Here is a 144,179-nt window from a genome sequence, read left to right on the forward strand (position 1 = left end):
ATGAAAAAAAAAAAAAAAAGAATTCAGTTTCAGGCAACTCCTTTTAAGTGTCCTGACTTTCCTAACTTCACTCACAAAGTTGGGTTGTAAGCTTATATTCTGTAGGCAGAAGACTACATTCTTCTCTGGAAAACCAAATGACTCAAAATAAGAAACCTAAAGACATTCACAGTCAGGAAGCCCCCAATAAAATGATAAGAGAGCCTAATAATTATTCTTTGAGAAGGTTCAAAAAAGGTCTATCTCAGTTGTACTCACGGGACTCATCATGTACTCAGTTGTACTCATCATGCCATGCAGAGGCACAGGGAAGCACAGATTGTGGATGGAAGTTGGAAGACAGCAAGAGGATGTCTAGGTCTTGGAGTCTTTGTTGAAAAGGCAGGGCAGGCTAACAGTTTAGGATTGACTAATTTGAATAATTCTGATAAGCTGTGGAATATAGGAGCTGTCTCTAGTTGTCTAGTACCTGGACCTACATTGATTTAGTGCAGGAGAAATATTGGCTTGGTGTGTAAGATAAGGGGTGCTTTGGGGATCTGGGCTCAGTATTGATTGGTTTGCACACCAAAGACATGCTATGAAGTAAGCAGGTTACTATCTTTAGGAATTAGCAAGTTTTCGAACAGACAATCTGTCTTGGTTCTATAAGGCCACAAGTGCTAGGATACCAAGGATTCAGAGAAAAGAATATAGTTCCTATAATTGGCCTAATAGATAAAACATGGTATTTAAGAAAACATGGAACCGTAATCTTTCTGTATAAAAGCTTAATTTAGGTCATATTGTTGGTTTCAGCACGGCATCTCACTCCTGAGTTTGGGATCTCATTGATTTGATTTCTCAAGAAGTGACCAGAAGGGTAGGAGTGGCTGCTGTCTGGCTTTGCAAGCCAGTGGGGAGGGCATTCCTGACCCAGTCTGTTTCAGCAACCCTGAAACACTCCTCCCCTCTCTTCAGAGGAACTGGTGCTCCAAGTTCCTCAGTAAGGATATGCTATAGAAACCCAAGTGTCTGAACTTCCCTGCTTTAGAAGGTGAAAACCATGAAGCTACTTTGTTTTTTAATCATTATACCCACAATACCCATAATACCTGGCACATTCTACCTTCATCTTTTCATGATCATGGGGTGTTCCAACCTCTTTATAATCTCTTTGAGGTCAGTAGCATTGTTACCTATTATACATGAACACAATATACGATATAATTTGGACAATATAATTCCCTAGTATTTCCCCTTTCTCTCCCCTCCTCCCTCTCCAGTCCTTTTCTTCTACTCTACTGATCTCCCTGATTTTCATGAGCTTCCCCCTTTTTTTCCCCTCTCTAGCTTCCACATGAAAGAAAACATCCATACTTTTTTGTTTTGAATCACAACCATGTAAAATCATTTTTGTTTATATTCTCTTACAACCATGACAGAGCCAGTTAATATCTGCTTATTTTTTAGTTAAGCAATTATTATAAAAGTGGTGTTGGGCTGAGGATGCAGCTCAGTGATGAGCACTTGTCTAGCATGCATGAGGCCCTGAGTTCAATCCCCCATACTGGAAAAAAAAAAAAGTGATATATTTATCATGGAAAACTTAGAAGTAAATTAAATGCATTGGAGAGGGAAATGTCATCCACATCACTCATCTTAATACTAATTTTACCATTTTTTAAAAATAGGGCCTTGATTATCTTGAGTTCACTATTTCATTTTTTTGTTTCTTTTCTGCTAGTGGGATTAGAAATGAAGTGGCTTTTAGTCATGAGTCTTTGCTTAGCTTTGCACACGTATAGCACTCTGTCCTCTTCAAGAATAACCCTATTTATTTAAAAAAAGGCAGCGAATGATGCCACGATCAGCTGCTTCTAATTAACCCCTCCTGGCTGTTTTAGTAAATGACTCAGCACCTGGCCTTCATAAAGCAGTCAGGTTGTTTTGAATCACAACCATGTAAAATCATTAAAAGTACTCTAGATGTTCAACATCAACATTTCTTCCTAAAGTCTTGTTTCTGGAGTCCAAATAGTTTGAGTCTTGGTATTACCTTTTGAAAAAGGACAACAGAAATTTTGAACCTCAGTCTAGGAAAGTGGTTCATAATATTTTGCAGAATCCTTTATTTATTTTGCAATCCTAGGGATTAAACCCAGGACATTGCATATGCTGTACTAGAGTTCCATCCTCAGCGTAAGAAGCCCCTTTTAAAAAATGTATATATTTTTTATTTTGAGACAGTTTGGCTAGGTTGCTGAGGCTGACCTTGAACTTGCAATCCTCTTGTTTCACCCTCTAGTTACTGGGATTACGGGTGTGTACCACCCCAAAGAAGCCCTTTTATATGTAAGAACACAGGGCAATTATGGCTGGACATCTAGTATTCATTGAGTACACACATATACATTGTTGAGGGAGAGTTAAAATAAGAGTATTAAATGAAAATTGGTGAGCTATATTGGGAATTTGTCTTTAAAAATCCCTATTTTCATTCAAATATAACTCTCCCTTTTATTTTCCAGCTAGATTCAATTAATTTCCCTAATACATCCTGCCTTAGAAAGTCTTACTTATATATCACAGGTAGGATATATAAGGTTCAAGTATTCTGGCTTTCATCTGAATTCCATAGCCAAACCTGGAGTCACATAATACAAGATGACAGACCTAACTCAACATATTGGGAACTTCTCAACTCCCTTGATTTCTGACTGAAATCTCAAAGCCACTATGGGAGTGAAGGGTCCATTGGCAGGCTCATTTCCCCTTCTACCTGTTAAGGTGTTAAGGAAAGAAAGAGGCAGATGTCAGGACGGCTGAAGTCAATGTCTGTTAGAAATATGTAAGCAAGTTTGATCTTGGGGTGTCTTATCTTAGGACTATAGGAAATCATGTTTTCTAAGGAAAAGGATTTTGACAGTGGTAGTATGAATAATTTTGAGAAACCCGTGCAATAATTTCATATTCTCCCAGGTATTTGCCCTTAGTAGGTTGGGTTTTTGTAAAGATCATATATGTAATATGTGAACACAGTTAATGTGTCAATTGGATGGAATCATGGCACGAGTAAATGTCAAAAATACAGAATTCCAGAATTACTCTTCAGGCCCTTTGGAGTTTAATGTGTTTGTGGTGTGAATTCTGGATGGAGTGAGAGCTCTGAGACGGCTCTCTCTCTCTCTCTCTCTCTCTCTCTCTCTCTCTCTCTCTCTATATATATATATATATATATATATATATATATATATATATATATATATATATATGAATGACCAGGTCCTCTACTTGCTCAAAATTAAGTACCAGGGAAATGTTATTAAATAAGTCTAATATTAGAGATCTATAGATTGCAAGTGAGGGACACTTCTATGGATGTTCTCCTGAAACATGCAAGTTGGAGAGAAATGCATAATTAGTTCTTCACAACACAGCTTGAAGCACTAGTGTCCAACACCCAGGAGAATCACTCCTAAGGAACTTTTGGCAAAGTATTTAAAATTCTGGTGTCTAAATCTTAAAAAGAAAAATATTTTTTGAGGGGATAGTGATAGGCTAGCTAGACACTAAAATAATCTATTACACAATAATTATAATAAAATATTATTCTAGCTTATTAAATACCTAGTTTTCATTAGAATTTGTGGAAGAAACATTAAGATGGAAGCAGTTCATTAAAAAACAACTTCTAATGGTCTGATTTAAATTTCATGTGAACGAAGAAAGTAATTTCTTATGATTACAGTCTACGTAAAAATGAACTCATTTGGTTAGAGTTTCCATCTTCTTTATCACTACAATATAATTTATCATTAGTCGCTTCTGGCTTGCTTTAGAGGTTAGCAGTCTAGCACTTATTTCCTTTGTACACTGTCTCAAAAGTAGAGATTTCCTAAAACAGTATTAGAAAGTTCTTACTTGAGATGGCTACAAAGATTAACCTTAATTTTGGCCAGAGTCTAATCTCATCTGTATTTGGCTCAATAATAGGACAACAGCTGTGTTTACAGAAAGATCAAAGTTTTGTACTTAATCACCATTAGAACAGAGACCAGCAGCATTATTGTCTTTTGCTACAAAGAAATAGACACTCAACTCAATACAGCATTATAAATGGTAGAGAAGTAAGCATTTCACAATTCTTTAAAATCTATTGAGTTCCTCCAATTGTTTTCAAAAGCTGAGAAAACTCCTCTTTTACTATTATTCATATGGATTTTATACGCTTAATAAGTAAGAAAGTCCTAAGGTGGAGTTCCCATTAAAAATTAGTTGAGTTTTGAACAACCAACAATAAAAAAAAAAAAAAATTAGTTGAGAAGGCAAATAACTTTATAAAAAAGACACAAGTTAAACAGAAATAAACTGATCCAAAGAATTTCCAGACCAATGTCACTTGATCCTACATAAGGGTAACAATTGTTTTTACTAAAGTAGTTCAAAGAACAGCTGTAAAGGTAAAAAAATAGATTAAATGCTTTTGCTTTCCTATGAAGTCTGTGTGTGTGCATGTAAAACAAACTGCTTATGTTGAATTTGAGTATGATACATCATAAAAAGGATGTATTTTTTCTTTTTGTGAAATGAGATCTTCAAAGTTGATATCCTAATTATTTTCTTTTTACTCTACTAGGTAACAAATGGTTATTATAAACGGAAATCATGTTAATAGCAAATTAAAACATCTACTTATTTTTAAAGGTATTATTTCTTTAAATGTATGATTAGAAATTCATGCTGTTTTGAATCAATAAGGTGTTAAGATGAAAGAACAGAGTGTTCTCTCCTGTCCTTATTACTGAGCACAGAGACAGCTTGATAAAGATATACTGGAACAGCATGCTGTGTGTGAGGACTTGACCAAGCTCTTATGAGGAATGTGTGGAAATGCATCTCCAAAATGGTCCTGTGCACTCTGCAAATTTTCTGTAAACTTATAAAGGCTACTTGCTGTAAAGGCTACTGGTATGGTATAAAGGTGGGTTAAACTGAGTTAATGTTTTGAGCAATAGAGAACCATGAAGAGAGTCTGGAGCAACTCTTTCTTCAAAATTATTAAATTAGTCTGGGCCATAATACTATCTCATAACTCCCCAATCAGCATTTCTGGGATAATGTCAGATTTTGAACAACTGCAAAAAAAACCAGACACAAATGTGCAAACCAGATTTCAATTTCTTGTCCACTGACATGAGATTTAAAATAGCCACAGGAACATTTCTAGGTCAATGTCAATATGTAGTCACAAATTACCAAAGTAAGAAACAAATTAGAGTTCATGGGTGTGTGATTTTGTGTTCTGGCATGGGAGAGACACTGAAATATTCATAACATATAAGCCAAATCATAAAAAATAAAATGAGACTTATGATCCCATCATTTTGAAAGAGTAGGATTTAGCTTTGACATCTTGCAGATTTGTGATATCCTGACATTTGCTTCAACAGTCTTAAATAATACAAGTTTTAGAACATGACTTTTTTTTTTTTTTCTTTCAACAATGTTTGCAAGTGAAGCAATTCCGAGAAAACTTAATCTCAACAGAAAAAAAACCCTTTTGGACATACCCATAAACAAACGTGGAAAACTAAAACTGGAAACAATATCAGAACTCGTTTGTTACTTATCAAGAATTAGAAGTGATGACCAATAACTAATTCTCCATGAACATTTTCTCATGTCTTAGTCTAATGGAAACATATTTCAAAAAACACAGTTTACTAAGGTAAAAGACTACCATTACACCACGTTTCTTAGAAAGAATGATGAAGATCCATAAAAGAGGTAAGGGTGTTCAAGGTATAAATCACAAGTCATTTTTTCTGGTGAATTTTATCCCTTACACCAGATATTTTAAGAGCGCCAAGTCCAGACCAAAGCTTCTGCACACAGGGCAGGGTAACATAATCAGTCATAGTTTGAAGAAATTGAAAACCTTTTTTTAAAATATTAAATTGACTAACAATCTTTAATAAATAATGAGGAAGTTTAACATCCCTAAACATATAGATTGCTAACAAAAATGTGTACACTCTTTCGGAGTACATGGAAATATCTTATTCTCCTTTTGTAAATGTTTGACCCTGAGAATTAGGAAAAGAGCATATACTTAATATAGAAGACAAAACACCCTTGGAACAGTACTTTGATAAAAATCAAAATTATTTTTCCCATCATCTCTTCTCTGGAGCTGAGCTGCTAAGTTAATTATATAGTCTTACATGATGATTTTAAAAAATATAGAGAGTAAGAAAATAATTTTTCAAATCATCAATATTTTATTTAACAAAAGCAATAACTGAGACATTTCTAGAATTTACAGTATATCTGATATAAAAATAAGGAGTTTCCAAAATATGTACTAAAAATACAAAGTTTAAGAATCTAAAATACAGAGAAAATTTATTTTATATTTCAGTCACCCAAAACAACAGCTTGTGGTCTCCTCCAATTGCACACAGTGGGAGAGTTCTATGCCAGGAAAGGCCAGATCCAACGGCTACAGAACCAGTGAGGACAGGCTATAAAATATGAGAAGAATTAAAGAAGCAAAATAAATGCCCAAAGCTCATAAATGAAAACTAAAAATAATAAATGCACTGATAAATTATCTTCGTTAAGAGCAGAAATACTACAAATATGCTTCATCAGAGGTGAAATGCAAATTATTTATTTGTAACCAGTTTGAATGAAGGCTACAATCCATTTATGAATAACTGATATTGCCCTGACTCAAGAATTTTTGCAGTTGGCATCAACCAAACAAGCCAAATTTGATTAATATATTTAGATGAAAGAGAAAATACAGAAGCAACAGAAGAACTATGCTTCTTACATGAATTCTGGCAAAAACACAAAATCCGTTGTCACTGGTGATTTAAACATCGAAAATGCTTTCTCTTTCAATTTAAGCAGATAAAAGACATAAGTGTCTTTAGTTACAAGTTACAAATTTGTGAAAAAAATCAAATCACAAATTTAAAAAAACAGATATTCCATGAAAGATTTTGACATTACCTGAGTGTGTCCTAGATGATGAATTTGCAACTGGCTTGTCATTTTGCCCGGATAACCAGTGGTTGCAAACAAGTTTTCACTAATTGTGGACCATCTAAGAAATGAGAAAGCATAAGAATTAAGCAAAACTTACTACGGATAACTATGAGGTTTTCTGAAATGAGTTCTCCCCCACCTCACACAAAAGCAAAAATTTTCTAATTCTAAATCTGGTAATGTGGTTTTACATTTAGACTGGAAATAATTATAGTTAGCTATTAATATGTTTTCATTTTGTGAATATTGTTTTCTTTTTTCCTTTTTTTGGTTATTCTTATTCATGGACAAAACACCTTTATTTTATTTGTTTGATTTTTGTGTGGTGCTAAGGATTGAGCCCAGTGCCTCACACATGCTAGGTAAGTGCTCTGCCCTGAGCTACAATCCCAGTGCCACATTTATTGTTATTATGTCACTGCATTAAGCTCCAAGGTTACACAAGGTTAGCATAGTCCTTTTCTTCTATCCAAGGGGCAAACAGTGTAGTCAGAAATACAAGGCACAAATAAGACAACAGACAGATATAAAAATCTCATAGTACAATACATTTAGTAAATAAATTTAATGTTATTAACATTTCTTATAAAATTAGCAATACATTTATATGTTTAAATCCTTTGGGATGATATAAATGTCTAGAATATTTAAATATTTAAGCTTCAAGGCATCTTGGACATTGCGGTTAACCACATCAGTGTTGCTGGAATTCTGACAACACGCCTAGCTAGCATAATAAACGGTGTGTGTGTGTGTGTGTGTGTGTGCGCGGGGGGGGGGGGCAGCGGGCGGAACCTGGGTTTGATTTAAAAACATAGCTAGTCTTGTACATTCTGAGTTGCCTACCAACAGTTATTCTGCCCCCTTTTTAGGCTAATTGAACCCCAACTTTTTCTGGCACAGTACGTCCAACCCTAGGAGATGAGACATAACTAGCTTAAGGCAGTCATAGCAATCCCCAATGAAAGGAGAGTGCTCCTGGTTCTCCTCTGACATTAGACAATCTGGCATGAGGCTAGATGCCTGGAAGTCTGGTAGCCATCTTAGAGCTTTGAATCAACTAGCCTCAAGCTTGACCATTGAGGATGGCAAAGGAAAGAATGAAAAGTGTCTGAGCCCTTTATTAACACTGGAGAGCTGCTAAACCAACACCCACACGGTTTCTTAAGTACCACAGTTCATTGGTTTAAAAATATTTGTTTGCTACCAGCTCTGAAGTCAGGATGCAGCTTATATTTATGGCATTCTTACATTATTTAAATATATTTTATTCTCAATAATGGTGTCCCAAGTCCTACAATTTTGGGGGGATATTTTAGATCTGATGAAAAATAACATATTAAAAATGTTCTTTTGATTGTAGTATCTGTTATTTGGTTTGCCTATTGTTTAAAACTGAAAACAGCTAACTGATTACACTTTACAATGGAATAGTATGAAAAATGAAATGAATGAAAAAGATCAAGGCATGTCAATTTAAGTAAAAATGAAAGCCATCATGTCAAAGATGAGGAAATATACTATTTGGCATGTTCTCATTTAAAACACAACAATAAGCTTTTTATAAAGTAAACAAGGTAAGTACATTTACATCTTTATCAGCACAGAACAATAAGGAAGCATAATATATATTTCAAATGTTGAGTGATACTGACAGAGTGGCAACATGTATTTTTGTGAGTTATAAAATTTTTCAGAGAAAATATCTGGAAAAACCCCCACTCGTAGATTAGACCAAAAGACAAAAATTCCAACAAAAATGGTTCATTACCTGAATAGGTAGGCTCGATCCATGTGCACGGGTCTTGTCTCTTGAGGATAACTAAAAAAGGATTTTGCATTGTGTGATTTTAATGTGTTAGACTCAAGTAGATGAAATGAAAATTGATGTTTTCTCTTTAAAAGCCCAATATACTTAAGTTGTAACAAAATTCCAAGTAAGCACCCATTTAAAATAGATAAACTATGACAAGACTTAGAATCATTCATTACAGGGCACATCTTTCAACAGGGTCAGAGTTATTCTTCTTTTCTAACATAAGTAAACATTGCTCAGATCAAAGATTTCCTCCTCTGTGTTGTCCTTTCTGGGTTACTCCCAAAGTAAACCTGCAAAGCATGAATATGTTATGTGAAACCCAGAGCTCCAGCCCTTCTACAGGAGACACTCATTTTCATTCCACTTGGAGGTCCAGATTATAAGCATAGCCCAGTAGATCATTTAGTTATTGTTACTGGCTTTTTGGTAAGAAGAGACAAACATGCTAAGGAAGTACCTGGACCGAGTGATATCCCAAATTATCCAATCATTTCCTGCAACAGCTCCAACTTTGAAGGTGTTTTTTAAGCACCAGTGTGCTGACATTAATGGTATCTGTTCTGATTCAAGAGACAAAATAGCCTGTTGAGCCAACAGATCATAAAATCGGATTGTTCCATTCTTCTCTGCAACCATCAGCTACAAGTGAGAAAAAGAAAAGAACACTTAACCACTGATCTCACTAGCTAACCCTGAGAAACAAGCAGAGATTCAATGTTATACTACTAAAAGTAAACATATGCTTATGTTTAAAAAGAGATAAAACACAAAAGAAATAAGAAAGCTATGCAAAAATGTCTATAAAATATGGGGAAAAAAGAAACAAAAACTTCAGTTAAAGATTCAAGAAATTTTTTAAAAAAATATTTTTTAGTGTTGATGGACCTTTATTTTATTCATTTATTTACATGTGGTGCTGAGAATTGAACCCAGTGCCTCACACATGTGAGGCAAGCACTCTACCACTGAGCCACAACCCTAGCCCACCCTCCCCCAACAAAAAAACAATTTTAATGATGATGTATGGTTGCTAGGCAGAAGAGATCAACCTAAACATTCATTCTGAGAAAAGTTAACCTTTTATGTTAGCTTTGTTGTCTGGCAAGGATAGCCAAGTATATATCCTGTATTATACATCCTTATGCAATTTGTTTCCACAGTGGAAGGCAGCATTGGAACAGTTGAAGAGCTCAGGTAGTTCTGAGTACCAAGGCTGCTTCCTTCAGTTATAAACTGATCGACTCCAACATATGATCAACAGCTCTCTCATTTCTAAACTGGAAATTGGAGGATGAGGATAGCTAATGGATTGTTGCAATGATTAAATGAGTAGCCTTAGAAAACTATTCCCTTTTTTCTAAGATGCCACTGATTTAAGATATTCATCGAAGGAGTTACCTTTGGGCTGGGATGTAGCTCAGTGTGGCAAAGCGTCTGCCTTGCATTCGCAAAGCCCTGGGTTCGACCCCCAGTTCCAAAAAAGACAAAAAAAAGAACCCCACCAAAAAAAAAATGATAAAAAAAAAAAAAAAAAAAAACCCTTTTCTATACCTAGCAGACCCAAAAGGGTCTACAAAGAAACTATTAGAGCTAATAAATGAATTCAGCAAAGTGGCAGGATATAAAATCAACACGCATAAATCAAAAGCATTCCTGTATATCAGCGACAAAGCCTCTGAAATGGAAATGAGGACAACCACTCCATTCACAATATCTTCAAAAAAAATAAAATACTTGGGAATCAACCTAACAAAAGAGGTGAAAGACTTATACAATGAAAACTACAGAACCCTAAAGAGAGAAATAGAAGAAGATCTTAGAAGATGGAAAAATATACCCTGTTCATGGATAGGCAGAATTAACATCATCAAAATGGCGATATTACCAAAAGTTCTCTGTAGGTTTAATGCAATGCCAATCAAAATCCCAACGGCATTTCTTGTAGAAATAGAGAAAGCAATCATGAAATTCATATGGAAAAATAAAAGACCCAGAATAGCAAAAACAATGCTAAGCAGGAAGTGTGAATCAGGCGGTATAGCGATACCAGACTTCAAACTATACTACAGAGCAATAGTAACAAAAACAGCATGGTACTGGTACCAAAACAGGCGGGTGGACCAATGGTACAGAATAGAGGACACAGAAACCAATCCACAAAACTACAACTATCTTATATTTGATAAAGGGGCTAAAAGCATGCAATGGAGGAAGGATAGCATCTTCAACAAATGGTGCTGGGAAAACTGGAAATCCATATGCAACAAAATGAAACTGAATCCCTTTCTCTCGCCATGCACAAAAGTGAATTCAAAATGGATCAAGGAGCTTGATATCAAATCAGAGACACGCCGTCTGATAGAAGAAAAAGTTGGCTACGATCTACATACTGTGGGGTCGGGCTCCAAATTCCTCAATAGGACACCCATAGCACAAAAGTTAATAACTAGAATCAACAAATGGGACTTACTCAAACTAAAAAGTTTTTTCTCAGCAAAAGATACAATAAGAGAGGTAAATAGGGAGCCTACATCCTGGGAACAAATCTTTACTCCTCACACTTCAGATAGAGCCCTAATATCCAGAGTATACAAAAAACTCAAAAATTAGACAATAAAATAACAAACAACCCAATCAACAAATGGGCCAAGGACCTGAACAGACACTTCTCAGAGGAGGACATATAATCAATCAACAAGTACATGAAAAAATGCTCACCATCTCTAGCTGTCAGAGAAATGCAAATCAAAACCACCCTAAGATACCATCTCACTCCAGTAAGATTGGCAGCCATTATGAAGTCAAACAACAACAAGTGCTGGCGAGGATGTGGGGAAAAGGGTACACTTGTACATTGCTGGTGGGACTGCAAATTGGTGCAGCCAATTTGGAAAGCAGTATGGAGATTTCTTGGAAAGCTGGGAATGGAGCCACCATTTGACCCAGCTATTCCCCTTCTCGGTCTATTCCCTAAAGACCTAAAAAGAGCATGCTACAGGGACACTGCTACATCGATGTTCATAGCAGCACAATTCACAATAGCAAGACTGTGGAACCAACCTAGATGCCCTTCAATAGATGAATGGATAAAAAAAATGTGGCATTTATACACAATGGAGTATTACTCTGCATTAAAAAATGACAAAATCATAGAATTTGCAGGGAAATGGATGGCATTAGAGCAGATTATGCTAAGTGAAGCTAGCCAATCCCTAAAAAACAAATGCCAAATGTCTTCTTTGATATAAGGAGAGTAACTAAGAACAGAGTAGGGTCGAAGAGCATGAGAAGAAGATTAACATTAAACAGGGATGAGAGGTGGGAGGGAAAGGGAGAGAGAAGGGAAATTGCATGGAAATGGAAGGAGACCCTCAGGGTTATACAAAAGTACATACAAGAGGAAGTGAGGGGAAAGGGAAAAATAATACAAGGGGGACAAATGAATGACAGTAGAGGGGGCAGAGAGAGAAGGGGGAGGGGAGGGGAGGGGAGGGGGGATAGTAGAGGATAGGAAAGGCAGCAGAACACAACAGACACTAGTATGGCAATATGTAAATCAATGGATGGGTAACTGATGTGATTCTGCAATCTGTATATGGGGTAAAAATGGGAGCTCATAACCCACTTGAATCAAAGGGTGAAATATGATATATCAAGAACTATGTAATGTTTTGAATAACCAACAATAAAAAATTAAAAAAAAGATATTCAATAATCAGTGTTTTTAATCTGTGACTTATCAAATGCTGTGCCTATCTAAGTATATGAGCTGTTGATGCCCAAAGAAAGTACTCTATAAAATTCTCTGAAGTTCTTTCTTTTTTAAGAATGCTGTTTAAATTCTGATTATATTAAGATAAGAACATCACTGAAGGTGTGAACTAACAGTGGTAGACTGGAAAGAATGTGGAAACTGGCATGAAAACTCCTAGTCTCTGCCACAATCTGATGAAAGACCTGAAATCTACTTCTTTCTCACCCATAAAATGGGGGACAATTATATCAGACTCAAAAAATTACTATATGGCTAAAATGTGATTGGACTTGTATCACAAAATAGCATAAAATGTTGTTACTACTTCTAACAAGATAGGCCATCTCTAGCTCAGGGGTTTTGGCCGACATTCCATTACTCTTCTAACAGTCCTCCATTGAACATCTACTTTATTTATATATACAGTTGACTCATTACTTGTGGGAGTTAGGTGCTCTAAAGTGGCTGCAAACACTGAATTAGCAAATTTTGAACAACTGTTCCTAGGGTAAATATAGGGTTAGATTCTTGGAAGCTCCAAAGATCATTTTTCATAACTGGTCAATGCACACATACCTTTGTGTTTCTGTTTAAAGTCACCTTATGTAAAGTACATTGATTCATTAACATAGACCTCATAAGCAAAAACACTATAACTTATTCCTGAAAACAGCTTATCTACACATATATTTTCTCTATAAGGCATAGCATAGCCTTGTACTTAGGAACACTAGATAGCATTTCAGTACTGTGTTTTGGGGCCATTTTACACAGTAAAATTAACAACAAAAAGCACAAAGATATAAAAAAATGTGCCACTGGCAGACCTTGGAAAAGACATGTATTTATATTACGAGGACTAAGAAGGCAGTGCCACCTTGTCTGACCTTATGTGGGAATGTGCACATTAGATGTTTCAATGTTTTTGCTGCTCTGCACATGTCTGTGATTTCAAAAGTGCTAGGAATACTGATTTTGTGGTTACAAATACATTTTAATAAGTATATTAATTTATAAATACAAAATCTGTGAATGAGGATCAACTTTATACAAATATACATGTAAACACTGTTAATTTCAACAGAAGTCAAAGATAAAAGACATGAGCCTCAATCTCAATAAAATTTCCATTTTACTATATGTATTTTGTGATTTCCAGATTATATGGCTCTTTTATGCAGTTTATATCCCATGTGATTTTTTTCTAAGAATTCTATGAGACAGGTAATCAGAGACCCAACTCTCTTCTCTTTTGTTTTTTTCCATCAAGATCAAGCATAAGAGAATAAAAATTCTGTGTTTGATCTGACATGGTAGGCCACTGGAAAGCACTGGATTGTTGTAGCTGTAAAAATACCTTCAACATCTGATTGCTTACTATGTACTTTCAAAAGGATTTTAGAAATGTTAACTCATTTAGTGATGCTATAAAAAAGTATTTTATAAGTTGAGGAAATGAAGGCAGTAAATGAGAGAGTTTAAAGAACTACTGAGTGGCAGGCTTGAACTTGACTTCAGGCAGTTAACACAAAAGTCCACACTCTAAACCAATTCTCTGTGACACTTTTCTGTATTCTAAGCTTCTAAGTTTAGGAGTGATATGTGAATCTGCTATTTTAACAATATTAACCAAAAAGAAGGAAGGATTTTCAAAGAGTAGAGAGTCAGAGACCTCAGAAACAATCAATGCCTGATGGAAGCTAACTGAGAGAACAGGAAAAGGAAGATGCATCTTAAGGAAGAAAGGAACAAAAAGAGTTAGTGACATGAAGGAACACGTAGAGTTAGGACATGAAGGCATGGAAATGTTTGTTGAGGGAAGGAAAGAATTAAATATGACTTTAGGTTTGTGAATTAATGTGATTTGGAGCAGGGACTTCCAAACATTAGGAAATCATAGAAACATTAAATATAAAAGGAATTTTAATGATCTTTAGAAGAAAAATAAAGCATATGGAAGAAAGTGATCTGAAATATTAACAAATTCAGCATTAATTTACACGTTTGGAGATAGATGTTGTAATAAATTTTCTTACTTCTCATCTAGGTCATTTTTTTTAAAAAAAGTAGTTTATTGTAGTTAAACATAGCAGTATTAACATTTTGGTAGAATCTTTGTTTTAAGTAGACTCACGGCTCTAGGGAAGAAATATAGGCATAAAACAAAATTTAGGACCTGGATTCAGAAATAATACTTAAGCATCTAACATGAATAAATTAGAACATTTTGTTCATACATATATCCAGAGCATAATTCTCATAAAAAGATCTAATAGGCCTGAAACAAATTTCCAAGGAATCCCAGGGTCAAAGAACACACCGACACAGTCTGGGGCTTATCTCTTCTCTGAAAGCTGTGAGAAGATTTGATTATTTGTTCTTTATGTTAGTAGACTACTAAATAGATTTTTAAAAATTCTAATACTTATTATCTGTGATGCTGTATTTACATGTATTTCTTCCTTAAAAGTCAAAAAAGAAAGAAAAGAAAAAAAAAGAAGAAAACTTTAAGAAGGAAACTTATTCCTTTTATTACCCCCTATTACAAGAGGGTATAGTATCAGTGGAAACTAATCCTTGGGACAACTCACAAATACATAGGGGAAAAAAAAAAGATGACGGTATAAAAAGAAAAAGATACATGCAAAGTTACTCAAGAGGACTAGGGTAGTGCAGCTAGGGCTTTCAAGACAGAGGTGGTCCATGGTGGAAAAAGCTGCCTTGGGATTAAGAATTAAGGAAAAGGACATTTTATGTGTTGAAAATATCAGTGGTAATTTCTGAAAGAAGTGAATGAGACAGTGAATGAGACAGTGGTTGGACCAAGAGACGGGAAAACAGAACCCAAGTTAAAAGTTATGGGCAATAGATTCAAACATTTAGAAATAAAAGATGTAAAAGTTTAAAATTTAAAAGATGTAAAAGTTTAAAATTTAAAGGAAATATGGAAGACTGCAATCATCAACAGCAAAAACTATTGAGTTGAGTTGCTTGGGTTCAAATGCCAATTCTTTCACTTACCAGTGATGAGACTCTGGGCAAGTTTATTTAACTTCTCTGGACCTTGGTTTCCTTATCTGTGAAATGGGGATCATCTGAGACTCATAAGAGTACCATGAAAAGTAAATGAAATGCTAGCTGAGGGCCCAGTGCGCTTGAGCATTATTTGTTTGCCATGGTCAGTCAAATTTATCGTTTTGTGCAAACTTAAGGATATTACAGAATGGAGAAAGTGTATAAAGACATTAGAGGGCTGTGAAAATAGGATGCCTAAGGGACAGGAATGAACCCCAGAGAACAGCTGAAAGATTACTTTTAAGAAAGCTGAAACTTCTTGGATTCTACTCAGATATAATAAATGTAGTGATGTTAAATAGAAAATATTGGCCAACAACATAACTTTTTTTTGGTGCTGGGGATTGAACCTAGGGGTGCTTAACCATTGAGCTATACCCTTAGCCCCTATTTATATCTTATTTAGAGACAGGGTCTCACTGAGTTGCTTAGGTCCTCAGTGAGGCTGGCTTTCAAATCACTATCCTCCTGCCTCAGCCTCCTGAACTGCTGAAATTACAGGCATGAGCCATCAATAACAACTCTTACTGAATGGCTCCTGTTTTCCCGATGAAATGAGAGTTAAGACCAATTGATAATCAGATCTCTTAGTGTATCTTTAGTATTTTTAGGAAGCTCTACTCCGAATAGAAATTGAACATCACTGTAACCAGGGAAAATCTGCCTGAAGTCACTGATGCTTCCTGTTTATATGTTATGGCTCACAAGCTTGGATGTGCCTTTTTTATCTTTTTATTTTTGGTATTGGGGATTGAACTAGGGTCGCTTTACCACTGAGTTATATAACCAGCCCTTTTTATTGTTTATTTTGAGACAGGGCCTCTCTGAGTTGCTGTGGGCCTTACAAAATTGCTGAGGCTGGCTCAAACTCACAATCCTGCCTCAGCCTTTGGAGATGCTGGGATTATGGGCAGGTGCCACTGTGCCTGTCCTTTTTCCTTTATTAACTTCACAATGCTACTAGATCGTCTGGGTATAAGTTTTTAGACTAAATCTGCTACACGTCAGGAAAAGTGTACTCTGAATAAATGCCATTTGTGGATGATGGCTGTCAAATTAAAACTAACAATTTTAGATAAACTTTTAAAGTACAGATATCTAGACTAATCCAAATGTACTCATGCCAATTAGAGTTTCTGAGATGGGAAGCTATTGATTTTTCTCTTCTATGGGTATATGTATTGTATCTTATATGTCTTTTCAGCTGATTAAAGAAAGCTAGGTTATAAATAATAACCTTAAAATTTTCTTCAGGATGCCAGCACACACTCATTCCAGGGGAATGAAGAACAAAATGAGCTGTCTGTGCTCCTTCCAAGTTCCAAATCCTAAAAAAAGAATAAGAGTATAATGTTAAATATTCTTGATAAATTACTAGTAAAATCAAATTTCCATAAATTTATTCAAAGCTCTTACTACAAATTATGATAAACACTTGTAATTATTTTAAAAGACAATTAACACTGCTATTAGAAAAGTGGTATGAAGAATTTAGTTTTACGAAAATCATGAAACAAAGAGACACACATTTTTTAATTAATATAAGATAGCAACACAATAATTTGTTTTTCAATTATACTCTTTACCTTATGGCAAAATATTGAAGCTTCTAGGTAAATTATCAGGGTACATTTTCACCTAGTAGTCACTTCAATTAACCAGGAATGCTTAACCTCCCATCCCCTACCCAGCACTTTCATTTTCAAAATAACATATAAAGAAGCTAATATGAAGTGGTGATGAGCATTTAGAGGCATAATCATTTTCCACAGATGGAATTGCTTATGCCATGTACATTTGGGTTTCCAACCAGAGGATACTTCCTATGTTATACAGTTTCCAATCTGACTCACTTCTTCAGTGTTCTCTCCCAAAGGTAGCTGGACTTGATAGCTACTAGATTAAAGGTGTGTTGAAGACTGGGCACTTGGTTCCTCCTACTCTTTTTGTCCTCATTAGTTACAAATCCATGGTAACAAGGACCAGGTTACTCTCTGACATGGATCTCCATCTCAATGGCATTCCCACCTACAGTGGGGAATTAAGACCCCATAATCTCAGGTATGGTACTTTGTTCTGAGAACTGCTATTCCCCACCCAGACTTTTTATGTCAACTTAAGTCTTCTTACTCAGCCACTATTATATGGTACTGGAAGAGATTAGCATGCAAAGATAGAAATTAGTAGGTGGCTGGCAAAGTGCCCACAGAATTATGGTCTTTGAGAACTGAACACTTCAGGGACTGGGGCATAGACCAGTGGATTCTGTGCTTAGCATGCTTAAGACCCTGGGTTCCTGGGTTCATTTTCTTCTGGTTTTTATAGTTTCTCTCTCTTTAGGATGAAAACAATTTCAAAAAAATTCAGGAATATATCCTATGCATAGAGTTAAATTTTATTTCAAAGAATGTAGATATATTTATTAGACAATGCAACTCTGTGTTAAATGACATTATTTCAAATATTTTTCTTCCTTGTAGAAATTACAGAGTATCATAGTTGCATATAAACTAACATTTTTTATGATTATCTACTTGATTAAATATTTGAAGCATACACTTTTCTTTTGCTAAATCAACACTTTTCATCTGCATTTACTACACAAGGGAGACAATTACAATTTAATGGAAGAGGGGAATCACATTTACCAATGGTTTATACAATTGAGTTTCACTTCCCACAATGAATGGGATTATTAATTATGGCAATTGAATATTTCTTTCTTCTCTATTTTCATTTGCATAATATAGCACTGGGTTTGCATATATTTTGCCATTATTGAAACAGCATAAATATTCCTTCCAAATTCAGTGAATCCCATGAGAAGATGGTTTAAAACATCCATTCTTTTGATCTTATTCTAATATATATTTGATTTTTTTGTTGGCTACTATATAAATTGAGGAAATACATACCAGACATTTTTATGATTTTTTTCAACATTTTCAAATGAAGGAAAAAAAAGGGATAGAAAATCTAGGTTGAGATATTATATAAAATTGTCAACTAATTAAGTATATTCCAATAAGCCAAAATTTAAAACAGTATTTTATCCTGAATAGAACCTAATTTTTTAAAAAAAACTGACTTGAACACAAGGAAGGTTTAAAGAGAATGATCCAGATTAATTTTTAGGGGACTAGGATAAAATGATTTATGGTTCATATTTATATGCTTATTCAATAATTCTCAGTGGTTGCAAACTTAAGTAACTAAGTATGCAAAATACAATAAATTGGGCTGAAATAAGTTATCCTAACCAAATTAGCTACAGATGGTATAATTTAGGTTGTTAAGGCCTATTTCCTTTTTTGATAAATTATAAAATTAAGCCCTTCTCAAATCCTTTTATGGAACTCAACTCATTTTTCTTTGTCTTTACTACATGGTTCATATAGTCCACATTAGTTTCATCAGATAAAGTCACATTGCTTTTGCTTTTTTATTTTATTTTATTTTTTAAAGTTTTTTTTTTTTAATTTTTTAAATATTTATTTTTTAGTTTTCGGCGGACATAACATCTTTGTTGGTATGTGGTGCTGAGGATCGAACCCGGGCCGCACGCATGCCAGACGAGCGCGCTACCGCTTGAGCCACATCCCCAGCCCCATCTTTTGCTTTTTTAAAAAATATATTATGTGTAATAAAAGTATACAAATCTTAGGTATATAATTAAAACTGAATACACTCAATGAGACCACAGAGTATTTCCAGAATTCCAAAAGTTGCCTTGTGTTCCCATCACATTTCCTTGCTTTTTCACAGAAGAGCTGACTACTAACACTGCTATCCTAACTTCTGCTAACACCATAGCTTACTTTTTTCTGTATTTTACAATCATATGTTACATATTTTTTTGGTCATTAGGTTTTATGAGATTTGCAAACTTTGTTGCATGTTGTAATCTCTTCATTCTCATCTATCAAAAAGAGAAATAAGACTTGACAACTCAATTATACAGTATTCCATTATTTAAGTATACCACAGCATATTTATTCATTGTACTGCTGACAGATATTTAGGTTGTTTCCAATTTTTGGTCATTACCAAAAATGCCACTATAAACCTTTTGTACATGGTCCAATTTTATTGAGTATAGATATACATATACCACCCCCGTTACATACACATACCTGCTAGGTACATACCTAGGCACGGAATTGCTGGACCATAGTTTACAAATATGTTCTTCAGGTATCACTGAACAGTTTTCCAAATTAGCTGTACCTCATACTTTCTTTCATTGTTCGTTTTTAATTACCAATGGAAAAAAGCTAAAACTTTCTCTTATTTCTGATTAAATACTGTCAGAATGGCAAAAAGGACAGCTTTTCAGTTGGCCTTATTTTGTAATTCTTGCATTTTATATTGTTCTTTTTATATATCTATGTATGTATATATTTATGTAAGTTTTAAAAGGTAGTGAATACAATATACAGAAGCTCTATAAATGGATTTCCTTGTGACAGATTCTTCCTTTCTCCCTCTGTAGAAATGAAGAAAAAGAGAAAGCAATTTCTTAATGTTCCCACTTATGTATTTCTTGTATGCTTACCAAGAGGGAATATGGGTTTTTTTCCCTAGCAAACCATTGTTTATATATATGATGTAAAGTCTTATTGTTGTAATTATATAATTGTTACTATATAAATGGATAAAACGTGAAAATGACAGAGCTCTTTTGATGAAGTTACTGGCAACTAAGGCTATTTCTTTCTTTTCTTTTTTTTTTTTTTTTCAGGTAAAGAAGAATTTTGTTTATTGTAGGAAATATTTTCATGGCATTTGATAGAACTCAGAAGTATTTCTATGAAATGAGTTCAGATGTATGAAACTAAGTCAGCTAGGATGATATTCTTTTTTTTAATGAAAAAGAAATCAAACAACCAAAAGATGCATTTCTAACCACAAGAATGGGAAGTTACACTCCATGTATATATAATATGTCAAAATATACTCTACTGTCATGTATATCTAAGAATATAAAAAGAAAAAAAAAGGATACACTTCACATAATAAAATTTAAAAATGGGAGCCAAGGGACAAAATGAAAAAGATACCTAAACAATGAATTTAAGAAACTCTGATTTATCCATCTGACTTGTTGCTAATGGTCCTCTTTTGTCTTTCCATTTTTGTATACTTAAAACAGGTCTGATGATAATTGAAATAGCCTTGCAAGACTTATTAAAAGTAATTGTTGAAAGAATTTAAATACTTTATAAAATACTATTAACAAAAATAATTCTTACTTTTTTCTTGCTTCATTCAGTGAAAATGCCCTTTTAAATCAGTCTGTTTCTTAACACTGTTTCAAAGTCTTACTTTGTTAGCTTTCTTCTAAAGTGATACTCTTAGTTAATCACAATATTTCTGATTAAGAGACACAATTAATACTAGAACTGTTCCACCTGAGAAAAAAAACAGATCTATAGCACAATTAGACCAGTTAAATCAAATTACGGATCATCCAATTGACATGTTTTGATAATCTAGGACTTTGCAAGTATCATTTTCAAATTATACTCTACTTCAGTGTGAGGTTTCTCATAGAAGTTGGAAAAATTTCATTTCTGTAAACACTTTCTGTGTTAGTTGTCTCTCTGAAAAGATTTTTTTATTTCCTTAAGAGAGCTGCTCCAGTGAAAATCATTTCTTATCTATGTATCAGGTCCAGACCCTCCCCCAAAAACTTAGTTTTTCTGTGAAAAGACAGAAATAGCCAAGTAATATGAAAGCTTCTGTAATCAAGATATTGTCTACTTATTATAAACATGTAATCACTCCCTATGGGGAAGCACTGATGAACTAAAAACGTTCTTCAATTACTCATAGCTCGTCAGATGTGCTGTTCACCTTTGGTAATTCACATTCTTCGCTGGTTTGACAACTCTGGAGGATGTCTTTGTAGTGGTTCTTCAGATCCTCATACAAAGAAACAGTTTCTTGTGAGTGAGCCAAGGGCAACACCTTTTCATTCAATAATATCTGCACTTGAAATTCTTCCTGAGGAGTCTTGGCATTTTCACAATGGTAAAGCACAAATATTAGGTTGGAGGCATAAGGTACAATATGACCACTTCGGAACTTTCGATGAATTTGTTCCTTGTAATTATAAGCTGTTAGAGGCTCCTTGTCTTTGAAGTAGCCCATGAGAGAAAGTAGTGGAAGAAGGGTCTCTGCATGACCAAACTGAAGGACGATTGGAGAAGAAACTGGCTGAGACTTAGTATGCTCAAGATTCTGGGTTTGGTGTCTAGTACTTTGCTTCTCTTCAACTGCTTTGTCCAGGTGCTGAAAGATATCCTGAAAGAGGGTGCAGCTGGATCGACTATTAATGGTATATCCATATCCTCTTTTCCAATATTGATCATTGTAAGAAGTTCTTAACTGAAGTGGAAAGGAATGCTACAGCTCTTTATCATGTAGAAGCCTTCAAAACTGGACCAGAAATGCAGAGCATTTTAAAAAAAGTTGCAGCTGTTTTGCAAGTGCCGGTAAACAATTTAAATGCAGATTTAATTCAGGTAGCTTTTTTCACCTGTTCATTTGACCTGGCAATTAGAGGTGTCAAATCTCCTTGGTGTGATGTTTTTGACATAGATGATGCAAAGGTATTAGAATATCTAAATGATCTGAAACTAAGGCTATTTCTAAAAGGGAAAAAAGACCCTCTTAAATTAGGTATGTGAGACAGTTACAAAAACTTAAATAACATCAAAAAAATCTTCAAAATTCAGATGTATTCTGAATTAAGACTACTTTTGTAAATGTTATATTCATTGTAGACATTGTATTATGGTTGTTGCTCATGTAGAACAAGAATCCAATGCCAATCAATGACTCATAACCTAAGAAAAAAGCTTGGGCCCAATATAAAAAGATTGGCAAATGTTTTTTTCATATATATGTTGTATATCTGAATAAGACAGGTAGGCAAACTTTCAAAATGATTTCCTGAGTTTACTGACTTTTTGGTTTTCTAAGAAATACTGGTCTACCTTAGCCATGCTAGCGAAGAGAAGAAGAGAGAGAACTCAAATTACTAACATACGGGATGAAAGAGGCAATATCACAACAGACACTTCAGAAATACAGAAGATAATCAAAAATTATTTTGAATCCTTATACTCCAATAAATTAGAAGATAGTGAAGGCATAGATAAATTTCTTAAGTCATATGATCTGCCCAGATTGAGTCAGGAGGATATAGACAACCTAAACAGACCAATATCAATTGAGGAAATAGAAGAAACCATCAAAAGACTACCAACTAAGAAAAGCCCAGGACCGGATGGGTATACAGCAGAGTTTTACAAAACCTTTAAAGAGGAACTAATACCAATACTTTTCAAGCTACTTCGGGAAATAGAAAAAGAGGGAGAACTTCCAAATTCATTCTACGAGGCCAACATCACCCTGATACCTAAACCAGACAAAGACACTTCAAAGAAAGAAAACTACAGACCAATATCTCTAATGAACCTAGATGCAAAAATCCTCAATAAAATTCTGGCCACTCGGATACAAAAACTTATCAAAAAAATTGTGCACCATGATCAAGTAGGATTCATCCCTGGGATGCAAGGCTGGTTCAATATATGGAAATCAATAAATGTTATTCACCACATCAATAGACTTAAAAATAAGAATCATATGATCATCTCGATAGATGCGGAAAAAGCATTCGACAAAGTACAGCATCCCTTTATGTTCAAAACTCTAGAAAAACTAGGGATAACAGGAACATACCTCAATATTGTAAAAGCAATCTATGCTAAGCCTCAGGCTAGCATCATTCTGAATGGAGAAAAATTGAAGGCATTCCCTCTAAAATCTGGAACAAGACAGGGATGCCCTCTCTCACCACTTCTGTTCAACATAGTTCTCGAAACACTGGCCAGAGCAATTAGACAGACGAAAGAAATTAAAGGCATAAAAATAGGAAAAGAAGAACTTAAATTATCACTATTTGCAGATGACATGATTCTATACCTAGCAGACCCAAAAGGGTCTACAAAGAAACTATTAGAGCTAATAAATGAATTCAGCAAAGTGGCAGGATATAAAATCAACACGCATAAATCAAAGGCATTCCTGTATATCAGCGACAAAGCCTCTGAAATGGAAATGAGGACAACCACTCCATTCACAATATCTTCAAAAAAAATAAAATACTTGGGAATCAACCTAACAAAAGAGGTGAAAGACTTATACAATGAAAACTACAGAACCCTAAAGAGAGAAATAGAAGAAGATCTTAGAAGATGGAAAAATATACCCTGTTCATGCATAGGCAGAACTAACATCATCAAAATGGCGATATTACCAAAAGTTCTCTGTAGGTTTAATGCAATGCCAATCAAAATCCCAACGGCATTTCTTGTAGAAATAGAGAAAGCAATCATGAAATTCATATGGAAAAACAAAAGACCCAGAATAGCAAAAACAATGCTAAGCAGGAAGTGTGAATCAGGTGGTATAGCGATACCAGACTTCAAACTATACTACAGAGCAATAGTAACAAAAACAGCATGGTACTGGTACCAAAACAGGCGGGTGGACCAATGGTACAGAATAGAGGACACAGAAACCAATCCACAAAACTACAACTATCTTATATTTGATAAAGGGGCTAAAAGCATGCAATGGAGGAAGGATAGCATCTTCAACAAATGGTGCTGGGAAAACTGGAAATCCATATGCAACAAAATGAAACTGAATCCCTTTCTCTCGCCATGCACAAAAGTGAATTCAAAATGGATCAAGGAGCTTGATATCAAATCAGAGACACGCCGTCTGATAGAAGAAAAAGTTGGCTACGATCTACATACTGTGGGGTCGGGCTCCAAATTCCTCAATAGGACACCCATAGCACAAAAGTTAATAACTAGAATCAACAAATGGGACTTACTCAAACTAAAAAGTTTTTTCTCAGCAAAAGATACAATAAGAGAGGTAAATAGGGAGCCTACATCCTGGGAACAAATCTTTACTCCTCACACTTCAGATAGAGCCCTAATATCCAGAGTATACAAAAAACTCAAAAAATTAGACAATAAAATAACAAACAACCCAATCAACAAATGGGCCAAGGACCTGAACAGACACTTCTCAGAGGAGGACATATAATCAATCAACAAGTACATGAAAAAATGCTCACCATCTCTAGCTGTCAGAGAAATGCAAATCAAAACCACCCTAAGATACCGTCTCACTCCAGTAAGATTGGCAGCCATTATGAAGTCAAACAACAACAAGTGCTGGCGAGGATGTGGGGAAAAGTGTACACTTGTACATTGCTGGTGGGACTGCAAATTGGTGCAGCCAATTTGGAAAGCAGTATGGAGATTTCTTGGAAAGCTGGGAATGGAGCCACCATTTGACCCAGCTATTCCCCTTCTCGGTCTATTCCCTAAAGACCTAAAAAGAGCATGCTACAGGGACACTGCTACATCGATGTTCATAGCAGCACAATTCACAATAGCAAGACTGTGGAACCAACCTAGATGCCCTTCAATAGATGAATGGATAAAAAAAAATGTGGCATTTATACACAATGGAGTATTACTCTGCATTAAAAAATGACAAAATCATAGAATTTGCAGGGAAATGGATGGCATTAGAGCAGATTATGCTAAGTGAAGCTAGCCAATCCCTAAAAAACAAATGCCAAATGTCTTCTTTGATATAAGGAGAGTAACTAAGAACAGAGTAGGGTCGAAGAGCATGAGAAGAAGATTAACATTAAACAGGGATGAGAGGTGGGAGGGAAAGGGAGAGAGAAGGGAAATTGCATGGAAATGGAAGGAGACCCTCAGGGTTATACAAAAGTACATACAAGAGGAAGTGAGGGGAAAGGGAAAAATAATACAAGGGGGACAAATGAATGACAGTAGAGGGGGCAGAGAGAGAAGGGGGAGGGGAGGGGAGGGGAGGGGGTATAGTAGAGGATAGGAAAGGCAGCAGAACACAACAGACACTAGTATGGCAATATGTAAATCAATGGATGGGTAACTGATGTGATTCTGCAATCTGTATATGGGGTAAAAATGGGAGCTCATAACCCACTTGAATCCAATTGTGAAATATGATATATCAAGAACTATGTAATGTTTTGAACAGCCAACAATAAAAAATTAAAAAAAAAAAAAAAAAAGAAATACTGGTCTAGATCATTAAAGGAAAAAAAAAAAAAAAAAAAAGGGCTTCTACCATAACAGGAAAACAAATTTAAAATTTGGAAATTCAGGTTTTAGTATTGCCAAATTTATTTAGCAAGAATTTTTTTATAATAATAAAATTACTAAAAAAATTAATTTTAAGGGCTCATTGTCTTCTTAATAAACAAATATATGAAACGACTACTTATAGAAGTATGGCATAAATGTTACCAGGTTAAATTACCTGGGCCAAAAAATTAGGAGCTATATGAAATACACATGTATACATATTTAACTGTTTGCAAAAGAAAAGCTTCTAAGGTAAAGGTCATCTGTTAATACATTAAGAAGTCAGACCCAGTGAATCAAAAGGCACTGGTACAGTATTACTCTCAAGTGAAATAAACTACAGTTTTGACCCAATTTGAACTGTAATTATAACAAACATCTTCCCTCTCACCATCACTGTAGTCCTAAATAGAACTGTTCTTGTTAGTCATAAAAAGGATGGATGAAGAGTTAACTGGGTCTAAGTTATGAATTATACTTACTTTACTTTTAGTAGTTTATTGCTAAAATTATTTCCTCATTTCAGACCCAGTGCTTTTCAGCAGAACTTCATTAAGTATCCCTACCATATAGTACCCAGATACAATTGCCCATTTAATTAATAAAAAGGTACTATAAATTTGGTGTTGGCGGGGCTGGGGTTGTGGCTCAGCGGTAGAACGCTCACCTAGCATGCGCGAGGCCCTGGGTTCAAACCTCAACACCATATAAAAATAAATAAACGTGTACAACTAAAAATAAAAAAATATTAAAAAAAAAAAAAAAAAAAAAAAAAATTTGGTGTTGGCATATTGGGATATCTTAGATATTCTCAAAAGACTTTTAAATGGACAATTAGCAGAGCTTGATATTCTGTTTGAGAATTCAAAAGGAAATTTCCTGGGTAATGCTCTATTCTTTTTGTTCTCCATTTTTAATTGGCAGCTCATTGTCTCCTAGGGAGTTCATTGTAGAAGGAAGTTTCTTCTACCAAATGTTTTTGACAGCACAGACAAAAGAAGGAATGGATGAGATTAAATGACACATCTGTATCCATTTGGCCCTCTGTAAAGGGTAAAGCAAAGAATACACCACAATCTTTCTAAAAGACATGACTAGATCATATGAATCAGCGAACTGAATAATTAAATTAGAAAACAAGAACAAAAGTAATACTACAGAGATGTAGTTAGAGGCACTTTACAATATCCCTGAGTGCAAGAATGGGACCTCCTGTGTATTCTAAACAAGAAACACATTTTTCACTGAGTTTGTGATAGCAAAATGAGGATTTTCTCTCTCATTTCCAAGTAATCAGTAACCAAGATACTTATGATGTAGATGATTGAAAAAAAAAAGTTAGGCCATGGCATATTTCTTTAGTAACTAAACACACAACTAGAAAGGTAAATAAAGCAAGTAATAAATAATTTATTGCTGAAATAACTGTTTAAGCACAAAAGAAGTTCAAAGGTAGGGAATCTTCCAACTAAAGGCCCCAATCCAGGGATTAGATTGACAAATCTTGATACTGGGTTTGGTAGGTTAGAGTGGTGAATAATCTTTGTTAGTAATGGCTCAGACTATGAAGAACCTTGAAAGATAAAAGCTTTAAAAGGGAGCAAAACCAAAATGGCACGATAGCTTGAAGTAGGAGTTTTATAGAAGATACTTTAGTAAGGATCACTGCTTCAAATATATTTAGAAAATAAGACTAATTGACTCCTATTGTTTTTAAGTACTCAAGTCTACTGAGCAAGTAGTAGTGACAGTTTGCTAGCAGCATTAATAGATTATTTTACTAACTTCTGAATAAGAACTAAAAAGAGAAACTAAGCAGAAACTACAAGTTTAATATCCCAGAAGTGAGAAACGGAAGATACCCCATAGCAGAATTAACATCTCATTTAAAAACTTAATAGGTAGATTTTTCAAGGAAGGGAATTGTGATAAATTTTGTCACATTCATCAGAATTAAACTCAACTGCAAAGAAATACCATATGGTAGTTTTCAAACAGATCATATATAATTTCATCTTTAAGGAGTTCAGAGTAGGACTTGTAAGTTCTTTAACTGACACAATCCTTAATACAAATACCCCTATACTATCTAGGAAATACGAGAATTTCATGATGTCCAACAAAAGTTTCGACAAAACTTTACAATTTAAAATTTGACTACATGCTAAATACGAAAACTATAGATAAGGCAAAGTAGTCCTCATTATGCACATTAAAGGATTTCAAAGTAAACCTGAAAAGTATTTGTACATGACTCCCATTTATATAATTCACTTAATGTAACCACATGAGGGCCACATAAGGCAAGCTGAAATTACTGTAATCACTGGTTTGGTAAAAGACTTTATTAAATACTGGTTTTGTATTTCATCTAGAAGGGCACATGAGAAAGAACAAAGTGTTGAATACCACAGAATGGTGTTAGCAGTACATCATCATGCAAAATTTTAGAAAATTCTTTAATCACTTTATTGATTTTTAGGATATAATAATCTTTCATTAACATTTGGTTTTATTCATTGAATAAAAAAGGTCTGAAACTATGATCACAAGGTTTTTATTATTTTCAGACAGTATTTTTTTTTATACACAGAATCCTTAACTTCTATTTATTGGGAGTACTATCAAACAACACAAACTATCAATTTTACTCCATTCTCAAAGCTCTGCTAAACTTATACAACAATTACTCTTGATTAAACATATTCTAAAAATTAGAGGGAATTTTAGAAGATAAGCAGGGAACTTTATTTCCTGATTTAACCATAACCTTATAATGAATAATAGGAATTATCCTGATTTCACTTCGTATCTGGAATTATTTAGGCATGGTTTATGTGCTCCTAAACGTGGATTACCTCCCAAGAATAGTTCATTGGCCTATCTTCAGTCCCCTTTTGTCTGCTTCCCACCAGGACTGTTTTTAAATATATCACATATTTTGTGATCCCAACTGGGGTGGGGGAGAAAGACTACTGCACTCTAGTTAGGGATCTTACAAGACTCTCCAATGTATCAAGACAAAGGTGATATGGCAAGAACTCAGCATGTGGCACACAAAAGACATTTGATAAACATTGTTTTCCCTCTTCTAACATTTTTCCTCTTATAACCCTATACTACTGGCTTAGTGACTAGCTTAGGTAATTTAGTATTCCCTTATTCAGTAGTGTGATTATATTCCTAAAAACAAAACAAAGTTATTCTTTATTTCTTATATCCTATCCCTTCTCCCATTCTTTAAAAAAAAAAAAATGATCCTAGCTAGAACATGGCATTTACAATTATTTCATGTTTTACAGACGAAAGGAATGGTACCTTATGTGTCTCTAATTCACTAGTCTTATACTAAAATATTCCTAGTTTCTAGAAGTCAATTTTCCTTTGCCATAAATTTTTAATCTAATATCTTAAAAGATTATTAAAGGGTAAGGAGGAACAGAAAATGGATTTACTTCTGACATCCTTTGTAGATATAGTGAGTACTGGGTTGTATGTTTCTTTTGTATCCCCCAAAGTACTAAATGTTGACTCTACTGAATGTGTTTAATAAATACTTGTTGATCTGACTTGTTCTTACAGAATGGTACTGTTTCTGATATAAAAGAACATCTGCTATTTGGCATTAACTGGGAATGAGATGTTCTGTGAGTTTTTTAAATAATAAGCTTAACCCATTAAAATATTTAAATACCACTTTTACCTTCTTTTGGAAGCAGGAGACAATAAATCTATCTAAATGAATATGTACTTTTTTTACCTCTAAAATATTGTAATGATTGTTACTTCCTTTTGATGATACTGGGTCATAACTATGAATGTCAGTATTTATGTCTTCCTGTGCAATTGCATAGAAGAGCACACATAATACACACAGATCAAACCAGTATTTACACAACCCAATGTATGTACACATACATATTTGTGTGTATATATGTTCATACAAGATCCTGAATGGCTAGTAATCCCACAATTTATTGGGGAATTTCTTTTGTTAAACACATCTGTTAGATGCTTTTTTTTTTTTTTTTTTTTGGTAATAACACTTTTATGAAGATACTGTGACACATACATAGTTGTATTCATTCCTTTACCCAGATTCATGGATTTATGATTTTGTAGCATTATTTTAAATGCTCAAAATAGTGCCATAAAAATAATATATCAGTGGTTCTCAACAAGTTAAGTGGCATTTTTGGTTGTCCTAATGATTGGGATGCCACAGGGCAGGCAGTGGCTAAGAGTCACCAATACTAATAATTATATAACTTTCAAATGACAGACTAAGCTTTAGAAACTCATAAAAGGTGGGAACATTTCAAGAGAGAAGATAAATTTTCTGCAATGTTTTTCAATACTTTGTTCCTTGGCAAAACACTGAATTATTTGATACTATACACATACGAACTGATGATTTGAAATATTTTCCTTCTGTTTTTCCACTTAACATCCTATAGATTGTTTTGCTATGCTATTTCCTTTTTCTCTTAAGCCTATTTAACTTGTTCTATTAACACAAGCCTTTATTGTAATACTGCAGTTTGCTCAGGGCTATGATGCTGTAGAACTCCAGATGGCACTATTTACACTGTACTCTATGCCAATAATATCCCTGGACCATGCACTTGGTAGTCTTGCCTTTGCCTTAAAATTTCCTGTTATTTTCTGATATGCAATCCTATTCATTATAAAGAGGAACAAAGACTATTTCAGTATGCAGACATATGTAGTTTTAACACTGTTATTCTATAAACATGTGTTTATTTATTCTATAAAAATATAATTAAGGGACTTTAATTTTTTTTGTAACTATATATTGTTCTCAATAGGCTAAATTGAGAACTCAATTTTCATAAATATTGCACAGATCATAGATTAAAACTAGAAGGAATCTGATAAAAACTTAACCAATCTTCTACCATAATAATATTTCATATTATCAGTAGCACCTTAGTTCACAGTGTGAATTTTTATTCTGTGTGATTCAGAATGCCAATTTTCAAACAAAATACATGTATTTCATGAATCTACTCAGGAAATAGGCTGTTTTAAAATGGTGTTACTAAGGCCACCAATCTACTAACTAATTATAGTATTATCTCTCTCTTAGAAATGTCAAATCAAACATTAGAAAATGTGCATAGATCAAAATAGTGAAGTAATTTCAAAAATTACTTTTAAAAGAGACACTGGGTCAGAGACATTTTTTCTCTGCCCTTTATAGTACAGATGTTAAGACTATATCGTAAGACTGTGCTATGCTGTAGTCTCTTTTGTTATATATGTGCCACAATAAAATATTCTTTTGATGAAACTATAATATTTTACATATTAAAGCCTAGCATTAAAAAATGTGTTGTACTACAAAATTCACATTTTTAAAAATACATAACACAAGGGCACTTGGTACATTTACAGTGTTATCTACTATGTAGTTCCACAACATATTCATTATCCCAATAGAATCACAGAAAATGTGGCCTTTTGGTCTCGCTTATTTCAGTTAATATAATATTTCTAAGGTTCATTCAAGTTGTAGCATGTATCAATACTTCATTCCTTTCATGAAGATATTCTGGTATATGGATATACCACATTTTGTTTACCCATTTATCCACTGATAAATCCACACATTTGAGCTATTTTCATCTTTTGAGAATAGTATTGACAGAAATATCCCTTTACAAATTTTTATTTGAACACATTTCCGGAAATCTTTTGGGTATATACTTAGGGGTAGAATTGCTGGGACACATGATAATTCAACACTTAACTTTTTGAGAAACTGCAAAATTATCTTCTATAATAGTTGCACTGTACCATTTTATAATGATTCCAGTAAAGTATCCAATTCCTTCACATTTTCCTAAACACCTGTTATTGTCCCATTTTTAAATCATAGCTATTTTAGTGAATGTCTGTGGTTTTGATTTGCATTTCCCTAATAATCAATGACATTTAGCACTTTTTCATGTATTGAATAGCATTTGTATAACTTCTTTGTAGAACTGTCTATTCAAGTACCTTCTCCACATTTAAACTGGGTTGTTTGTCTTTTCATTGTTGAATTATTATAAGAGTTTTCATGTATCTGACAACACTCTTACTAGATTTATGATTTACAAATATTTTCTCCTACCCTGTAAATTATCTCTTCACCCTCTCACAGCCTCTTTTGATGCCCAAAGATTTTTAATTTTGATTAAGTTGAATTTATGCATTTTTCTTTTGTTTTATGTTTTTTGGTGTTGTATTTAAGAAACCATTGTCAACTCCAAGGTCTTTAAGATTTGTCCTTATATTTTCTTCTAAGAAATTTTCCTCACTTTAGCTAGACATTGGTGAGGATTTTGCATGTATATTTATAATGGATACTGGTCTGTATTTTCTTTTCTTTCTTAAGGGTTTGATATCTGAGTAATGCTGGCCTCACAGAATAAGTTACAATGTGTTCCCTCCTGTTTTCTGAAAGTTTTTGAAAAAGATTGGTGTTAATTTTTTAAATGTTTGGTGGAAATTACAAGTGAGGCATTTTGTCCTCTGTTGAGAGTTTTAGTTTTTTTTTTTTTTTTTACAGATTCAAACTCCTTTGTTTGTTATAGGTCTAATCAGATTTTCTTTCTTCTTGAGGCAGTTGTGGTAGTTTTCTATTTCTGGGAATGTGTCCATTTCATTTAGTTATCTAATTTGTTGGTATATAATTGTTCATATTTTTCAAGAACAAAAGCAACATCCCCATTTTTTTCTGATTATATATGTTGGGTATACTTTCTCTCTTTTCTTCTGTTTAGTCAACAGCTTGTTAATTCTGTTGAATTTTTTTGGAGAACCAACTTTTTGGTTCTCTATCCTCTGATCTTTATTTTCTTCCTTCTGTTAGCTGTGGTGCTAGTTTGTCCTTTTTTTTAGTTCTAAGGTATAAAGTTAGGTTGCTGATTTGAGACCTTCTTTTCTAATGTAGGTTCACAGATACAAACTTCCTTCCCAGCACTGCTTTTGCTGCATCTCATAAGTTTTATACACTGTACTTCGTTGTTATTCATCTCAAAATGTTTTGCATTGTATTTCCTTCTTTGACCCACTAGATGTTTGAGTGCCACATTTAATAAACATGAATTTGTAGATTTTTACAGTATTCCTTAATTTCTAGTTTTATTCCATTGCAGTCTAATATGATTTACATTTTTCTCAGTTTACTGATGATTGTCTTAAGGCCTAACATATGGTTTATTCTTGAAAAAACTCCATGTGCACTTGAGAAGAATGTGTATTATGCTAATGGTGGAAATGTTTCGAGTGTTTTAGTGTATGTCTGTTACATCTAGTTTTATGTTGTTGAAGTCCTTTGTTTCTTTATTGATCTTCTATATGGATTTAGCACAGGTTTTTTTTTCATTTTTAATTTATTTTATGCCTGGTATCATCTGTTCCCAAGGTGATAAAGGCTTTGACTAAGATCAGACAAGGATTTCAATAATGTACCTTTACTACCAACATGAAGGCCCAGAGTATGATTGGCATTACTTTAGTCAGTGTGAAAAGTCATACCCATGATGTAAATGGCTCTTCCCTCTGTCCAAATTACACACTTTCCATGTGCTAGTGTCCTTATTTGTACTTCGGCAAGTCTATCCTTTGAGTTAATGAAGATGGTGGTACTGAAATGTATTTCTATTATTGTGTATCCCTTTAGAATTTCTCTCCTTTACAACTGTGAGAGTATGCATGACACTATTCTTTTAACTTCTTGTTTTACATAGTTGCATTTTCTGGTGGTTGTATTTTTTTTTTTAATTTAATTCTGTCCATACTGTTTAGTTTTATTAGCCAGTCAGAGTTGTTGTTTACTTCTGGTTAGTGGACTAAACTGACAAATTCTAAATTTAGCTACCCAGCTACTACTGTAATGATGATGTGTACCAACTTCAAAATATCAGAGGCTTACAAAAATAAGCACAATTTTTCCCTCATGGGTCTATGGGAAGCTGTTTCATAATGCCAGATGGTTCCATATCTGCTCTAGTATTTCTCATTCTGGGGCCATTAGCTATCTAGGACATGCTCACCTTACCGCAGATGATAGAGCACAAGAGGTCAAGTCAAACCAGGTAAAACATTTAAAGCTTCTGCTGGTGTCACACTTGCTAACATCACACTGTCCTAAATGAGTCACAAAGTTAAGCCCAATGGGATAGGAAAATCTCCCTCCATTAGAGGGGGTAAGGAGTGTGAATACCTGCTACAGTAACACCATCAACCATAATCTAGCAAAATCAGACACTCAGGCACAATGTAAATAGTTTTTCAAAAAGATAAATTTATTTAAAGGACCTACTCTGAAGCTATGCCCTTTATTTTTATAAAGGAATTATGTCCTTTCTTTTATGAAATGATGATAATGAAAGGTGATAACACTTAAAATTCTTATTGTTTAATAAAAAAAAAAGCTGGAAATCACCAAGATTTTTGGAGAAATTTACTAGTCTATAAAAAAACTTCAAACGTCTACTATAAGAGAAAAAATAATCATAGACCTCTGAGTATTCCTATGTATCCCTAGCTGTTATTCACCATTCACAGGTTATTCCTTGGCTTGCAAATACATCCATTTCCTCCCTTTTCAAGTTTTATTATTCCAAATGCTTGTGATTTGAAATATCCATGTTTTAGAGAACTGAAATGCCAATATTTATATCTAGTGATTTATTACCTTGAAAATGAGCCATTTTAAGGTCTTTATACAAACTTGGTTTTGTAAATACTTGGGACCTAAAATTTTAATGTCATATAAATCTTTCATCTCCCTCACATAAAAATTTTAACAGGCAGTGCATACATAAAGAATAATGGCCTATAATTCTGAAACTTTAAAAAGGTGAGCTCTACAAAGACAAAAAAATATAAAAAAGTAGCCAGCAATTTTACTATTATATCACTATTAATTACATCACTATTAATGATATTTAATAGTTTTTAAAAATATGCATATAATAATTAATAAATATTAATGATTTTGACAAAGCTTTTTCAATGATTTAAAACTATGCAAAACAGCAGAGCAGTGTCTTTTGATCACAGTATTGATAAAGCCAATGAAGAAATTGGTACTCCTCTAATGACTGACTGTCTCATTTCACTCCTGACTTCTCAGTTTATTTCCACCTCCTACACTTGCTCTTCAGCTTGTTTTTGTGATATTCTCCAGCTTTAGGAACTATTAAAATGTTATAGCTACCTCATCCATCCTAAACTAGGGGGTAGGATGGAAGAACATGATACTGAAATGTATTTGCAGAAAACCTTATATAAAGACTTTTGAATTTGTCAAAATACCAAATTTTCCATGAGTCTCATGTAACAAGTTGAGATTTGTAGTTCATTATGATACATTTATTTAAACATGATCTGTGACATAACTTCATAATATGATAATGGCCTTTTATTATTCTATTGATCTTGCCCAATATTGGATCTAACGTATATTTAAATTTTACAAAAGTGTACATCTAAAATAAGAGGCAGAAAGATATTCACAAAGTTAATGAAAGTTTCCATTAACTGGGATGAAAACTGACTTCACAGATTTTGAAAATCATGTTGGTGCCAAATCTCTGATTTAAATAGAATATGTTTCTTTTATAATAATTTGTGCAATTTATATAAATGTTGAACTTTGTCTAATTTTTTTTCAAAACTTCACATCTGCATGTACATTTTTTTAAGTTGTAGATGGACATAATAATTTTTAACTATTTATTTTTATGTGGTGCTGAGGAGCGAACCCAATGCCTCACACTTGCTAGGCAAGCACTCCACCACAGAGCTACAACCCTAGTCCCTATCTAATTTTTAAAATATATATTCTCATTAAAATAAAAGGAAAATTTTTAAATGTGGTTATAACATAAGCCACATACCTGCAGGTATGATCATCACTCACACTTGCGATTTCTTGACCTTCTTTGGGATCAAATGCCAAACCATTAATGAAATCTGAATGACCCTCTAATACCTGACAAAATGGGAAATTTAATAAGAAAACAGGAAAATAATCTACAATATTCCTATCAAATATATTTACTTCTCTGCGTCAAGAGATTTCAATGCATGTTTCTTTTTTCTATAAATATTTCTTTGGCAAACTGCTATTTTTAAAGAATGATTTATACACCCACTTTTTGGGAAGGTTTGTCTTGGAAAGAAGTTAGTCATTCAATACACTGCTTATTAGCTTAGTCTAACTTTTCTCGTACGCATTTCTTCCAAAAACATGCATACTTTTTTTACTGTACCTGTCCTTGTCTCACCTCCTTTCTCATTTATCACATGCTAAAAAACCTTTTAGGGGTACTGGGATTGAGTCCCTCTAAACTTTTACCTTGTTATCTAGTGCTTTGCACACTTATTGCTTAATATACATAATATGAACTTCACCTTCAAATGTTTTCCTTCTCTTGCTCAATGTAACTGCCAGCACTGGAGACAATATTATAAGCCCAAAGTCACAATCAACACAGTAATCCCCTTCTGACCATAGAAGGAACAAATGGGAAGTTGTAAGCTGGAGGACAATGTAAACAGGCAAGGTTCCATTTGTCAAAATCTTTATAGTTGAAGTCCCAAATAAGCCTGCCAGATATTTGAATATCTCAATGGATTTTCTTCCTTCCTCTCTCCTTTCCTTCCAAAAACTTGAATTTGATCTGTTCACTATATAGAAATGCATGATAAAAAAGGGGAAAAAAAGCATTTCCGTGTAATATTAATAAACCAAACCCCTCCAAATACTTCTCCAATGCTTCTCCTCTGTTCTGAGACAAATTAACATTAAATGTTTAATATTTATTGTAACGAGCATATTAACTTTCAATAGGTAAAAATTTTATGTGCTATTTATACATTTAGTTATTCATGGTAGAGCCTTAGATTAACCAATATTTGTACCATACATTATCCCTATTGCACACAGCTTAAAGAATAATTTTCACTACTCTCTAAATGATTAGAAAGGTTTACCTTTGCTTTATAACATATTTTTAATTTGCTAGAAAGTCAAGAAGGCAATACCATTCTTATAAGAAAATGTGATAACAATTTCAACCCATCCTGAGGGCTATTACATTACCAGAAAATGTAATATATATAACCCTATATAAACGTATATAGGGTTATTATGTATTAAGTACCATTCGTTTTACATGAATTAGTTCAAGCAATGCTCATAATTCTATGAGGGAGATGCTATGATTACCCTTTCCCTAGAGATTAGGGTAAAAGTTTACAGAGATTAGATTACTTGACTAAGGTTACACCATTACTAAACTAAGGTTATACCATTACTAAACTGTAGAGCTGGGCTTGAAATGCAGGGGTTTTGGCTCCTGTGTCTGAGCTCTTAACCACTTTGTAAGCCTGTCTGGGCTATGCTGCCCTTACCATTTGTTCCTTTGAGTTCAACTCTTACTCCAAGTATGTTTGCATCCATTTTATTTTTACTATACCCGACTATGATTTTGGCATTTTCTTATTTACTGTTTCTACCTCATATTTTACTACTAAATGATATCAGATTTAGAATCTTCAGTCATTACTAAGAACCTAGTTACTACCGTATATAACAGAATAAATGAGACCCTAAATCACAAACTTTGAAGATGACCGTAAAAACTCATTTCAAATTAGGATAAATAATTTAAAAGAAAAATAATAACATGTTTTAAAGTAAACTCTGAACATTTATGAATTATACTTGTCAACATACCTTATATTCATTTTTATCTTGAAGATCTGAAGTAAATAATCTAATTTTCATATCAATAGCTGAAGTACAAAATCTGGAAGCAAAAAAACCCAAACAAATCCATTTTTAGCCTCTGTAAGTAAAAGTCTTCCCTTCCTATTGTCCCTCCCTCCAAGTCACTGGAATGTTTTATAATTCATAATCATGCTTTTCCTGAGGATGGGAAGGAGAATGTTGTAGCTCTGTTGTAGGAAATATTATATGCCCATTAAAGTACATAGGAGGCAAATTAAATATTTTATTTTGAAAACACATAAAATGTTACCACAATCTGGATTTGTCTCTTCAATTATAAATCAGTACATGAATGTCTGGTGTTGCTCCACTTTTCTTTGAATCTTTTCTACTTTAGGAGCATTTAATCCATCTCTTAATTAAATCAGAAACCTCAGAGAAGTAAGTAAAGTAAGGTGAACAATTTATTTTCTAGCCACTATGAAAGGAAAGCAAGCAAATGGAACACGAAAAAGAAAACGAGGAAAGAGAAAGAAAATAAACTCAAGATAATAACACGCTAAAGAGAATTTATCAAGAGCTGCTTTTTTTAAAAAATATTTTTAAGTTGCAGATGGGACACAATATCTTATTCACTTTTTTTTTTACTATGGTGCATTAAGATTGAACCCAGTTCCTCACATTTGCAAGGCAAGTGCTCTACTGCTGAGCTATAATCCCTGTCCAAGAAGAGCTTCTTTTTAAATGTAAGATAAAAGTTAATGATGGTTAAGAGCGATGCCAAGCCATACCTTACTTGCTATGTAGTTACGAATGTACTTATTTTGGAACACTATGAAAAAAATATAAAGTAAAGAAGGCTACTTAAAGTTTAATCACAATTGCCCATAATTATGTATAAAACAGTGAACTGGAAGTATACATGGATTCTTTATTTTCATATTACTGCATTTTCTAAATTTTTAATGTGTTATTTTTCACAAGAGAAGTATGTAATTTATTTGGAAAGGACAAAGTTATGTCATCAGGTTGCTGTGAAAATATTCTTTAACTTTTTGGCAGTATGGGGATTGAACCCAGGGCATGCTGCACAAGTGTTCTAGTACTGGGCTATACCTCCAGTCCCCAAATATTAACTTTAAAATTAACGACTGGTTAATATTTTTTGTATTACTTACATTTGTATAGTTCCAAAAAGGATTTGAATAGCTTATCATAAATAAACAAAAAAACGCCAAAGTGATGAATTGCAGCAAATTCATTAAAAGGAGGCAAACATGCACTGAGCAATGAAGGGAATGATCACAAGATATAAGCCCTTGTACAGACGGCTTTAGCAGGCATTACTGTCTCAACAAATTTAGTTTTTCAGAAAGTTGGATTTTCAGTAATTAAGGTGGCAAAATAAGAGAAGAATCTGTGAAGATTTCAAATTATTCATATGAATTTCATGTAAAGATCCTTGTAGTTTGGACCAAACACATGGTTAAGTCATCACTGCCATAACTGCATATTTAAATCACAAATAAATATGATAATTCTAATTTATTAATAGCAATATCAAAATATGGAATCATCTAGAATCATGGAAAATGGGCACGGAGGAAACAGTCTCTACAATTAGACTTGTCATCATTTAACATAATTAGAGAACATTATTAAATACTGCATTTGAAACTTTAAACTTACTTGATTACTGTAGGCAATGAATCAAGTCTAGTCTTTGGGCTCCAAGCTATGCCATCAACCCTGATTCCATGGTGAAATGTTCGAAGGGTTTTATATTGAATTCCTTCAATATCTGCTTCCTCCTCCTAAGCATATACAATAAATGTTTTAACACGTTTAGAGGACAAATAAAACAAATATTCTGAATTTCATTATAATAAAAAATTTATCAGGAAGCCATGTAAATATTTTGGAGACTGAGTTAAACTAATTTATAGAATAAGCCATAACAAAACCAAAGTTGTTTAGGCCTTACAAAGTAAATCCCTAACACAACAAAAATCAAGCAGTAAATGTGTTATGGTTTATTCTAGGAAACATTTTACTTTTAATAGTAAACATATTTTATAACAAGTTCAAGAAAAAAGTTACGTTTTTCAAAATCAGAACATTCTAAATAAATGAATGATTATACATGGACTATCAATTTGATGATATAAAAATGTACATAAAGTTTGGATTAGATATTTTGGGGCCTTAAAATGCTTCAAAGTCATTATAATGAATGTCAGTGATTTTCATGTGGTATGTAAAATGTGCCATAATAGGGCTGGTGTTGTGGTTCAGCGGAAGGAAGAGCGCTCGCCTAGCATGTTCGAGGCGCTGGGGTTCAATCCTCAGCCACCACATAAAAATAAACAAAATTGTGTCCAATTAAAAAATAAATATTTTTTTAAAAAAGATGTGCCATAATAGTTCACGAATAGCGAATATGCAAATAATATTCAAATTAATTTACTCTTAAGATTCTTAAAAAAATTTTTTTTTGGTATCAAAGATCAAACACTAGGGCACTTAACCACTGAACCACATCTCCAACCCCTTTTCATGTTTTATTTTGAGACAGGGTCTCATTAAGTTGCTTAGGGTCTTTCTAAGTTCTTGAGGCTGGTCATGAACTTGGGAGCCTCAGTTGCCCAACTTACTGTGATTATAGATGTGTGCCCCTTTGCCTGGCGCTCGTAGATATTTGATTCTGGGTATATGTGCTCAGTAAAGTCAGCTTACTTACCTAGCTCTGTCTTACTAAAATGACTTCAGGTTATAATCATGGGAAGGTAAGAAGAAACTGAATTTTAAAAGTCAAGCCACCTATCTCTAATAATGTGGACAATAACTTAAGAAACTCTTCTATTACGGAAATAATGAAAAAAGACATCCAGAGAAGCAATTGTGTAGCAAAGTGTGCAGAGTCATAAGGTCATTTGCCCACATCAAATGACTTAAAACTTCTGTTTGCAAGGGATAGGAGACAAAGCTCAGTTCTACACAAGGAAGGACATCATATCAAAGATCTCTACATAGACTGAAGGCCCTTAAGGGGGAAGAAGGAAAATAAACAAAAAAAGAAATACTATACAAAATACCCAACATGATTTGAAGCCAGGAGAAAGAAAAAGCAACTTTAGAGCAAAATCAAGTTAATAGTCTATGTATAATCATGAGTCTGGGACTTGAATTCACACTAAATATGCAGTCCAAAAAAAATGACAAAGAACATATTTCAAAGTGGTCATATGTTGGTAGTGGCCTCAAGCACCTGACAGAAACAAAGGCAATTTTCTCTTGGATGAGCAACTCTACCCAGGCCTCAAAAAGTTCCCGAAGATATAGTCCAATCAAACACAATTTTGTATATACATGCACTTCACATATGCAAATAAAGTACTACAAACAAAAACAATAAAACAGCAGACTTGAACCCACAAAGACATCAGATTAAAAATAATTATTGCAGCAGAATGTGGTAGCATGTCTGTAATTCTAGTGATAGACAGAAGGATTGCAAGTTCTAGGCCTTTGCAATTAATTTGGTATGGCTCTGTCTCAAAAAAATAAAGGGGCGGGAGATAGAGCTCAGTGATAGAGTGCCCCTGGATTTATTCAATCCCCAGTACTTCAAATAAATAAAGAACAATCACAGTGGTACATGCCTATAATTACAACTACTTGGCTAGAAAGATGGCAAGTTCAAGGATAGTCTGGGCAACTTGGTGACACTGCTCAAAATAAACTAAATAGACCTATAATCAAATCAGCATGATATTAGCATAACAACAAACATAATGACCAATGGAACAGGATTCAAAAATCCTGAAATAACAAATTAACCCATGCATTTACAGACAATTGATTTTTTTATAAAGGTATGAAAAACATGCAATGGGTTAAGGACAGTCTTTTTAATAAATGGGAAAAGACGAATATCCACAAGCAGAAGCATGAAATCAAATTGTTACTTCATACCTTATATATTCGTCAACTCAAATTAAAGAGTTAGATGTACAACTTGAAACTGAAGAAAACATGAAGGAAAAGCCCCACAATACTAGTCTGGGCAATACTTTGAATATGAACCTAAATGCAAGGGAACAAAAGCAAAAACAGGACTATAAAATTCCTCTGTATCTAAAAAGCTTTCACAAAGCAAAAGAAACAAGTGTGAAGAGAACCTATAAAACGGGCAAAATATTTGTAAACTATAAATCTGATGAGATCAATATCCTAACTATATGAGAAACTCAAGAGCAAAAAAATAAAAAGCCCAACCAAAAAATGGGTAAAGGACCTAAACAACACAATGGCCAAAAGGTATATCAAGAATGCCCAGTAGGCAAACTAAAATCACAATGAGATAGCACCTCACATCTGACAGAATGACCATATCAAAAAGAAAACAAGTGTTGAAAAGGATATAGAGAAAAAGTAGTCCTTCTATTTTATTGGTAGAAATGAAAATTATGCCAACTATTATAAAAAACAATATGGAGTTTCCTCAAAATATCAAAAATTAAAAATATATTAAAAATTGAACTACCCTATGATACAGCAATCTAATTTCTGGGAATATAGCCAAAGGAATTGAAAATAGTATATAGAATTGATATCTGCATATCTGTATTCACTGCAGCATTATCACCGATAGCCAAGATATGGAATAAATCTAAGTGTCCACTGGTGGATAAATGGATAAAGAATGGAATGATAAAGTATCTGTTCATACGGGAAACATTGAAAAAGAAAATCTAATAGAAATAGGAAGTAGAATATTGGTTTCCAGAAACCGAAGGAGGAGGGGTGACGTTGGACAGAGGATACAAAAATTCAGTTTGATAATTGTTTTTGAGATCTACTTTAGGGCATGGTGACCACAGCTCATAATAATGTACTACATTTTTCAAAATGGTTAATAAAAAAATTTACAAGTCTCATTACAAAAAATGAGGTGATGAACATGTTATCTTGATTCAACCATTCCACATTTTACATGTATACCAAAATATTATATTGTACCCCATAAATAGAAAACTGTTTCAATGAAAAATAAAAAAACAGAACTTTAAGATGAAGATACACTTGAAATTTAAAAATTCAATGCTTAGATGCAGCTGGGAGACGGATTTATAAAAACTGCTCAGAATTCATCCAAGAGAAGACAAAAAGAGAGGTCTGGAGACAGCATTTTAATGGGAGTTGTATAAGAAGAGAATAGGAAAGAGGCAGTATTTGAAGAGACAATGGTGAAGGATTCTCCATATTAGATGACACCCACCAGTAGCCACATTTGTTTCAGGCAGCTAAAAACAAATCCATAGCTAGAAATAATGTAACGAAACTTCAGAAAACACACACCTACAGGCGGGGGTGAGGAGGGAGGGAGATAAAGAAAGAGGAAGAGAGAGGGAGCGAGAGATATTAATCTTAGCAACTGAAGCTAGAAAGAAAAGTCTTCTAAAATAGATTTTCTAAAACAGAATATGAGACCAACAACCAACTTCTCAGCAGAAACAATAGCAGGAAGACAGTAGAATTAATGTCTTCAAAATGCTGAAAGAAATAAAATTTTAGACACAACAAACCTGATTTCAAGAATGTGGTTGTGTTAAATAAATTTTCAGAAAAACAAAACTCCAAAGTTTGCATCAATTAAAGGATCTGGGACTGGCAAACTATAATTCAAGGGCCAAATCTGGCCCATGGCCTGTTTTACAAGTTTCATGAGCTGAGAATCATTTTTACATTTTTAAGGTGTTGTGAAAAGAAAATCAAAAACCAAAGAGTAACATTTAACAGAGTCCTGAGAGCTTGGCAAAGCATTAAATATTTACTATCTGTCCCTTTAATGAAAACATTTGCCAACTCTTGAAGCAAAGAATATGCTTTGGGAGAAGAAAAGTCATCTCAGAAAGCTTGAAATGAAAGGAACAAAGAGTAAAAAACTGAAGGCTAACAGGTGGGTAAATACAAACAAATATTAGTTATGTAAAACAGCAATATCTAATTTGTGGGTTAAAACAAGAGGAAAAAGGAAGGAAAACTAAAATACTGAACAAAAATCTGGAGCAGTGAGGACAGTTAAATGTGAAAGGATTTGTCTTCTTCAGAAAGAAGGTAAAGATATTAATTTTGACTCTAATTAAGTATCAGTGTTCAAATGTCTTTGGTAATCATTATGAAACAGAGAAATACCATATAAAACTTCTAAACAACTAAAGAGGAAAAAATGAAAAGGACTGTGTATGTGTGTGTGTGTAAAATGCAAACTGAAAACATGATAAGAACATGCATATTGACAATTTTTTCTACACCAAAAAACGAAAAGTAACCCAACAGTATAGGAATAAATAAATTGTCATGTTATACCATACAATGCTAAAAATAAAGGAACTTCAACTTGGAGGAATCTAATAAATATACTATTAAACAAGAACAATAAAGTTTAAAAGATTGAAATAAAATTTAAAACATGAAAACATAGTGATTTGGAATATACATACATAAAAATGCTATAAAGAAAAATAAGGAAACAACAATACAAAATTTCAAACATGCTTACCCCTTAGTGTGAGACAGAATGGAAGTAGTGGAGGGATATTCACAGGTCTTCAAAGGAATTGCTAATATCCCTTTCCTAGGCTAGGTAGTAGATAGTATACAGGGATCCACTTTATTACTTTTCATTATAACTATTTTTAAATACATATTTTTATGAGCATAAAATACTAAAATTTAAAAATAAATCATTCTTCCATTTAAACCATTACCTGAACTAAATTTTCTAAAGATTAAGGCAAACAATTTTACAAATTTGCCAAAAGAATGTTCAGTACTAAGTAACGCTAGTCATCTTTTATAGAACTATGGGATTATAAAATATCAGAGAAAAATCCAGAGCAGGTGATACTTGATATATAATGGAATATATGTCTGTATAAACAGGATTACCTGAAGGCCAGTTTTAAGAATTCCCTTCAACTTGAACTAAATGTAATGTTTCATAAGTACACTCTAATTGCATCCAAGTAGATGTATTGATTTTCCCCATGGCAGGCTTTGGGATCTTAGCCAAGTCATTTCACAGACTTACTACATATTATCTTTCTCTACATAATTCAGATATCCTTTGAAAATAACTTTAAATTTCAGATGAATTTAGAGTTAATAGCAAAAGCTTTTCTGTAAATGAAAGGAGAAAATAGAAATATACCTATCAAGGAAAGAAACACTCTGCCAAATTTTAGTGCTTTATAACGTGTGTGTATAATAGCTGTATAGCTAACAGTCAGATATGCCAAGACAGCAACCACTAAGCAATTTTAAAATAAGTTTAGGAGACTAATCATAGCTGACTTCATAGTTTGGATTACATATACTTTTCCACACCTGACAAATCAATCTTCTCAGAATGGAGTTTTCAAATAAAAATGCACATTATTTTGCCCCTATAACAATAGTAGTGAAAAATCAGGTCCTTTATTTGTTGAAAATTATACATGGAATCATTAGGTGGTCATGGCTCAATCTCAGGGATTGTATATAGCTTGAGTGTTATGAATTACCAGTGAAACTTTTTTTCCCCTGGCAGCACTGTCATTGAGCCAACAAAAAGGATAGAGTGTGTTTGTGGTATAGGCAGAGATGAATGCTATTTTGGGATCAATCTGAGGTGCAGGCAGTATTGTATAGTCAGGAAATTAACAGACTCTGGAAAACTTGCTATAATAGAAATGATTATACAAGGCTCCAAAAATTTGAGGTTGAGACATCAGCCATGTTGATGAAAGGGCTCTTCTACGGGTTTAAAATGCATTAGCCCACACCTATTTAATGCCAAACACAGAATTTCAGTTAGACAAGACTGTGAAGTTTATCTAGTTTGTTTCTTTAATGCTTTAATCTCTAGTAGAACTTCTGAAAAAGTTTGCACTTACTTCCCATGAGTTTAAACTTACACTGAAATTTGTCTTTAAATATATTATCTCCTCTGAATCATAATATATTGCTGAGAACTGAAGGTTATGGTTATAAATATTACTGTCAACTTATAGAGGAAGATAAGAGAACTATGCTGTCTGATATTGTAGCCACTAGCCACATGACCTAAAGCACTTGAAATGTGGCTAGTTCAATTTGAGACATGTACACTTTATAAGATGTAAAATATACTAGATGATTTCAAAGATTATGAAAATAATATATCATTAAAAACTTTCTACTTTTTTCAAACAGATCTCCCTGTATTGCCCAAGGTAGCCTCAAACTCGTCATCTCCTGCCCCAACCTCCCCAGTAGCTGTGATTACATGTACATGCCACCATGTCCAGCCAGCCATTAATTTTTGCACTGATTACATGTGTAATATTCTAGATATAGTGGGTAAAAAATGTTAAAGTTTAATTTCACCTGTTTTTGAAGTTTTTAGATGACTACAATATTTAAATTGATATTTGTGCTCATATTATATTCCTACTGGATAGTACTGAATTAGCTCCCTTTGACAGTTTACTCATTGCACTGATTCATGGTGAATACACAGATGACTAAAAACTCTTAATTCACAATTCTCCCTTTCAGATCTAACAGTCTATCATTTTAAGACTTTATATTCAATTTTATCTTGCTCAACTGGGCCCATAGATCCAATCTATTAAATAACATTTGGATCTAAACACAACCTGACATATAACAGGTGCTCAATAAATGAAGTCTATTATCCACAGCATTAAGGTATCCTTCTCAGCTTCATGTGCCACATAAAAACAATGTGCTTGCCTAAATCAATGTTCTCATTCAAGTCCAACTAGATACCTTAATTCATTAATGAAGACTCTATGAATAGACTTAGAAACTTTCATGCTTCTTTTGTCCTTTATACATAGGGCTTCTATTGCACTGTTTTATATTTACATATCTCCTTGAGGGCAGGGTCTTTGCTTTTGTATTTTCCTGGCAACTACTATGCACTTCATGAATATTTGACAATTGCATGACACCAGTCAATAGTACTATATCATTCCACTCACATTTCTATCATACTCAAAATGACAGCTTTAGGTTCTGAAAACTGTTCCACTGAAATTAAAAAATCAGTATTTTCCAAATAGTCTTATAATAAGAATTGCCTTTCTGATAGGAATGTCAAAATCTCTCAATGCAACATTCTTTGCATAGTTTTCTCTTAAGAGTTCATACCCCATTTGAATCAAATATATGATCAGGATCATTATATTGTCTTGAGCAACTAAAAAAAAGACAAGAGGCATGAAATTTGAGTGCTATTAAACCTGAAGGTTCTAGGATGAGAGACTAGGAATGTTTAGTAGATTTAACAAGATAAAAAAAATAACTTCAAAGACATTAATTTATTCTGAATCCTCAAGGCCAAACTAATGGAACTCAATTCTCTTTCAGAACTGTTTTATCTACCTTCCTGAACAGAAGCACAGGAAAAGAAAAAAAAGTATAAGAATAGGGTCTAGATCCTATTTTTTTCATTTCCTAATCATGCAAATCCCTGAACTTTTCTGAAGCAGACTATAAATTCTAAAAGAAAAGGAACTGGTTTGTTTAATTGCATTTGTAATGCCTGGCTTAGAATATGTGATCACTATATGCTAAAATAATACAAAATCTAATTTTTCCCTAGGTAATTTGGAGATAAGATCTACATTGCCAACTCCCAGGTCTGAGAATCATTCAAGACAATGCATGTCATTATAAACCATAATGGAATAATACAAATGCTTTCACTTGTTCTCTTTTCTCACTGAGTCATTTTACCCACTTCTACCCATTATCTCTGTCTTTCCTTTTTCCTAATTTGTTCTCCCTTCTTGACTTTCTCCCACAACATGTTTTAACTGATCATAAGCTAGAGATAAACATTTTTCAAAGTCTGTGTTTACATTTACTAATGTTAAAATAATGAAGCAGGAAGTTTGTTTCACCTGTAGGGGGCTGTTTTATTCTATTAGTGGACTACATGAGAGAAATTATTTCTCCTTGGTCTTTTTCAAAAGTATGTTACATTATCTAATTATATGACTTTTTATCATCTTAATCCAGCATTCCATCTGAAATTAGGTCAAGGGGCATATGTAACCTAAAAGTTACAAACTCCTACCCCTACCTAATAAGACAATGTGGGGTAGCCTAAGAGTTCTCATGTTTTACTCAAATAACAACTAAAACCTTAAATATATACATCCCTTTAGGATAAATATGAATGCATCCTAATTTTGTATAACTTTACACATTTATTGTACTATAAAGTGCTAAATTGCATTCTGATGTCAAAACTGTTCAAGATATGAAACTTGTCTCTTAAGTGAAAGAGGAAATAATGTTTATAACATCACTTTAATAATAGTTATTTTAAACCTTTGAAAATTGGGGACTGCCAAACTACCTCATTGATTAATTCTAATTTGAGAAATATAGTTCTGTGAATAATATCCCGATCAACAAAGGATTAGCCATAGATTCCAGATGGCTAAAGCTTCAATTTTTTAGGCTCTTACATACAGTAGCTTTCCCGTAAGAAAACACTGTGTGTGCTCACCACAAAGCAATCTTACTTTGGTGTTAAATATGGGGCTACAACTATCACAACTACCATTATCAATGATAATTAAAACATACACAGATTACAATGTGCCAGATGGCATCTAGAAATTTTATACACACTAACTCATCATATCCTCAAAAAGTCCTTTTGAGCATTATATTCTAATGATTATAGGAGAGGCTAAGTACTTGCTCAAAACTGTGCAGTTGTTCAGAGGTACAGCCAAGCAGAAGTAAAATACCCAGGTATTTTGGCTCCAGAATTTATGCTCTTTAAGGGCTATGCTGACCCGCCTGCTCACTTAAATACGATCCCATATCTCATATACTTTAGATGTATATTTTAAATGTAAAAAGTGAGAACAAATTAATAGGAAAACTGAATATCATGAAAGTTGTAAATTCTCCTGGAAGACTTTTTAAGCTCTCAATATGACCTTATTTCCTATGTAAAAGCAGAATATAGAAAAACTGTAATTAACTGGATTTGAATTTTTTCTGTACATACCAATATTCAGTTACTCATAGCCTTTAATTACCACAATATTTCATTTCTAATCATAGGCAAAAAAGGAACTTCATACTCTATGTTTTCATTTATATAATGTTTGCACAAATCTCAAGCATATATTACTGGGAATATCCTTCTCTGTGGGTCTTCATATCATTTTTTTTGGACTAAAATTCAATATACTTCCAAAGTTTAACTTTGTATAAATTTCTTATCAGTGAAATATTTTCACTATCATTCACTGTAGTTTGTGCACTAACCTGAAATGTACATGTGCCAATAACCACATAATTATTGCCACCATATGCAATTAGATTTCCTGAATCCCCACTGTCAAAGGGATTAAATTCTACCACATGTACATAATCGTCGCAATCCACAGTGTAGGCAGCATTTCTTGTGGGATCTTGCTTCATCTTGTATGTCAAAACTGGAGCAGTTGTAGAAATAGAATAGATTTCTACTGCACAATGTCGCGAAACTGTGGATTATAGCACAGACATAATTAGAAGTGGTCAGTGTTGGTCATTTAACAGATGATTCAAAATAAGGTTTGGTATTGAATTGTCAAAGGCAGATCCCCAAAAGCATTTAGAGTACTTATAAAGGGACAGAAGATACAGGGAAAAAACCCCTCACTTTAACTATTTATAATTAAGCACTGTTCTACAGCTTTCCTCTTCACCACATTCATGATACCCACGTATATAACATCATAAAATTGTGTCTAATTAATTAAAGATACACTGAGTACTTAAAGAAGGAATCATCTTATGGCTTGGGGACATAGCTCAGTTGGTAGAGTGCTTATCTCATATGCACAAGGCCCTGGGTTGGATCAAAAAAAAAGGAATCATCTTAAAAGAAAGTATATTCATAAGAAATTAATAATAGTTCAAATTTATGAAACAGTATTTGTAGGTACCTGTTTAGCATTTTACTGGCATACCCCTAATATTCGCACTAACCTAAAAACAGGTAATACCTGTTGATCCCATTTTAAAAACCAAGGCATGGAGGCTTTAGGTGGTTAATTTGTTAAGCTCATAAACAAAAGCCAGGACTTGAAAGATTTTATTGTGTTGGGCAGTGGTGCTAGAGGAAACAAAACAAACAAACAAAAGATGGCCTCTTTCCTTGAAGGAAATCACCAACAAGGATAGTTATGACTAGGTGTGAAAAGTGCCATAATATAAGCTGATATAAAATACAGATCCTAGAGGATCTAGAGGGCCAACATGTGTGACTGATTTACAAAACTGGGCACAAAACCTCAACTAACCTGTCAAGGCTTAGAGTGCACTCTGAAAACATCATTCCCGCATGAGAATTATGAAGTTTAAAGACCTAAAATATATATTTTTTAGAAAACATAAGACAAAAGAGCTGGAGTTGCAGCTCAGTGGCAGAGCACTTGCCTAGCACGTATGAGACACTGGGTTTGATCCTCAGCACCACATAAAAATAAAAGTATTATGTCCATCTATAACACACACTCACACACACACAAAGAACTGTTCTGAAAACAGCTGGACTCGGCAATGAAAACAAATATCTGGGGGCCAGGGTTGTGGCTCAGTGGTACAGTGCTTTAGCATGCGTGAGGCACTGGGTTCCATCCCCCCCCCACCCCCCCCCCCCCGCACTACGCTAATAATAATAATAATAATAATAATAATAATAATAATAATGGCATTGTGTCCATCTACAACTAAAAAAAATTTAAAAAACAAAAGAAAAAACAAGTGTCTGAGTCTGTACTGAGAATGAGATAAGTCTTACCCCTCAGGGAGCTTATATACTAATAACCTTAATGAATGCGGATCCAGGACTGGACACGTGTTAAGGGTAACCAGCAGGTGAGAAGTCCTCCAATGCAGAGAGAGATGCTAGTGCCAGAGTTTGGAGGTCGAGACTCGGTACCTCACCTATTGCTCTTGAAAGCCTGGTGCCAACACTCACAGGGCTTCACTGTACCCGAGAGCTGGGACTTGCCCACTCAAGTCACAGAGTGGAAGGGCAGATGAAGAGGGAAGGAACAAGATAACTCCCAAGCCTCTCCCAGAGCCAGGTGTGTCCCGTGACAACCCGCCTCCCTGAGCCCGAGATCAAAGGGAAGAGCTCCTGGGGGACAGGGTTGGAGCCCGGGGGGACCCGAAGCGACCGGCGAGGCCCCCTGGATCGCCCGCGCGCTACGCACCGGAGAAGGCGGGGAAGCGACCTGGAGGGAGCTGGTCTCAGCTGCGGGCTGCAGCGGCGCGCGTGCCTCTGCTTCCGGGTCGAAGGGCGAGCGCAGCGATTGGTTCCCGAGCCCTCCCGCGATATTTGAAATGTAACCAGCAACTACTTGAGCAGCGCTGCATCTGTAGTGGTGAGGGGCCTTACCTCCCTGAGATTTGCACCTCCGGGGTCTTCTCTGAGCTAAGTGAGTCTCGCTTTCTCCTTGCCGCCATTCCTACTTTGCGTGACGATTCAAAATGCGGCTTGTCTGAGCGTTTCGGTGATAGCACAGTGCTAAGTGACCACCTGGGGTTTTGTGTAGTGGCTTTCTCTAAAGACTATTGGGTCAACACGCATTGGACAGAGTTCACAGTATTTTGTGCTGGAGCTGAAATATCCCGAGGGATCCTGCAGATTGGAAGATTGAGGTTCATGGAGGCTTGCTTAAAGTCCATTAGAAAGGCAGGAAATCAGGATTCTAGTTCTAGGATGTAGGCGGACTCCAATTCCACAATTCCCCTCTTCCTTTGTTATTATTTGCACCCAAGGAACATTTAGGACCTGCCTTCTGATAATAACAGCATCAACTGCCATTTTTATTTAGTAGTACCTACTAAATGCTCAGCATTAAGTGGGTTGTATAATTTTTTCATTAATGCCTAATCATTTTATTAGGTAGAAATTATCTTACCCTTTCTGCAGATGCTCATAAGAGATTTTAAATACCCCAAAGCGTAGAACTAACCAATAAGGGGTCTGGGTGTGAATTCTGCTGTATCTGAATCCAAAGTATATTTCTATCAACCATCTCACTTTGCCTCCCAGTGAGAATTTTCTGTTTCATGTATATATATCTATATATATCTATATCTATCTATCTATCTATCTATATATATATATTTTTTTTTTTTTTGCTTCAGTGCACCTTGGAGTAGACTTTTTAAAAACAAGTGTTTATTTCTAAGGCCACATTCTAAGGCTCTTTTTGTACAGTGTAGCCTGCGAAGTGCTTGCACATAAAGTCTCTCATTGACTCCTCTCATTGACAACTGGCTGGAAGGTAAGTTGAAAAATTAGATTTTCAGTGTTCTGATACCTCTACTGGGCAGCCAGGTGTAAAGCTTATTAACTAGGTTCACACAGCCACTGGAAGAGCTACTAGAAGAACAGGAACTAGATCAGAGGTTGGCAAACCATTTGCACTTCCTGTTCTTGTACAGTTGGCTTCTGAACTAAGAGTGGACTTTACATGTTTAAATAGTTGGGAGAAAAAAAATGAATATTTTGTGATATGTGCAAATTATATGAAAACACAAATTTCAGTGTCCACAAATAAAATTTTATTGGATCACAGCTCTGCTCATTTGTTTATATTTTGTCCACGACTATTTTCATACTATAAGGTAAAGTAGTTATGACACAGATGATATGGCCTGCATGTCTTAAATGTTTACTATTTGTTCTCTCCAAAAAATTTGCTGACCCCTAGATGAGACTCTTGGTTGGTGTTCTGTCACCATTAGTGTTTTTCCCCCCTTCTTCTTATCCTTCTTCTCTCTTTTGGTGTTTTGGAACTGAGAATTTAGCCCAGTGGTGCTTCCAGCTCTTATCCTCATTTTGCGACAGAGACTTGCTAAATTTGTGGAGGCTGGCTTGAACTTGCAATCCTTCTACCTTAGCCTCAGGAGTTTCTGGGATTGCAGGTGTATACCACTGTGCCCGATGTAATGTTGTTTCAATTTTAACTCAAAATAACCTACAGCCAGGCAGGGTGGCACATGCCTATCATCCCAGCAGTTCCAGAGGCTGAGGCAGGAAGATTGCAAGTTCAAGTACTGGAAATGGAGCTCAGTGTAAAGTTCCCCTGGTTTCAATCCCCAGTACCAAAAACAAAAACAAGCAAAAATGACTTAGAATCTCATAATGTGTGATAATAGGTTATGTGCTTTTTTATGTGCCAGGCACTGTTCCAAAAGCTTTGTGTGTATTTATGTCATTTTCTCATTGCTCTCACAAAACCCTACAACATAGGAACTATTTTTACTTTCAGTTCAAGGAAACTGAGGCAGGACAAGTGATATAAGTTGGCCAAGATCCCATAACTAGTAAGTGGGTGGAGCCAGGATTCAGAATGATCTAATTCTAGATGAGTTTTCACTTACAGGAATCTCAACTCATAGTATCTTTAAAAAAAATACCAGTAAGGAATCTGCTGAAATTTTATTTCAAGTAAACTGATAATATCACTGCTGCTGATGCTTTACTTACTTCTTCATATTCTTCTTTTTAAGAGATGGAGGTGATATTTTGAATAGAAATATAACTTAGCTATGTGTGGTCTGCTACCTGTGTTTTTAAATAGTATCACAGATTATGTCTGTAATTTAAATTATTATTTTGCAGATGGCATATGCCCTTTTTCTTCATTGTACAAGCCTTAGGTACCTAGTAAACATCTGGGATTCTGTTTATGCTTCATAAGAACAAAAGGATAACAGAGGAGTCAGTAAATAGGATGTGTATGGAAAATACCACATGTGAAGATTGTGTTGGAGACTTGGGTAGTTAAAAGAAAATGGGAAAAAAACTTAGCAGGCATATTTGTAAACTCAGAGAAAGGAATTGGCTGCCTTGTGTATATAAAACATTGGCACGACATCAGGTTATTTTGAAGGGCTTTTGTCAGCATGAGAAGAAGTTATGAAATATAGTGATTTAAGAGTCCAGCTTATGGACTTAGAAATCTATATTTATGCCTGTTTGACCATTTACTAGCTAAGTGACATGTGCATTATTTTCTTCAGGTGTGAAATGAGGATAATAATAGGCTTTACCTTGATATGGTACTTTTAGGAGTTGAGTGGGGTAATCAATATTAAACTTTTGAAAAGTATCTGACACCACATAATTCCTAAATGTTAGCTCTTTCATTGGTTGTCTATTGCTGTGGCAACATACCACCTCAAAATTTGTGACTGTAAAATAACAACCTTTTTTTTAATGGTTCTGTAGGTCAGCAGTTTGGTACTATACTCAGCTAGGTCATTCTCCTGCTGGTCTTGCCTGAGATCACTCATGTTGCTGACATTCATCTGGCAGGTTGACTGAGGCTAGGTAGTGTAAGGACACCTCCCTCATTCACCTGTGAGTTGGTGTAAGTTTCACATGGAGTGCTGTGGTTCTCTTTCATGTGTCCATTTCAGGAGGCTAGCATGAACTTTTTAATACAGCAGTCTCAGGGCCACAATATAGTGAGAGTTGAAGGCCTTGTGTTGGGAGGTCCTCAAGACCCAGAATGGATGATTTGTTAGGAGGATTCGGAGTACTCAGCATATAGTCGTAGTCATGGATATAATTTATTACAGCAAAAGGATACAAAACAACAGTGCAAAGGAAAAAGGAATATGGGGCAAAGTCCAGGGAGACCAGGTATAAGCTTCTAAAGGTCCTCTTCTCGTAGAGTCACACAGGAATCAACCAGAAACAGGTGACAACACACATGAAATGTGTCTACTGGGGAAGACTTATTAGAGACTTAGTGCCAGGTTTTTTTTTTTTGTTATTGTTTTGTTGTTTTGTTTTTTAATTGGGGGCTGAGCACATAGGTGTGCTCTGTCTGAATTCCAGACTCAGAAGGAGACCAAATGTTCGGCATAAACTATATTATTTGTACAAATAGTTTAGCACAGTGAACTACTTTTATTGGAAACCCTCCTGAAATCTAAGTTCCCAGAATCTAGCTGCCAATGTTAGCAGTCATTCTTGATGCATTAACTCTTCTGTACTTCCTAAGGCCTTGTCTTCGAATTCCCATATGTCATTCTCATCACATGCTATTGGTAAAATTAAGTCACAAGACTGACCCAGATTCAAAGGGTTGAAAAAATAGACCACCACTTTTGGAACAATATAGAGATGGGAGGAAATTGGCTCCCCCTCCCCTTAAACTACCATCTATCTCAAAATAAATATTTTAAAAATACAGCTTTAATTAGTTATGTCTGCGTCTTTAATTATAAGTCTGCAGAATTCATGTTTTTTTTGTGAATTTTCAGAATTGAAGGTTGAATTTTGTTATTTCAAAAGATTTGGCTTAAGAAAACTAAAGTAGAGGAAAATATGATTGAGCAGAAATTGTATTATTCTGTTTTCCTGAATTTAATTAACAACAATCTTGGTAAATATGAAATAATCTCTCATTTACTACCCTCCCCCTTCTAATTGTGCTTGCTTACACATGTTAAATGTTAATTTCCAATTAAAATAAGGCACTTTAACATTGTATTCTGTCCTACTTTAAGGGAATGGCTGTGCTTAATCAGAAGTCTGTCTTGGACATGATTAAAGCATTTAGAAGGAACTGGCATGTTCTTTGTGATTCTGAAAGAACTACTCTGTGTGGCGCAGACTCCATGCTCTTGGCATTGCAGCTTTCCATGGCAGAGAACAATAAACAGGTTAGTGAACTATATTTAGGTTTACTCTTCTATTTTTTTCTAAATAAAAATAAGGCTTTTTATTTGCTGCCCATTTAAAAAAAAAAAAATATATATATATATATATACACACACACACACATATTTTAGTCATAGACACAATACCTCTATTTATTTACTTTTATGTGGTGCTGAGGATAGATAGAAACCAGTTTTTCACATGTGCTAGGCAAGTGCTCTACCACTGAGCTACAACCCCAGCCCAGTTGGTGCCTATCTGAATAAACTTAAGCTTATGTCCATCAATTTCTTTGCAACGTTTGCCCCTTCTATGATGGTATCATATATTAAAAATGCTGCTGCATATCTGTGTCAAAATATTTCAATTGCTTTTGAAATAATTTGTTTCAAAATTGAGACCTTCATATGTACAATTTGACATAGGACATGCACATTTAATATTTCATGGGAGGTCTTCAGATAAACATGCAACTATTATGATTATTATGGTTAAATTTATTCCTGTTTAATAAGTGTTCCTTGGTTCCCTAAAAGAAGTTCTAGATGACACATATACTTTTTATTTAAACATAATTATAGTTTCAAACTCTGTGGTATGCATTAATTATTCCAAAAACAGATTGTAAAGACTAATAATTTGTGAAGACTTTCAAACAATACTGACCTTTTGTGCTCTAATCCTAGAAATTCAGATTATCCTAATCTGCATTGAAGCGCTGGAAAACTGCCTTTTAAAATCTCCCTTAAATGATTTTTTTATAGACAGCTTGGGCCAAACTAAGGGGCCGTAGGTGTTCATAGGCGAGAAGGAATAATGTAGGCTAGAGCAGTTAAGGAAAAACTTCTTGATTTTAGGTAGATTTTGGAGAAAGGAAGGGAAGGTTTTAGAGGAAGGATGTATTTCATAGCATAATAATTTTTAATAATGAAATAAACTAGAAATAATCTAAATGTACATTGTTTGTAGGTTCTTTTTATGTAGATTTGTAAACCATTAATGGAATGCTGTGCAATCATTAAAAAGCTTGGGTAGGCATACATTTATTGGGTTGGAAAAATATATATATATTGCTAATAAAACAGGTAGCATGGTGTTATAGTTAAGAATAAGGGCTCTGGGAGTCAGTCTTGGTTCACAGTCCATTTTTAGCCTTTTGATAGACCTTAAGCATATCTCAATTAAAAAAAATTAAAAAAATTTTTTTTAGTTGTTGATGGACCTTTATTTTACTTATTTTTATGTGGTGCTGAGGATTGAATCCAGTGCCTCACACATGCTAGGCAAGCGCTCTACCACTGTGCTACAACTCTAGCCCTTAAAAATTTTTTAATAGACAAAAATCGTATATATTTATCCTGAATAATATATTGTTTTAAAAGATATATACATTATGAAATGATTAAATAGAGCCAATTATCATACATATTACCATACAGGCTTATAATTTTTGTGATAACACTTAAAATCTGTTATTTTATTAATTTTCAAGGATACAAAGTATTCTCAGTCAGCATGTTATACAGTTGATCTCTTAGGCTTATTCTTCCTATCTAACTGAAATTTTGTATCCTTTGACCAATATCTCCCTAATTCAGTTCCCATCTGGCTCCGGCTAACTCTCATTCTACTCTCTACTTCTATAAGTTCAAGTTTGTTACATTCCATAAGTAAGTGAATCTTTGCAGAATTTGTCTTTCTGTGCTTAGTTTACTTCATTAGGATAGTATCCTCCAGATTCAACCTGTTGTCACAAATGACAGAAATTCCATCTTTTGAAAGATTGATGGTATTCTATTGTGAATATATACAAAATTTTCTTTTTCTATTCATCCATTGATGGACATTTAAATTGATTTCATACTTTAGCTATTGTGGGTAATGTTTCAAGGGAACACAAGAGTGCAGTTACCTGTTTTACAAACTGAATTCAGTTCCTTTGGATACACACCCAATGAAGGGTTTGCTAGATCATATGGTAGTTCTAATTTTAATATTTTGAGGAACCTCCATACTATTTTCCATAATGACAGTACTAATTTACACTCTGAGCAACAGAGCCTGAGGGTTCCCCTTTGTCTACATCTTCTCAAACACTTTTTATATGTCATCTTTTTAATAGTAGCCATTCTGATAGTGTGAGGTGATACCTCATTGTGGGTTTAATTCGCAATTCTCTAATAATTTACTCATTCAGAGCATATTTTGATTTTTCTTGGACATTTATATATCTTCTTTTGAAAAATGTCTATTCAAATTCTTTAATTATTTTTAATGGAATTATGTTTTATAATATTGAATTGTTTGAGTTCCTTATGTGTTTTAGATATTAACTCATTATTAATGTTTGTTTTGCAAACAGTTTCTTCCATTCTGTTTTTTTTTTTTTAAACTCTTTTGTTATATTATCCCTGCAGAAGTTTTTTAGTTTGAAGTAGTCTCATTTGCCTATTTTTGCTTTTGTTGCTTGTATGTTTAGGTTCTTACAAAAAAAAGTCATTGCCCACACCAGGTGATGGAGCTTTTCCCTGTGTTTTTTCCTAGTTGTTTTACATTTCAGGTCTTACATGTAAATCTTCAACCCATTTTGAGTTGATTTTTTAAAATGATCTGAGATGAAGGTCTGTTTTAGTTTTCTGCATGTGAATATTTAATTTTCCCAACACTGTTTATTCATTCTTTCCCTGTCATGTGTTCTTGGCATCATTGCTGAAAGGCAATTGACTATAAATGTGTGGATTTATTTCTGGGTGCTTGCTCTATTCTCTTGCATTATCATGTGACTGTTTTTAAACCAATACCATATTGTTTTGATTACTATACTTTTGTAGTAAATTTTGAAATTAGATAGTATGATGCCTCCAGTTTGTTCTTTTTGCTTAAGATTGCTTTGGCTATTCAGAGTCTTTTGTAGTTATATATATATATATACATTTTAATATTTTCTCTGTTTTTGTGAAAAATGCCATTAGAATTTGATAGGGATTGCATTGAATGTGTAGGTCAATTTGGGTAGTATGCACATTTTTAACAATATTCTAATTCATGGACATGGGATTATTTTCCATTTATTTCTGTCTTCAGTTTCTTTTATCAACATTTTATAGTTTCAATGAACAGATATTTAATAAATTAACTTCTAAGTATTTTTATTATTTTTGTAGCTATTTTCTTTATTTTTGGATAGTGCACTGTTAGTATAGAAACATTACAGATTTCTGTACATTTTTTTTATTTTATATTCTTCCACCTTACTGAATTCATTTATTAATTCTGACAATTTTTTTGTGGAGTCTTCAGGGTTTTCTGTATATTAGATTATGTCATCTCCAAACAGAGACAATTTAACATTTTCCTTTGTAATTTGAATGCCTTTTATTTTTCTCTTGCTAAATGGCTCCAGCTGGGATTTATAGTTCCACAATGAATAGAAGTGGTGCAAATGAGCATCCTTATCTTATTCCTGATCTTAGAAGGAAAGATACTTTTTCATGATTGAGTATGATGTTAACTGTGGGGTTGTCATATATGATCTTAAATGTGTTCATATATATTCTTCTAGACTTAATTTATTCAGAGTTTTTTATCATGACAGGCTGTTTTGTTTTGTCAAATGATTTTTTTTTTAAAAAAATCTTGAGATGACCATATCATTTTTGTCCTTCATTCTGTTAATCAGGTGTATCATGTTTATAGATTTGCATGTGTTGAAACATCCTTACATCATTCAGATAAATCCCACTTGTCCATGGCAAATGATCCTTTTAACGTGCTGTTGAATTTGGTTTATTAGTATTTGGTTGAGGTTTTTTTGCATCTATTGTTCATCAGGAAGATATTTGCCTGCAGTTTTCTTTTCTCATCATATCTCTTTCTGGCTTTCATATCAGGACTCTTAATGTGCATTTGGAACTATTCCTCTTATTTAATTTTTTGGAAAAGTTTTTAAGTACCCATGGAACATTATCCAGGATAGTTCCTGTGTTAGGCTACAAATAGTCTTAATAAATCTAAGATTGAAACATCAAGTATGTTTTCTGATCACAATGGTATAAAACTAGAAATCAATAATAGAATTTTGGAAAATTCACAAACCATTGGAATGAAAAAAATAAACTGAACAACCACAGGGTCAAAGAAATTACAAGGGAAGTTTTAAAATATCTTCCAACAAACAAAAATGGAAACATAACAAAAAAATTCTGGGAAGGAGCCAAAGTAGTTCTAAGTGGGAAGTTTATAGCAATAAATATTTACATCAAAAAAGAAAATATCTCAAATAGACAGCCTAATGTACCTCAAATAACTAGACAATGAAGAACAAACTAAGCCCAAAGTTAGCAAAAGGAAGGAAATAATAAAGAATGGAGCAGAAATACTTGAGATAAAGACTAGAAAAACAACAGAAAAGATCAATGAAACTTAAGAGTTTGGCTTTTTAAAAAGATAAAATCAACAAACATTTAGCTAGACTAAGAATAAAAGAAATCATAAATGAAAGAGGAGACCTTACAAGTGATAATACAGAAGTATAAATGATCATTCCAAGCCCTGAACAGACTAATATGAACAATATACAACTGTGTAACCTAGAAGAAATACTCAGATGCCTTGATATATGCTGAATCATGATGAAATAGAAAATCTGAACAGACCAAATGACATGAAGATTGAATCCTGTAATAAAAAGTCTCCCATTAAAGAAAGGCCCCAAACCTCATGGCTTCACTGTGAATACTCCCAAACATTGAAAGAACTAATTTCAACCCTTCTCCATCTCTTCCAGAACACTGTAGAAAACATACTTCCAAACTTACTTTATGAGACTAGGACTTTTCTTAAATTCTCTGTTCATGTCTTTGGCTTATGACACCATTAAGTTGGTTTATCTTTGTATTGTTTGAAAGATTCTGAACATATTTTATATACTTTCCTTGTTTTACACTTTGTTCATGTTTTGTGGAGGCAAAATTTTACCTCTGCCCTTCTAGAGTTTTTCCACTGGACCTAAGAATTAAATTGGCAGAAGACAGATCAATAGGGTAAGTGCACACAGATTTATTTAATACAAGTCTTAATGTGACATGGGAGTCTTCATAAGGAAATGAAAACCCAAAAGAAAGTTTAAGTTGAACATTTATGTGTGGAATTTGACAGAGACTAATAAAATGAAAATGTGACATGGCAAAGAGATTGAGCCAGGTAGTTAATTGGATAGAGAAGAGGCTAGGAAGGTGGGGTTATTTAAAGAGACCTGTTCAGATTTCTCTTGGCCTCAACTTCCTGTGCTTGATGGTAAGAATGTTACTTTCCTTCTGGAATAGAGAGGACTTTTTAACATGGTGATTTAATCTGCTGTAAGAAACATTGGGAAGTTGAGAGTGATCTTCTTGCATCTGCTCTTTATTAGTGCTTTTAGCCCAAGTTTTCAATATTCCAGAGCAGCATAATTTATAGTGCCATATCTTTATTCCCTGAGTAGCTTCCAGTGGCCTTCATTTGATCTACTTGAATTGAATGCATTTCACCAGCATTTATATTGGAAATCTGTTGGTTCTTAGTCTGGTATGATCAAGTGCTCCTTTGCTGCTCCATTACCATCTCCACATCAATTCCTAAAACTAGTGCACTTCATTTGTTTCCTTAAATTGTCTTCCCATTCATATTCTTATTCTTAATAGTAGATACCATTGTTCACTGGTCACTGAAAGAGACACCCAACACCCAAGGGTTATCCCATAGTCCCTTTCCTTTGTTCCCCATTGCAACCCATATCCAAGTCTTGCCAATTTGACTCCCAATTTAAAATTAAAGTGTCTGTCTTTAATAATCTGAAGAAATGACACCAAGGTAAGTAAGAGATTCTGAAGATATTATATAAATAGAACAGTATAGCAGGAGTTAAACCTTGGTGGCCATTTACTAGAAAATAGAGACATTAAGGTGATGAAGTATCAGTATTATATATGATTGAAGGCTGTTTTTCTGGAATCAGAACATATTCAAATCCTCTCATTTTAAAAGGATGAACATATTTTATCAACAAGCTAAGTAAAATATACTCTGAAGACGTTTAGATGTCATAATAAAAATCTTGATAATATTGAAATATTCAACCAAAGACAGTTTTTATTCAGGGCGTGTGTATGTAAGCAGTAGTTCAGTGTCTTTTTCTGCTTGCTAATTTGCTGCTTGCCAATTCACTTAATTCACTGTGAAAGTTCAGATTCTAGGTGGGGAAGAGGAGAGGTGAGTCGTGACTGAACTTTTCACAGTTCACAATTGTGTATGCAGTGGTGTTGTTTTGCAGTTCAGTTTTATTTAGCTCTATGGACACATCAGCGCCGGCACCCTCAACTGTGCTCAGACTTCCAAGCACTCAGCAGTATAAAGCAACACACACGCCCCTACATAATACCGTATGGTAATAGTAGGGTAAAGTGGGTTATATATATATCCTTTACCTATATGTTTTATCCTTTGAATTCTTTTTACTTAAGTTCTCTTAAGTTTGAAAGCATGAGTCCTATAGTGTAGTCCTTACAACTGAATTTTATTACAACTAAACTCTTGAATACCTAGTAGAATTGTTAGTCTGTCATGTCATGCTTGTTTTATTAACTGCTTAAATGGAAGAAAAAGTATGTTACAATAATCTTTGGGTTTTATATTTTTCACATTCTTTTTGAGGGGGAATTTTTTTGGCTTGACTCATGACTCCAAAAGCTTTATGTTGCTAAAAAGGTAACCTATAGATTCATTGAGGAATGAATTTATATAACTTCATTAGTTGGCAAATAGTATTGTGGTCTTTTCTTTCTTTGGAAATGATTTCCTAGTTTGAATCTGTCTGGCAATTACGTTATATAGAATATTTTTCACCTTATATGCTCTTACTAAGAAGGTTTCAAATGTTTCATTTTGTGCAATAGACAAAGGTATCAGTTTTATTACTTCATGGAAAGCAATCTCAGCATCTATGGTAGACTTGTCACATTTGAAAATGACCTAATAGTGACCCAAGAAATGAGAAGAAAGAAGTTTTAAAATTTTATTGCATTTATGTACCACCCTTCTCCCAACAATTATTTTACTTAGAGCAGGAAAAGAGAAAGGAAATTGACATTTTTTATTCTACCATTTATCAGGTATTATTTCATTTGTACAATCTCATTTTTTAACCAAGGAAACTGGTCATACTATGGTTTAATGCTTTTTACTAGCAAGCAAGGTCAATAACCAAGGTCACACAATTAATTAATGCTCTTTAGTAGACCTGCTATCTTTCATACTAAGAACAAAAGTTTCATAATTCAAAAATGTAAATTTTATTTACAATTTTGAATATTATAAAGTAACTGATATAATATATAATCAGAGTACAAGTGCTCTGAAAAATGTGTAACTCTTGCTTTGCTCATTTGATTCTTATGAAATACAATCCTTAGATCCATCAGAGAATTAAAGAATCGAACATTTTGAACTTCCTTCATATATTAGCCAGCTGGCGTGTTCTCCTACCAAAACATTTTCTGATTTGACCACAGACTCTCTCAATCAGTTGTTACTGGTTTGAAAAATAGAATATGCTGTCATGGTGGGCACCTGATCATGAAAACTGATATCTGGAGTGCATTTTTATTTGGATTTAAAATGTTTTTACCGTCCCAGTATAAACACTGTTAATCTAGTCAAAACCTTTTCTCACAAGATTGGAGCTTTCATGGTTTTATTTTAACTGGTTGTATTCAACAGAGTGTGAATAAATTGTACATTTACATTAGGCAAAAATATTAATTGATTTTAAACATGAAGAGTGTCATACCAACAAAAGTTTTAGAAATTTTTGAGATAAAATAAGTGAGTTTTGAAACTCTAAATATCTGGATTTATTTAATTTAATACCACTTGGAAATCTTCTGGACTGTAAGCTTTCTGGAATTGGGAATTTAAGTAACCAATTTTTGATGCAGTGCTGGGAAATTACAAATCTGTCTTATGTTTGGGTTTGAGAATTACTGATTTGTTTTGGTTGTTCATTGAACTAGCTTCATACACAATAGTGAATTTTCATATTCCTGGTGTAATAGGTTCCTATCCTAAGAACAACAGGATGATTTTCTTAGTCGTCTCCAGATGGAAAAGTAGAGTTAATTATTTTAAGACAGCTTTGGACACCTTGTCATAAATTTGGATAGTAAGTAGCAAATGTGACTGATTATCAAAAAAGATATGAAGATAAAGATTTCAATGCATCAAATATATAGAAAATGTGGGTTGGGTGTGTTGATTTCTTTTTATTATTCTTCATTGTATAAAGATGGTGTTAACAATTTAGTTTCAGTGAATTATGCAGTTCTTAATTATCCTCCCATCTTCAAATGGGTTTAGTGGAAAGGGCTTGGTATTGGCAGAAACTACTAATATATTAAGGGAACATAACAATTGAAGGTAGCACATATTACATTTTACAAAACCACATATGAATACTGAAACATATTTGGTACTCATGCTACGTTGGAAAGAAACAAATTTTTACTGAATGAAAGCTGGCATTTTTTAGTCGTCAGTGTTATTAGTATGTAGAGTATTAATGTGGGAAAAGAATGCATGCAGTCCCTAAAAACCAAAACCTTCAGCATGTCCAGTGAGAGAATTTATCATGTAGATATTGACTAAGAGACTTTAAATAAATTTTTGTTGTTAAATAAAATACTGACACACAAACATGTTGGTAACATTATGTGTCTCTAAGCAACTATAAGTCACTGTAGCCAGATTACAATCTGTTTTATTTCATTCGGGAAAATTAGAAAGTCAAAATAGAGAAAGCAAAAGAATATTTTGCCTGATTAGAAACATCTGAGAACCTATAGAAAAAAACCTGACTTTTGCTTTTTAACGCTTATTTGTTAAAGTTTAGTGTGTCTATAAACAGGGAAGAATCAAAATTATTTTCAAGCCCTAGGTTTTAGCGCTGATATTTTGTTTACCCTCCAACACTAATGGAATGAAACATCATTTTGAAAAAACTCCTAAGACCATATTTTCAAGACATTGAAACATTGTGTTGTGTAGGAATCATTATGACGTTAGCAATTTTTAATAAAAGATTAAAGATATATTAGGTAAGGCTGCAGATCCATGTTGCTCAGTGGTAGAGGGCTTGCCTAACATGTGAGGTCCTGAGTTCAATTCCCAGGACTGTAAAACAAAACAAAACAGCAAAAACTCATAAATTAAAAGGAAGTAAAGATTACAGAAACAAATGTTTTCCCAGTCAGTAGTACTTAAGGACTGATCACTGCCCACTCCTCCTTTGACCCTGAGTAGAAGAAATCCAGTGAAATTTAGGAAATAAGTCTATGACTCTGTTTGCCAGTTTTGTCGTGTGCAAGTTTTGCCTCATCAAAATTTTATGTGCATTTCCCATCTCAATTATAAGTTAATGAATATATTGGCACCCAACTTTATCCTTTTTTTCTCTTGGCATCATCTCTTTCAGCACTATGAAGAATTTACAGTCTCTCTCAGTGATGTTTTAATGACATGGAAATTCTTACTACATGAGAAATTAAACTTACCCATTGAAGATATGGAAGTGGTTGACCATTATGAGGACATTAAGAAGACTTACGATGATTTTTTGACGAATAGTAATATGGTAGATCTGATCGACATTTATAAAAAATGTAGGATTTTGACTTCTAATTGTGAAAATAATGACATGATATCCCCTGTAAGTATTTTTTAAAATAATCCTATTTTAATAGAACTAAATTTCAGCTAGGCTACTTTTATATATGTATATGTACATATGTATTTATTTATTGGTATTGGGGATTGAATCCCAAGGGTGTTACCACCAACCTACATCCCAAGCCCTTTTTATTTTTGTATTTTGACACAGTGTCCCACTGAGTTATTCAGGGTCTTGCTAAGTTGCTGAGGCTGGCTTTGAACTTGCAGTCCTCCTGCCTGGAGTAGCTGAGATTACAAACATGCACCATTAAATCATAGTTACACAGTTATAGTAATTTGAGGAAGGTTCTGAAAGAAGGCAGAGAATATAGTCTTTGTTCTGGTTAGTAACATGCTCGGAGAAAAACAAAAGCTCTAGTAATTTGATAATGTTTTTGCTTTGGTGATCATGTTAAGAATGGAAAATTTAGGTACCTGAAAGCTAGTTATTATTTGAAAGAAATATTTGGGTGGTAAATTTTGTTACACTTGTGTTATTATTTGGTTGCTAAAACAGTTTTTTATTAGGTCAAAAAATATTGTAACAAATCAGTACCAAATGCCTGGTTTTTTTTTGTTTTTTTTTTTAATTATGTCAAGGATTGCTTTTCTAAAATGTATTTTTTCTTGGTTGAATGTGCATCTGTTATTCAGTATATGGTATATGAATGACTATTATGGTTTTTCTCTTACGGATTAATTAGTATTTTATTTTGTGATGGGAGTGTCATTTATCTTATGAGAATAGTATGGGACAATATGTGTGAGATATAGACTTCTTTTTTTGTACAACCATAGTTATTTTTTAATAGGATATAAATTAAAAAATTAAATACAGTAGCATCCCTTACAGTTTGGTTTTGTTTACATTAGAATTTATGAATCCTTTTTTAGAATATGTTCATCTGTATCTAATTTTTTAAAAGCATTGAAGGTGCTCTTTAAGATTTACTGAATGCTATAAAGCAGTGGTTAAATAGTAGTAATAGCTAAATAAGTGTAGCTGGAATTAGAAAAAGATGTTTACTATATTTTATAAGATAATTTGAATACTTTGTAAATATTTCCATATGGTAATATTGTTTTAGCTGTTTATAATGGAAACTTCTACTAAAAAAGTGAGTTAGAAAAAAATGGAAGCTTATTTCACTCCTAAAAGATGTTGAAATATATGTAACTAGGACTGATGTGATAGTTCATGGTTATCAGAGATCCAGGCTTTTCCTGTCATGCTGCTTTCCCCATCTCATGTTCCATCTTAATTCTTGGCCTCTGTCCTCAAGACCACCTACCTCATGGTTCAGGATGTCCATTGAAGCTCCAGACATTGTATCAGCATTCTTTGCTACAGGAAGTAGTAAGAGGGAACAGTAATCTCCTTTTAGGGAGACATAGCTCTTTTGCTTCCATTTTGGTTAGTCACATGGGCACTCCAAGCTGAGGGAGGGTGGAGAAGATAGTCATTATTCTGGGTAGTAACATTCAAGGATAAAATAGATCACGGAGTTGGAGAGTTGGCAGTTTGTAGTCTTTGCCTCACTGGGCTCCATGGAGGCCTTTGCTTGTAACTTCCTCAAAATGTGTTGCCCACGTGCATGTTCATCCCACACATGCACATCCACAGTGTGGTAAGGGTACTTGAAAGTGGAGATAGTTCACTTAGTAAATTCTCCCCTAGTTGTACTTTTTTTGCTTGCTTGTTGAGATGATTTTTTACTACTTTTAACATCGTTCTTTTTGAGAGGCTAATCATATATAAGCATTGAGTTGTAGAAACAAGAAAGAAGATCAACCAGCACTAGTGTGATCTAACTGAGGATTTTAGGCACATTGTTTTCATCCTGTGCCTTGCCCCTGTCTGAGTTCTCTAAAAAGCTTTCTCATTTGAGTGTATTAACCTGTAGTATGAGATATATAAGGTGCACATTTGGGTTGTCTGTGAGGGAGGTGGTCTCCAAATAGTAACATATCTCCCTTGAAGGACACCAGGAATGAAAATTGAAACTGCTAAAATGTAGTGCATGAAGAAATTTTCTATATTTAAACTCTGAAACATTAATAGTTTGGTCTTTGATATCTATGCTTGCTCTAAGGAAATTTCTAGTGAGGAAAAAATGGACAGATGTATTTCTCAAAAATGTACTAAATATAACACTAATTTATGCTTAAGTGCCTTTAAACTTATATATTAGACTATTCCAAATGATTCTGAAAATTTATTTGCTTCTTATTATAGCTTAAATAAGGCAGGAATTATGAGGAATTAGGATAAAGCTAAGACAGCAACCTGTAAACTTGAAGCATTCCCCTTTCACCTTCGTTTTCTGGTTTATAATTCCTCTCCTGAGGACCATGGTTGCAGCGCCATAGGCATCTGGAAGCAGACAAGGTTTGGTTCTAGCTGGAGTGGAAGTGGAGATTTGTGAACAGCTTGCTTTCTCATGAACTAGTGGGTATCTGAAAGATAGCGTCAGATCTGGGGTGAGGAGCAGAAGAGCTTAACCACAGAGACTTTTGGATCCTCTGAGCAAGGTCAGAAAATATCCTCTGTGAGTATGCCCAGATTCCCTGTCCTTCTAGGCAAGAAGGAGCGGATGGGTGGGCTTGCTTCCTGTTGGTGAGGCTTGGGAGAACATTGGGAGAACATGGGACTTCGTTCGCTTTGACAGCCTCTTTTTTTTTTTCTTCCACTGCTGTGCCATAGAAGACATTTCACCTTCCATTACTTGCAGATCTGTCATGTTAGAGCTGAGCCCCAAACTGCCAGTGAAGAAAACCAACAAACCATCCACAGGTTACCAGCAGCCAGAGAAGGATAGGTCAGCTGACAACATACCTGCCCAACAGAACGGAACTGCTAGAGGGGAATGACAACTTGAATATACATAATTATTAGTTATTTAAGGAAACTCAAGGATAGCAGCCACACATAAGACTTCCTAGATTTTGCAAACAACAAACTCCAAACCAAAAACAAGCCACATCTGCAGGGCTTCAGCGTGGGTGGTGTGGCACCGGGAATATATCAGGGTGTTGGGCTGAAGGACTGCACTGGCACTGGTGGGTGCGACCTGCAGTTGCCCAGGGCAGCCGGGGAAGTGGTATTTGGAGCCCAAGGCCCAGCTTCTGGGGCTAAACTCTGAGTAGGAAGGGACTTCTTGAGAAAGCTCAGAAAACACAGCTCTCCTGAGGAAGCGGCCCCTAGTTGGAACCTGAGACCACCAGGTGATTCCTCTAACCTTTGTTAAGGGAGATGCAGAGCATGGGTCCCCCATGCCTGCAGGGGTCAGCTCTGCAGCCACCTCCAGAAAGAGGAGGCCTTGCATGATCTGGGCCTCCAACAGGTGCAGTGGGCAGTTAGGGCCACCAGACCTCTTCATTCCTAGGGAAGATCTTACCCTATTGGCCTCTGCCCAGCATCTTGGGCAGAAGCAGAAGCCCAAGCCCTTCAGTTTAACCCAGAAAACTGCCAGCAAACCTCCAAAGTCCTCATGTCTCAGAGATACCTGTCTTTGTGGACACCTTGTGGTTACTAAATACAAAGCAAGATTTTGTTCTTATAAATGTTTGTCCCATGTTGTGCCCTCGGCCCCAAACTTTATCCACAAACATTTGTTTTTCTCTTCCCCCAAACAAACAAAAAGCTTTTTAACCCCAACCCTTCCTCTGCTGCTTTTGGGTCCCTCTTTCAGGTGTGTGGACAGGTGGGCTGGCTCTCCTCAGGCATGGAGATTAAAAAAAAGCCTGTTGCTAGAGAGGGATCAAAAGGACTACCTATAAATGTTATCACAGACTAGATTGATAAAATAGTATATAATAGATTGTAGGGACATGTAAGGTCTAGGGTGTTCTGTTTTAAGAGATGGATAAAAGCTTTATTCTCAAAGCTGCAGGTGTGTGTGGGGGAAGTATTCAGCCTCAAGAATTCCATTCTCCTTGCATTTCTTTGGAGGCTTTCAACAGAGAGAATGAAATCTCTCACAAAGAGGAATTAGATGCAGGCTAGCATTTCATCAACTGATGTTCTGAGTATGATAAGAATTTATTCTTTGTGTAAGATGTCTCCACCTTTGTGACTTTTATGAGCTAGTTCTTCCTCTATAAGCTCTTACACAGGTTCATTCCCCTCCCCCCCCTTTTTTTTTTTTTTTAGCAATTACCAGGTTATAAAATTATCATGCTTATAAAAGTGATAAAAGCTTGTTAATTTTTCAAATAAAGCATGAGAGTATGAAGCAGAAAAAGTTGTGTAACTACATACAGATAAATACTTCAGAGTAACTCCTGTTCTTTTTGAAAAATAAGCCATTTTGATGAGAATTTTTTAAAAAGAAGATAAAAACATAAATTCAAAATCAAGTTAGTATCCTGAAAATCAAGGACAATAAATTTTTTTATTTTTCTGATTTTAATTTGTGCATTATAATTACATGTGATAGTAGATTTATTTATACATGCACATAATAAAACAATATAATTTGGTCAGTACCTCCCATTTTCTTCTCCCTCCTCCGGATTTCCTTCCTCTATCCATCTCCATTCTATTTGCATGAGGTTCACCCCTTAAGTGCCATGCATTCTCCTGCAAAAGACATCATTTCATTCTTTATGGCTAGATAAAACTCCATGATGTATATATACTGCATTTTCTTTATTCAAGCACAATAAAAATTTAAAGTACAGAATAAATACAAGATTATGAAATAAAGGAAAAGAAACTTGGAGGTTAAATCTAGAGGAATTAACATGAAAATGATAGTACTCCAAGGAAGATGCATATGAGGGCATAATTAAATATGAATATTAGTTATAATAAACAGTTTCCTTAGCTGGGAGACCCAAGTCTGCTAATGATGAGTATTTAACAGTTCCAGGCTATATTGATGAGAAAACATACGTGCCTCTTCACATTCTGGTAAAATTCCTGAACTCTTAAGGATAATGATGAATCTTACTAGTTTCTTTATTTAACTATAATTTATCCTTTAATTATAATTTAAATATAAGTTTGTTATTTAACAAAAATTTTAATTCCATGCCCTGAAGGAAGAGGACCTGCAAATCTTATCCTTGATCAAGATTATCATTTATTAGTCAAGTCGAAGGATTTATGAAATATGAAAAAGAATATCATGCTAATATCTCATATGAAGAATTCCATGTATAGTCAATAATTGCCAACAAGTATCAAGTAATATTCTGCACTGGAATATCAGTGACATTATGTGTGAATTTTTTTTATTAGTAATACCCTATATTTTCTGCAGATTCAACTACTGGATTTTCTCTGTGGCAAAGAGCATGCAGGAGATGATGAAAATGATCTTTATATGCCAATGTCACCAGTGAAACACAACCAGGATCATGAAAAGGTATTGATAGATTAGTAAATTAAAGCAGAATATGAGCCCCTTCAAATCACTATGTATTTGATGGTTCATTGGAGCTATTAATGTTTTGTTTTTTAAAAATTTTTATAAGTCTTTAGTTTGTTGAAATAAACTATTTGCAAAAATTAATACATTGGAGTCTAGAGAGAGAGCCTGATACTAATCAGGTTATTCATGGTTTGGGGCCAAGGCAACTTCACTAAGCAAAAATAAGTATCGTTCAAAGAACCAGAAAAATAGGTGAACTTTCAGTTATCAGTTTCTGCACCTCACATATACTGTTTTAGACGTGTGAGTCTCTTATTGTTTTATTGAAAAATCTGGCCTGTATCCTTCGAAGTAATACAAATGATATACTACCTACGACTAAGAGTTCTGACCACAGGTTTTGCTGTGGAAACGAATCACAGAACATTAGAGCCACATACAGGTTTGGTCTAATACGACTTGCTTTCAGCTGCTAGGTATCTAATTGCATGTAGTGACCCCCACTGACCATGGGAATTATATTTATAGAAGTTTTATGATTAATTAAATCACCATTGACAAGAGTTAGAGAGTATTGGGAAAAATAGTAAAATTATATTTAACATACTTTTAAAAACATGGTGTATAAAAGATCTAGAGTGCACCTACTTGTATAACCAACTGCTGCATTAAGTCAATTCACATTGGTGAATTACCTTCTTAATTTTTCAGAAAACTTTTCTGAGATTGACTCTTCCAGAAGACCTATATTTTACAGATTGTACTTTTAAAAACATATTTTATTACTGCCTTCAAGTAAATACCTGCATTCTGGATTTAATTTAGTTTAGTTTTTTTATGTATATCTGATTTTATTTCTATCCTTCACACTTATCTCTAAAATTCTTTACCATATACTTCTTGCAAATTAGGGATGGCCACAGTATCGCTTATCATATAAAGAAAACTTAAATACCCATTAATATAATTTACTACCTTTCTACTCCAATTTCAGCATTTGTCCCCAAAATGGTTTTATATCTCTTTAGACTCTTAATTTATAAGAATTCCCCTCATCTTTTTCTTTCTTCCTTTTTAATTATCTGATGAATACTCTGGTAATATTTAACTTGTTCTTTTATTTGCTGTGTCTGTCTGTCTCTCTCTTTCTCTCTCTCTCTCTCTCTCTCTCTCTCTCTCTCTCTCTCTCTCTCTCTCTCTCCCTTTTAATTTTTTAGTACTGGGTATTGAACCCAGGGGTACTTTATCCCTGATCTACACCCCAGTCCTTTTTATTGGTTTTGCTATTTTTGAGATAGGGGCTTGCTAAGTTGCTGAGGCTGGCTTTGGACTTCTGATCCTCCTCCCTCAGCCTCCTGAGTCACTGAGATTATAGGCACATGCCATTATGCCCAGCTACTTGCTGTAATTCTATTAAACTGGAAATTAGAAGTTTAAGTTTGGGCTTAACATTTTATAAGAAATAGTTTATAACAGATGTGGAGAATTTCATTTTGTATCACTTCAGAAGGCACAAACAGGCTGCCCCAAATTGCAAGATCTCTACAAAATAAAAATGTAGTTTTCGGGTTGGCTGGGGTTGTGGCTCAGTGGTAGAGCACTCGCCTAGCACATGCGAGGCTCTGGGTTCGATCCTCAGCACCACATAAAAATAAATAAATAAAATAAAGGTATTGTGTCTAACTACAACTAAAAACAATAAAAAATAACATGTAGTTTTCCCTTTGCTGTCAGCATATGTCTGTGGGGTGATACTTTAGCACTGTATAAATAACCTTATTTCCCAACAATGTTTCCCTAATGGTTTTATGTAAGCTTTGGTGATCCTTGCCTGAGTCAAATATTTAGCATTTGTAGAAAGGTGAGTCTTTTTTTTTTGTCATGTGTACATTAATTACCTGCCATTTCTCAGTAAAGAAAAGCTTTATCTTGTTAAATGGGACGAGGTGTGGTTCTGTTAAAACGTCAAGGTTAATGCTTAATTCTCTACCATGGGAATTGGTATACATAAGAGGCAAATAAGATTTTTTTCTACTTTCTCCTTTTTTGTTTGTAGATTGCTGTGGAGTCATGGATTTTTATTTTTGTAGTTTTTATTTATGCCCTGTTAGATTTTTTGAGCATTTTCTTTTCTCTCAAGCCCACCTTGAATGTTTCTTGCCCAGACCACCATGTTCCTTTTAGTGATTTTTAACTATTTTCTTAAAATTAAGTTTTCACTTACATTCTCACTTTTTTTCCTCTTCTGCTCCAAAGCTTGACAAACTGCTTACCAAATTGGCTGGTCTTTTCTCAGTGGCACTTAAGAACTACATTCATGTATGAGGAGGGGAGATCTCTTACAGCCTCCTTTTCTTTGATTTGTCTTGCTCCTGGTGCTCTATAGGGGAGAATCTAAGAATAATTGTTATTATACTTTTTTTTTTTGGTACCTGGGATTGAGCTCAGGGGCACTAGATCACTAAGCCACATCCCTGCCCTGTTTCGTATTTTATTTAGAGGCAGGTCTCACTGAGTTGCTTAGTGCCTTGCTTTTGCTGAGGCTGTCTTTTAATTCTCAATCCTCCTGCCTCCTGAGCCATTGGGATCACAGGTGCGGGCAAACTTACCTGGCTTCTTATATACTTTTTAAAAAGAGAAATGAGCTGATTTGTATATGTAAAAAGATCTAATCTCTTAGAATTTTAGCTTACAGTTATAAAACATTATCCTAAAGTGATTTCCATGATGGAGAAATTGATGGGTCTTCATTGTACGTATATTTAAAAAACACTGATAGGGATTGGGGGTGTAGCCTGAATAAGTGAATAAGCACAAGGCCCTGTGTTTGAAGCCCTGGCCCATCACCAAAACAAAGCAAAAACAACCAAAGAAAACTCACAAAAAACTCATAATTTGTTTCTTTGTGTTAATCCTGTGCTTTTAATCTTTTGCTTCCTGAGACTGTCTTTTCTAGGAGAATTTTATCTTACTAATTGGCTGGTGGATTTGATTTTCTGAGGGCCATTAAAGTTAGAGCCACATTGACAGCTCTGAAGTTTCTAATTTTTCTTTTCAGAAGGTATTTTGGGAAGTCAATATATTTCTATTGAAAGGCTAAAGTTACTTTTTTGGGCTATGATCTTGCCAAGATATATTTTGATCACCAAATTTGCTTACACCAAAATCTTCAAATAGAATAATGGAATGAATTTAAGAAACAATATTTTTGTTTCTTTATTTTATTTTTCCTAAAGTGTTAAACTACTGTTTTAGAATTCTGAGTAATAAAGGGAAAAAGAATGAAGAGCCCCCCAAATCATTACTTAAATAAAAAATTCTATCAGTATATCTGTTCTAATCCAACTTATTATTATTATTTTGGCAAATGTAAGCATGTATGTGTTAACCAAGGAGGCAAAAAATACCTGTACAAATTGCAAAATTTTTTTATTTTAGAAAAACTTTGTCCAAACTGAGATTGAATATCAGCATTTCAGTAACAATTAAGGGATAGGAAAAGCAACTTGGAACTGTCAGAAAGCTTAAATAAAATTGCCCAATTTCTAAACAAATCTCCAAATATTTTGTGGTATGGATAGAATCAGTTTATTAAACAAATAAATAGAACAGTATCCTTATTTTTGGTATCTTGGAAAAGCTTCAGTCTTGTGGATTTTGTCAATTTAAGCCCTTGCTTCTGGACATCATAACTGTACTCATGTGGACTGCTTTTACAGAGAGCCTCTTTAAAACCCACTTGCACATACAAGAGCAGGGAAACCATAACTGCCATGTTATTTGACCATAATGATGGGGATAGATGTCCAATTCAGCCATGAGTTAAAAGAAACACTCCATCTGTGAGGACTCCAAAATGTTTTTCCCTGATATTTGCCCAGGATCACAGATCAGAAATTTAGAATTTTTTTAGCCTTAAAGAGTAAGTTGTAAATGTGGAAGCATAAACCCTGATTTTGTACCCAGTAAGGATTAGGAGTATACATAATAGTAAGTCTTGATTATTTTTGAATAATAGAGTACAGTGAAACAGATTATGTTAAATTAAATGTAGGAAATATTAAAAAGTTTCTTATTGCAATGTAAACATCAGTTTTTCCTCTGTTTTGGTTTTTGACAAATAGTATTATTCTTCCCAGATATCAAAGTGATAATTTGTCTGTCTTGTTTTAGACAGACCATTGCACTATGAAATTAAAATTGAAGCTTTACTATTATAGACCACAGATAGTATTACAATTCATTGTGCAAATAAAGATTAAAAGACACTTGAAATATAAGGAGAAAACTGTATTATTCGTTATTTTATAAAATTTTAGGACAAATTTTAATGCTGCCGATTTTTTTATGGTTGACCTGAGAGGTTTTCTTTGTAAAGCAATGTAATTAAAAAAAAAAAAAAAGCACTTATTTGACTGCAGATGTTTTAATTAATAGAATTTCAATTTTAAAGTTTTAAAAGGACCAAACATATGTATTATTTTTTCTTTATTATTAAGCAAAAACTGATTGAGACCTATTAATAAAAGTGGACTGCTTACCTACTATAATGCTGAATATTCTTTTAGGCTTTAAGGGTATGTCACTTGCTGATATGGATCTCAAGAGTAATGGAAGGATTAAGAAAATAAACAAAATATCAGAAAATAATAAGACCTACAGATAATTATAATAGGATGATACAGAGTTATCAAAGGGTGAGGAAATAAAAGAGTTTGTATCTGCTATAGATTAGGAAATCAGGAAACCTCTCTGAAAAGGTAACATTATAATTTTTTATTGCTACCTTTTAAAATTCTTTTTGTGTTTCAAAAATTTTAAATGTGATTAGGCAGAATATGAAGAAATTTTAATTTGAATAAGGAAAACATTTTCTTAAGAGTTTTCCCATGATAAGTTACTGGGACTTTAGCTAAATTACTGAAGTTATTGAAGGATTTATGAATTTCATGTTTTGAGAATGAATTGAATTTAGAGTTTATGAAGCAGTATTTGAGGGAATAGGCAAGAAAGAGAATTTCAGTCTGAAAACAACATCCAAGAACTAGAAACAAACAGGATTCCAGAACAGAAGGTGAGATGGTAAAAACAGAATGAAAATTTATGAAGTTTTTCTTTTCCTTTTGGTATCATGTTTAAGATTTCCTTGTCTAGTTACAGGTTTTAAAGATTTTCTTCTAAACATTTTATAGTTTTATATTGTACATTTAGATATATGATCCACTGTGAGTTAATTTTTATGAAAGGTACAAGATTTTAGTTGAGATTTATTTGTTTTCCTTATGGATGACCAGTTCCAACATCAGATATTGAAAAGACTGTCCTTTCTTTATTAATCCTTTTGCAACTTTGTCAAAATCTAACAACCATATCTGGGTCAGAGTATTTCTGGACTCTGTTCAATTCCTTTGAGCTGGGTGTCTTTTCCCGAATATTACTCTATCTTGATTATTGCGATTGTGTAGTAATTCTCAAAAATCATTTTCCAGTATATTTAATATGTTGATCCAGTGTCTTCTGGTTTACATATTTCTTGATGACCTGTTATCTTGATCCCTGTTCCCCATAGGTAATGTATTATTTTGTTCTGACTGCCATCCAATTTTTTTCTCTTCTTTGGCTATTAGAGTTTTATTATAATGTGTGTAGGAGTGATTTTTTAAAAAAATGTTTACCTACTTGAAGAGCTTCTTGGAACTATAAATTAATATTTTCCAAATTGAGGATGTTTCTGGGCATAATATCATTACACTTTTTTTCTACTTCTTTCACTTTTGTGCATTTTGGGTTCTTTTCCATGTCTTTATACAGTTATGTTTTTTTTTTTTTATTTATCTAATATTTTATAGTTGCTGTGTGAGCTTTAAAAGCTGCCAGGTCCTGAATACCTATAAATAGCTATTTTGATGATAAAGGTTATTCAATTACCTGGTTTTTCATTTGAGATTGAAGGACAAGTATAATCAGTGTATGTGTGTGTGTGTGTGTGTGTGTATGAAAGACCTGATGCTTCTGTCAAGTTCTCCCTAATTTTATTTTTTGCTTGAATAGTCTGTAACTCTGCATGACACCAGTAAATATCAGCATCAACTGAATGCTATTATTTAACATTTAGTTAAATCTCTTCATTTTCAGTATCTACTAGTTCTCAAAACTTAAACATTTATCTTTAGCCCTTAAATCTGGCATTTAAGGAATGTAGCTATGGGAACAAATAGAGTCAGTTGGCTCGTGGTCTAAGCTTCTGAAATTTTATTATTGGCTATTATTTAGTGGCTGATGTATGCAAGAGAATTAGAAATGCAGATTTGAACTGTATCTTTTGTATCATTTTTTAACAGTCATTTTCCAATAATTATAATAGTTACTATGTACTCATGGTTTCTTATTGTCAGTGAGTTTATTTCAAAAGAAAGAATATGTTGACTATGCAACCTAAGGTTTCAGTTTATATTCAATTCTCATTTCCTAAAGAACTGTGAAGTATTGTGATTGAATCATCATATGTGTTCTTTTTATTTGTTCTTTTTAAATATACATGACACTAGAGTATATTTCGACATGTTATGCATGCATTATTCTAATTCTTGTGGTTGTACATGATGTGGAGATTCACTGTGGTGTATTTATATATGTACTACTATACATTGAAAATATTTATATATGTACTACTATATGTACTACTATACATTGAAAATATTTAGAATAACTGCAATAAAGAAAATAACTGAATATTTTATTGTACAGGTACAGCTACTAGCAAAGAAAGTTATCTTTTCATATTTAAGCCTGCTAGTAAATTCAAAGAATGACCTGGCTCTGGCTCATATTCTCAATATTCCTGATAGAGGACTTGGAAGAGAAGCCTTCACTGATTTGAAACATGCTGCTCAAGAGAAACAGATGTCTATCTATTTGGTATGGAAATGTTACATTGTCATGATTGTGTTAAGACTCTTTGAGCAGTGGGTTCATAAACCCTGATATAGAGTTTGTTTTTTCTCTTTGCACATTTTTTATTGTTGCCTTATAATTGTACATAATGATGGAGTTTGTTGTTGCATACTCATACATGCATACAATATGACCATATATTTTGGCCAGTATCACTCCCCAGCACTTTCCACTTCCTTTCTCTCCTCCCTACCCCTGGATTTTTTTGTGAGATCTTCACCCACCCTCCTTTCTTTTCCTTTTCCCTCTCTACCTTTCACATATGAGAGAAAACATAAAGCCCTTGACCTTCTGAGTTTGGCTTATTTCGCTTAACATAATATTCTCAAGTTCCATCCATTTTCCTGCAAATGACATAATTTCGTTTTTCTTTATGGCTAAATAAAACTCCATTTTTTTTGTGTGTGTGTGTGTGTATCACAATTCTTTAGCCATTCATCCATTGATGGACACGTAGGCTGGTTCCATAGTTTGGCTATTGTGCTGCTATAAACATGGGTATGTATGTATCACTGTAGTAAGATGACTTTAATTCTTTAGGATAAATACTGAGGAGTGGTATATTTGGGTCATATGGTGGTTCCATGCCTAGTGTGGTTGTACTACTTTACAATTCCACCAACAGTGTAAAACTATTCCTTTTTCCCCATATCCTCCCCAGCATTTATTATTATTTGTATTCTTGATGATTGCCATTCTGACTGGAGTGAGGTGAAATCTCAGTTTAGTTTTGATTTCCATAATTGCTAATGATCTTGAACATTTCTTCATATATTTGTTGATCATTTTTATTTCTTCTTTTGAGAAGTATTTGTTTAGTTCATTTCCCCATTTATTGATTGGGTTTTTTTTTTTTTTTAGTTTTTTATATATTCTATATATTAATCCTTTGGCAGAAAACTAGCTAGCAAAGTTTTTCTCCCATTCTGCAGATTATCACTTCATATTCCTAATTATTTCCTTTGCTGTGCGGAAGCATTTTAATTTGATGCCATCCTAATTATTAATTCTTGGCATTGTTCCTGAACTTTAGGGATCTGATGTAGAGTTCTTATGATTATGATGAAACAACTTTTAAGCAATCATTTCATGTTCTATCTCTGTATTTGAAAACCAATGGTATTTTTATTTTTTACTATTTTCTTCATGTTTGGCAAGGGAGAAATTCTCTAAAGCACTGTTTAACTACATGTGTTCTATAGAGTCCTAGCCCTGGTAAATTCTTCTCGTATAAATGTTTCCAAGGCCATAAATTTTAGAAATAGTATATTCCCCGTTGGAGACTATATTCATAATGCATGTTTATGTATGAAGAACTTTGAGAAGTTCCTTCATAAAGAAGTCTGCTTCTTAAGAAGTTAACCTGGGACTGGAGTTGTGGCTTAATGGTGGAGTGCTTGCCTAGCATGTGTGAAGCACTGGGTTTGATCCTCAGCACCCCATAAAAAATAAACAAAGATATTGTGTCCATTTATAACTAAAAAGATTTTTTTAAAAAAGAAGTTAACCTGATTATTTAGTCTGTTATTTTCTAAGTTATTTCACCATGGAGCTTTCTCCCAAATTATTGGTATTTCATAGAGTTTGTCTTTCTTGGGGTAATGCTTTAGAAAATGCATCTACTAAACATTTTTTCTTTGATGGAGACATTCTTAAGTTCAACCATCACATACATATTTTATCTTTGTTAAGAAAAAGCATTTTACACATGGTCAAATAGTCTAGGATGCAAGACGTAGTTGGAATTTAGTGGCTATCTAGTCTAAATATTTATTTTATAAGAAAGGTAAAGTAAAAGTTTAGAAATGCTGAATTGCCAGACAATTCATAGTAGATTAGTTGACAATGAAAACGAGTTTGTTCTTCATAATGGTTCCAGGAGTCTGACATCAATTTAGGAATGTCAACAAATTCTTTATAGTCAATGACCTGTTCTTATGAATGTGAAGATGACCTTAAGTCCTTAATTTACTCTCTGACTTAGCCCGTTAGCCTCCACCTGAGCTGGGCATTATTGCTCCAACCTTGGTGCGTGAATTCTGCCTGGCACTTGTTTCTTTGGTTAATGAAAAGTGTATGAGCCATAAATTGTGCTTCATTTTAACTGTATTCCTAAATCTACATAGATCTAGCTTCAAAAGGTAAACTGTAGCTTTTTGCTTAATCATTAAACATGAGTAAACTCTTTGTTTCCACTCACAGATGGCTACATCCTTTATTAGAACATTAGAGCTTGGAGGGAAAGGCTATGCACCATCACCATCTGATCCTTTAAGGAAACATGTAAAGGGACTGTCTAATTTTATTCATTTAATTGACAAATTAAATGAGATTCTTGGAGAAACACCAAGTCCAAGGTAATATATTTTTCATAAATTACAAATTTGTCTTATTAGCCTATCTTTAAAACTTCACAAAATCACAGGTAGGAATAATAGATATCAAAATGATCAAGCGTTAGGCCAAACAATGGAGAGGAAAAGCAAAATAGATGAATAAATTATTGTATGCCTTGCTGACATTCTTAAATTTTTACCAAAATTAAAAGTACATCCAAACTAACTTTGATTAATAAAAAAGTATTAATATTTTTATCTGGAAGAAACAGATCTTTGAAGACTAGAAATAGCCAAATAGATATAATTCCTTTAAACTTTTAATTTAGTGTTGAAGGAAACCAGTACTAAGAATGAATAAGAAAATTTAAAAATATGATGAATTCTCTATTTTGTTTTATACTGGTTATCTTTTATTTGCTAATGTGTAAATCTTTGGTTCATCTGTCATTTGTTTATATGTGATATTAGAAAAAGAGTTTTTTTTAATCTCTTAGACTTGCATTTGTAATATAGATATATTGGATGATAAATTTTAAAGAAAAATTTTGGAGGGTAGAAGTGGAATGTATATGCTTACAATTATGGTGGACTCCTGTGGTTTTGATTGTTATTCCATAGCATGGTTCTAATAAAAATGGCTGATATTTATTGAACGCTAATTGTGTAAGACATTGTGATAAACTCTTTATGTAAACTTGAAGACGTTGCCCAGGGGTGTGGACAACCTATTTGGCTTCATTTGTAATTTATTTTGTTTTATTCTCTCTACTTGGACTTTAGCCACAATCTAAAGATTATAAGAAAAAGCAAGACACCATCTTTTCTGTTTCTTCCAGTTCCTTCTTCCTTTTACAGCTCAAATTCTTGAAGAAAATGCTATTTTTTAATACTTTGCTATTTCTAGTTATTTAATGTGCATTTCTCAGGAGGCAGTAAGCTCTTTGAGGGTTTATTGGTTTTCTTTACTAATATTTCTGGCACAGAGCAGACATTCACTATTCATTTCCTTGCTTATACTTGACCAACTCACACCCTTTGATGTTTCCCAAAGCTCTTCTGCCTATGAGCTTTTGTGATCATCTGGTTGTTATTGTCTTTGGACTCTTTTGAGTCCTTATATATGATCACTGTCTTGAACTCTTATTTTTCCCTCATAACATCTAAGATACTATTCTCTTATTTTCTAGCCCCCTTTCATTACATTATGCAAATTCTTCCAAATCTATATTTCAGTGAAATCCAGACTTCTTTTCTGATTTTTAGAGACATATCTTCAACTGTCTTTGAGGTAGTACCTCAAAGGCAACTGAAACCTAACATGTCTCAAACTACATCTTAATCTTTCCCTGGAAAGGTGCTTCTTCTAAAGTAGTGAAGTCTTTCTCCTTTCTCTGTCTCCTGGTTCACCTAGTTCTAGCAACTCCTCTTCTGTGACACTTTTTATATTCTTTCTCCTCATCTCTATTCCTGTAGCTGCCATCTTATTTCCAGTCTTTATGCTGTCTGTTTTAGACTTTAATTCTTTCTGGACTTTTTTGCCAGTCTCTTTGAGTTGTGCATTCTGCTTTCAGTCTTGCTTTGCTCCATCCTGTTAGTCTTATTGCTACCAGAATGATCTTCCTGAAGCAGCGAATGTTAAGCCCTTGACTAAGACCTTCAATGATTGCATAGTAGGTATAGGGTAAAGCCCCAGGAATCTCAGTGAGGTATGCAAAATTGTATACAGTCAAACTCCTGCCTGTCTTCACTCTTGGTCTCTATCCTTTTTGTCTCTCAACCTTAAAACTTGGAAATAAAAATATATTTAACTCTTGTATCTGAGGATAAGTTTGTATACTGACCTTGTAATAGGGGAGTTATAGTCACCTTTCAGCCCATGGAAGAATGGGAATAGACATGGGAGAAGGGCGGGGGGGGAATTGATTCTCACATTCATCACTCTTGCCAGCTTTTCATGAGGCCATCTTAGCTGTAGTTGGCTGCATTTCTACACTTTGCCAGTAGGTGCCACCACAAAATGCATACCATACCTTTACCTGAAAAAAAGTCCTGAGTTAAAGGATTTTAGGTTATATAAATTAATTGTTGTTGTTCAGAAGTTTTAATTACTGTCTTTCAAGATTATTACCCAATTTTAGTGCAAACCAGCATTACATATTTAGTATGTGCTTGTAGAATGTTAAAATTTTTCTTGTTTAAAGTATTTCTGAAGCATTTTTGATACATTTTATGTGGTGCCTTTCATCAAATTTACTTTTTAAAGGTAAAATTCATTTCAGCAAACAGTTATCAAATTTTTGAATATGATACAGAAAAGACGATCACTTTATTTAGTAGAATGAAGAATAATCAATAATTACTTTCAAGTATTGGCAGTCACTCTCTGTTATTGCTCAGTGTTTTCTTCAAGTTACTTTGTTTGGAACTTAAGAATCAAATTATGCTTTTCATTATTAGCCTCATTTTTCTCTTTCTGCCCCAGCACTCTGGTTTGATGCAGTCACGAATCAGGAGCTACAGTTAAGAAAAAGGTTTTCTTCACTTTATAACCCCTGTGCATAGCAGAGATATCATGGGGTAATTTGAGTTAAATCTTCTGGCTGGGTACTGTGACACACAGCTATAATCCCAGCTACATGGGAAACTGACACAGGAGGATCACAAGTTAGAGGTCAGCCTCAGCAATTTAGTGAGACCCTTTCTCAAAATAAAATAATAAAAAAGGGAATGTAGCTCAGTGGTAGAACACTCCTGGGTTTAGTCTCCAACACTAGGAAACAAACAAATAAAACTTGTCGAGTTTCTAGGCTCTAGAGGCAAAGTTTGAATTAAGCCACTATGTTGAATGGCAAATATTGAAAAAGCTAATGGATGGCTTTAGTAGTGAATATATTGTAATAAACTAGTGATAGCATGAGTGTTTGGGGTATTTAGCCAGGGCTCAAATTGTTAACCTAGGCAAATATAAGTCTGAAATGTAAGTTATGAATTTTTTTCCTAAACGGTTCTCAGTGAATTACATAATCTTTAAAATTTACCATTTTTATTCTTGTTGAGATCATGGGAAAAGAAGGTTAAGGGTGACTTTTTTCTTTAATCATTTGAAACATTTTTTTAATAAATTCTTGTGATTGGCACTAAGACACGCTTTTGTATTTTATTAGCCATTTGAATTTTTTTCAAATCCTTTTTCATAAGATTAATTCTCAGAAAAAAAGTATATTGTGCTAATTATGTTTTCATTTTAACTATATTTTATCTAGTTCATTTCTGTTAAATGGAAATTAAGGGGAAAAAACACATGAAAAAGAAAGTTCTTGTGTACTTGAAACTATCCTAGAATTTACTCATACTTTTGACTATAGAAATATGACAGGCTAGGTCCCCTGATCAACCCTTTATTAACAGTAATTAATAAAGCCTTGATGAACAGGAAAATGTAATGAAAATGCAGGTCATAGAATATGTAAAAGAGGAAAGCCAAAGAGGTAAGTTAAAAAGAAACCAGCCTTTATTTTGAGAGCGTTTGCTGAATTTGGTGAACTGGAGTTCTATTCTTGTAGTTGTTTGAATCTGAGGGGACAAAATCCAGAGTCTGCCCAACATGAGTGGGTCTAATAGAGGCAGATTACCACTCTCTTGGGCTGATTCCTCAGTGTATACGAGTGAGGGCATTAGCCTAATAGAAGGGTTTCTATAAAAACCTAGTTGATCTAGTTAATTATAAAATATTTTAGTATTTAGTTTAAGATTAAAAGTTACTAAGATTAAAAGTTACTGCTGTCTTCATTTCTTTTCAACACAGTATTGGATGTCTAATTCAGGTTTGTAAGGCCAAAAAAAAAAAAAAAAAAAAAAAAAGGAGATAAAGCAATTAAAATGAAGAAATAAAGCTATTTGATAATGATTATATATGTAGACAACTCCAAGAATCTAAAAACAATTATTAAAACTTTAAAATTAGCAGAAGAGTTTAACAGTGTTGCTGGATGTAAGGTCAATAAAAGAAGTAAATGTATTAAGGAATTAAATTAAAGAAGTAAATTAACAATTAAAGAAGTAAATGTATTTCTATATCTGATCATAAGGTCAATAAATAAAAAATACTTGTATTTCTATACCTTCACTAGATAGAGAAAGTTTCAGAAAAATAGCTTTAAATATATAAGGTACATAGAATTAACCTAATAAAAGCCACACCAGCTCCTTCCCCTTTGGAAAGTTCAGACTGACAGTGAAAGTCACTGGTTGCCCTATCCCACTTGTTGCTAGCCCAGGGCTTTGCATTCTGATCACAATGCTTCTATAGATATTTGCCTTTGGAAGACCTCATTCTTCCTGCTTTATTATACTCACAACTTCCCACTTACCACTTACCACTCCAGCTCTTGTTCATTCCTTTCTGAAGGAGAGTTTGGGGTATTTGGAGATTTTCCTCTATTCTCACCATGCTCAGTGAGACTTTCCCCCAGAGTGTTTACACTTATTGTAGAGTAAGTTCAAACACTTTAAGCACTATTGTATTACAACTAATAATATAAATAAATACTAAATTATATATTGAGTTTTACTATTAAAAACTGCAGATTGAATAATGTTCATTTCCTTTACAAACATCATCTCTTCTGTGTGTCAAGTGTACATTGGTATGTGAAGATTATTTATGATTTCCTTTCTCAAAGACCTAATTTTTGCCTGAAATGGTTTTCCACTTTGCCTTATAAAAACCACCAGTGTTGCTTTTTAAATAATGCTACTATCCAGTGTCCTTGGAGATGCTGATTCAGTAGGATCAGATCCAGAGTTGATGTTTAAACACAACTGATCTGATTCTGATGATTGGGAAAATTTGTGAGACACTGATCTAATGTATTGTCATCATAAATTAAGTTTCTCTGTGATTTTCTTTTAACTTTTCTATCTGGACCAGTTATTTTAATGTGAACTATCATATATCCTGTGCGTGTTAGGGAGTTTGGTTGTTCTCTAAGACATAATACCTGGCAATAAAGCTGTGAGGGTGCAAACTTCAATTCATAAAATTTCCTTATGCTACTACAAAGAGAAGTTTAGCAGCATACTCTCAGCAGCAAATGGCAGAAGTGCCATTCGTCTCAGGCAGCGTGACTCCATGATCAGCCCAGACTACTCTCCCATTCCGCACTGCGCAACTTTCCAGGCGTGCTTCAGGGAATGAGGATCTTGTGACTTCAAGTGAGATTCCTCTTCTATTGTTGGATATCTCTAATTCCTGCCTTGGGATGGACCAAGATCTTTCATCCTATATATCTCTCACATTGGTCCTTGGCAGGTTCTCTACAGTAGGAGCTGCAATTCCAAATTCCTTCAGGTTTAGTCTTGGAATAAAGGAACATTTCAGGTTTCTAAAAACACTTGTATATTGGTCATAGTTGGTCCAGTCTCTGATTTGCTTTGTGTTAGTACTAACTTGTTTAATTTCCTTGTTCATATATAATAACCTTCACATATTAGAATGGTATATTGAATGTTTCAGGTCAGTCTCCTTCTTCTCCTATCCCAAACACGATTTTCTCAGTCAAGTCATTTAATCTTCATGAGACTCAATTCTCTCATCTGTGATTTAGGGGTAACATTAACAACTTTTCGAACTGGTTTTAAAATTACAGTGATGTAACATTCTAGACGTTCATTGAGAGGTAGCTGTTTTTTGTTATTTTAGTAATATCTAAAAGTACATACTTTAAGTGTATTGCATGTATATTAGTGGGTCTGATCTGTAATCACATTTCATGTATAACAAAAGTATTTCCCTTCAGCTTTCAAATCAAGGAAAATGTCACTTGTTGAAATTACTTGTTTCTAGAAAAACTTTAAACATTTTGTTTCTAATGGTTCTCATCATTTTCTTAAATGCTTTACTGTTTGATTTGTAAGATCAAAGCTAAATTCTTTGAAAGGTGTTGATTAGTGCTGAAAATTATATTTTCAAGCTTATAAGCACATTGCTGTTTGCAATACTATTATAAAGATGATCTTATTTCTATTTTCAGCATTGCAGGGAGTCGTATTCTGTCAGTGATAAAGATGCAGCTGACTAAAGGCCAGAACAGCAGGGATCCTTTTTATAAAGCAGTTGAGGAAGCTGCTCAGGCTTTGGACTTGAGGATTAAAAACATTATCAATTCTCAACAAGAGGCTGTAGCTGTCAGCACCCCTGACATCAGTCCTGCCCGGGTAATGAGCTTTTTATTCTTCATTGTGTGTCTAAACAAAACATCATCTCTTGTATTTATTAGAAATGGTTTACTACTGATACTTAAGTCTGAAGAGTGCATTTCCTATGTTCTAAGATGATATTGAAAATTTAATTTTCTCAAAAGGATTATGTTCAACTTGCACAAATCATAACATCTTTGGGAAGAATTGTATTGTTAAAGTAAGTCATTGGATAATCTCCAGTACCCTTTGTGACAATAAAAGCTTCTGATTCTTGATGGATACTACAAATACTTTGTAGTATTTCTCAGTAACTATTCTTATAAAATAATTGTTTTTCCATTTACTCAGATATAAGTTAAGAGCCTGGCTTTTGACTCCAAGACTGAGTCCTCTGCAGGACAGCAACAGTCCTATTAGAAATAGTTTCTCCTCAGCAATTAACTTTTTTTTATATAGATCTCTGTAATCAGTTATTTCTACCTCTTTTCTACCAGTTTTCCCCATACATGGCAATTTTTAAATTGTATATTCCCAGAACATTTACTTCTTTCTTGATTTTTCTTATGTAAGTAATCAAATATAATAGTTTCTAACCTATGATATTATAGGAAAAATTGATTACCATGTTTTTAGCTCTAGAACAGAATTTTGGAGTATGCCTTTTAATTCATTTATTGCAGTTTATCCAGTTAACAAAAGCCCGTTTACATTAGGTATTGTTATGACAACCAGTATATAGACATAAACTTGCTTAATTTTATCATTTACTGATTCATTCACAGACCTTGATGACCATTGTAGCTATTTCTCTATAATAATACATCTTTTTAAATTTACTTTGAAGGCATGGCATGGGGGAGACGCTGGGATCCACCTAATTTATTTCATATATGTTAACATTTCCAGCAACTAGTTTGCCTCAGATGACAAACAGATTATCTTTGTAAGTGATAGGAACTGTTACAATCTCAGGTAATTAAGAGCACCAGTCTCTTCCATATGGCAAAAGAAATAAGATATAAACAGCCTGGTTTTTAATTTTATGTTTTCTACCAAATCAAAAATATTTTAAAAATTTCAATCAAATAATACTCAAGGAAGTTAATATTAAACTAATGGAAACTATATGTTAAGTACCAGATTATGATAGGCCATTTGTTTTAATCCCCATGGAGCTGCACATTAGAGTTCACCTGGTAGCCTGAGTCTGCCAAGTAGAGTAAGGAGGCCAAAACCCTGTTGGTAAAAGCTGGGAAACTGGCATAGCTGCAGTAGATGGCCCAGAAAATGCAGCTTTGTTATCTTGGCACAGTGTTCATCGGCCCTGTGTGTCTGGCACTATCATGGCCCCTGTTTTGCCAGTGAGTCTAAGAACAGAGGAGTACATACAATGAATAATCTGGTATCAAACCTAGGTGAATATTAATAATCTGGTATTGAACCCAGGTTTAAGAACAGAGGAGTAAAGAAATTTCTCAAGAGTTGTATAGCATATACAGTTAATAATCTGGTATCAAAACCTACAGTTTGTGTTTACATATATCTATCTGCAAAATTATTTTATCATATATTCTCTTTTTTTCCTCTATCTAGTCACTAAGTTTTTCTAGCCCACCCTCCTTTTTTGGAGGTGGGGTCTTATTGTATTGCCTGTTCTGTCTTGAACTCTTGGACTCATGCTTCAACTCCTGCCTCAACCTCCTGAGTAGCTGGAATTACACTGCATCTGGCTTGTCTCTCCCTTTTTAATCTATTTTATCTCTAGTGCTACCATCAGACCTGTCATACCTAAACTGGCTTTTTAATTTGTGACCCTGTCTCCAGATTTGATAATATTCTTATCCTGAAATATATTTTACACATTGCCAGCATCGATTTTTTCAAAATCTAAGTAATGTTATTGTACTTGCTTGCTTGATAAAGCAAGAGATTTTACCTGTGTAACCGACTGATTTATAACTTCTTTGCATAGTGTACAGAGCTTTTCCAGACTCATCCTGTGTTACTTCCTCCCTGTATCTTGTTCCCCAGCCTTGTCATTCTACCTAGTCTTTTGTTCCCCATCTTGTCATTCTTCTTAGTCTCCAAGAGTGCTATCTATGCTCACTCGTACCGCTGTATGTCTCTTCCTCTGACACCATCCTTGACTTCACAGTACACTGACCACTTTGTTTTGTATGCTTCTGCGCCATTGTATGTATACTTATTAGAAATATCAATTAGCATTCTGTAATATGATGTGTTGATTACTTATTTATCTTATCAATATGCCCAAGGCTGTGGGTTTTTTGAAGGTAGTGATTTTCACCTTTGTAGCTTAGCTTAAGGCATAGTTCTTGGAATGTACCATATACTAATCAATGATGATTGAATGAACTAGTTTTTTACTTTTGCATTTGATTAGATCTTAACAGCCATCTATGGGGATAAGTATTCAGATCTCCAAAACTTTCTTACTCTTTGGTATAAGAGAGAAGATGTACCTCCTAGGGCTGAGATTATATAGATAGAGAATGGCTGGGTTTTTCTGATTCAAATGTTATTTTGATCAGAGCCTAATATTTTCCTTTGATGATAATATTTTTTGTGCATCTAAAAATGGATAGGATTGATAATAGTATGGCTTCGAGGAGAAACATTAATATGTCTTATAGCCACTTCTCAAAGCTTATGTTTTGTTACTTCAACAACAGAGGAAGAAGAGTGGCAGATGAAATGGAAAAGTGTGGCTGACTCAACCTAGTAGCGGCGATTTTTACATTTATTTAAAATTGCTTTTTGTTCTAGCCAAAATCTCATGCCATAAACCATGACACTTCATACTGTGGCAGAGATACCGTGAAAACTTTACTAGTTCTTTTGGATGAAGAAGCAGCCCGTGCTCCTACCAGAAACAAAGCAGAGCTTTTATATGGTGACGAAAGCACGATTCATTGTAATGCAACTTCTATTCTTACACTTTTTACGTAAGTACCATGGAAGTCATATGTGTATAAATATTAATTCTGGAAATTTTGAGAAAACACTTATTGATTATAAAAGAAATATATGCTTATAGTAGGAAGGTTGGAAACTATCAATAAGTATGAAGAAAGAAAACAAAAGTTAAAGGGAGATTGAACATTTAAATGCAAAGAGGTTATATATTTAAGAGGTAATATTTTGTGAGAGTATTGCAGGTGTTTTCAGTTTCAGTGTTGCTTTTTATTCTCGTTTTTTGATTTACGAACACATTTGCTTTACCGTGTGTCAGAAACGTGACTAAATTCTTTTGCTTAAATCATCTCAGCCCTCACAACTCCTTTTAGTAGTATCTCCACTTAGTGAAGAATTAGACACTTGAGGGAGGGGGAGAGAGAGAGATTAATATGCCCCAAAAGCAAAGTTAACAAGCCCAAGGTCTGAGCTCTAAGGACTGCTGTTCACCCTGCGAATAGGAAAAGGCATGTATACATTGGAATTGACATTTTCTGGTCTTATGAAGAAAAATATGCTAAATAAGACCTTGATGGTATCTCAGTCCTCTCTGACATAGACAGCCATAGACTGGGTGGCTTAAATATCAGAAACTTGCCTTCTGTTTGGGCTGGAAGTGTGTGATGGGACGCCATAGCTGTCAGGTTCTGGTGAAGGCTTTTCTCTCTGGGTACAGATGATTGCCTTCTTGCTTGTGCTCACATTGCCTTTCCTTGGTGCCTGTGCAGAGATCGCCCTCTTCCTTTTCTTCTAAGGCCACAGATTAGGAATTTGCCTATCATACCTTACCTTTATGATCTCATTTAACTATAATTATTTCCTAAAAGCCCTATTTTCAAATCAGTTGTATCTGGGGATTAAGGTTTCAACATATCTTTTTTGGAGGGATACATTTCCATCTATAGCAGATACTCTCTAGTTTTAACAGCAATTAAGTCAGTTACTCAATAGGTGGGTAAATTCTTAATTAAGTAAACATAGACTTCTAGGAATTTTAATGATTTTTAGAACAACCATTTTAAATTTTAAATTTAGTACATTGTAGAAAAATTTCATAGAATCATCCTACTGTTTGATCATTTCTGTTTTCTATAGGAGCTACTTTTTAGAAATCTGTTTTTAGGTCTGAAATTGCTTATTTCCATTCACGATTGCTTCAGGGGCTCTCTCCCATGCCTCAGTATCTTTTTTTCTTCTTTTTAAAGAGTGACTTCTTCATGGGTTTTCATTCAGTGTGTTATCTCATTCGTTACATCTTATCTTCCTTACTATCTTTCCTTGACAGTTCTTCTGTCTTGGCACAATATAATTCTTCCACAGTCTACTTAAAAATGCCCTCCTAACAATGGAAATTTCTCTTAGGAATATTTTACTGACACTGTGCTGGAATCTCGGAAAGCAGAATAAAGACAATGATCCTTTCTTTTTTCTGTCTCTCTTTTTACCTTTTTTCTATTTAACAAAATGTGCTTTTAGGTAGAAGTATGGATAATTTTAATTTTCTGTTGGATTAAATTACATCATTTTTTAGGGAAAATTTTCTATTTGTAGAATTTGTTTAAACCAAATTCCTGAGTTCATTTTAAAAAGAGATTTTCCTGTACTTTAATCATGTGGCAAACACGTTTCAATTATGAGGGAATTCCACATTAGCACTTTAGTTGTCGTTGTGCAGACAGTCCATAGTAAGGTAAAATTTTAATTATCTGCACCAAAATGATAAAATTAAGCACAATGTAGTATATGAATTTAGGTCAATGTAAGGTTATTACTATTTTTTCTTAGGGTAAACTACCCTTTACTCTTATATAAATAATGATCTTTGAGTCAAAGAGGTTCAGGTTTTGGCTCTATTAAGCTAAAAAGGAATTAATTTATTGAGGAATACAGGTTGACACAGCAGGCTGCAGGATCTCCTCCATTTTGCCTTCTCTAACCTTCCAATTCTATGTTTTCCTTTTTTTCATTTTCCTACTCTTTTGACTTTTACGTATGTAGATATCTTATTTCCCTTAGTTAGACCTTAGTTAGACCTTAGACCTGGACATAGAGTCAATGAATGAATCAACATTTACCCTGAAGAGGTTGCATTATTCCCTTTAAGGGCATAATATAGTGCCTTGGAAATAAATTTAGAAGATCAAGACATATTTATTGAATTAATTGAGCAAATTATTATTAGGATTCTCAAATTGGGGTGTGGATACTTATACGAAGTATTATAAACATATAGCTTCAGCTGTTCTTTATCCTTTAGCCACTTTTAGGTAGAGCAGTGAGGGAAAACTAGCTTGTAAATTACTTTGGTTTATGAGAGTCTTCATTCATATAACAAGATAGCTTACATTGAATCATTTGTAAATAATATTTATTTCTCATCATTCTGAAGGCTTGAAATCTAAGTTCAAATTGCCAGCACATTCATTGGTATTCACAGGTGAGGGCCTATTCCTTGCAGATGACACCTTCTTACTGCATGTTCATGTAGCAAAAAAGGTGGAGGGGCCAAAGGGGCCAAACAGGATCTTTTATGCCTTTTGATAAGGACATTAAATTCCTTTGTGAAGGCAGAGCCCTTATGACCTAATCACCTTCTATAGGTCCCACCACTCAACTTTTGTAGGTCTCACCTCTGTTGTTTTAGGGATTAAGTGTCAACATAAATTTTGGAGGGACATAAACATTGAAACCATAGCAATAAGTTTTTGTCTTTTTTTTCCATAGCTCTCCCACACAAGTGAATAACTCATCAGTGAAACCCCTAAGAGAACGCATCTATAAGTCAATGCAAGAGAAAAAAAATAAGGTACAATTTAGTGTACTGTCATGAAAATGATATTGTTTTGTTTTTAGAATAAATAAATATTTAAAGTTGAGGGGCATATTGTAAATATACATTGCATATGACCCAGTAAGAATGAATTAGAAAATGAGTAATGAGATTGACATACAGAAATTTTCCTTTTATACAATCTTAACTAATCTGTTTTGGCTATTTAATTCACTAGACCTACAAGAAGAAAAGAAATAAGCAGTTGTTATTGCAAATATTGACTAAGTATCTGTTGAATGAATGGGAAAATAAATAAGACATGGGCTTCTCATTTGCATTTCTAATATCTTAAATGGAATCTTGAGAGACTATGTGTGCTAGCTTTCTATCACTATTACAAATACATGAAATAATCAATACGTAAAGAAAAAAGGCTTACCTGTCTCAAAATTTCAGAGATTCCAGTCCATAATTGATTGGCCCTGTTGCTTTTAGGCCTGTAGTGGGGGTACTGGGTGGCAATGGCAGGGACCCTGTGGCAGAACAAAAGCATTCACTCCATGACCAGGGAAGAAAGAGAGAGGAGGGGAGAAGAAGGGGCTAGGGTCCTACTATCTCCTTCAAGGGCATGTCCCCAATGACCTGAAGACTGCTCACTAGGCCCCATTTATGTCACTACTCCCAGTATTGCCAAGCTGAGGACCAAGACTTTTACACATGGGCCTTTGGAAAACGTTCCAGATCCAACTATACTACCACGTAATTTAAAATTGTACCTGAATGAAGATATAATGGCAGAATGTAAACAATTGTAGATCAGCATGGGAAGGATATTTTATATTGTTCTTGACTAGAGCAGCTCTTTATATTATTATTTAGTCTGAACTGTCTCATATAAAACATTTGTGCCTATAAGTAGTTAATAATGTATTTATTTAAGCATTTAAAATTTTCTTGGTCTTTGTTTCTTTTTAAAGAAACTTGGTTTTAATTCATTCAATTATATAATATACTTTTATTGAGTATCTACTATGCGTTAGACACTGTTGTAAGCTGAGAATCATTAATTTTTTAAACACATTTTTATATAAAATATACAATTATCCTTAAATCATCAAATAATTATTCATCTAAACACAACTAAAAAGAAAACTATAGTTTGTATGCCCTTTCTGCTCCTTGGGCCAAATGGCAAAGCTTTTTTTTGTACTGACAATTGAACCCAGGAATGCTTTAGCTTTAAGCCACTTTCCCAGCCCTCTTTTATTATTTTATTTTGAGATAGGTCTAGCTAAATTGACAAGGCTGGCCTCAAACTTGTAATCCTCCTGCTTCAACCTCCTGAGTCTCTGGGATTAGATGCTCAGCCAAAGCTTTTGATTATAATATATTTCATCTATGTACCTCAAATTCATTAATTTATTACTAACTATTGTCTTTCTGTTGGTTATTAGTAGTTGTTAGTACTTAATGCCTATGGAACACATCATTGAATTTTGTTGTTTTCTATAATTATTTTGTCAATTCTTTATTATATTGTTATAAGTATTTGTAGTATAATCATATAAACACATTTTTAAGGACATAGCAGGGCTATGTTAGCAAAGAAGTGTAAATAAACTAAACATCTGGAGAGGATAAAGTCTTTGGGAGATGAGCAGATCGATGTTGGCTATTTTCTCCCCTAGTATTATTTGCTAGTGTAGGATATGAGCTGATGATTGACTTTGGCCCACATAAAGGAACACTACTGAAGTAAAAAAGGAACCAACCTACCAACAAAGCTTTTTGGGTGTCTTAAAAGGCTTTTTACCCAGGACACATATGCTTGATTTTGTAGCTATGGGAGGTATGGCTAAAATCACGTGTGGTCTTATTTGGAAAAGGAGACTGGGGCTGGGGCTGGGGCTCAGCAGTAGCGCACGTTCCTGGCATGTGTGAGACACTGGGTTCATTTCTTAACACTGCATATAAATAAGAAAAGGTGAGTCAGCTTGAGGAGTGGGACCTGCCTCAGGCACATGGCTGCCCTCCATTTTTTTAGAACATTTGAAAATGAACTAGGGTAGGAGGTCAGAGAGCAGGGTGTGAGAACCTCTGAAAAACAGACCCAAACCCCCAGACTCCCAGGCCAGAGGCTGTAGACATCCCCACAAGCCTGGAGGAGGGACAGGTCCAGAGGATGAACGTGAGTTACAGTGTGTGTGATGTGGCTGCCTCTGTCTCTGTTGAAGAGAGCAGAGTCTATTCTGTATATGCCTTTCTAACTCTGAGCTTTTGCTTACTCATGTTTTTTATTCCCTCATGGCTTCTTGCATACCCTTGTTATGATCTTAGTTTTACTTCTTCATTCATGAATTCATTCAGCCAACCCTCAGCACCTCCTGTATAGCAGACTTGATGCTGGACACTGGAGATGACATAACTGTGAACAGGGCAGACAAAACACCCTGCTATGGTGGACAAAGCTTCTCCACATATTTGTGCAGCTGAGGTAAAAGAACTAAAGGGAAGGCCTTAGCCTAGGCCTACTGCTATGCCCTCTTCACACCTAGCTTTGTTTCATACTTGAAGGAACATAGCATCAGAAGTCTTGTTGTGGGTACCCTGCTCCCCATCATCCTTGTCATAACAGTCGGCTCTTAAACCTGGAGGAAGAGGCCAATGTCATCCAGTGCCCAGAGATTCCAGGAACCTGGTGCAGGACTTAAGAGGGGTGTCTGGTCTCCTGGTGGGCATGTCTGAGGTTTCGTGGTGGGATACACCACAAGGTGGTGAGAGGACCAGAGGGGCCACCAATTGCCAAACTTTAAAGGTTTTACTCTTTATGGAGTTTATATTTTAGCTGAGGAAAGCAGATAATAATCAAAACAAACAAGTAGATTTTATGGTATGTTAGAAGGCTATCAGTGCGATGGGGAGAGGGCTAAGGAGAAAATGCTCTTTGCATGTGTTCTGATTTTATGTAGGATGATAAATAGAGGTCTCCTTGACAAGATGATATTGAGCAAAGACTCTAAGGGAATGAGAAGCATCATTTATTAGAGTGAAGAAGGGATGTTTGTATTAGACTAAGACTGAATTTGTTTTGGTAAATGAATGAAGTTGGATTTTATTGAGTATCTACTAAGTGTCTTGGGACATCTTGTGTTGATGATCATTGCTCAACTCTAGAAGGCATTGTTTTCCCATGTAGCTAGTAAGTAAGAGAGCAGGGATTTGTATTCAGGTGTCAGATTTTAGGTTTATGCTATCTCCAAAGAGTAAATAGAGGCAGCATAACTATAATGAAGGGTCACAAAAAGATAATGTTACTATTTAGGTCAGGATTTTTTTTTGGCTATTTAGCAAAGTAAATGAAAGTTGACAGATAAAGAATGAATGTTTTGAATTATGTACAAATTCATATGCCATCAAAGTTGCCAAATCTCTGCTTTTGAAAATGTGATCATGTAAGAATCAAAAGATAAATTTGAATATTTATTTCAGTTAATAGGTATGTTGAGAATAATGTCCATTTTCAAACTTGAGAATCTACGTGTTGGTATGGTAGAGGTTAGAACTTCTATTTTCTTAATACTGCAGCTAATTCAGAATGGCTATGACTTTTCTGTGTTTTGACTCATTCATCTTAATTTAACTGGAGTCAGGCTTTCCTATGTGAAGTACTATTTTCCTCAAACTGGGAACCTACTAATAATTTCAATTTAAAAAGAGCTTGTGGCAAAAAGACTTTTCAATTCTTGGCAAGTTTGAAGTTCATTGCAATTTTACTGTGGATAGAAATCTTTCCAAAGGGGGGAAATCGCTCTACAAAGGAAAACTTTCAATCCGTTTTTCTCATGTGACTTGAACATAAAATGATTTTAACAGCCATGTATGAATCTGGACATTATTCTTAGTTGTTTAGTACTTCAAAAGCACTTTCAAGAGGGAATTGTTTTGCTTATTCGTGATTCCAAATCAAATACACAGAGAGATTTGGAAGATTTGCCACAGGAAGTAATCTTAATTCTATGTGGCCACTAATCTTATGCAGAAAAATCCAACTTTTATGAACAAAGAAAAAGCAATCTCTTTTAAGTTATAAATACAAGCCCATGTAGCTTGCATTGTTTTAAAATTTAAAATGAAAAAAACTGATTATAAGTTCTTTTTTTAGCTGCATTCTTAGGTTCGTTTTAGAATTAGCCTGGACCTGGGAGATGTAATTCAACAAATCTTATTTTGTAGGAATGCCTATTTCATATATGTTACTACAATAATAACTATACAGTATCTTCATTATAACTTAGAGTTATATAGTCTATCCATGTTTTTTACTTCATATAATTCTGGCAATACTGTGAGGTGTTATTTTATTTGTGTGGAAAAGTGAGAGGTATAATGGCTTATCCAAGATTTCTATCTAATAAGTAATAGGGCCAGTGTTAGAAGCTGGGCCTTTTGACTACAAATCAGGTGCTCCCCCCACCACTATCATTTTGTCTTTCTGTGGTGCTTTGTTAGCTGGACATCACATTGTTGACTTCAGTTAAGTTCATGATCACGTAAAATCTGTAGTTCTTTTTCCTACATAGTTTTTAAGTCAAGTTCTCCTCATCCTGTACATATGTAATTGATATTTTTGGACTAAATATAGGACTTTGTTTATCCCCACCCATTTTCATCTTATTATTTTCTACTTATGGTTTCTAGACTTCTGAATCTTTTCAATCTTGAGTATGTTATCCAGTTTTTTATTCCTTCCAGCCGTATGTCAACAGCAAATTTTATAAATAGAATGTCTTTGTAATTATAGAAGACATCCTAGTTACCTCCTTTGTATACTGTGTGCCTGTTGCAAAGCTGGAACTTAATAAGAGCCATTCTCATTATCTCTTTTGTATACTGTGTTCTTACCACATAAAGAACTTAATAAACAGTAACTGATTTAAAAAAAAATTTTGTAAAGGACAGAGAAAAGTAAATCTCTCTATGTATAACTTTTTATAAGAAAGAAGAAAAACCCTTAGTATAACTACTCTCAATTATTTCTTTTGGATGCAATTTTTCCAATACCACCATAGAGCTATTGTTTTCCTTCTCATATCTTGATATATTTATAATTGCTGTTTTTCATAATAAAGTTTATAATTGATGTTTTTCATAAAGTGATTATTTTTTTTCCTCATTTGAACCTGTTCTGTACTTTAAGAATCTGTTGCCTCATAACTGTGGTTTTCTAGAACTGTCCTATGGTCACTAAGGGCTCCAGCATTACTCTTCAGGGGAACTGAAGAGAGGAAATCCAGGTAGTTGTAGCACCAATTTCGACTGTATGTACACAGAAAACAAATATTTTTTTACTTAGATTGTATATTAATAAATAAATTAATAAAAGTAACAAAGCTTGCTGAAGAAATTTCTGTTTATGCTAAACATGAGATTGAGAAAATATCAGTTGTCTGTAGTAAATAATATAATTATTGTATTTTTATTTAGAGTGTTTTATGGGTGTTGCTGATGAAGATTTTGTAGTGGGAAGAAGGTACCTATAGGTGCCTTTGCTCAGCAGGTACTGAGAGAGTGATCCAAGACAGTCACTTAGCACCTCTTTGCCTGTAAGGTCTTATCATACTTTTTGTAACTCTTTGTAAGGAATAGTTTATAATTCTCTATAAAGCAGTAACTGGTGAAATGAAAAAAGTATGTGAAAAGATAATGTCCATGATTAGTTCTGGTCTTGCAGATGGAAATAAAAGTTCACAGATAATGTTACTTAGCAATGATATGATATGATATAATATAGAGTGTGTTTTTTCATAAAACTTATTTTAATAGCTTTATAATTTGTTTTAATTCTATATTTATAGGGTTATGTCCAAAAAGAGCTACCTAAAACTTTCTATTGTACTATAGGAAATCTTGTGGTTGGAATAATATAACAGGAGTTGTGTTCATAAACCCATTCATTATCAGCAGCCAACTCTAGTTTGCTTTCTTAAAAAACATAACTTTTTGATCTTGTACATTTTTTGTGTGCAATTTTTGTGGGTAAGTGGAAGACGACAACAGTTGTCTAATGCCTCATTAAAGCACATAAAACATAATTTTTAGTGATCTGGGAAAAAGAGGTTCTCCCAAACCTACTGGACAGAAAAATAGAAAATTTATTATCCTAACAAAATTTGCCTTTATGAAACAGCCGAACAGAAGACTGTTCTAATTTCTTAAACCATAGTCAGTGGTTTTATTGCCATTATCTTTGCAACATCTGAGTAGAATGATACACTGATGTCTTTGATTATATAACATACTATAAATTATTGAATATAATATGCTGTATATATAAATCTACTTTATAGTCATTTATTATCAATAAATAATATTGAGAATACTGTATTTATTATAGTTTGAAGTGTTTTTAGGATTTGAAATGATTTCTAATTATTTGGAGAAATCTCCCCATTATAACTGAGTGGTTACAGAAAAACTTAAATTTTGAAATTTGTATTACATATATAGGCTACTTTGTTCTGAAATTAATTCCTATCTTTAAAACAGCCCAGTGGTTTTATGTTTGCAGAATACATTTCTGAAACTACTTTTTTTGCTATGTCCTTTTGAATTCTTAAATTTTATTTTAATTCTTAAAGTTTCTTCATTTTCAAAGCTAATTCTTAATTGAATCTTTCTAATTTTTCTCCAAATTATGAAGAAAGTTAGGAGTTCCTATTTTATGTCTGATAGATGCAAGAACATATTTTGAAATTTTTTTAAATTTATTTTTTAGGTGTAGATGGACACAACACAATGCCTTTATTTTTATGTGATGCTGAGGATCAAACCTGGGTCCCGCCCATGCTAGGCAAGCGCTCTACCGCTGAGCCACAATCCCAGCCCCAATATTTTGAATTTTTAACTATTAAAATATTGGTTGAATCTTCTTAGAATGATACATTTTGATCATCTTTCTTGTTTTCCTACACATACAAATTTTAAACGAGATAATGCCTTTCCCCATTTCTTTTTTCATGCTCTTTTATTTTCTGTTCTTCTTTTGACCTCTCTTATTTCTCTTTTTTGTTTTATCATTTCTCCCTTCCTCAATTTCTTTACTTTGAATTCCATATGTTGTCTTTCCAAAAGAATTGTGCTCTATTTCTTAGAATGTAGAACTTGTATTTTCTATGATTATGCATATGAGTATTCTTTTCACTTATAATAAAATTCACTCTCCAAAGCAGCAGCCCAGACACAGGAATGTGTAACAAAAACCTCTGAAGAGTCTAAAGTTGATTTTTTAACAAGTATTTAAAAAAAAAAAAAAGAAATATACATAAAGCTAATATTGCTGAAAGAAAAAAAATGCAAACCATGGCAAAGAGTGAGTTTGCAAATTATAAAACATAAAAGGTCAAAAGTTTCCAATGAATAACAGAATTAAAAAAAAAAACATGTATAGTTGTAGTTGGACACAATACCTTTATTTTATTTATTTTTATGTGGTATAAGAATTGAACCCAGTGCCTCACATGTGCTAGGTGAGTGCTCTACTGCTGAGCCACAACCCCAGACCCAAATAACAGAATTTTTAAGGGAAATGTTTTTATACCTCAACCATTATAGAATGTGTGTTTATCTAGATAAAAACATAAAGTATAAATTGTGTATTTTTTTTCTTTTTTCTGTTACCAGATGACTCAGACATTAATTAGATCGCAGTTTGCTTGTACTTATAAAGATGACTACATGATAAGCAACGATAAATGGAATAACATGAATTCTGCATCAGAACCTTTATGTGTTCTTCATATGGAAAACGACCTTGCTGGTGATTGACTTTATTTGAACAAATAAATAACAATTTGATTCTAATATGCCAATTGGTTTTAATTTATATAAACCCAGATTATTTTTTGCACAGTGCTATGAAATGTAAAGGCTTATGTTTTTTAAGGCCTGAGTTTATTTAAGAGGTTAAATCTAAGTACAAATTTATGGAAAGGAATAGGACAGTTTGATTTAACTAAATGTATTAAAAAAATAATTCATATAATTTACTTAAGTATTAAATGTCATAAATTCAAACAAATATTTATTGATAGGGATGAGAAGTGGTATGGCAGAATGAAAAATAATGTTATAATGTACTTATGTTTGTTAATTATTTAATTGGTTAGCATTATTTTATTGTAAATCATAAATTTTTGAATATTCTTTAGCCATTTTTAAAATTTATTTTAAAATTGTCACAAGTTATAATATGAATTATTATATGATTTCGTTCCCCTTTTCATCTTGCATAACAGAGGGTATAAAATCATCTGTTGGAAAATCAACAATTGCAACAAGTTCTGGAAATGTTCATCTGGACAGAAGTGAAAATGACAAAGTATCAAGAAAATCAAGTGGCCAGACAGGAAATAAAAGCTCAAAAAGGAAACAGGTGGATTTGGACGGTGAAAATATTCTCTGTGATAACAGAAATGAACCACCTCAACATAAAAATGTTAAGAAACCTAAAACATCAAACGATTCACAGAATAAATTGGATAGCGAAGTAGCCAAAGTAGCAAAAGGCAAAAAGTGTACTTCCAAGGCCAAATTCATCACTGGCCAGACAAAGTTAACTCAATTTTTTAGACTATGATTGTGTCTTTTATGTGTTTTAGATTTATGCATATGGAAAGCTGTACACCAAAGTCACATGTTTAATTTATAAAAGCTCAAGGTGTCAATTGTGATGCTTTCAAATTTTTCTTTGAAGTGAACGTAAGGTTCATGTGGTAAGCATTGTTTAAAAACACCACTGAGTCATAATTATGCAGAATTTTCACAAAGTTTAATATACAGAAAAAGCACATCATTTAGATTATTGGTATGTCTTAACACTACTTTCTTTTAAAGCAGACATTTAAAATAATATACAAGTTATAGGAACATTAAGGGTTTTCTTCCCACTGGCAATGAAATGGTTTTGTTTTCTTCCCCAAAGATGACGTGAACCAACAGGTATCAGACTTGCCAACAAGGCCGGTAGACTCTCCCCAGCATGCACCTGAGCACTGAAGGAAGAATAAAATAGTTTAAATTACTCAAAGTACTACAATCATCACACAGAACTAAGAAATAATAATAACAATAACAAGAATGGATCTATTATAACTAATTCTGAGTAAACCAAAATTATCATACCTACATGCTTCTTATTCCCACATTTTTGACAGTCACTTAATGTCAACTGGAATTGAACATCAGTCTTATTTGATTTTGTTATATTGAGATCCAAATTCAGTTAAATTCAGAGGTCTTTTTATGGTATTAAGATGTAAGAACTGAATTTTAAAAGACTACTCACTGTCAAAATCTCTCCTTCCTATTGGAAACTTAGCTGAGTTTTCTTCATCCCCAATTTCTCTCTTTTCTTGTGTTGATTCAGTATTCTGAACTCCATTCTCAGCTGGAAAAGCTACAGATCCCTTTAATGCAAGATAAGGCTTTATAGCCAGATTCAGTGGCAGACCATGACTCACAAAATTATGTTTGGAGCCTGTGTTCTGTGAAGAGAAAATTTGTGTTTTAGCTGTCTTTGGAATGGAGCAATGATACTATTGTTTAATGCCCTTATTGATCAACTTAAAGATGTTCTGCACTAGTTTTGACTCCTTAAAAACAGCTTAGATACAAGTTTAGTCGGGGTGGAAAAAACTTTTGTATAAAAGATATTCTCTGGGATGAGAGAGCCACCTGTTTTACATGAATTGTCATCAGTTATCCTACTAATGCATATTGTCACTATTTTCATATATTTCTATTTATTAAATAACAATGTCAATTTTTCTTTTCAGAAGATTTAAAAAAATAATTTACATTTCTGTTACAATAAAAGACAAGTCACATAGCTACTCACCTTTGAATTTTTGTTTTCCTCATCATTCATGAAACTGTTCTCATCATTTTTATACTGTTCCAGAGAAGGGGCAACAACTGATCTTTCTGCAGTATCTTCCTTCTGAAAGGCTTTCCCCATCCGAAATGTATTAAACACCATGTCATCTTCTAAATTTCTTATGGACTTGGAAGCTGAAAGTAAAATACCTTGAGAAAACAGAGAAAAGGTTAATATTAATATATAGGAAGAGAGACTCATTTTTGCCATCCTTAGTTTGATGTTTGCATAAAGACAAACAAGGATGTTTCCCAGTCAACCTGCTTGCTAAATCCTACCTTTATATATTTTCCAGGTTGAATAGAAAGCACTTCAAAGACTTACACTTTCATCATTTTAGACATGACTCATCAGATAGAGGCTTTTGTATAGCTGCTAATACCTACATTGTTTTGGATCTAGTGGCATATTGTTTATTTTAAGTGTGACTTTTCTGAGAATCTGATTAAGATCCTTGGTAAAAGGCTTTCTGTGAAGTAGATTATAGTCTCTTGAAAATGGGTAGTTATTAAGGAAGACCACAGGACATCAGGCTCTTTCAAATATTATTGTTTCCTTCAGTGTATTTTCTGATTAAGATATTAAAACTCAAGTTACTTCACTCAAGGATAAGGATAAAAGTTTTATTTTCTTTTAATTTGGATTAAATTGAAATAATCTTCAGAAGGGATTTTCTTTGATAAACACTTGATGTTGTCTTTGGTGTTTAAATGACATAAACTTGTCAGTATGAACAAAAAGGCATTCATGCTTCATCAAAACTGGCCTGTCAGATGTGTTTTGTCTCTATGTTTACAAAAGGATAACGCTGATATTTATTAGTGGATTTAGCAGTAAATGATTAAGATGTCCTGGTAAAGAATATTTATGTGCTCCATAAATGTTAATTTTGGATGTTATAAGATTTTTAATCATACATTTCAGAATTAATGTCTACTTTTGATTCCAGTGAGTAAGAGAATATATTCTCATATGTTTTCTGGTATATACATCTAAGATTTTTTTAGGGTATATTCCAAAGTATGGGATTTTTGGACCCTGGAGTATGCATATATTCAGTTTTACTAATGCCAAAATATTTTCCAGAAGAGTAGTAATCGGTTTATGGTCCCAGCAGCAGGATCTGAGGAGTCCCATTCTTCTATGTCCTAGCCAATGCTTAGGTATCTTCCTTCCCTTTTAATTTTTATTTCTCTAACTACCAAAGAGGTTGAGTGCCTTTCCATATGTCTGTGAGCCATTTATCTTTCCATTTAATGTAAAATACCTTTTCTCTCTGTCCATTTTCTATTGGATTGTCTTTTTCTAATTGATTTATGGGAATTCTTTATATAATATTTTGGTTGTTAATTATTTGTTAGCCCTCTGTGGTACAAATATTTTCTCTTAGGTTTTTGTCTTGTCTTCTCAGCCTTCTTGTAGTATTTTTGGGTGTTCCAAATTGATTAATTTTTAATGTTCAATATTTTTTCTTTATGATTAGTACTTTTTTAATGTGTTATTTTTTTAGAAATCTTTCCCAACTTTGAGATTATTAGCATATTCCCATATATTTTCTTTTAAAAGTTAAAATATTTTTATTTTTACACTTAAATTTTTAATTTATCTGGAATTTTGTGTATGATCTTAGAAGTAGAATTTTACTTTTCCAATATTCTTACATATTTCTTAATTGAATCATCCTTTCTCTGCTGATCTGCTATGGCACCTGTGCAGTACAACAGGTTTCTGTGTGTGTGTGTGTGTGTGTGTGCGCCTTTCTGAACTCTTTATTCCAGTATCATTTTACAGTTTTAATTAATATAACTTTATATTTTTAATATCTGAAGGTAAGTTTTCTCAGCCCTCTACTTACCCACCAGTTTTATTTCAACAGCAGTTCCTTGGCTACTCTTGAACATTTCTTTTCCTTATATATCTTAAAATCAGCTTTTCAACTTCTGGGAGAAAATTTGATGGGATTTCAAGGTAATTTCATTAGTTTTATAGATTCATTTTTGGAGAGAAGTCAAATTATTTAACTAAATAGTATCTTTTTTAAAACTACTTTTTCCAACATTATTGCTGGTATGCACAAATGCAGTTAGCTTTTGTATTAGTGATCTAATATAGAAAAAACTTTCTAAATTCTTTAATAGTTATAAAATTTAGATACTTTGGTGTTTTCTATGAAGACAATTAATATTGATAATAAAACAATGATATTGTATTTCTTCCTTGTAAGTTTGTTTATATTGTGTGTGTGTGTGCGCACGCCTATGTTCATACAGCTTTGGCCAAAACTTGCAGTATGGGTTGGGAATGGAGATAACGCTGTTGTGTTCATGAACTGACAGAATGATTTCAATGTCTCACCATTGAGCATGATGTTTGCAAAGGCTTATTACAGACACTTTTTATAAGGTGAAGGGTGTTCTATTTCTGGATTACAAATAGATTTTTTATTATGCATTGTTTTTCAATCTTATTAAATGCTTTTTCTGCATATATTGTTGAGATGATCATTTTCTCCTTCAGTCTTTAATATGCTAAGTTGGTAGATTTCTCCAATGTTAATTTAACCATGTGTTTTGAAACAAACCTTTTAATTATATTCAATATGGCAATATTTGATTTAGGACATTTTACATTTATTATGTGTGAGACTCATCTATAATTTCCTCTTGTAAATCAATATTCTACTAACTTCATAAATGAACTGAGTGGGAAGATTTATTCTTTATATTTTTTCCTACTATTAAACTATTTGGGCTTTATGTTTACTTAGTGGGAGTTTGTCTTTTAATGATTAATTTACTTTCTTTAGTGACTATAGAAACATTCAATTCTCTGTATCTTTTAGTTTGTTTTAGGAATATACATTATTCTATAGTTTGTCCATTTCACTTCAGTGTATTTTATCAGAGGTAGATAGCTACTGATTCATCTGGAGGCTACCTAAATCTTTTAGGCAGATGATCTCTTAGCATATTTATAAAGAGACTGTCATCCCCTGAAATCTTTGCTCTTAGAGTTCCATTATCTTTATAATGTTTCTGTTTGTTCTTTGGTTTGTTTCCCAGAGCTGAAACCCACTCTAAAGGTGCCTGTTTAATCTACAGAAATGCTTGTTAATGGTAACTGTTTTTTCTTAGCTGCTGTTTTGGAAGTATATAAATATTAACAATTATGTATTTTGATTTAGGTTTCCATTGGTCAAATTGTTTTGGCTGATGTTCATCCAAAATTGAGACCAAATCCAAACCATTTTGACGGTTTAGAAAAGTTAGTTAATGTTTTCCTTTATTTTGCTTAAACTGTCATAGCCTCTTGAACATTATGAGGTTCTCCCATAACCATTTAATTATGGATATAGTTTCCAAATTTTTTAACGATAAATTTTTTAACATTGGTTACTGTGATGTGCAGTGGAGCATAGTAGATTTCTTTTTCATTGATGCTGAAAATGAAATGTCTCCAAGTGGTAGAAGGGGATTTTGAAGGAAAACTATTGCCAGATGGGAAGGGGTGGTTCAGAAAACCTTGGGAAAGCACAAGCTATTTATATCAGATATGATCTTCATTTTCTGAAAAACTACTACTAATACCATGTATCTATTTATTTGTTTATAATTTTTAGTTGTAGATGGACATGATACCTTTATGTAATTTATGTGGTGCTGAGGATCAAACCTAGTGCCCCACGTATGCATGGCAAGTGCTTTACCACTGAGCCACAACCCCAGCCCAATACCATGTATTTATAAATGACTTTATTGAACTTTTCTTTCTTCCAGTTAGCATATCTTTTCTATGTGTTGCTAGTCAATTTACAATAAATAAAATGTCAGTTAGTCATTGGTTTACTGAGAATGCTGAATTTCTTAATGGCTGATTTTATGGGTGTAAAAGCCAAGATTGTTCACTTACGTAATCAAAAGGTATAAGCAGAGTTGAAATTCCTTTTCAAATTTCTTTAGTGAGCTCATACACTTCCATCTAGATACTGCCATTAACATTTTGTTTGCATTCTTCTATTTTTTTCTCTTACAATTTATCATCTTATTCTTTTAATATATTTCAAAGCACATTTCACATATCAATACATATTCCATTAAATACTACAGCATATATATTATTGCCTAGAATCTAATATTTATTTATAGAGTTTTTCTTTTTTGGTAAAATTTATAGAAAATTAAATGCATAAATCATATATATATGTTTGAAAAATATATATTCTGTGTAACCTAAATTTCTTTTAAGATACAGTATATTACCTTCACCCTAGTAATGTCTTGCCTCTTCATGGTGTTTCTATATCACCTCCTTCCCACTGTCCCTCAATCCAGTCTTCTGCTTTTGGGCAATCACTGTTCAAATTTTTTTTTTTTTTTATCATGTGGTGCTTTTGATCTTTGTGGAATCACACAGTGAGTAATCTAATGCAAGTCCCCTCTCAGCATATTTGACATATATCTGTGATGTTGTGTGAATCACTAGTTCTTCCTTTTTATTACTATTATTTTTATTACTATTATGAATATCCCACATTTGGCTTATCCATTTTCTTCTTGATGGACTCTTGAGTTACTCCAAGATTTGAACAATTATGAGTAAAGCTGCTATGTGCATTCTCGTACAGTTTTTTTTTTTTTTTTTTTTTTGTGTGTGTGTATATATATATAGGAGGGACATATGTTTTTATTTTTCTCAGGTAAATACCTAGGAATAGAATTGCTGGGTCTTAAGTTAGATGTATATTTGATTTTATAAGAAATTGTCAGATTATTTACCAAAGTGATTGTACCATTTTACACTTGAATTAATTATGTTAGAGCAACATTTGATGTTGACAGTCTTAATTCTATCCATTTTGATAGATGAATAATGATATCTCCTTGTGGTTTTGCTTGTATTTGCCTGATAACCAAAGAAGTCAGTTGCCAAGGAAGAAGGATTGGAGAGATGCTAGTCAAAGGATTCAAAATTTTAGTTAGGAATAATAAAAAGAGATCTCTTGGGGCTGGGTTTGTGGCTCAGTAGTAGAGCGCTCACCTAGCACATGTGAGGTGCTGGGTTTAATTCTCAGCACCACATAAAAACATATAAATAAAATAAAGGTATTAAAAAAAGAGATCTCATATAATATGGTGACTATAGTGCGTGACAACTTGAAAACTGCTAGGAGTAGAGTTTAAGTGCTCTGTGGTAGTTTTGTAATGTATCAACTTGCCTATGGTGAATTATCTTTTCCAGAATTTCACATTCTTTTTTTGAAAAAAAACTATTTAGTTGTAGATAGATACAATAACTTTATTTTATTTGATTATTTATTTATTTCTTATGTGGTGCTGAGGATTGAACCCAGAGTCTCATACACACGAGGCTAGTGTTCTACCACTGAGCTACAACCCCAGCCCTGAATTTCACGTTCTTTACCTGTAGGTTTCCTGTTGGAGTGGGCCACAAAAGACTTTTTTTTTTTTTTTTAATTTGAAGAGTGGGAATGAAGCAGAGGCCACCTATAATTCATACAGATGTCACTTGTCTGCTGGCTCATCCTTTTGGCTGGGGTAGTAGTCAGACTGGCAACTGCTCCACTTTCCTCTGGAACCACTTTCAGTTTCTCTGACCACTGACCTGTGTTTGGTTGTTGCTGTGTAACAGAGGGTGCTAGCTTTCCTCAGGGCATTCAGACCATTCATGCCAGATGCAGCATGATCTGACATGAGTTTCAGTCTGTCCACATGGGTGTCAATTCATGCTGGTAGATTCCAGTTAATTTATATCCATCTGTCCTCCCCAATTTCCTGCCCTGTGAACTCCAGAATGAGATGGAACAATCTTACAAGTGCTACTTAATAACTTGTATGGTTGCATGAGATCAAATCCTATAACAAATCATGTATGTTTCTGTATATGTGCATATATATGTATGGTTCTATTTCTCTGTGTTTTAGTTAGCTTTTCCACTGCTATGACTAAAGGACCTGACCAGAACAACTGGAGAGGAGGAAAGGTTTATTTGAGGGTTCATGGTTTCAGAGGTCTTAGTCCATAGAAGGCTGGCTCCATTCCTCAGGGTTCGAGGTGAGGCTGAACATCATGGCAAGAGAATATGGCAGAGGGAAGCAGATCACATTATGGTGATCAGAAAGCAGAGACAGAAAGAGAGACTCCACTTTCCAGACACAAAATATGTACCCCATAGCCACACCCCTAGTGAACCATTTCCTCCAGCACACCCCACCCCCTCCAGTTACCACTCAGTTAATCCCATCAGCGATCAACCCATTGATCAGGTTAAAGCATTGTCTTACCTGTGAGCTTTTGGGGGATACCACATCTAAACAAAAACACTCTGATTGAACCATGACTTATTATCTTCCCAGCTCTTTATTTTCCACTTGGTAAAAGGGAAATAGAGGATGCCATCAGAAGCCTACCAACTAAGAAAAGCCCAGGACCAGATGGATACACAGCTGAGTTCTACAACACCTTAAAAGAAGAACTAATGCCAATACTCCTCAAAGAAGGAACACTTCCAAACACATTCTATGAGGCCAATATCACCCTGATTTCAAAACCAGACAAAGACACATCAAAGAATGAAAACTTCAGACCAATATCTCTAATGAATATAGATGCAATAATTCTCAATAAAATTCTGGCAAATCGAATACAAAAACATATCAAAAAGATAGTGCACCACGATCAAGGGATGAACCCTACTTGATCGAGGTGCACTACAGAAATCAATAAATGTAATTTATTACATCAGTAGACTCAAAGATAAAAATTATACTAACACCTCAATAGATGTAGAGACGGCATTTGGCAAAATACAGCACCCCTTCATGTTCAAAACACTAGAAAAACTAGAGATAACAGCAACATACCTCAACATTGTAAATGCTATCTATGCTAAGCTCCAGGCCAACATCATTCTAAGTGGAGAAAAATTAAAAGCATTCCATCTAAAAACTGGAACAAGGTAGGGATACACTCTTTCACCACTTCTGTTTAACATAGTTCTTGAAACTCTAGCCAGAGAAATTATACAGACGAAGGAAATTAAAGGGATATGGATAGGAAAAGAAGAGCTCAAATTATCACTATTTGTTGACGATATGAATCTATCCCTAGAAGACCCAAAAAATTCCACCAGAAATCTTCTAGAAATAATAAATGAATTCAGCCAACTAGCAGGATACAAAATCCATAAATGAAAGGCATTTCTGTACGTCAGGGACAAATCCTCAGAAAAAGAAACTAGGAAAACCACCCCATTTACAATAGCCTCAAACAAACAAAAACCTTGGGAATCAACTTTAATGAAAGAAGTGAAAGACCTCTACAATGAAAACTACAGAATGCTAAAGAAAAAAAAACCTTAGAAGATGGAAAGATCTACCTTGTTCTTGGATAGGCAGAATTAATATTATCAAAATGACCATACTACCAAAAGCACTATACAGATTCAAATGCAATCCCAACCAAATATCAATGACATTTCTCATAGAAATAGAAAAAGCAATCATGAAATTCATCTGGAAGAATAAGAGACCCAGAATAGCCAAATCAATCCTTAGCAAGAAGAGTGAAGCTATTGGCATTACTATTCCAGATCTTAAACTACTAAGAGCAATAGTAACAAAAACAGCATGGTATTGGCTCCAAAATAGACCTGTAGACCAATGGTACAGAATAGAGGACACAGAGACAAACCCACATAATTACAGTTATCTTATTATATTAGACAAAGGTGCCAAAACTGATATTGGAGAAAAGATAGCCTCTTCAACAAATGGTGCTGGGAAATCCACATGTAACAAAATGAAATTAAACCTTTATCTCTCATCATGCACAAAACTCAACTCACAAGAGTTAAAGCACAAGAATTAAAACCAAGAATCAATAAATGGGATGGATTCAAACTAAAAAGTTCTTCTCAGCAAAAGAAACAATCAGTGAGGTGAATAGAGAGCCTATAAAATGGGAGCAAATCTTTACCACAAGCACATCAGACAGCACCAGTTTTAGGATAATATATAAAGCACTCAAAAACCTTAACACCAAAAAAAAAAAAAAAACAAAAAACAAAAAAAACAAATAACCCAATCAATAAATGGGCCAAGGAACTGAAAAGACACTTCTCAGAAAAGGGTATACAATCAATCAACAAATATCTGAAAAAATGTTTCATATCTTTAGCAATTAGGGAAATGCAAATCAAGACTACTCTTAAGATTTCATCTCACTCCAGTCAGAATGGCAGCTATTATGAATAAAAACCACAATAAGTGTTGTGGAGGATGTGGGGGAAAAGGCACACTCATACATTGCTGGTGGGAGTGTAAATTGGTGCAGCCAATATGGAAAGCAGTATGGAGATTCCTTGGAAAACTTGGAATGGGACCACCATTTGACCCAGCTATCCCACTCCTCAGTTTATACCCAAAAGACTTAAAAACAGCATACTACAGGGACACACCCAAATCAATGTTTATAGCAGCACAATTCACAATAGCTAAAATGTGGAACCAACCCAGATGCCCTTCAGTAGATGAATGGATAAGGAAACTTTGGTATATATACACAATGTAATATTACTCAGCAATAAAAGAGAATAAAATCATGGCATTTGCAGGTAATTGGATGGAGTTGGAGAGTATAATGCTAAGCGAAGTAAGCCAATCCCAATAAAACAAAGACTGAATGTTTTCTTTGATGTGAGGATGCTGACTCATAATGGTGATGGTGGGGGAACATGGGAGGAAGAGAGGAACTTCAGATAAGGCAAAGAGGAGGGAGGGAAAAGGAGAGAACATGGGGGTAGGAAAGATGGTGGAATGAGTTAGATATAATTACCCTAAGTACATGTATGAAGACACGAATATTGTGAAAATACTTTGGGTACAACCAGTGACTTGAAAAGTTGTACTCTCTATGTGTAATATGAAATGAATTACATTCTGCCTTCATATATAACAAATTAGAATAAATAAAGAAATAAAATATGAATTAATATAAACAAGAAAAAAACCCTGGAAAGAATATTATAATAAGGGAAAATTGCAGGCCAGTCTTTCCAGTGAACATGAGATATAAAAATTCTAAGCAAGCTGTTAGCAGTGGCCCACACCTGTAATCCCAGTGGCTCAGGAGGCTGAGGCAGGAGGATTGCCAATTCAAAGCCAGCTCAGCAAAAGTGAGGCATTAAACAACTCAGTGAGACCCTGTCTCTAAATAAAATACAAAATAGGGCTGGGAATGTGGCTCAGTGATTGAGTACCCCTGAGTTCAATTTCTAATACCCTGCCCCCCCAAAAAAATCCTAAGCAAAATATTATGAAACAGAATCCAGTTATATGGAAAACTGGATTCATGACTAGGTGGATTTATTTCTAGAATCTAAAATAGTTTCACTTTTAAAAGAATCAGGGGCTGGGGCTCAGCGGCAGAGCACTTGCCTCACCCATGCGAGGCACTGGGTTCAATCCTCAGCAGCACATAAAAATAAATAAACAAAAGTATTGTGTCCATCTACAACATATATATATACACACATATACATTTATATTTATATATATTATATATGTATTATATATATGAATCATTCACCACTTTAAATGAATAAAGGGAAAAAAACAAAATTATCTCAATAAATGTAGACAAGCACAATGATCATCTATATCAAGTGCTACTGGAATTGTAAGGTGAGAACTAAGAATTCATCTTTGACTTTGCTGTGTGGTACTCACTGATGACCTTAATGATGAGGTTTCAATGACACTGGTAGGGGTTAACACCTAATAGGAGAGGGTTTTAAAAAGAATGAGAGAATAAGTAGAGATAGTGGATATATACAACATGTCAGCAATTTATAGAGGAATGAAGAAGAGTTGTGTTGGGGACAGAAAGGTGACACCAAGGGAATTATCCTTTTTTTTTTTTAACATGGAAGATATTATAGCTTGATGATCAGAGAGCATTATGACTTTTATCTTGATGGTAAGCAAATTCAGCATTGCTGAATTCATGGGATCCAGCTAACAGGAGGTGTTTCATGCTATTGACATTCTCCTTCCCAACTCTTAAACAGGTGGTGGTAAGAAGGTCAATGAAGTGGGGAAGACTCTAAGTGTGTTTGTTACCCAAGAGGCATGGTACAGAGAGATCAGAGATCAGAGAGGATCAAAGAGGAAAAGAGAAAACACAGATCTATCTAGAGATGAAAGTGTGGGGAAGATAGATGTCTCAACAGGCTCACATGTGGATACAGGGAAAGGGCATCGGAACACATGGTCTGGTGATTTTGGCTCACAAGAGACTTAGTGCCAGCACTCCCTTAGGAGAGGGTGGTATGTGTGTTGTGTTAGGTGGTTGCCAGGGAAAGCTAGCTCCTTCTGGGCATTTAGATCGGCAGTGGGCTTGGGAAGGTAAGTGTTAAGTCTGGTTGATAAGTTGACCCTTTTCAAGTAAGAATCAACTTCAGTCTGTCTTTCCTTTGAAGGTTCAGAGACATTGAAGGTTTCCATCACACCACTTGGGCTTGTGGGAGTACTAAGAGGCTGTAGACTTGGGAAAGCACTCCCATTTTTCTCCATCGGTATCTTCTCGTGATGCTCAGTGCAGTGGACTTGCAGATGGCAGAGTGGGACTTGTGGAGAGAGTTTGGTGATGATCTACTGTTAGTCCAGTGCATATGAACAAGTTGGGCAGGAACATTGATGTCCTCAAGCTTTGTTCCACTGTTACAGCTGTTAGATGTGGATTTATTTATGTTGCAGCAATATGTCATTGAATGGTGAGTCTGCCTTGCATATAGTTTCCTCTTTTAATTAGTTTTATAAGGATTTAAAATTCATCTCTAAGAATCCTAGTGGCCTGGCTGCTTCTCTGGGTCTCATAACTGGAAAGTATGTTGCTCTAACTGTCATGTAAACAGAATTAATAAAAGTGTTTAAGAAGCCAAATGAAGACACAGTTCTAGTGAATTGGATGTCCTTAATTTTTAGAGCTTTAGGCTTGTACATGGACAAGTTGTAGATGGACATAGTATCTTTTATTTATTTGTTTTTATGTGGCACTGAAAATTGAACTCAGTGCCCATCAAGTGCGAGGAAAGTGCTCTATCCCTGTGCTATGACCCAGCCTTGGCTAATAATCTTGAGAATTGCTTTAACAACTATTGGCACAAATCAACTATAAGTGACATTAAGAGTCAAATGAACATTCTTGAGATTATTTTCATGGCTATAATACCAGTTGCCTTGTAAAGATGATTCTTGGATTTTGTTTTGATTCGTAACAATTTTGGAGTCAGGAGCATGCTTCCAGAATAACAACCTGATGATAGCTTTCAACACTGAGTTAACCAACAAGAATTGTTATATGTATACATTGATTCACAATTTCGGGTTTCTTTACCATTATTTATGGTAAATATTTCATTGAGTTTTCATTGTTGCACAAGTTAGGAATCTCTAATTTGTACTTTCATGGTTGTCTTTAGCCTCAGACATTCCTATTTATTATGTTGAGAACTCTATACTCTAAAAACAGTTTGAAATGTAAATGAAAATGTGATTCATTTATTGAACTCCATGTTCTTCTGTTTGTGATAGATGTTGGATCAGATAAAAACATCTTGATATTGGCATACATGCCGGTGTTTTCATTCCATGTATGTACATGCTTCTCACTGTCATTGTAACTTTTCTCATGAAATTCCCTGCTCTTAAAATTCCCTCATCTTGTCTGTCCCCCCATCTAAATCTAAAATCTCCTCCAAGATTCTTCTCCTTCTAGCTTTCTCTGAATACTATAGCATGGGTCCCTGTATCCATGCCATGTAACTCTAGCGCCTGCCCACTCTTTGAATCTCACCCCAATTGGGCTAAACTAGTGAGAAATTATCAGATATCACATAAGGAAAAGTTGACATGGTCTTTCACTTTGGGGATTCCTCTCTGAGCCTCTGTCATCACCATGACAACATTTTTCTGCTAGCCTGCTGGAGAGAGCTACATGAAAAAGAGCCATGTGATGCCGGCAGCCATAGTTGAGGCCATCCTCAGCCATTGGGCATCATGTTAATCATCAGACATTACAGCAAGTCCAGCCAAAGTCAGCAGAGCTGTATAGCTGGCTCCCAGCTGACCTCGAAAGCATAAGTCATAAACATTTTTGTTGTGTGCCTTCTGAAATTTTGAGTATGTTTGTTACAAGAAGGAAAAATTATAGAGTAATACTCATGAAGTATTATTGTAGCAATGGATCATTCATAGAAATGTCCTACATGGCCTGGCCCAGGCCTTCCTTACTAAGTATATTTCTTACTACTCTCTCCCTCTTTCTTGCCTCTCTAGCTGTCTTGACCTTTCTGTGCAGGTGACATGCCAGGATCATTTTTGGCTGAAGACCTCTTCTCTGCTGTGCCCTCTGTCAGGAGCATCTTCCTCTCATTATTCATCTGAGCATTTGCTGCTCATCATCATGAGACTCAGCTTGCGAGCACCTGAGAGAGCTTCCTTTGTGCCACGAGCTAAAGAAGCCCCCTTCCCGGTCATTCCCTATTCCTCTCATTCTTTATTTTCTTCACTATGCTTCCAAGTTTATCTAATTTGTTTACATGTGTATTGTCCATCTCTCCAAATGTCCCTGGGGGCAGGAACTTTGTTTACTCTTCTCTCCCCTATACCAAGAACAGCTGGACACATGCTAAACTTTCAATAAATACGTGATAAATGTATGAACAAGTTGTTTTTTTTTTTAACCAAGAGAACAGAGGTCACAAGGTTCTAGAGTAGGATGAAGTATTTATTAATTTCTTAGGTCTGCTATAACAAATTACCTCAAACTTGGTAGCTTATAGCAAAGAAATTTTATAGTTCTGGAAGCCAGAAAACTAAAACCGATGTGTGGACAGGGTTGTTCTCCCAGCTGAGGCTTTAGGGGAGTCTTTCCTTGTTTCTTCCAGCTTCTGGTGACCTTTGGCATTTATTGGTTTATGGCTACATCGTCTTCTGCTCTCTCTTTAATGGTCTTCTCCATTTCTGCCCCGAATAGCCCTCTGTTTTCTCTCTTATAAAGTCATGTGGTGCCACTGAGGGCCCACTAGGATAATCCAGAACTGTTTCCTTATCTTGATCCTTAACTTTTGCGAAGTTCCATTTTCCAAATAAGGTAATACTCTGACAGGTTTCAGGGATTCTTCTGGGGAGGGGCATATTGGGGGCCCTTCCACGTGTATAATGGATATGATCAACTCTAGCATGTGAGAGGCAGAAAACAGCATCATTTAAGAGCAAGAGCTAGGGAGTCAGTGCATCTGGGTTTAAAACTCAGATTTGCCACTTACACACGTACATGAACATGCTACTTCACCCCTCTGTGCTTATTTCCTCTCCTGCAAAACACAGATACCAATAACACCTACTTCAGAAGATTGCCAGGATTGATGTGTAAGCACTCAGGATAACTCCTGGGATCTAAGGGGTCAATAATGTTATCACACATTTAAAGCAACACCTAGTGAGCATTTCCCACGTGCCAGGCTTCCCCTAAGCACACCACATACCTTAGCCAACTTTTCAGCACGGACCTATGAGGTAGAGACTAAATCATTTGTTCAAGGTCATACATCTAGCACGTGGTAGAGGTGAGGTTCAATTTGACATTCTTTTCCTAGGATCCTGTGCTCTTATTCACCTCAAATGTGGCCTCTCTTAAGTTGTTCTGCTGTTTTGAAATAACTGCTGTTGAGATTTCTCTTGGCCCTTAACATTTCCAGGAAAACCAGAGGTTTGTGGGTGACATGTGAATCACAGAAGAGAAATCTTGAATCTTTATAGCCTGTGTTAAGTTGACCTCCTTTTGGTAGCGGGAGTAGTTTATTAGTCTCAATACATTTTTGTGAAACCTGAATTACTAGGACAGATTGTGGGGGTATCCCCTCCTTCTTTAGAGATTTTTAAGTAGAAATAGCACCCCCTTTTCTCTTTCTCATTTTGCTTGAGGCAGGTTATACTTGATATAAGTCCAGCAATTGTTTCTGGTTGTTGCAGATGTCAATGAGATTGACTTTTCAGAAGTCATAATGTTGTATAATTAAATACCTGAATTAAGAAAAGTCCTTTGTAAGATTGAATAGTATCAGCTCTGGTTATGGGATGTCAAATTAGAAAGCAAGCTAATTGAGGGCAGGGGAGCTTTTTCTGTTTTTTCCTTTTCTTCTCCCCACTGCCACTCACCCTTAACAGTCTCTTTTTAAATTTAGCAACCAGAGTGGGCCTTTGAAAATGTGAGTCGTATCTTCTCACTTCCCATTAAAAACTATCCAAAAGGTTTCCCATTATTCTTCGGATTATATTAAGGTCCTTGCAGTAGTCTCCAAGCCTCTTCTCAATCTGGTGGCTTCTCTGACCTCTTTTCTACTTGTCTACTTCCTTCTCAGCAGCAGGTACATTGGCCTGTTTGCTGTTCCTTGGACACGCAGGCTCCTTGATTTTGCTGTTTCCTTGTCTGAAACTCAAGTCTGGCTCTCCTCTTTACCTCTAAGTCTTGTCTCAGATATCATCTTTTTAGTGAGGCCTTCCCTGGCCAGTCCTTTCCTTCACTGTGCATCCTTATCCACTCTCCTGATTTATTCTTCTCCATAGGACTTGTTATTACCTGACATTCTGTGTATTTTACTTATATCCTTGTTTTGGGGTTTGTTTTTTGTTTTTGTTTTGTTTTGGGTTTTTGTTGTTGTTGTTGTTTCTATCTACCAAAGTATAAGCTCCATGAAGACAAGAATTTTCTCTCTTTCCATTACTGTGTTTCTAATGCTATAAATATGTTTGGCACATAGTAAACGCTCAATAAATGTACATGGAGTAATTGAATGAATATCCTGCAGTGTAATGGTCCTGTTAAAAATATAGCACTACTTGGGATAAAAAGTGGTGTCCTTATTAACACTATTATGAACATATTTCTATTATTTTTTTATTCTAAATGTTTGATTTTGTAATTATAACTTAATATTGCATACTTCAATGTGACTAGCTTTTTATATAGCTTAAGATGGTAAAGTCTCTTCTACTCTTTCTTTAAATACGACTTAGAAAAATGAAATTTCCATGCAAATAACATAGTGATCATGTTTCCTGGGTTTCTTTTGGTTATATACATTTTTGGGGTACTGCTATTGGCAAAACAAATATTAGGACTTCCCATTCTCTACTTCAAACTTCAAGAAATTTCTAAGTGAATGTTAAAAATAAAAACTAATCTAAGCAGTGTAGAATAAGATGGCAATGAAGTAGTGTGGTATAGTTGCACTTGTCAAGTTTCAAACACTCAGTTGCCACATGTGGCTGGAGTCTACCATTTTGGGCAGTGTAGATACAGAATATTTTCTTAATTGCAGGAAGTTCTGTTGAATAGCACGGCTCAGCAGGGGAACCTATGAAGATTAATCTAGATAATAAGGTATAATTGTTTTGTTTTGTCTCCCCATTGGGGAAATGAAAGGAATTGTGTCTTATAAATCTTTACACCTTTATTCATTCAACAAATGTTTATTGTGCATCTAATAATATATATGAGGTGCTGGGAATTCAGAGGTGGACAAGATATTCTCAGGCATTTCTGTATAGAACATATATCATAAAGAAAGAGAGTATTAAATAGATGATCATACAAATAACTACAATCTCTAGAGCTGGGTATATAGTAACTGTATAAATTAATGTTGATTAATTGACTAATTAATGAACACAGTCCAATCCACTTCTTAGATACTGACAAATCATATGCACAGAAAGCTAGAGAGTAATTTATAGTTGAGGTCTACAGACACCATCAAAATTTTAAGGCAGTCAATAAATTTAGTAATGTTCAGGCTGTTTTCTGTATTTTTCTTATTTCTGACATAGAGCAAAGATTATGTCAGTTGCCCTGTGGTTTAAAGCCACAGTTATTCTGGGAGTACACAGTTGCCATCATTGAGCAGTAACTGATCCAAAAGAATTCCAGCCAAGGTCTTGCCAATGATGGAAAGAAATGATGTGTCCTGTAGTTGCCAAAAACTATGTTTTTCTTCTTGATGGCCGCCTCTGTCTTGAAGCTATGTGGTGACAAGTACATGTATGAATGTTCCCTAGGAGGCAGGATCATGCTACCAGATTAATTCAAACAGTTCTTCCATCTGTATAATTTTAAGTTTTACAGATGCCTAATAAATATTTCTGGTGCTGTTGCTGCTGATGTTGTCAGTGACATTCCATGGAAAATTGTTGAAGATAAACCACAAAGATTGGCCCTTCACCATTATTCATTTTAATATTTCTCTCTTCACATCATCAAGAGCTGGTAAGTCCTAGCAATCCTCTTTACTATGAAAGGTTCTAAGAAGCATAATTTCCATGTCTGAGAATTTTTATTTTTTCACATATGCAACTTCATGCACACTTTTAGCAAATGTTGTATCAATGGTGTACTTTTTTTTGTTGGACACTGACACTGATAATCAGAGCGGTTATTATATCAGTTAATAGCTGAGTAACTGAAATTCAAAATAAAGGCACTTAAAAAATTGGGATTTAGTTTTTCTATGCAAAGAGGAGTTTGGAAATAATCAGTACAGGACCACTGTGGTGGCTTCAGAGTGTTACTAGGCACTAGGCTCCCTCTTTCCTTTTTTCTGGCCATACCTGTATACCTGTGTACTTTTGTCAAGGTCACGTGGTCTTTGCTGCAACTCCAGCCCAGGTTCCTGGTTGGATGGAATGAAAGGTGGGGGTGGAGGGAGAAAAACGGCATGCGTCAGTTCATTTAGCAGCTTCTAAAATTCTTTTCTGAAAGCCCCACAAGGTGACTTCTGCCTACTTTCATACAATTATACATTATTACAAGAGAAGCTAGTGGGTACTCCAAATAATTGGAGTTCTATTAGGAAGAAAAACTAGGGGTATAGAAATTCTGTTGGGAGCTAACAGTCTTCCCCTCTGCCTAGCAGCTATTACCACTGGTGAGCAGTGAGCAGATGGAAAAAAATACCTGCAGTTTTAAGAGGAAGTTTGAAAGGAAATTACTGAAGAGTCAGCTCTCATGGATGTGAGTTAAATGTAGTTCTATGGAAAGCTACAGAAATATACTTTCAATTATGGGTTAAATTGATGAAGAATTTTTGGTAAATCTTATTCAATCATAGCTAGTCAAATATTTCCTGTGACCTGGGGTATCATTCAGTCATAAAAGGATAATCAGGCACAAAGTAGGCACCTAACAAATCTCATTGGAAAGAATCAGATGGACTTACCTTTTTTAGTAAAAGTCCACTATGTGATTTGCTTATTAATGTGAGGGTATTTTGGATGATTAATGCTGTTAATCACCAATGTCTTCATGTAAACTAGAACTATTTCTTTATAGTTCAGTTGCCTCATTCTAAAACATGACAGTAACATTTGCTAAGTACCTATTTTAATACAGAAATTCATATCTGACCAATAAAATATATGTAAATAGCAAACAATTTAGTGAGAATTTTGACATGTTATTGTAGAATGACACACAAATATAGAAAAAAAATGTATATCTTGATGAATTAAAAAAAAATAACCACTACCCAGGAGAAGAAACAGAACTTTTTCATATGCACCATACTAAGGTTTGGATATGAACTGTTCCTCAAAATCTCCTATGTTAATTCAGGAATTCTCAGAGGTGAAATAAGTAGATTATGAGAACTGTCACCTAATCAATCCACCTAGGCAGGTGGGGCATGGCCCGCAGAGATGGCTCACTGGTGGGGGCAATGCCTTGGAAGAGTTCACCTGTCCTGCTGACCCTTCCCCCTGCCTCTCTGTTTTTTCTCCTCTCCCCTCCTCTCCTCTCTCTCTTTTCTGTCTGCCATGAATCAAGCAGCTTCTCTCTGTCATGCCCTCTTCACCTGATGTGCTGCCTCACCTTGGGCACAGAGCAATGGACCTTGCCAATCATGGACTAAACCTTTGAACTAGGAGCCAAAATAAACTTTCCCTCCTCTAAGTTGTTCCCATTGGGTATTTTGATTATAGTGATACAAAACTGACTAAAATAGCCCCCAAACCCCTGTTGCTCCGTCTCCATCTAAAACCGCATTTATACTTTCAAAAGAAACCACTATTATTAATTTCTTAGTAATTAGTTCTTTGAATCCCTATGTACTTTCATTACTCAACAGTGCATGCCTAGATGCCATAATTTAGTCTCTTTTTTCTCCTCGTGTTTTATTGGTGCATTATAGTTGTACGTATTAATGGGGTCTGTCATTACATAGTCATACATGCACACAGTATATCAATATAATTTGGCCAATATCACTCCCCAGCATTTCCCCTTGTCTCTTTTAATGTAATGTTCCTCTTTCATCCTTTTGTTTCTTATAATTTACTGTTTTTTAAAAAAGGCATATAGCATGTAGAATTTCTCATAGTAAGGATTTTACTAATTATGTGCTCATGGTGTGCCGCAGTCTGGCTGGGCACAAAATCACGAGCCACCACACAGCTTGTAGATTCAAACAGCAACTCTTTATTCCCGAACTCACACCAGCCGTCTACAATCACGTTCTGGGGAAATCCACGTTCTCTGCCCAAATCCACCCCCACTGGGCTTCTGTCTCCCAAAAAATACTGTCTGAATCCCATGAGAACTCAAGGGGAACTCAGGCAGCAGGATACGCCCTATTCCCAGCAGGAATAACCTTAAACCTGGAACCTAAAACGGGAACGCCCTAAACCCGGATCCGCCTTGGTCCTTGAGCAAGGTCACCTACATGCAATGTCACTGCAAAATGTCCTATTTCCACGAGTCCTTCCACTAAGCAACATGGGGTACGCTCGCAAGGAAATTGTCATACCTGCTTGGCTAATGGCTCCCAGCAATGGTGAAGTTCAACCTATTTATTTCTTCTTCTTATTTCATACGAACTGATAGCACTATCCAGAGAATTAATAATGGTACCTCATATTTTAACCCTTTGACAAGAGTTTAAGTGAGAACTTTTTTCATCTGGATACACATAATTATTTGTATTATCAACTGTTGGTACTCAGTTAATTAGAAGTTAAGATTGTGATATTCTAACTTTCTCATTAATTTTTTCATTTATTATTTCAAATACTTTTCCAAGAAATGCTTCCCCTTATCTGATAATTTGTTGCCCAGTGGTACAGTTTATACAGAAATGCAGGATAAATACTTGATTCTTTTCCTTTATTTATACTATTCAAAATAAGGAATGGGTTCTTCTCATTTTCCAAAGGCAATTAATTATATGAACTTATAGATTTAAGCATATTTAATGTGTTTCAATCAGTTGAAATTATTATCCATCCCGGAGTTTAAATAGTCCCATCTTTGGCAATTGGGAGCTTCCTTATTGGGGCTCCTGAGTCTTTTAATAGCTTTCTTGCTATCTGGTATAACATGACATTTCAAGTACATCTTGTACATTCCTTGCTGTAGACCTGGAAACTGACATTTCCTCAAAAAGTTTTAAAATTAAGAACTGGACTATCATAAGCACAGTCTTGGTAATAGAGATGCTCAGTGATACTGGGGTAGTCATTTTTTCTAGGTCTTTTCAGTGGATACAACAATTAAACCAACACTGAATAAAATATCTAATGAATTCATACTGATGTTTCTAGTTCAAATTCTGCTCCAGGGATTTTTCATTTAATCTCTCTAGTTTATTATATCTTTGTCTTCTTTATCTTCCCTAATAGAAATCTTAGTTTTTAAGTTTACATGGTATTTTAGAATATCTCATAATTACTTATATTTTATTCTAAATTATGTAAATAAAAATCTAAAAATATTAATCTACTGCTACTTCTACCACCAAGATAGTAATTGAGAAGAATTGAAAAGGTTTTTTGTTTGTTTATGCTACTTTTTTTTGTTTGTATAAGCTTTGACTATTATCTGAGAGTGTCATTATTCCACACTGTATTTTCCCTTTCAGCACTCATTTAGTCTTAGCTATAAAAATATTTGTATTTAATGGACATTAGTCACCTTATAGCACACTGCCTTATGCTGATGTCTTTCTAGTCATTTTGGTTGTAAGCAGATAATTCTATGGTAGACTCTCAGTAGCTCATGAGAACAGTATTCCCTGTGTTTTTGCATGTTGTAAGTTGTTATTGCTCTTGTCATTGATACAAAATCATTAGCTTGCATTTTATTTTATTTTTTTGGACATTTTAGATCTGATTATCTTGACTGATAATCAAAAGCATTTGGTTAAATTCCACAATTGTTCTTGAAAATATTTCTTAAATTAGGGAAACATGAAAAAGAACATATTGTTGGAAACCAGTACCAAAATCATCATTAACACTGAAACATTTCCACTATTGTCAGGAATAAGACTTTTTTATGCCTATTTTTATCCTATTAGTCATCATTGTTCTTGAAATTCCAGCAAATGCATGAGTAAGAGATAGATACAGGTAGCTATGAAGACTTCTTCCCTTCCCCTCTCCCTGTGTGTATATTCAGTCAAGTGCCATATAATGTCATTTTTGGTCAATGGTGGACTGCTATATGACAATGTTCCAATAGGATTATAATGGAGCTGAAAAATCACTACCTCCCAGTGACATCATAGCCATTGTAATGTCACAGCACAATTTATTGCTGATGTGTTTGTGGTATACCTGTCTAAAGAAAACTGTGCTATCAGTTTTGTAAAGGTATAGCACATACAATTATGTACAATACATGATACTTGATAATAAATGACTATGTGACTGGTTTAGGTGTTTACTATACTTTTCGTTATTTTAGAGTATACTTTTTCCTTTTGAGAAAACAAAACTGTTCTTAAAGATGGACTCCAAAAGAAGGCATTGTTATTGTAGGAGAGGACAGCTCCATGTGTGTCAGTGCTCTGAAGGCCTCCCAGTGGAACAAGGTGTGAGGTGAAGACAGCAATACTGATGATGGTTCTGACTCTGAGTAGGACTAGGATAATGTGTGTTTGTATCTTAGTTTTTAACAAAAACATTTAAAAAAATTTTAAGCTGCGTGCACCATACAGCCTAGGTGTGTATTATATTCAATTATGTTTGCATCATGACTAATGACAAGTTTCTCAGAATGTGTCCTTGCATTATGAGGTTAAAGATTGTATATGTATGCTTGCAAATGTGTATGGTCATGTGTACACACAGACATACACACTGTAATAAACCACAACCATGAGTATAACAACATTTAAGTTCTGAGTCCTAGTGAACCATTGAGTCTAAGGGTAGTCTTGAGAATACCTGATGCTTATGTACTTGGAATAACTCTAGAGAAAACAAAATTTTGCTTATATAATTGTCTTACCATTAGAGAACAAATAAAGTTAGAGGTCCATTTGTCATTATAGGAAAATGCAGTCCAGATATATTTAAATATTTAAATTATGAAAAACCAAACCACAAAAGGACTAGAAGAAAACATAAATGGTTAGATAATCTTATGGTAGGAAAATATCCAAACATAATCACAAAAGTATACTATTAGATAATTATATTTGTACCTTGTAAATATTTAAATATAATTGCAAAGAACAAATTTACAAAGACAAGACACCAAAAAGATAAATGCAAATGAGACTCCAGTAAGTTCCTATAGTTTGGTTATTAGATTGGCATTGATTTAGAATAAAACCTAGGGTTGAAGATGTGTGTAAATAAGGACTCTTACATACTGTTAGTAGAAGTATATATTTACATAACCTTTTGGGAAGGCAATTTGGAAATCGGTAACAATACATACACTATACCAACTAATTTGAATCTACAAGTGCTTTCAAAGGGAATAATCAGAAAATATCAAAAGATCTACATAAAAATGCTTTTTTGATAAAGTACTATTCAAATGGATTTAAATAGGGACTCAATTAAATAAATTGTGATAGAATTGTGCTATGTGGTCATTGAGAATGATGATGTAGATTATATATATATATATATATATATATATATATATGTGTTTGTGTGTGTGTGTGTGTGCATGGAAAAATCTAAAAAATATATTTAATACAAAATACAAAACTATCCTAGGATACATTTTAAAACAAGTATTCATCTGTGCTTGAGTGTCTCAAAACTTATACACTAAAATATCAATAGTATTATTTCTGGTAGTAGGATTAATTATAGGTAGTTAAAATGCATGTATTTTATTTGTGATTATCTGTATTCTAAATTTTCTGTATTAAACATTGCTGCAGAACTCAATACACTCTGCTATTTCAATTATATCAGAATTCGTATAGGAAATATGTTTTGTTATAGGAATAGTTGTTTAAAAATTGATTTATAACTCATATAGTTTATTTTATTCCTAGTCATTCTGAACTGGTTCCTGCTGATTCCACAGCTCCTGATTGATATTTCCTTCCCCCTATACAAAGGCCTAATTTGAGCTATTTCCTTGATTTTCAGTACTTCTGTTTTGTCTATGTCTAGCAATTTCCCTTTTGGCAGGACCCTAGCACTCCCCACACCTGATGATTGACCTATGGTCAGTTTTATTTGAACAAAAATACTCCTATCTAGAGAATAGTTATAGATAGTTATGACTGCTCAAGATAATATTTTCAAAGATTTGAATAAAGGTATAGTTTATCTCAATATACTAGTTCACATTAGTTAAGTGTTTAGGATATATTTTTAGGATTTTCTATTTTGGAAAAAATTAAGATGCATAGTTTCCACTATTTCCAAGATATGGATGTTCAGTAAGGCTTATAAGAACATCATTTAGAATTTGGCTTGCTCTTAAATGATCCCTTTATATTTCCTAAAAGAGAGACTCTGATGGCATCAAAATAGTATTTATTAAGCAGAATTCATGGCAAACAATTTCAGATGCATTTGACATCATACTTAGCTGCCATGTTGATTTCTATGCAAGCAAGTTTATCAATAGCATAGTTGAAGAAGGAGACAATGCTAGTGATGCTTTGGCTAAAATTGCCCTTTTCATCCTTAATTTTAGTGTGTCTGTCTTCTTTGGAACTCCCACTTAACAAGGACCATCAGTGTGAAACTCTGAAGTCGCCATTGATTGACTTTTTCTTATCTTTTTTTTTTTTTTTTTTAAATGACAGCCCTCTGGTTTTGCCACTGGGTGCTTTAATTAAATAAAAGGTACCAGGAGGATAGTATTCAAGAGGAAGCTTCAGAGAGAATTTTTAAGAATACTTCCAGAGTTGATGATCTTACTGTATTCCTCCCTAGACCTATCTTCTTTCCACACAGTTAGTTGTTACAACACTTGGAGAGCTGCTTCTAACACTGGCACCAGAGTGGTCAGTTTTTCCACTCTCTCTCCCAGAAGAGATCAGGAAGTGCAATAAGGTTCATGAAAATTTAAGCTTGAAGTTTAGAAAACTCAAAACAACCCAAACCCTCAAACATTCAGTTTGGTTTGAATCTTGGACAAAGACTTGTATGCATCTCATGGAGTCATTCCAGTTTAAGGGCTGTAGTAACTTCATTTCAGGGCTAGTGCTGGGGGAAATTTTGAAACCATAACTTGGATCTCATTTTAACAAAACCAAGAAACAAAAACACTTACTGGGGAATCTGCATGGGAAAGGGGGCCTGCCCAGCCCCAATTGCGGCTATTTTACTGTGGCAGCCCCTCTTACCGTAGGTATTATAAAGCCATTCTTTCCAATTCTTCTGGAGAGAGCTGAATTTTGTAAGCTATTGAGTAGCCTGCATCCAATTTATAAGCCTCCTGATGTGCACAACAGGGAAGATCTTTCATAGGTGATTAAATCCAACAGAGTTAAGGCCTGTCATAGTGATTTCCCTTGTGGTCAGCTTTCATTTCAAAAGTCATCCCAGGAGAACAACTAGTTCTTTACCTAGTGGACTTCTGAAACATATTTTCCACTTCAAAGAGAGCCCAATAATTTAGACCCTATCCTCCTTGGATACAATTTATTTGTTGCAGGGATAAGAATTCAACTTAATGACTATTGAGTGGGTTCCTTTATATTTGGCACAGGGGAATATATTCAAGGCAGAGGTGTACAATGTAGGAAAAAATATGTGTGTGTGTGTGTGTTTGTGTGTGTGTGTATTTATATATATATATATATATATATATTTATATATATATATATATATATATATATATATAGTCAGAAATCATATACACCAGCAATACACAACAATGAAAACATTTTAGAGCAAAACAAAAACAGAATTCATTCGGAAATAATTTAGAATACTTTTGTTGATTTCTAAACATACCGGATAGGGTATCTCACCTCATTTACAGTTGATCACTGATCAAATACTGCAAAATGAGGTCAAGCCTCACACTGGGAAGATGTGGAAGACAGCCTCGAGGGGCAAAGAAACAGAGGCCTGCTGAAGCTGTGAAGTAAATAACCTCAAAGGATTTTAGAGTCTCAGAGCATCCAGAGATATGGAGGATTTAATTAAGTATTCATTTACTTATTTAGTTAGAGACTGATATGCCAGATAATAGAAATGACTAAATTGACAAGCTTCCAGTTAGTAAATAACACGAGTATTCCCGAAATGCACTTACATTCTTATCAAACCAGCCGGTTCTTTTAACTGAGGATAGATTTAGCTAGTGATGGGAGTTGAATTATTTCAAGCATTCACTGTCCTCTAAAGTGATTGTTTCTGCTCTTACATGGAATCAAGTTACTGTGAAATTTGAACTAATTCACATGAAATCTATGAATCACATGCTAGTAAAATGTGGTTAATGATATTTGCCATTATTTGAATTTTTTTCTGCCTGTTTTTTTAAAAAATAAGATATTATTTGAAATATTGTGCTCTGATGACATCAATATCTAATTCTTTATGTTTGTGCTTTAAAACTACAGGAATCAAGTTTGTTTCTTAGAATATAAACATATCTAGTTAATTTTTCAAAAATTTGGAGATTTCTTAGAACTATTTTCTGAACCAATAATAATGCAACTCCTATAGTTAGCAGTGGAATTATAGGAGTATAACATTCTTCAGTAACTTGAAATTATAAAACAATTCTGAATATTTTTTCTTTATTTAAATTTAATTTTATTTTTTATTTATATATGACAATGGAATGCATTATAATTCTTAATACACATATAGAGCACAATTTTTCATATCTCTGGTTGTATACACAGTATATTCACACCAATTCATGTCTTCATACCTGTACTTTGAATATTAATGATCATCACATTCCACTATCATTAATAACCCCTTGCCCCCATCCCTTCCCCTCCCACCCCTCTGCCCTATCTAGAGTTCTCTATTCCTCCCATGCTCCCTCTCCCTATCCCACTATGAGTCAGCCTCCTTATATCAAAGAAAACATTTGGAATTTTTTTTTGGCGGGGGGGATTGGCTAACTTCACTTAGCATTATCTTCTGTAACTCCATCCATTTACCTGAAAATGCCATGATTTTATTCTCTTTCATTGCTGATTAATATTCCATTGTGTATATATGCCATTTTTTTTAATCCATTAATCTATTGAAGGGCATCTAGGTTGGTTCCACAGTTTAGCTATTGCGAATTGTGCTGCTATAAATATTGATGTGGTTGTGTCTCTGTAGTATGCTGTTTTTAAGTCCTTTGAATATAAACCAAGGAGAGGGATAGCTGGGTCAAATGGTGGTTCCATTCCCAGTTTTCCAAGAAATCTCCATACTGCTTTCCATATTGGCTGTACCAATTTGCAGTCTCACCAGCAGTGTATGAGTATATAATCTTTTCCCCACATCCTCACCAACACTTATTGTTGTTTGTATGCATAATAGCTGCCATTCTGACTGGAGTGAGATGAAATCTTAGAGTGCTTTTGGTTTGCATTTCTCTAGTTGCTAGTGACGATGAACATTTTTTTTCATGTATTTGTTGATTGACTTTACATCATCTTCTGAGAAGTGTCTGTTCAGTTCCTTGGCCCATTTATTGATTGGGTTATTTGTTTTTTGGTGTTTAGCTTTTTAATTTCTTTATATACCCTAGAGATTAGTGCTCTATCTGATGCGTGAGGGGTAAAGATTTGCTCTCCAGGTCTACGTAGGCTCCCTATTCACCTCACAGATTGTTTCTTTTGCTGAGAAGAAACTTTTTAGTTTGAGTCCATCCCATGCATTGGTGGTAAAGCTGCCTTTAAATTCTTAATATTTATCTGAGCTGTTATTGACAATCAAGACTGTGTAGGTTCTTATGCTTAGGAATGAACCAATGGTTGAGAACATGAAATAAAGCTGAGAGTTAAAGTCCTACTAAGTGGCAGGGACAGTCAATTCCAAACAAGGAAACCATCATTTCCTGATGGGAATTATCTGATTATTCATGGTGGATGTGAGATAGTAGTTGGTCCTTGAAGGCTATATGAGTTTATAGAAGAGTGAGAAGGGTGTTTCAGGATAAGAAATTGACGCATTGAGGACTGGAAGATGCAGCCAGGTGCAGGGGGCCACCAGAAGGCCTATTTGCTGAGCTTAGATACTGCTAATATTGGAGAGTAGTGGGAATTATAACTTGAAATGCAGGGTGAAACCAGTTTGCAAGACCAGGCAAAGGACTTTGTCAAGTCCTATAGCTAGTCTAGGGCTTAAATTTCTTATTCGTAAAATTAGGGAGTTCACTAGAATCATTAGATGATCTCTAGGTTCCTTCCAGTTCCTTGGTCCCAGTATTAATTTCTAGGTTATTTCTCTAATTTAGCTCATTAAGTTGAGTTTACTTGTAGGAAGCCCACTGCTCCACAATTTCTTGGAGACATAACTCTCTCCTTGGAGAACTGGTTCTCTAGGGAGTGTTCTGAGTACCATTTCTAGGCCCATTTTATCATAGAAAATAGATTATGTTTACAATACCTGTAGAAGACTTTTATCTTTCATAGATGGGTATCAAGGAAAAAAACTATCAGTTAATGAAATCTGCGATAAATTGGTTGTAGTTCTAATTGGTAAATTCTCTTCTCTACCCAAGGCTTCAAAACCAGAAACTTAAAAGTTGCCCAGTCTTTCTAGGTCTTTGATTTCAAGACCTTGTGTAGATTTATGATTGTATGTGTTTTTCTTCAACTACAATGGATTTTTAGAAAGCGGGTGCTACAAAGTGACTGCCAAATGTGGAGAGCAGTGATAGAGAACGGGAGAGCAGTACCTGAGATTGGGGTCTCTGATGACCTCATGGCTTTCGCAAGCCTAGTGCCTGGGAATTTCCTGTGCAAGGGTGCAGGAGGCCAGTGCTGTGGCCATGCCGTGCAGGAGAAGCCTCTGTAGAAGAGTCTTATCAGTCTCAATCTTGATCTCAGGCACAGAGTTCCTGGGAATAGAGGAACTCTCCTGCTAGACAACCACAGTTTCACCACTTCCACTACTTCTGAAGCCCCTCTCCCTGCTTGATGATAACTTTAAACAGTGGACTTTAGTGAGAGCTACACAGAGCTCCTAACATTACACATTGCAACTGTAAACTGCGACTGTGGGGAAAAGCTACATAAGTGTTTCTAGACCTGTAACTTTCTGAGTTCAAAGAATAATGCTTGCATAGTCTTTTTTTAAAAAATATTTTTTTGGTTGTAGATGGACAAAATAATTTATTTATTTATTTATTTATTTATTTATTTATTTATTTATTTATATGTGGTGCTGAGGATTGAACCCAGTGCCTCACATATGCGAGGCAAGCACTCTGCCACTGAGCCACAATCATAAAACTTATATAAATAAAGAATTGCTGGCGTAACTCTTTAGACATACTTCTCCATCCGAGAACAGTGCTCCACCTGATCTCAGCTATTTTATCTTCAAAAATCTCTCTCTTTGTGTGAGTCTTTATTTGTCTAATTTCCCAAGGCCTCATGCTGGAACCTGCTAGTTTGGCTGCACTGGTCAAGGCACCAAAGATCTGTGTTAAAGGATTGGTGGAGCTATTGGGAAACAGTGAAACCTTTAAGAGGTGAAACCTTTAAGTGAGAGGTCTTTAGGTCATTGAGGGCCTGCCCTTGAAGGGGGATCTTGGGACCCCAGCTCTTTTTCCTTTCTCTTTGTTGCATCCTGGTATGAGTTGAGTGGTGTTTGCTCTCTACTTCTTACTTTCATGATATGTCTCCTTGTCCTAGGCCCAAAAGCAGTGGGGCCAATGAGTCATGGACTGAAATTTCCAAAACTGTGAATGAAAATAACCCTTTTCTTTTTATATATTTCAAGTACTTTTATAGTGGTGGAAAAATCTAACATAGGGAATTCACACTGAGAAGTGGGGTGGCTTTTGCAATTATTGTATGCTTGATGATGTGGAAGGGTCTTTGGAACTGGTTTGCAGGAGGAATTTGGAAAAGTTTGGAGGCATGGGTTAGAGAAAGCCTTGAATGCTAGCTATAAGTCGAATTTTATGGACAATTCCAGTGAGAGCTCAGACAACCAGAATGACGATAGGAATATGGACGGGATAGTCTATGCTGATGAGGTTTCAGATGGAAATAAGCATTCTATTGAAAGTTAGACAAGAGGCCATCTGTGTTGCACTGTGTTAAAGAATTTGGCCACAGAGCCATACGTGGTGGTGGTACACTGAGTAACCCTAGCTGCTTGAGAGGCTGGGGCAGGAAGATAGCAAGTGCCAGGTCAGCCTCAACAACTTAGTGACACCCTAGCCCCACAAAAAAGAAAAATAAAAAGAAGAAAGAAGACTGAGGAGGTAGCTCAGTGCCACTGAATTCAAACCCCAGTACATAAAAAAAAATCCATCCATGCCCTGGGACTTTGTGGGAGGCTGAGCTTAAAGGTGATGGTGTAATTTATCTGGAAGAAGAGATTTCAAGACAGAAAAGTATTTAGGCAGCAGCATAGGTATTACTGGCTGCTTTTAGCCAAATTTATAATGAGAATCAGGAACAAAGGAAACAGAGGAGGGAAATTTAAAAGATTTATAGCTTGGCAAGGAAAGGAGCCTATGTAAATAGCTAAGGAACACCTGTTTATTAATAGCACTAAAAAGAAGCCAAGTATTTTGTACTGGGACAATAGGAAGGATGCCTCAGAGCATCTAAAGAATCTGCAAGGCCACCTCACCCATCATAGGGTCAAAGATGTAGAAATGCAAATTTGTGTCAAAGACTTTGATTTGAGAGAAGAACTGGTTTGCAGGAGGAATGTCCAGAGGCCCTAAAAATCAGTTTTCTGTATTTAGCCTGCAGAAGACTCAAAGGCTCTTGCAGCCTTGTTTAAAGCTGGTGCAGGTACAGCTTGCGCTGGTGGCATCCATTTGATGCTGGTTTTGCAGGCATGAGGAATATGAGTTATTGGGTCACTGAAGCTGCTACCAAGCTCTCAAAGGAAAGCCTGAGGGGCCAGGCACTGTGTTATAAGATGGAAGTCCCTAAAAGTTGACCTTGACTGGGTGATACCTGGAGTTATGTGGTTGAAATCAAAGCTGAAGTGGAGAACCCAGGAGGAGAGAGGTGTGGGAACATAGAACACCTGCCAACGGAAGCTGTAGGTAACTAGCAAACCCAGCTAGAGAGAGTATCCATGTGAGCTGCAACCAGCAAAATCATAGGGGCAGGGCTGCCCAAGCCCTTAGGAGCCCATATCCTGCCACAGTGTACCCCAAAGCCAGGTGTGGAACTACATATAGGTTTTAATGTTCGCCCTGCTGGGTTTCAGTCTTACCCCTCCTTGCTATTTTCCTGTTCCTCTCTTTTATCCTGTCATTGTATCTTTAAATACATCCTTTCTTGTTGACTTTTACAAGGGCTCATAGTTGATTTGGCCTTGCATCTCAGAAGAGACTTTGGACTTGAACTTTTAAGTAATGATGAAACAGTTAAAACCTTGGGACTCTCCGAGATGGATTGACTCCGTTTTGCATTTTGAGATGGACATGAGGCTTTGAGGACCAGGGATGGAATTCTCTAGTATGGATAAGTGTCTCTGAAAGATCCATGTTGTTAAAGGCTAGGCTACCAGCTTGCAGCACCACTGGGAGGTGGTGGAACCTTCAAGAAATGGGAGGTCTTTAGGTCATAATTCTTTTGACTGGTAGTGCCCTTGAAAAGGATAGTGGGACCCGGGCTTCTTCCTCTTCCTCTCTGTTGCTTCCTTGTAATGAGTTTGGCTCAGCCACGTGCTACAGTTATGAGGTGTTGGCTCATGACAACAGCAGTGGGGCTATTTGCTCATGGGCAAACCCCCCAAAATTATGAACCCAAATAAATCTTTTCTCTATAAGTTGATTAGAGTGTTTATCATGTCTGTTGTTATAGTAATGGAAAACTGATGAACATACCTGGAGACATATATCATTTAACAAATTTTCTACTCTACCATCTACAAAGCATTGTGGAAAGGAAGAAGGATGGGTAAAGGAACATGCCAATATGAACAAGGCATAGTTTCTGTCTTCAAGGAAGTTTATTATTTATTAAGGGAGCCTAGAGATTAACAAATACTCCAAGTGAGTTCACGAAAATGTAGTACAGTTGAAGGGGGTGTTAAGTGAAGGGTCAATATGATTATCCCAGCCTCAGGGTTTCAAATTGTCAGGGCTATTCCTAAGTTCTGCCAGAAGCAGATGGATATTAGTGCAAGTAACATAAACCTTGGATCTTAAAGACCTTTCTTTGACAAGTGTATAGAAAGGGTTTTAGTCAATCTTCTTAACCAATTTAGATCCTGGTATATTGTTCATATTAGAGATACAAAGGTCAGAATCCCTGAAAATGGTTAATTTTCTTGTAAATAGACACGTCTAAATTTTTTTGGCAAGACCTAGATGAAAGCTTTTGTGAAGTTATGCAATTGTGGCAACGTATTGTCAACTGTGGGGCTGGTAGTCAAGTCATCAGCAGAGTTAGTATAGTACTTAGCAGGCAGACAGGCATGCTGGCATAAACAAGTTTTCAAGCTGCAGACTAAACTAAGGACTGATAAAGGAATGAGACTTCACAGCATATTTATGGGAATTACATTTGTTATGTACATCATATCCAACTCTTGGATGAATGCCACTAGATTTTCTGTGTTGAATTTAATGTGAAGGTGACAGAATTAGATTTCCAAAGATAGGGCACTTATGTCATTCAAAGTGCTTGCTAAAATATTCTTGTTCCTTAATTTACTCATCCGAAGGAGAACTGTGTTGTCTGGTGGTGAAATAGTATTCTTTCCTGTTTTGTCTTTATATTCTGAGGATAAGTAATCATAGGTGACATAAACTTGAAATAGTCATAAGTGAAGCAGATTTTCAGGTTTAAAGAGCAGAAGAAAGTTAGGAAGCCAGGGAAAGTAATTTGTTCATGTGTGTGTTTATAAATTTGATATTATATTTCATGCCTTCAACTAATTATTAAAGTCATTAGCAAGTGTTTTTAATGTAGGGGAAAGTCTATCTAAAGTATGACAAATTTTTGATCCCAGATTTATGCCACTAGGGGTTTTTTTTTTTGAGGGGGGGGGACCAGGGGTGAGGGGAGTACTGGATATTGAACTCAGGGACACTCAACCACTGAGCCACACCTGCAGCCCAATTTTGTATTTTATTAAGAAATGGGGTCTCTCTGAGTTTCTTAGTGCCTCACTGTGCCTGAGGCAGGCTTTGAACCTGCAATCCTCCTGTCTCAGCCTCTGGAGCCCCTGGGATTATAGGTGTGCTCCACCGCACCCATTGCCACTAGTGTTTTGAATTGGGGCAATCCTGCAGGTAACTTTCAAGATGTATAACCTGAATGAGGTCATCATAAAGTCTAAGCCACCGGAAGATATAATTCTTTGGGCTATAATCTTCCATCTACTTCAGCCCCAGAGTCAGTCTATATGTTAATGCATTGTGTTTAAAGATTCTTTTTGTTCAAAAGAAATCTATTAAAGGAAAGGAGTAACACATTAATAATATTTGCTGATAATTAAGAGCTTCATTTGTGCCTGACATTTTGATAAGCACTATAATTAGCTATCTTACGTAATACTTGTAATATTATATACACACACACACACACACACACATATATATATATGTATGACATATAATTCTTATAATAGCCTATGATATACAATACTTATGAAGCTGGTACTCTTGTATTTAATCGCTTTTAAAATGCACATTTTTCCATATTTTAACATTCTGAAATTGGGGATGTTTTACCATCAACAGCATCTTACAAGCAAGATTTAAAGCATTCTTTCTTTCATCATGTTATGTAAATCATATGTAAAAATCATACCACGGACCATAAGAAGGTATCATAAGTTAGATGAGTTAAGATTTTAGCCACCTTTCCCCTTTACCTAATCTGACCTAAGAGGAAAGTAAAACATGGAGAAGTTAAGTAAGCTGCCGGAGATCACAGAACTGGCAAGTGTCTGAGCCAGGATTCCACACAATTGTCTAACTCAGTCCAGGACCAGTGCTTATGGCCAACACACCATGCTGCCTGCTGGTAATGGACCAGCATTTCTTAAGGCTTCAGCAAAATGTGTGTTTCTGAATATCCATTGTCAGAGAGGAGCACACTTAGGAAAGTGGAGTGGGGAAGGTCCATGGTGAACTTCTGAGTGAAGGATCCTTGGATGTCAGGGTCATCGTGAACAAAATCAACCTTGAAGGGAAAGAAAAGTTACAGGCACATAGAGAAGCCCTGGGAGTAAAAACCCCCTCATCACCCTTTTCTCCAGGTCCAGATCTGTATGTGCAAACACTTCTATATGGGATAGAGAAAAAAAATATCCTTATGTATATCTCGGAGTTATGTAACTATGTCTATACATATAGCTCTATTTAAATCTATACATATGGAGAGAAAGCAAGAGAGAATTGTACTTTGTTGAAGGGATCGTTTCATTATTAATAAACATTTTTTTATCCTGCAATTTGAATTAAAATTTTTATGTGTTGTGCTTCTTTTCATTTGCTTCCCCCCTGCCTCCACAGTGCCTAGCAGAGTTCAATGTAAATACTAGGAAGGTCAAGCATTCGTTGAGTAAATGAATAATAACCTTCTCTCTTTACCTCAAATACCGCACAGAATCTTGGAAGCATTTTTGAGTTTAGAAGAAGGATGCTTTAAGTGGGGGTAGGGAACCTCTAAAGGGTTATATCCACTGCAGAAATAACAAAAAGAGTACTACAATTTCTATTCCTGATTGTCAAGAAATGAGGTAGGCAAATTAAAGGCAGTCAGGACCCAGCACTGCGGCTCTGCCTCCAACGGTAGAAATGAGCCAAGGAAAAGACAAGCCAGTGAAAATACTGTCATTCTCTCTGTCAGCCCCGGTGACCATACGCACAACACTACGCAGACCAGCACGTACACGCACGTACATAAATTTGATATTTTCTTTTGCTTTTGTGTCTAGTCAGCTCAAATGGGTCGACTCGTGTTTTGGCTTCTATAACCAAACCAGACTCTTTGGCTCACTCTACCTGCAAACTTTCTGGCCTGCTTGGGTATAGTGAAGTGGTTTGAGTTTCTGAGAACAAATAATTAGGCTCTAGGAAAAGGCCAGGGTTATACAAAACCCATTCGTTTCTGCTTCTGTGGGTTCTGTGTCTATGTAAAAATGAAAACAAAGTTAGATAAGGACAATGTTCAGCTGTGTGAACTTCACGATGTGTTCACCATTACTAGAACATTTATTTTTGTTCTGAATTTGATAAACGGAGGGATTAGTATTCCTAAATTGTATCTTCTTTCAACCAATAACATATTTTGAGCTCAGAATCAGTGTCGGCGTAGACCAAAAGCCACCTTTGTCTTTGCTTCTTGTCCTCACTCTTTGGCCTCTAAGGCAATGAAGTTTCAGACTAGACCAAGGAGTATCAACAGCTCAAAGAGCCTGTGAACCTAGTATTTATTTAAGAAGCTCACTCAATCTTTTAAAATATTTTTTAATACCATAAAAACTTGAAGACCTGTTTTTGAGGGAGATAACTCAGTTATAATAGAAACTAACTGAGGCACTGGCCCCTCCAAGTGATTTTTGGTGACAAGAGGCAATAGTCAGGCCATGTACAAACCTCTCTTTGTAGTTTATGGGCACAGTCACATTTAATCCAATTTTCAAGTGGTGTTAAAATGTAGCAAAACAAAGGCTTTTAGGCATTTTTTTCTTTATTTCAGACATAGAGTTCAGAAATTCTCTATTAACACATTTAGAACCTTTTCCAAATTACCACTCACTTTACTATAATTGTTTACTAACATGATTATTTACTATAATTATTTACTAATATTTAAATAACATTCAGTGAGCTGCTCCCATTTACCCATAGGCAACCACTAGTTTTGAATTTATAGAAGTTATAAACATTTACTTCTATAAGAAAAGCACAGCCTTTTCTGCTGGGTATGGAGTGAGGTGGCCAGGGAAGAGGACAGGAAGCACCTTTCTCACACTCAAGCTCAGAACTCGCATCCAGAGGAAATGACAGTATACCTTCCCCAGTGGTAGAACTTTTATTTTCTAAGGAGAAATGGGGAGAGAGTGGTGGCCCCTATTTTCTGTTCCCCATCTCCTTTATTATATGATGTTTTAGGGTTCAGGGATTACCAATGTCACCTGAGTTTCTAACAGGATAAAAGGCTATTTTGACCAGTTGGGTAGAGGAAGAGGTGATAACTGGAGTTATCACCTGACTCATGTGCAAGTCAAGGAGATGAGATCAAAGGAGAATAAAAGTAACCAATGTGCGGGCTGGGGATGTGGCTCAAGTGGTAGTGCGCTCGCCTGGCACGCGTGCGGCCCAGGTTCGACCCTCAGCACCACATACAAACAAGGATGTTGTGTCCACCGAAAACTAGAAAATAAATATTAAAAAACTTTTCTCTCTCTCTCTCTTAAAAAAAATGTAATCCATGTGAAGGATTATGGGAATAATAACTGGATAGACATTATCCTACTCCTATCCCTGAATAATTTTTATATGGGAATAATAATAATTCCTTAGTTTAAATATAAAGACAAACCCATGGTGGGAATCGGGTTTGAGACCAATCCTTGGGCCTTAGGTAGAAAACTGTGTTTCTTTTTACCCTTCAGTTTTTCAGGCTACAAGCAAAAGATCCATTCCCTGCTTAGAGATTCTGGCTTATTCTATTAATTTGAAGCTTTCCTTTTCTTTGTTTGTTTGGTTTTGTTTTTCCTTTTGGTTTCTAAGATCTCCAACTTCTGTTTAATCTACTCATTCTGAAATTTGGTACGGAAAGCACAAGAGAAGGAAGATGAGGGGGAAAACATCACCTTTTACAGGTTTGGAAGTAGACACTGAACATATTCCTTCATGTTTTAAAGTGCAGTGTTACAATTTCAGTGGTGATTTAGTAACTTGAATTTCCAAATGCTCTTACTCTGCTTTTTTTTTTTTTTTTCCTTTGGAATGCCAGAGAGTTTTGCTTGGGTCCTTCAACAGTTGACTTAGTCTGATCCCCAGTGATGAAGTATAGTAAATCAATCTGGGTTTTGTACTTTTCTTTGGAATGCTCAAAACTTGCAGGTCAGCAAAGATCAGAAGGGTCATTCCACTGGAACTGCATCAACCAAGTTTATTGAACATGTGGTTAGCCAGGTCTTCCATCAGAAACAGACAAATGATGGATTTGGGGTTCTTGCTGATTATTTACTATAAGATGAGTTCTGCTTTTCCTCACATCATGCCAGAAAATCAGATAGTATATCGCACAGGAAGCTGAGGGATGGGCTCTCAGGCAGTCCCCTTCCACCCTTCCTTATTCTGTCACCAGGCATGGAGGAGTGGTCCTCAGAGGTAGATGCAATGGAGTAAGTGGCTCTACCATGGGATTTCCATCCAGGGGTGAGAGAGAAAGAGGGAAAATAAAATCACACTGAGGTTCACTCACCCTTCTCTCCTTTTACTCCATGCTCAGACTCTGACTACCAGTCATGTTTTGATATCTGGCCTTCTAGACTTTATTTTTCTATATCTAACTGGAGTTTTTTTTATGGTTTAATGTTTCATTTAAAAAATCCCCTCTGCCTTTGTACTTTTCCTCACTGAAATTACACTCGGATTGTTTTCTTTCCAATTGTCTCTCTTCTACCTCTGCCCTGGTCCCATTCCCCCGAGGTAGCCTCAGGTAAATGTTTTGATGACTAGCCTTCCAGATTTTCTCAATTATTTTATATACTAACTGGAATCATAGACTGCTATAGCTGGAAGGGGCTTGGAGATCATCTTTCCTTCTCTCTCCATCTTCACTCACTGTTCCCCTGCTGCAGGCTTCCAGAAGATACATAGACAAGCTCAAGGCCTTCCCTTGAAATCTCACCTTGGCCAAGAATCTCACCTTGGCCAAGAATTGACAAGCCTGGGAGTAGAACTCATAACGTTGCACTACCAGTTAAGGCTAAGGGACCTTTCCAATCTCATCTCACCATTTTATGTTCTTATTCTGTTGGCTGTCCTAAGGAAGTCACACTAGAAGATGAATCGGAGTGGTTTATGGTGATCTAATTTACAAGGTGACTGTTCATTTTATGATGGAAAAGAAGGAAACTTCTAACCAAATAGAATTGCCCATGGTTCATCCACTCTGTTCCTCCCTTGGCCTCTGTGGCTGGCCCCACAGGCACAGTGCTCTGCTCTTCTGGAGCAACTTTCATGCACTGAGGCGTCCTGAGGTTCACCCACCGTACAGTCACTTTGGCCTCTCGTTTTTTGGCCAATGCTGCAAACATAATCACAACTCAAAATCGCTTTTGTTTCAAGTGCTTCTAGAAGGAAGAGTTTATATCAGCCAGGCTGTTCAAATTGCTGATTCTCTGGGCATCTTCTGAATGTTTTTTTTTTTTCCCTCCTGGTGCAGAATATCATGTTTATCATTTATGCCATTGACTAAAATTTTACAGCTCCGTCAGTAAAGTCTGACCTACGGTAAACTTTCAGCCTGAACTTTTTCTTTGTATTTTAAACAGACCCCTCCCTAAGGATTCCACTCTAATTCCAACTTGGCACCTCCAATACCCACTTTTTCTAGATACCAAATGCACTGAAATCACCCTAATAAGAACCTTTGGACCTCATTTTACCTCCATCCACTGACCACTCAGAACTTCTCACTCACGTGGCCCACTTAGAAGTCCTGGGGTCACTTTTCTCCACAATGACCAGATCTTTGGTCTTCATTCCAGGTCTATTAAACTTTTGGGCTATAGCAGACGTGCTTAATTTAATTCTTGTCTGATCTCTGACACAGATAGAAGTGATAGTGAACTTTGGATATGAATTTCTGCTTTGTTCTGTTTTTTTTTTTTTTCTCTTTCCCCTCAAGGATCCAAATTGACCAAACTTGAACTTTAAAGGAGGAACATGTCAGGCAGGGGTGGATGCCAGAGAGGCCCACTCTGCAAATATATTTTGCAATGGACAGAGTACAAGGGAGCTCTTCTGAGTTTGGGGTGGTGGTTGCTGTGTGGAGACTTCTTTCTTTTGTAGATGGCTCGGCCTGTTGTTTCTCTTTGTGTGTGCTTTGTGTGTGTTGTGGGGTATGTTAAACAAGTGCTGCTCTGTTTCATGCAATTACAGAACAATGCTTTTATGTTTACCTTTCATATCCACTTTAAAAGGAAGGGATCTGTTTTACAATTGGGACTGCTGCTATGACAAATTCTGTTCAGTTTAGGCACATGCCTCTGAAACCTTAATCACAAGCAGATGCTGCTCTGAATCAAGAATTCCCCTCTCTGGCTACTCAGCCTGAGCAATGAGCTGCCTAACTTGGATCCTACAGGCTTCTTGAAAAACTCCACAGGCTGCCTTCCTGCATGGTAACATGCAGAAGATTGATATTTTCCAGACTCAAGTAGGACTCTGAAATAATACCTAGCAGTCGTAGAGAGCTATTTATTTTCCCCTCCTCCCACAAATGTTTTCACATACATGACCTCATTTTATCCTTCAAATAGTCCTTGGAGTTAAGTAGGAAAAGTAGTATTTTCCCCCCAGGATCCTGAGGTCCAGAGATGTTAAGTAACTTGCTCAAGGTCACACAATTAGCCTTGACTCATAGTCTGGTGTTCTTTTCGCCAAAATGACTCCAGTATGTATTTCGTCCTGGGTCAAAGTTGTCCAAAATCTTTTCAGGAGTTGCATGAATCCAAGCTGCCATTCTTAGAGTTTGGATTTAAAGTTTAATGTCTTTTATGTTTTGCCTTTCCGGAAGCCCCAAGTTAGATACCTAAGACAGTGGTTTTATGGAAGTAAAAATTATTTGGGGAGATTGTTTAGTAGATCCTGTTTTAGTAGATCAAAGACATGCCCCCAAATTCTACATTAAAAATACCTCAAGCCACCCCTGAGATTCTGAATCAAGAGTCTGTTCTGAGAGCTCAAGCGAGCAAGGTGTTTATGATGTCTAAGCCTGTTTTTTTCATTTGAAAGACAAATGAAGACTAGAATCAACTACTAGAGACTAGAATCAATTACTAAATTCTTTTTCAGTATTTAACATGGATTTTAATCCACTATAAACTTAGCTCACATCAGAATTCCTACTGTGGAAGAAATAGTATTTTTCTGGAAAAATACCCTGGAGGTCAAAAGTGAAACCTCGAGGATCTGGGTTTTCTGGAAAGGAAGGGAGGAAAGATAGAAGAGAGTTTATGTGAAGACATGGAGTTGGGAGCTGTATAGGTTGAGGGTCAACAGAAGATTCTCCAGTGGAAGATGATAGGAAAAGACTTTGAAGAAAGAGGGATAATAGCGATAGGGTTTTATGATGTTTGCTCTGTGATTCCCCATATATTCAGAAAAAAAATCTGCATTTTGTGGGACTAGAGGCTTTTCTATTAAAATTAATGAAGAGGTTGAATTTTACTTCTGGATGTAGAATTGAAGAGATCATTAGAACAGAAATCTTGGGGAGAACTCTGGATTTCTGCAAATCTGCATTAAAAACTTAAATCCATTTCACATAGTTATCTATGCACAGGATAAATGGGATGAACTATCACCTGGGTTAATATGTATAGTAAACATGACGGTAGAGGAAAATATAATTTTCTAAAAGCTCCCAGTTTCAGAAGAACTGGGATACAATTTAAGATCTCATAATAAAGGTGCTCATCCAGAAAGTGAACACATACAAAAATGTTTGCGGAGTTGGTGAGGGTTAGGAGTCCCGAGATACAGTTCCAGCCTTGACCCAGTGTAGAATGATTTTAACTAGGGCTGAAGGCCTTTGTTCCTTTTCCTATGCAATACATAATACTAGTTCACATGTACTGTGGATGCTTTTCATCTAGCAGCCAGAGCCAGAAAATTGAGAATTTTCTACATCTGGAAATATTTATCTCAGGATCTTGGGAGAGTTCTTGGTCTGAAGGAGGAGAGGTTGGGGAGGGGAAAGGCAGGGGACAATGGGACCAACACATTAATTTCCAGTTCCACAAAGAACAGACATTGTAAGTGAATGGAAGGAGCTTTTGTTGGATGGTTCCAATCTGCTCAGTAAATAAAGGGGATTAGCACCACGTGCTGAAAAACAAGGTTGGGAATTCAGAAATTTGTGGGTTTCAAGAGAGATCTGGACTAGTGTGGGAGAAATAAACTGGGGAGGCAATGATAACTTAATGGCAGAACTGCCTGTGAGTGTCTGGGGCCAAAGATCTCCTGTGAGGTCTTACATAAACTTCTAAAATAAAGGTCTCTTCTACCTTCCTACTGTCGGTGGAACCAGGTTTCTTTGCGATACTGCTCAAGTGCTTCGTGCCTCCCTCGGCCTAATGGGACCAGGAAAGGCAAAGCAGAGAAAGGAGCAATATTTTTTCTGGCTTCTGGCTTTCCATTTTATTTGTTTGTTTATATAGCACCAGGAATTAAAGTTAGGGGTGCTTAACCACTGAGACACATCTCCAGCCCTTTCTATTTTTTATTTTGAGACAGGGTCTCACTAAGTTGCTTAGGGCCTCTTTAAGTTGCTGAGGCTGGCTTTGAACTTTAAGATCCTTCTGCCTCAGCCTCCCAAGCTGCTGGAATTACTGGTGTGTGCCACTGCTCCTGGCCCTTTTAATTTATTCTTGCAATTAGCAAGTATTTGTTAACCAATTAATTAGTCTAAGTGCTTTGAATTAGGTGCTGGGGGTGCAGCTACAAAAAAGAGACCATTCCTCTTACGGAGTTCATTTTGCAAACATTTTAACTTCTTTGATAAAATTACTTCCTTTGAAGTTTATACTGTATAAAATACCACCCTACTCTTTCTGGTTGTTATACTTTACCAAATTATCCATGTGTTGAAGGTTCTGATGCCTGTTCTTGGAGTCTGGATTATGGGTGTGAGTTATGGAGCTTTTTGGAGCTATTGCTCTACTATTAAGATGATGTAGATGCCCACCCTAAATCTCTTTACTATAAACTATTTCAAAAACTTAAAATATTTATTAAGTAAATCACAATATTTCTCTGGGTCGCCTTAACCTATTCAGCACATTTAACTGAATGTGCTGGCCATACCCTTGATTTGATCCTTGCCTCAAGGCTGAGTTTTAATCAGCATTGTTGTTCAGTTGTGTGTATATTTTACCACTGGAATTGAAAAGCAGTTGCTTTCTCCTTCCCTGTAAATTCCCCAAATCCCTGTGTTAATTCACTTTTATTCCTATTTGCATATTAGTCGATTCTTTTCTGAGAGCATCTCTTTCTTCTTCTTTATCTCTCTATATTTCTTTCTTTCTTTTTTTTTTCCAGTTCTGGGCATCAATCTCAGGGCCCTGCCTTGTTACACAAGGGCTCTGTCACTGAGCTACACACCACAACACTTTTAAAATTTTTATTTGGAGACAGGGTCTAGCTAATTTAATCCAGGCCAGCCTTGAACTTGTGGCCCTCCAGCCTCAGCCTTCCAGGTAGCTGGGATAACAGACATATGACATCACATCAGTAAGTGCATCTCCTTCTTATAATAGCTTGCGATATTAGTTTTCTAGGGCTGATATAATAAAGTGCCACAAACTGGGGGGTTTAAACAACAGAAACTTATTTTGCAGTTCTGGAGTCTAAGATCAAGATGTGGGTGGGATAGTTCCTGGTGAGGCTATGAGAAAGAGTCTATCCCATGTCTCTTTTCTTAGTTTCTGGTGGTTTGCTGATCATCTTTGGCGTATCTTTGCTTATAGATACAATACCTGATCTTGATTTTCACCCTCACATGGCATGTGTCTGATGGTATGTCTCCGTGTTCAAATGTTCTCTTTTTATAATGATACCCTTATATAGGATCTCATTTAAATTGATAATATGTATCTCCAATTCTGGTGTTTTGGGGGTGGCTACTGCTAGATATGAGGTGTCCCTCCAAAGCTCCTGGGTTAATACAGGAATATTCAGAGGTGAAATGACTAGCTTATTAGAACTGTAACCTAATCAGTCCATCCTAATTGAATGAACCTGTTGGGTGGCAATTGTAGGAAGGTGGGCGTGTCTGAAGGGGGTGGGTCACTGGAGGTGTGTCCTGGAAGGGTTATCTTTCCCAGTGGCCACTTTCCCTCCCTTGTTGTACTTTCCAGCCACCATGAGGTGAGCCCAACTCCTCCACCATACCCTTTGTCATGATGTCCTGTTGAGCAATGGAGTCAGCACACCATGGACTAAAACTCTGAAACTGTGAGCCAAAATAAACTTTTCTTGTTGAGTATTTTGGTCACAGTGATAAAAAGCTGACTAATGCAGAAGTCAACTTATCTTTTTTGAGGAAGTAGGGGACACATCTTAACCACACCAGTAGCCAAATATAGCCAGCGACTAAGACATGTAACTCACGTTCTCTTTTCTAAACTTTTTCCTGAGGGCTCAAAGCTAATTTAATAAATGATCTGCTTTCCCAGTTATCACAAACGACAGTTTTACCAAATAATACCAAGGAGCTTTAGCTTATAAATTTTATCATCACCCCAATATGGCTCTTAAGCCACTGCTACATATTCTTTCAGAGTCCAATTTGTGGTTCTGGAGACAGTCACAAATTAGCACGATATTCCTAATTGTTGCCATGAAGACTGAAAAACATGCAAAATTTTAGACCACTCATATTGCTCTTAGATTTGTAAGTAGGTCTTTTTGAACTGGTGCCATTACCCGGAAATACTAGAGGAGGGCCCGCTCTCTGGGTCTCCAACTGTTGATTAGTTTTTTGACGCGGTCAGTTCTTCTAGTCTCTTTTCAATTCATTTTGTCCCAACGTAATAGTTTGCTTTTGTCTCTCTCTCTCTTTTTTTCCCCTTGTACTTACCCTGGGCCCATGAGTTTGTCCCTCCCTATTATCCATCATCCTCTCACTTCCTATATCTTTGCTTTCCTGGTCTTGAAAAATGGCAGCATCAAATGATATCTATCATTCCAAGTTTCCTCTGACATGCAGAAACATGAAATATTAATGGAGGGGCAGTAGTACCCCTACA

General features: G+C 34.9%; 4 protein-coding genes across 5 annotated transcripts; 1 reads left to right on the forward strand and 3 right to left on the reverse strand.

Annotated features, from left to right (window-relative positions):
- Positions 1-6,240: 6,240 nt before the first annotated feature.
- Nup37 (nucleoporin 37) lies at positions 6,241-51,041 on the reverse strand. 2 transcript variants are annotated; one of them, XM_046429661.1, is made up of 10 exons: positions 50,960-51,041; positions 49,020-49,240; positions 39,363-39,487; positions 37,680-37,752; positions 35,836-35,930; positions 16,924-17,014; positions 9,315-9,496; positions 8,810-8,860; positions 7,003-7,096; positions 6,241-6,506 (listed from the first exon to the last, which is right to left on the reverse strand). In XM_046429661.1, the coding sequence occupies exons 2-10, from the start codon at positions 49,173-49,175 to the stop codon at positions 6,393-6,395; spliced, it is 981 nt and encodes a 326-aa protein (XP_046285617.1). In that variant the 5' UTR covers positions 49,176-49,240; positions 50,960-51,041; the 3' UTR covers positions 6,241-6,392. The 2 variants fall into 2 exon arrangements, with proteins under 2 accessions (XP_046285617.1, XP_046285618.1); XM_046429662.2 differs by lacking the exon at positions 50,960-51,041 and adding an exon at positions 50,688-50,919.
- Positions 20,429-22,696, reverse strand: LOC124082992 (multiple inositol polyphosphate phosphatase 1-like). The gene is made up of 2 exons (XM_058574277.1): positions 22,658-22,696; positions 20,429-22,094 (listed from the first exon to the last, which is right to left on the reverse strand). Exons 1-2 carry the CDS (start codon positions 22,694-22,696, stop codon positions 21,516-21,518), a joined length of 618 nt encoding a protein of 205 aa, XP_058430260.1. The 3' UTR covers positions 20,429-21,515.
- A 36-nt stretch (positions 51,042-51,077) lies between the features above and the next one.
- Parpbp (PARP1 binding protein) lies at positions 51,078-103,206 on the forward strand. Its single transcript, XM_046429473.2, has 11 exons — positions 51,078-51,184; positions 55,281-55,436; positions 64,940-65,173; positions 70,443-70,547; positions 77,301-77,471; positions 79,710-79,864; positions 85,879-86,062; positions 88,835-89,013; positions 91,748-91,829; positions 99,477-99,612; positions 100,091-103,206. The coding sequence occupies exons 2-11, from the start codon at positions 55,284-55,286 to the stop codon at positions 100,429-100,431; spliced, it is 1,740 nt and encodes a 579-aa protein (XP_046285429.1). The 5' UTR covers positions 51,078-51,184; positions 55,281-55,283; the 3' UTR covers positions 100,432-103,206.
- Pmch (pro-melanin concentrating hormone) lies at positions 100,766-101,968 on the reverse strand. The gene is made up of 3 exons (XM_046429565.2): positions 101,692-101,968; positions 101,140-101,338; positions 100,766-100,846 (listed from the first exon to the last, which is right to left on the reverse strand). The coding sequence occupies exons 1-3, from the start codon at positions 101,938-101,940 to the stop codon at positions 100,797-100,799; spliced, it is 498 nt and encodes a 165-aa protein (XP_046285521.2). The 5' UTR covers positions 101,941-101,968; the 3' UTR covers positions 100,766-100,796.
- Positions 103,207-144,179: the final 40,973 nt, after the last annotated feature.

Source organism: Marmota monax, unplaced genomic scaffold (genome assembly GCF_021218885.2).
Source record: "Marmota monax isolate L192 unplaced genomic scaffold, Marmota_monax_Labrador192_F-V1.1 WCK01_AAM20220418_F8-fsc00051, whole genome shotgun sequence".
NCBI classification, from domain to species: domain Eukaryota; kingdom Metazoa; phylum Chordata; class Mammalia; order Rodentia; family Sciuridae; genus Marmota; species Marmota monax.

Coding starts and splice junctions, on each gene's coding strand:
- LOC124082992 (XM_058574277.1), bottom strand. CDS start 22,696: ATGGCTAAGGTAGACCAGTATTTCTTAGAAAACCAAAAA. Junction 22,095..22,657: donor ATTTCTTAGAAAACCAAAAA/GTCAGTAAACTC, acceptor AAAGAGCTGTAG/CATTCCTTTCCACTTCAGTT.
- Nup37 (XM_046429661.1), bottom strand. CDS start 49,175: ATGAAGCAAGATCCCACAAGAAATGCTGCCTACACTGTGGATTGCGAC. Junction 17,015..35,835: donor AGTGATGATCATACCTGCAG/GTATGTGGCTTA, acceptor TTCTTTTTTTAG/GATTTGGAACTTGGAAGGAG. Junction 7,097..8,809: donor GATCGAGCCTACCTATTCAG/GTAATGAACCAT, acceptor CTCATTTCTTAG/ATGGTCCACAATTAGTGAAA.
- Parpbp (XM_046429473.2), top strand. CDS start 55,284: ATGGCTGTGCTTAATCAGAAGTCTGTCTTGGACATGATTAAAGCATTT. Junction 55,437..64,939: donor TGGCAGAGAACAATAAACAG/GTTAGTGAACTA, acceptor CATCTCTTTCAG/CACTATGAAGAATTTACAGT. Junction 70,548..77,300: donor ACAACCAGGATCATGAAAAG/GTATTGATAGAT, acceptor TTTATTGTACAG/GTACAGCTACTAGCAAAGAA.
- Pmch (XM_046429565.2), bottom strand. CDS start 101,940: ATGGCAAAAATGAGTCTCTCTTCCTATATATTAATATTAACCTTTTCT. Junction 101,339..101,691: donor AGGAAAACAAAAATTCAAAG/GTGAGTAGCTAT, acceptor TTCTCTTCACAG/AACACAGGCTCCAAACATAA. Junction 100,847..101,139: donor AGGAAGGAGAGATTTTGACA/GTGAGTAGTCTT, acceptor TTCTTCCTTCAG/TGCTCAGGTGCATGCTGGGG.